General features: G+C 42.7%; 1 protein-coding gene across 3 annotated transcripts; it reads left to right on the top strand.

The window, feature by feature from the left end:
* The first annotated feature begins 25309 nt into the window (after positions 1 to 25309).
* irf2b (interferon regulatory factor 2b) lies at positions 25310 to 96895 on the top strand. 3 transcript variants are annotated; one of them, XM_072257724.1, is made up of 10 exons: positions 25310 to 25410; positions 38624 to 38740; positions 63321 to 63413; positions 72733 to 72832; positions 79512 to 79688; positions 86144 to 86190; positions 87226 to 87352; positions 91221 to 91385; positions 94382 to 94425; positions 95693 to 96895. In XM_072257724.1, the coding sequence occupies exons 3-10, from the start codon at positions 63327 to 63329 to the stop codon at positions 96017 to 96019; spliced, it is 1074 nt and encodes a 357-aa protein (XP_072113825.1). In that variant the 5' UTR covers positions 25310 to 25410; positions 38624 to 38740; positions 63321 to 63326; the 3' UTR covers positions 96020 to 96895. The 3 variants fall into 3 exon arrangements, with proteins under 3 accessions (XP_072113825.1, XP_072113823.1, XP_072113826.1); XM_072257722.1 differs by lacking the exon at positions 25310 to 25410 and adding an exon at positions 26858 to 27083; XM_072257725.1 differs by lacking the exon at positions 25310 to 25410 and adding an exon at positions 28251 to 28384.
* Positions 96896 to 144179: the final 47284 nt, after the last annotated feature.

Genomic DNA, 144179 nt, shown 5'->3' with positions numbered 1-144179 from the left:
GTCCCTGGGCTGAAGAAGTCTTCAGTGTCCTGCCTCAACGACTACCGTCCCATTGCACTCACATCCATCATCATGAAGTGTTTCGAGAGGCTTGTCATGAGGCACATCAAGACCCTGCTACCCCCCTCACTGGACCCCCTGCAGTTCGCATACCATCCCAACCGTTCAACAGACGACGCCATTGCCATCACCCTCCACCTGGCCCTAACCCACCTGGACAAAAAAAGACACGTACGTTTGAATACTGTTCATAGACTTCGGTTCAGCATTCAACACAATCATTCCTCAGAAACTGATTAGAAAGCTGAGCCTACTGGGCCTGAACATCTCCCTCTGCAACTGGATCCTAGACTTCCTGACTGGGAGACCTCAGTCTGTTCGAATTGGAAGCAGAATCTCCAACACCATCACACTGAGCACGGGGGCCCCCCAGGGCTGTGTGCTCAGTCCACTGCTGTTTACTCTGCTGACCCACGACTGTGCTGCAACACACAGCTCCAACCACATCATCAAGTTCGCCGATGACACGACTGTGGTGGGTCTCATCAGCAAGAATGATGAGTCAGCATACAGAGAGGAGGTGCAGCGGCTAACGGACTGGTGCAGAGCCAACAACCTGTCTCTGAGTGTGAACAAAACAAAAGAGATGGTTGTTGACTTCAGGAGAGCACGGAGCGACCACTCTCCACTGAACATCGACAACTCCTCCGTAGAGATCGTTAAGAGCACCAAATTTCTTGGTGTTCACCTGGCGGAGAATCTCACCTGGTCCCTCAATGCCAGCTGCATAGCAAAGAAAGCCCAGCAGCATCCCCACTTTCTGCGAAGGCTGAGAAAAGTCCATCTCCCAACCCCCATCCTCACCACATTCTACAGAGGTTGTATTCAGAGCATCCTGAGCAGCTGCATCACTGCCTGGTTTTGGAAATTGCTCCATCTCGGATCGCAAGACCCTGCAGCGGATAGTGAGGTCAGCTGAGAAGATCATCGGGGTCCCTCTTCCCGCTATCACAGACATTTACACCACACGCTGCATCTGCAAAGCAAACAGCATTATGAAGGACCCCACGCACCCCTCATACAAACTCTTCTCCCTCCTGCCATCTGGAGAAAGGCACCGAAGCATTCGGGCTCTCACGACCAGACTATGTAACAGTTTCTTCCCCCAAGCCATCAGACTCCTCCATACCCAGAGCTTGGCTTGACACCAACCTACTATACCCTCTACTGTGCCTACTGTCTTGTTTATTATTTATTGTAGTGTCTGCACTGATTTGTGCACTTTATGCAGTCCTGGGTAGGTGTGTAGTCTAGTGTAGTTTTGTGTTGTTTTACGTAGTTCAGTGTAGTTTTTGTATTGTTTCATGTAGCACCATGGTCCTGAAAAATGTTGTCTCGTTTTTACTGTGCACTGTACCAGCAGTTATGGTCGAAATGACAATAAAAATTGACTTGACTTGAAAATTAGCAAGTGTACTCACTTGCCCTGACCTGCTGAGTCTATTAAAGTACTTCAATTATTACACTGATGACAAAATGCACTGAACATTCAAGAGTTATGGTGATTAGGTGGTAAAAAGAACAAATCAGAACAGCCAATGACATCAAACAGCTGAGTGGACTCGAGGCCATATGGTTTACTCTTTCTTCCACTTCTCAGGATTTCAATCAGACCCATTACTTCTACTTCCTGGTTTCATGCCTGCAATTCTCGACATCCATTCAAAACTTGTCACTGCATTAACACTGGAACCTGCTTGATGCTTCAAGCCAAGAGAACAGAAAATGAGAAAAGTATATTATCAATGGAAAACTGCCAAACCTGAAAGGAAATAATTTTGTTGCACATCTGTTAAAACTTAATTTTGCATTTTCCTCATATTTATTTCTGGTTTATATTTTGAGTCTGGATTTATGCCGAAAAAGGAATTAATACAAAATTAAGCAATCTCTTAAAAGTTATAGCTTCATAAATTCTAAAATATTTTTCTTGATTTATTCTGAGGCCATCTGCTTCTTTCCATCCAATTGATTATAAGGAAGTATTTGTGTCGGTCAAATTTAAAAATGATACTGTGTTTGGAAAGAACTTGTATTAATGAGATGTGGTCAAAGTAAACTTGCTACATTCTATCTTTATAATTCATAGATTTTTCCTGAACAACGATCCTGTACAAGTCCAGATAAGGCATGAGATATCAATGTCTTATTAATGAGAAATTCATAAGTGTTATGTTTTGTAACTTCAAAACATTAAACTAATTCAAAGGAAAAACAAGAGAGCTGGGAATGTGAGTCTTAAGTTTGCTCTTTAAGCAAGGTGTTGTGAATCGTATGGTAGTGTCATGATGTATGCAATTCATGTATAATGTATAATTCATGTAATACATATAACCCATAAAGAATTATTTAAATGAACAAGAATGCTTAATCGAACTATATATATATGTATATATAGTTTGATTAAGCATTCTTTTCTTTCTTTCTTTTTAAATCTTTTTATTAATTTTCAAAATTATAAACTCAATAACAAATTTGGTACCAAGAAATTGGAATAATGTTAATCAGAATATATAAAATGAATTTTAAGTAACACAGATATAAAAGACTTCCACCCATAATGAAATTAGTCATTAAAAAAGAAATAAAAAGAAAAAAAATATATAAACAAAAAAAAAACCTAAAAGAGAAAGAGAAACCCCCCCCAAAAAAAGGCAAAACAGGGCTAGACCAATAGCTTGTATCAGACATGTTCAGTAATGTCGTTAATTCCACTCATCTAATCATATAATTTAAGTTTTTAAAAAAAAAGATTCCGGAAGGTCAGATTACATCATATGAAAATGTTGCATAAAAGGTTTCCAAGTTTCTTCAAATTTAACCGAAGGGTCAAAAATATCACTTCTAAGTTTTTCTAAATTTAAACTTAATATAGTTTGAGAAAACCATTGGAATGTAGTTGGAGGATTAGTTTCCTTCCAGTTCAACAAAATAGATCTTCTCGCCATTAAAGTAACAAATGCTATCATCCGACAGGCTACGCATTCTTGTTATATGTATACATGTATGTATAAAAGATTACTTAAATATTACTGAAATATTAAATACACGACAATAAGCTATTTATCTACTTATTTCCAATCTCCTCAATGCTAAGGTGGAATATTCTTGAAATAGCCCTTTAAATCTTCAGTTAGTTTAAACATACCTTTGTTCAACTTTATTGTCAGTTCCATTTTCTTAAGATCATAAGACATAGAAGCAGAATTAAGCCATTTGGCCCATTGGATCTGCTCCACTATTTGATCATTCATTATACCACTCAATCTCATTCTCCTGCCTTCTCCCCATAATCTTTGATACCCTGACTAATCAAGAACCTATCAACCTCCACTTTAAATATACCCAGTAACTCGGCCTCTACAACTGTTTCTGGCAATGAATTCTACAGATTCTCCACCTTCTGACTAAAGAAATTCCTCCTCATCTCAGGTCTAAGTTGACATCCCTCTGTTCTGAGGCTATGCCACCTGGTCCGAGATTCCCCCACTATAGGAAATATCCTCTCATTTCCACTCTGTCGAGGCCTTTCAATATTAGATGGTTTTCAATGAGATCCCTCTCATTCTTCTAAACTCCAGTTAGTACAGGCCTGGAGCTGTCAAATGTTTCTCATATGTGAACCATTTCATTCCAGGAATCATTCTCGTGAACCTCCTTTGGATCCTCTTCACTGCAAGCACATCTTCTCTTGGATAAGGGGCCTAAAACTGCTCACAATAGTTCAAATGCAGTCTGTCCAATGCCTTATAAAGCCCCAGCATTACATCCTTGTTCTAATATTCTAGTCCTCTCAAAATGAATGCTAACATTTTTTACCAACAATTCAACATGCAAATTAACATTTAGCAAATCCTGCAGGACTCCCAAGTCCCCTTGTACCTCTGTCTTCTGAATTTTCTCCCCATTTAGAAGAAGTCCATGCCTTTATTTCTTCTACCAAAGTACATGACCATACACTTTCCTACACAATATTCTATTTGCCGCTTCTTTGCCCATTCTCCCTATCTGTCCAAGTCCTCCTGCAGGAACCCTGCTTCCTCAGCACACATGCCCTTATCACTTGCAAACTTGGCTACAAATCCACCAATTCTGTCATCCAAATCCTTGACAAATAACGTGAAAAGAAGCAGCACCAACACTAACCCCAGTGGAATAACACTAGTCGCTGACAGCCAGCAAGAAAAGGCTTCCTTTATTCCCAGACTTTGCCTCCTGCCAGTCCGCCAATCCATTCTCTTATCTTTCTCGCAAAACCATGGGCTTTTACCTTGTTAAGTTGCAGCACCTTGTCAAAAGCCTTCTGAAAATCCAAGTAAACAACATCCAATGACTCTCTTGGTGACAATACAATATACAGTATTTCAGGTAATTTGACATTGTCTGATAATATTTTAAACTGTTCTAGTGTAAGGTCATTGATAGAGTCACAGATGGAACACTACAGCACAGAAACAGGTCTTTTGTCCCACCTATTTAATGCAAACTGTTATTCTGCCTCGTCCCATTGACCTCCATCCAGAACCTGGCTCTCCATACCCCTCCTACCCATTTACTTATCCAAACTTCTCTCAAGTCTTGCCACATCCACTGGCAGCTCATTCCACACTCCCACTGCCCTCTAAGTAAAGAAGTTCCCCCTCAGGTTCCCTTTAAATATTTCACCTTTTCCCCATAACTGATGACCTCTGGATCCAGTCTCATCCAACCTCAGTGGAAACAGCCTGCTTATATTTAACCTATCTATATCCCTCATCATTTTGTATACCTCTAACTCTCCCCTCATTCCCCCGAGGTCCAGCAAATAAAGTCCTAACTTATTCAACCTTTCCTTATAACTCAGGTCCTCAAGTCCCGTCCTGGCAACATCCTTGCATATTTTCTCCTTACTCTTTCAATCTTATTGACATATTTCCTATAAGCAGGTGACCAGATTTTGCCTCACCAATACCGTGTCCAACTTCAACATAACATCTCAACTACTGTATCCAATACTCTGACTTATGGAGCCAAAGTGACCAAGCCTCTCTTTACGACTCTATCTACCTGTGGCATCACGTTATAGGAATAATGGGTCTGAAACATTAATTATATTTCTCTCTTCACATTTACTGCCTGAGCTGCTAAGTACTTCTCTATTTATAAAGAAGATTTACAAGATCTTTTTACTTTATTTACCAAAGATCTTGTTTACCAAGATCTTTTACTTTGCATGAGAAGGTGCAATAGAACTTATGAGTAACCAACCATGCAAGGCTATCAGGTCTAGGCAGTAGAAGATCTACTAACTTCTGCCCTGACTGTATTTTTACCTAAATGAAAATTTCCCTTTGATAGTTATGTTGCCTCCACCCAGACTGATATTTTCTTTACATAAAGCTACAGTTTGGTTATTGACGTCATTCTGTTCTCCCTATCGTATTCCTCAACCTTCACACCAGTTAGTCACTCATATTTTCTTCTTCACTCTCTACTTCCTTCTATTACTGAATAAGACTCTCAGACTTTCACTTCCAACCCTGCTGTCCCAACCTGGCTTGCCAAATTGCCTCCATCTGCTACTTAGTTTTGAGATGTTGGGATTGATCAGTATGAGTTGGTGATGCTTCTCAGTGTTTGTTCAACACTTGGCGCTGACAATCCTGCAATTTTCAGTAAAGATACTTCACCATCTCTTCCTGTGCTACTATTTTTTAGGTTTGTTTTGCATGTTTGGCTTTTAGATTTCCAGTATGTCTGAATAATATTAACTAATTCTCTTCAGACCTCATAGATAGAGAGCCATAGTTATACAGCAGTGAAACAGGACATTTGGCCCATCAGGTGCATGCTGACAAAGGTGCCCCTCCAAGCTATTCTCATTTGCTTGTGCTTGGCTTGGTACCTTCTGAACTTTTTTGACCCAGCTGTCTTTTAAAAACTGTGATTGTACCTGCCTCAACCACTTCCCCCGGCAGCTGATTCCACATAGATACCAGCTTTTGTGCAAAAGATGTTGCCCTTTCAGTTCCTCTTAATTCTCTCTTTCTTACCTTAAACCTGTGCTCTCTGGTTCCTGACACCCCAACTCTGGGAAACAAAAGACTGGGTGCATTAACCCTTCTATGCCCCTCATGACCTTATACATCTCTATAAGGTCACCTCTAAGCACTCAGGTATAAAGTCCTAGCCTGTACAACCTCTCCTTATAACTTAGCTCCCCAAGTCCTGGCAACATCCTTCTAAATCTTTTCTGCACTCTTTCCAATTTAATAACATTGTTCCTATAGTAGAGCGACCAAAACTGAACTTTGAGTGTTTGAGTGTAGCATCCTGCACAATGCATCATGACCTCCCAACTTCTATACACAATGCCCTGACTTATGTAGGTCAGCATGCCTAAAACCTTCTTCACCACTCTGCCTGTGAATCCACTTTCAGGTAACCATGTGCTTGTACTCCAAAGTTCCTCTATTCTACAACATGCCCCAGGGCCTTGCTTTTCACTCTACCTAGATTTGACTTTCAAAACACTACACCTTGCACTTATCCAAATTAAACTCCATTTGCCACTCCTCGGCCCACTTACTCAGCTGATCACTTTCTTCATCATTCATTGCAGCACTTATTTCAGTCTACAGACTTACAAACCATGCTTTGTACTTCCTTATCCAAACTATTGATATAAATGACAAACAGCAATGGGCCTAGCACCAAGCCCCGAGGCATACCACTAAAGTTCAGAGTTCAAAGTAAATTTATTATCAAAATACATGTATACCATCATACACACACACATATATATGTCACTTGAGATTCATTTTCTTGCGGGCATACTCAATAAATTCATAATAGAATAATAACCGTAATAGAATCAATGAAAGATTGCGACAACTTGGGTGGTCAACCAGTGTGCAAAGGACAACAAACTGAAATTACAAAAGAAATAATAATAATAAATAAACAGGGAATAAATGTCGAGAACATGTGATGAGTCCTTGAAAGGGAGCCTGTAGATTGTGGGAACATTTCAATGATGGGGCAAGTGAAGTTGAGTGGAGTTGTCTCCATTGGTTCAGGAGCCTGATGGTTGATGGGTAGTAACTGTTCATGAAGCTGGTGGTGTGAGTCCTGAGGTTCAGTGACAGTCTTCTAGTCTGAGAAACAACCTGCTACCATCACCACCTGCTTTCCACCATCAAACTAATTGTGCATCCAAATATGCACCATTCTCCCTTGATCCCAAACGACCTAACCTTCTGCATCAGCCTACCATGTAAAATCTTATCAAAGGCCTTTCTGAAATTCATATCAATCACATCTATCACCTCGTCCACATCAGCTTTCTTGGTCACATCATCTAAAAGCTCAATCATACATTAACATGAGAGTTCTCATACACAAAAGCATCATGACCACTCCTAATCAAGCCTTGTCTTTTCAGATGTTTGTGTATCATATCCCTCAAAACCCTTTGCAGTCACTTACATAAGAACATAAGAAATAGGAGCAGGAGTAGGCCAACTGGCCCATCGAGCCTGCCCTGCCATTCAATAAGATCATGGCTGATCTGTCCGTAAACTCAGCTCCATCTAACTGCCTTTTCCCCTTAACCCTTAATTCCCCCTACTATGTAAAAATCTATCTAACTGTATCTTAAATATATTTAGTGAAGAAGCCTCAACTGCTTCCCTGGGCAGAGAATTCCACAGATCCACCACTCTCTGGGAAAAACAGTTTCTCCTCATCTCCGTCCTAAATCTTCTCCCCTGAATCTTGAGGCAATGTCTCCTAGTTCTAATCTCACCTACCAATGGAAACAACTTTCCTACTTCTATCTTATCTATCTCTTTCAAAATTTGGTATGTTTCTATAAGATCCCCTCTCATTCTTCTGAATTCCAGAGAGTATAGTCCTAGGCAACTCAATCTTTCCTCATAGGTTAACCCCTTCATCCCTGGAATCAAGTTGGTGAACAGCCTCTGCACTGCCTCCAAAGCCAGTATGTCCTTCCCCAAGTATTGAGACCAGAACTGCATGCAGTACTCCAGGTGCAGTCTCACCAGTACCCTGTATAGTTGCAGCATGACCTCCCTAATCTTGAATTCAATCCCTCTAGCAATGAAGGCCAACATTCCGTTTGCCTTCTTAATAATCTATTGTTCCTGCAAGCCAACTTTTTGCGATTCATGAACAAGCACTCCCAAGTCCCTCTGCACAACAGCATGCTGCAATCTTTCACCATTTAAATAATAATCTGCTCTTCTAGTATTCCTTCCAAAGTGGATGATCTCACATTTACCAACATTGTATTCCATCTGCCAGACCTTGGCCCACTCACTTAACCTATCTATATCCCTCTGCAGACTCTCCACATCCTCTGTACAATTTGCTTTTCCACTCAGTTTAGTGTCATCAGCAAATTTTGCTATGCTACACTCAGTCCCCTCTTCCAAATCATCAACGTAAATGGTAAACAGCTGCGGGCCCAGCACCGACCCCTGCGGCATCCCACTCACCACTGACTGCCAACCGAAGAAACACCCATTTATACCAATACTCTGCCTTCTATTGGTTAACTAATCCACTATCCATGCCAATACACTTCCTCCAACTCCATGCATCCGTATCTTATTTATAAGTCTCCTGTGCAGCACCTTATCGAATGCCTTCTGGAAATCCAAGTATACAACATCCACCTGTTCCCCTCTATCCACTGCACTCATTATGTCTTCAAAGTACTCCAGTAAGTTTGTCAAACAGGACCTGCCCTTTCTGAATCCATGCTGCGTCGTACCTACCAGAGATGTTAGACTTACTGGCCTATAGTTCCCTGGGTTTTCTTTGTTGCCCTTCTTAAATAAAGGCACAAGTATTCACTGCCCTCCAGTCTACCAGCACCTCACCATGGCTAGCAATGGTGCAAATATCACATCAAGGGCTCTCACCATTTTATCTCTCGCCTCCCAGTGTTGTTAGATAAACTTTATCAGGCCCTGAAGATTTGTCTACCTTAATACCTTTTAAGACATCTGGCACCTCCTCTCCTCAAATGCAAATAACCCCAAGACCTCCCCATTTACTTTTCCTAGTTTCAAGGTCTTCATGGCTTTCTCCATGGTAAAAACAGAGCAGAGATATTGATTAGGGACCTTACCCATCTCCAGCAGTTCCACTTAAAGATGCCCCCTTTGGTCTTTGAGGGGCTATATTTTCCTTCTCTGGTTTCTGTTTTTTCCCTAACAGAGGTTGAGTATCTCTTATCCCAAATGCTTAGGGCTGGAAGTGTTTTGTATTTCAGATTTTGGAGCATATATTGAGATAGTTTGGGATCGCCATCGTTCCTGACTCTGAACTTAATCTGCTACCGTAAGCAGTCTTTGCTTTACACTTGTCCCTCACAAATATGTACTGATACAGTCATTTAGTGTATTAGATCTTGGCAAACTCACCAATGAATTTCTCTGCTGTTTCATGATCAGCAAATGCCTTATCACCACAAATCTTTAAAAGGTTAATGCTGTGCATTTTCTTAAATTTCTGAAACCAGACTGCTGAATATTCACAATTATTTTTAATTTTTAGTTTATCACGGTAGATCTTGGCTTGTTTCAAGATCAGCATATTGTTAAATAGCATATGTTCACCCCAACGCTGACAAATCCACTCATTCAATGCACAATAGTGATCTTAATATTTCACTTTATGCTGTGTTTTGCTATTTGTCAATAACTTCTGTTCATTACATATGTGAGATCACTTCACAGAATTGTCTGTAGTGTGCAGAGACCTGCATATTGCCTAGAAACCTTCCCAGTGCCTTGTGGAATTTTCCAATTCTGGTGTAATGTCAGCCCTAAAAATAATTTGGATTTTGGAGATTTTCAGATTCTGAAATTTCAGATAAGGAGATGCTCAGCCTGTATACTAATAAAATCACTTTGAATTTTCCATGATCTTCTCTGCCAAAGTTATCTCAAGCCTCCTTTTTCTCTTCCTGATTTTCTTGAGTGGACTGCTACTCCAGAAATTCACTGGATCCCAGTACCTGACCCTTGTGTCCTTCTTCTTCCTGGCCGAGGACTCAATATACCTAGGCATCTAGGGTTCCCTACTCCTATCAGCCTTGTCCTTCAATCTAACAGGAAAATAAAGACCTTGAGCTCTCACTATCTCACTTTTAAAAACATCCTGTTTGTCTGTGTTTCCTTTGCCTACTCTAATCAACTTTAGCAAGCTCCTGCCTCTTAATGCTAAAATTTGCCTTGCCTCATTTTAGAACTTCAAGCTGTGGACCAGTTTTAACCCTTTCCATAACAATTTTAAAATAATAAAATATGATCACTGGTCCCTAAATGCTCCCACACTATCACCTCAGTCACTTGCCCTGTCCTATTCCCAAGAGCAAGTCAAGCTTTGCCTTCTCCCTAAAATTACCCTCAATATTTTGTCTCGGGAAAATTCCTTGAATTAATTCAACAAATTCCACTCTATAGAAGCATAGAAAACCTACAGCACATTACAGATCCTTTGGCCCACAAAGCTGTTCTGAGCATGTGCTTACCGTAGAAATTACCTAGGGTTACCCATAACCCTCTATTTTTCTAAGCTTCATGTACCTGTCCAGGAGTCTCTTAAAAGACTCTATCGTATCTGCCTCCACCACCATCACTGGCAGCCCATTCCACGCACTCACCACTCTCTGCATAAAAAACTTACCCCTGACATCTCCTCTGTACCTACTTCCAAGCATCTTAAAACTGTGTCCTCTCATCCTAGCCATTTCAGCCCTGGGAAAAAGCCTCTGACTATCTGCATAATCAATGCCTCTCATCATCTTATACACCTCTATCAGGTCACCTCTCATCCTCTGTCACTTCAAGGAGAAAAGGCCAAGTTCACTCAACCTATTCTCATAAGGCATGCTCCCCAATCCAGGCAACATCCTTGTAAATCTCCTCTGCACCCTTTCTATGGTTTCCACATCCTTCTGGTGAGGTGACCAGAACTGAGCACAGTACTCTAAATGGGGTCTGACCAGGGTCCTATATAGCTGCAACATTACCTCTCTGCTCCTAAACTCAGTCCCACGATTGATGAAGGCCAATGCACTGTATGCTTTCTTAACCACAGAGTCAACCTGTGCAGCAGCTTTGAGTGTCCTATGGACTCGGACCCCAAGATCCCTCTGATCCTCTACACTGCCAAGAGTCTTACCATTAATACTATATTCTGTCATCATATTTGACCTTCCAAAATGAACCACCTCACACTTACCTAGGTTGAACTCCATCTGCCACTTTTCAGCCCAGTTTTGCACCCTATCAAAGTCCCATTGTAATCTCTGACAGCCCTGCACACAATCCACAACACCCCCAACCTTTGTGTCATCAGCAAACTTACTAACCCATCCCTCCACTTCCTCATCCAGGTCATTTATAAAAATCATGAAGAAAAGGGGTCCCAGAACAGATCCCTGAGGCACACCATTGGTCACTGATCCCCATGCGGAAAATGACCCATCTACAACCACTCTGTGCCTTCTGTGGGCAAGCCAGTTCTGGATCAACAAAGCAAAGTCCCGTTGGATCCCATGACTCCTTACTTTCTCAATAAATCTTGCATGGGGTACCTTATCAAATGCCTTGCTAGAATCCATGTACACTACATCTACTGCTCTACCTTCATCAATAAGTTTAGTCACATCCTCAAAAAATTCAATCAGGCATGACCTGCCTTTCACAAAGCCATACTGACTATTCCTAATCATATTATGCCTCTCCAAATGTTCATAAATCCTGCCTCTCAAGATGTTCTCCATCAACTTACCAACCACTGAAGTAAGAAATTTAATCCCTTAACAATATGGCAATTCAAGTCTACATTAGGGAAGTTAAACTCCCCTATTATTCTTTCACAATCTTCCTGAATATTAGTTCTTCCAATTCCCATTGACTATTTGGAAGCCTACAGAACAATTCCAACAACGTGATCATACCCTTCTTATTTCTCAGCTCCACCCATAAACCCTCAATAGATGATCATTCAGTAATTTAATCAATAGCTACTTCTGTGATATTCCCCTTAATCAAAAATGCACTCCCTCTCCTCTCTTTCCTCCATCTCTATCCTGCTTAATGTTCCTGCATCCCAGAATGTTAATCTGGCAGTCTTGTCCCTCCCTTAGCTCCTTTCCTCCCTAAACAAAATTTTCACACTCACCAAATTCAAATTTTTAGATGTTCTTATTCCACACTGAAAAAAAATATTTAATAGGGCAATATATCGTCTGTCCAACTGATTTTTACCTGGGGAACTTGCCAGGATATAAAACATATGAGTCAACTGTATGAGAGCTGATGAGGGATCGTGGACCTGAAGTAGAACTGAAGAAGAGATGAAAGAGTCCATAACTTTTATGACAGAGGAGTTGGTGGAATCAGATAGAATTTCTACTTTTAAGAAGCATTTAAACAGACAAATAAGCAAGATCAAAGTTCAAAGTGCATTCATTATCAAAGTACGTATGTGTTACCATATACTACCCTGAGATTCATTTACTTGCAGGCATTTACAGTCTACTGGGTCATCTACTGTATCCAGTGCTCCCAGTGTGGCCTCCTGTATATTGGTGAGACCCGAAGTAGATTGGGAGACCGCTTTGTCGAGCAGCTATGCTCCGTTTGCCAGAAAGAGCGTGATCTCCCGGTGGCCACCCACTTCAATTCTACTTCCCATTCCCATTCCAACATGTCAGTCCGTGGTCTCCTCTACTGCCGTGATGAGGCCACACTCAGGTTGGAGGAGAAACACCTTATATTCCATCTGGGCAGACTCCAACCTGTACGCAGTAACATCAATTTCTCAAATTTCTGGTAATTGAATGCCCTTCACCATTCCCATTCCTGTTTTCCTCTTGAAGCACCTTCAATAACTCCAAAAGACTGAGGTTTGGTAAAATACTGAAAGGCTTTTATTCACTGTACAATACGACCTCCACGGTGAGTGTCTGCCCCCAGACTGAGGGGAAGGGGCAAGGCGAAACACCTTTATACAGGATTCTGTGGGAGGAGCCACAGGGGCAGTCAGCAGAGGGGTGTGTCCAGACAGGTAACCCACTTACGACATATATATATGGTTTACCACATTCACCCCTCCTTTTTTTTAAAAAGAGTCCCGCGGGGTGCAGTGATTGACAATATTTAAAACAAGTATATTTACAAGTTAAGTCTATCAGGCGGTCGAGTCCGTCGCTGTGACCTACGTAGCACCGGCGGTGATTGCACTGGCGATGGCGGTTGTGCTGGCTCCAGCCTGACTTGAGGTGCCAGCACGTTAGGCGTCGGTAATCCCTCACGCGTGTGCATCGCGCCCAGTATGGGAGTGTCGTGTGGTGTCTGTGTAGGGTTTGGAGTGCGCGGTGTCTCGAGGGTACATACATCGGTGGGTACGGGGTCAGTAGTCACCACGGAGTGTTCAGGGTAGGGGCCCGGATCTCCTGCGGGCACCAGGTCGCGGATGGAGACCGTGTCCTCCCGCCCATCAGGTAAAACCACGTAGGCATACTGAGGGTTCGCATGAAGTAAGTGAACCCTCTCGACCATCGGGGAGTATTTATTGTTCCTCGCATGTTTCCGGAGCAGCACTGGCCCCGGGGACGTCAGCCAAGTTGGTAGGGTGGTTCCAGTGGTCGACTTTCTGGGAAAAGAAAAGAGCCGCTCATGAGGGGTGGCATTGGTGGCTGTGCATAACAGGGAGCGGATGGAGTGGAGTGCCTCAGGAAGGACCTCCTGCCAGCGGGAGACCGGCAGTCCCTTTGACCTGAGGGCTAAGAGTGTGGCTTTCCACACTGTGCCATTCTCCTTCTCCACCTGTCCACTGCCCCGGGGATTATAGCTCGTGGCCCTACTGGTTGCAATTCCCCTAGCCAGTAGATATTGGCGCAGCTCGTCACTCATAAACGAGGACCCTCTGTCACTGTGGATATAGCATGGGTATCCGAACAGAGTGAAGAGCTTGCGCAGGGCTTTTATAACTGATGTGGTAGTGGTATCGGGGCAGGGGATGGCAAAGGGGAACCGCGAGTACTTGTCGATAACGTTAAGAAAGTACACATTGTGGTCGGTGGAGGGAAGGGGGCCCTTAAAGTCAACACTCAATCGCTCAAAGGGGCGGGTGGCCTTGATGAGTGGTGCCTTTTCGGGTTGGTAGAAGTGCGGTTTGCACTCTGCGCAGACTTGGCAGTCCCTGGTCATCAACCTGATCTCCTCAAGGGTGTAGGGCAGGTTCTGGGCTTTCATGAAGTGGAAAAGTCGGGTGACCCCCGGGTGGTAAAGGTCTACATGTAGGGCACATAGCCGGTCGATCTGCGCGCTGGCGCATGTTCCCCGGGATAGGGCATCGGAAGGCTCGTTAAGCCTGTACATGATGTCATAGTTGTAGGTGGAGAGTTCGATTCTCCACCTCAGAATCTTATCATTTTTGATTTTGCCCTGTTGTTGGTTATTAAACATGAATGCGACTGAGCGCTGGTCAGTTAGCAGGGTGAACTTTTTGCCGGCAAGATAGTGCCTCCAGTGCCTAATAGCTTCCGCTATGGCCTGGGCCTCTTTCTCCACTGCGGAGTGCCGAATTTCAGGGCCTTGAAGGGTATGGGAGAAGAATGCCACTGGTTTTCCCGCCTGATTGAGGGTAGCAGCCAGTGCAAAGTCGGAGGTGTCACTCTCTACTTGGAAGGGAATGGCCTCATCCACCGCATGCATTGCTGCTTTGGCAATGTCCCCTTTTATGCGGTTGAAGGCCGCGTGGGCCTCGACAGAGAGGGGGAATGTGGTGGACTTGACCAGGGGGCTGGCCTTGTCTGCGTAGTTAGAGACCCATGGGGCGTAATATGAAAAGAAGCCCAGGCACCTTTTGAGGGCTCTGAGGGTGTTGGGAAGAGGGAGTTCCAACAGGGGGTGCATACGGTCAGGGTCAGGGCCAATGACTCTGTTCTCCACGACATACCCAAGGATAGCAAGTCGGGTGGTTCTGAACACACACTTGTCCTTGTTATAGGTGAGGTTGAAAGCTTTCGCCACTTGGAGAAATTTTTGGAGGTTGTTGTCGTGATCCTGCCGGTCGCGACCGCAGATGGTGGTGTTATCCAGCTATGGGAACGTGGCCTTCAGTTGGCACTGGTCCACCATCCGGTCCATTGCCCTCTGGAAGACAGATACACCATTCATGACACCGAAGGGGACATGCAGGAATTGATAAAGCCTGCCGTCCGCCTTGAAGGCAGTGTAAGGACAGTCCTCCCGGCGGATGGGGAGCTGACGGTAAGCGGATTTTGGGTCTATGGTCGAGTACACCTTGTACTGTGCTATCTGATTGATCATATCTGCAATGCAGGGTAGAGGGTAGGCGTCGAGCTGCGTGAACCTATTGATGGTCTGGCTATAGTCCACGACCATCCTATTCTTCTCCCTGTTCCGAACAACGACCACCTGCGCCCTCCTAGGACTTGTGCTTGCCTCAGTGCCCCCCTCCCTGAGCAGCCGCTGCACCTCCGACTTAATGAAAGCTCTGTCCCCCGGGCTGTACCTCCTGCTTTTAGTTGCCACAGGTTTACAGTCGGGGGTCAGATTGGCGAACAGCGGTGGGGCAGGGATCCTGAGGGTGGAGAGGCCGCAAGTGGTGTCGGTAGTGCGGCATTTGGCATGGTGTTGGGTGGGATGTGCGGGTTGGTGTGTGTGTGTGTGTGGTCAGTAGCGGGGTATGTGACGTATCCCTACAAAACTGGGATTTACAACAGTAATTGGTGGGAGGGGCCCATCATACTTCATTGTCACGCTTTTCAGGTGGCTCTGGAAGTCGAGCCCCAATAGCACAGGGGCACACAGTTGAGGCAAGACCAGTAACGTAGTCTCGATATTCTGTGCCCTGCACCACTAGCGTCGCTACACAACCCCCCCCGGATGTCTGTTGTATGCGACCCGGAAGTCATGGTGACCCTCCGACTTACCAGCCGTGTCATGAGCGCACAATGCTGCACCGTGTCCGGGTGGATAAAACTATCCGTGCTGCCTGTGTCAAACAGGCAGCTTGTCCTGTGCCCCTCCACCAGGATGTCCATTATTGACCTTGCGAGCTGGTGGGGAGAGCTTTGGTTGAGGGTCACGGAAGCCAGGGTGGGGTCGCTGTCTTGGTCCGGTGCGGTGGGGTGCCCATGAGCACCCGTTGGTCGTAGGCGGTGGGAGGTGGCGCCAACCAAGCTGGCCGCCCCCATGTCTCGCACGTGGTGGCGGCGTGCAGGGAATATGGCGACCCCCACGTCTCGTACGTGGCGCTGCTCGATCCTGCTCGTGGTTTTGACTTACAGACCTTGGCGAAGTGGCCCTTCTTTCCGCAGCTGGAGCAGGTAGCTTGTCGGGTCGGGCCGGGCAGCGTTTCCGGGGGTGCTTCTCCAGTCCGCAGAAGTAGCACTTCGCGGACTCACGACTGGCGGCAGCCGAGGTCAATTTGCCCGCGGGTTGCGGGGTCTGCGACGCCCACGAGGCCATCGGGGGATCGCGTGCCTGGAGAGCCTCAGAGTTGTGCAGAGCAGCCTCCAGCATATCAGCCAGCTCGATCGCCGAACTTAGGGTAAGATCGGCTTTTTCCAGCAGCCGCTGGCGCACGTACACTGACCTGGTCCCCGTGACGAAGGCGTCTCTCACTAGGAGTTCTGCATGCTGCGCCGCCGTCAGCTCCTGGCAATTGCAGGCTCGCACGAGCGTCCGTAGGGCCTGGACAAACTCAGCACTTGATTCCCCGGGCCGTTGTTGCCGAGTCGCTAAGCGGTGCCGAGCATGGACGCTGTTTATCAGCCGCAGGTATTGTCCTTTGAGTGCCCTCATCGCGCCGTTGTAGCTCGGCTGGTCTCTGATCGGCGAATAGACCCGTGGACTGATCCTGGAGAGTAGAACTCTGCGCTTCGCTACGGGGTTGGTCGCTTTAAGCTCCTCTAGGTACGCTTCGAAGCAGGCCAGCCAGAGTTCGAAAGCGTTTCCAGCTTCAGGTGTTCGTGGATCGAGGTCTAATTTGTCTGGTCTCAGTGTGTGTTCCATGCTTTAAAATGTACAGGGAATAAAATTGAAGCACCTTCAATAACTCCAAAAGGCTGAGGTTTGGTAAAATACTGAAAGGCTTTTATTCGCTGTACAATACGACCTTCACGGTGAGTGTCTGCCCCCGGACTGAGGGGGAGGGGCAAGGCGAAACACCTTCATACAGGACTCTGTGGGAGGAGCCATAGGGGCAGTCAGCAGAGGGGCGTGTCCAGAGAGTTAACCCAGTTACAACATATATATGGTTTACCACACCTCTCTCAGCTCATCTCCTTACCTGCCCATCAGCTCCCTTTGGTGGTCCTTCCACTGCCTTTCTTCCACGGTCTTCTATACCCTCCTATCAGATACCCACTTCTCCAGCCCTTTTTCACCATCAGCTTCCCAACTCTTTACTTCACCCATCCCCTCTTCCAGTTTCACCTATCATCTATCACCTTGTACTTCTTCCTCCCCTCCCCCCACCTTCTCACTCTGACCTACCCACTTTCTTTCCAGCCCTGATGAAGGGTCTCGGCCCCAAACAGCGACTTTTTCCATAGGTGCTGCTTGGCCTGCTGAATTCCTCCGGCATTTTGTGTGTGTGGCTTGGATTTCCAGCATCTGCAAATTCTCTCGTCTTTAAATTCCGTAAGTCTGACAAGTCAAATTGCCTCCTTCTGTGCTGCTGCAGCCCCAAGCACAGGGGGTTCTGCACGTTTGGAAGTATGTTTGCTTGTATGGCTGATTGAGAGTGAGGCCTCGACTGCTTTCACATTTGGTCTTAATATTCCTTTGGCACTACCATGCAGAGCAGGGGTATTATCTCTATCGTCCTTACCCATGTTCATCCATCAACCAATGCCACATCGTTAATTTTTTGCATTTTGAAACATTGCTGTAGTGATAGTTTTTGATATGAAAATTGACTCTTACATTTTCTTAAGTTTGTTATAGCAAGGGGTAGTAATGGGGATAAGCTCCCACTACCTATTAAATACTCCCAATGGTGTATGCCTCAAAGAGCCTCTGACAACCAAGTCCGGCTCCTAGCTTTCATGTGTGGCTTAGTTACAAAGCCCAGTGGAACTGTTTCTACTGACAGGAGAAGGGGTTACTGGTGCCTTAAAACCACTTTGTGCAGTTGGGGCTTGTCAGCTGTGGTTGGCAGCTCATCTAGGAGAAAGCAAACTCTGATCTCAAACCTCTGCTGCCTTGCAACTATACCCATTCATGGTGGAGGCTTCAGCGGTAAATCCGGAGGGAAAAATCTGGAACTGGAGTCCCTAAGGCAGTCCTACAATGAATTCAATGCTGATTGGTAACTCCTGCGATGCTGCTGGTGCCAAACTGTATCGGTCTCTGCTGTTCCTTCGGGTTCATCAGATGTGTGGAGAGGGGGAGCTTGCTACAGGGGCAACAGCTTGCTCTCCATATCGTACTGCCCAGGCTTGCGTATCTAGACAGCCAGGACACAACATCCATGGTTGACCCCAACCAATGGAGGCCTCACATTTCCTGCATTAAACCAGTGGTTCTTCTTCAAAAGAGGGACTTCATTGTGCTTTAAGTTAGACCAGAAGACCATAAGTGCGCATGCACCGGTCGTGCATGCAGCCTGTTACAGCCGTTCCGATGAGTATTCTTACTTTTTTCTTCTTACTTTTTAACTTACGTTATTTTTTGTATTTTTTTTTCACGATAACATGTTGAAGCTGCACCCTCTCTAACATGCTGGTAGAAAGAGTTTTATTTGGGTTTTTAGCGCTGGAAATAGTTACATTCTGAAATGTCTCATTAGCAGGGCAGAAGCATGGTCGCATTGTCTATTCCACAGACCAGCTGATTGAGCTTATGTCGGCCGGTTTAGCGAGCAGAGCGGCGGACACCCCTGCTGAAATCGGGAGGAAAACACACAGAGGATGCAGAGGGGGATCACAAAGGCGAGGAAAGAGGACCGGGTCGAGACAACAGAGACTTATGGAGAAGAGGAGTTTGGTGGGTAATAAAATGGATGAGTTGACAGTGCTAGCCAGGCGTCAGAGAACATTTCAGGAGTGCAGTGTTATGTGTTTTACTGGAACGGGGCTGCACGAGGACAAACCCAATCAAATCTTTTCCATGGACGGCTTCCAGACCGTTCAGGCTGACCGGAAGTGCACTGAGAGCGGTAAGCGTAAAGGAGTTGGGTGCTTACTGTTCAGGTTAACAACAGATGGTGCAATCCGGGTCATATTACGATCGAGGAACGTGTCTGTAAACCGGATATTGAACTTTTTGCTGTTGGACCCCGGCCATATTCCACTGAGATACAACACTGGAGGTTGTTCCTGCTTGTGGCCATCGAATTTTGCAGCTCCTCCCGTGAAGGGTCAGACACCCTGAGCCAATAGGCTGGTCCTGGACTTATTTCCACCTGGCGTAGTTTGCATTTTGTTGTTTGATTGTTGGGGTTTTTTGTATTGCTATATTTACGCTCTATTCTTGGTTGGTGCGGCTGTAACGAAACCAAATTTCCCTCGGGATCAATAAAGTATATCTATCTATCTATAAGATATAGGAGCAGAAGTAGGCCATTTGGCCCATTGAGTCTGCTCCGCCATTCAGTCATGGGCTGATCCAATTCTTCCAGTCATCCCCACTCCCCTGCCTTCTCCCCATACCCTTTGATGCCCTGGCTAATCAAGAACCTATCTATCTCTGCCTTAAATACACCCTTGGCCTCCACAGCCACTCCTGGCAACAAATTCCACAGATTTACAACCTTCAGACTAAAGTTCTACACGATATTTGAGGTTGTAAAAGCTGCTATATAAATGCAAGTATAGCTTTCATCAAAGCAAAGCTGTTGTCCTTACCTAGTCTGGACAAAGCTCCTCCACATCAAAGCTCTTACACTGAGAATTCTGAGTGCCAATCTGTGAAAAGAATGATCTAAATTCCTTAATATCTCAAAATGTATAAAACTCTTTCTTGAATATATTCTACAAATTCCACCGTGTAATATATTACAAAGAAACACCACTTATCCTCACCTAAGTGACTGTCTCTTATGTTGAGATATGTTCTGGGTCTCCCAGACCAGGGGAAATACCATACTCTGCGTTCCACTATTGCCTTTTTATTAGAGATATAGCAAGGTAACAGGCCCTTCTGGCCCAACAAGCTCACTCTGCTTAATTACCTCTCTGTGACTAGTTAACCTACTAAACTGTATATTTTTGGAACGTGGGAGGAATCCAGAGCACCTGAGGAAACCCATGTTTGTAATGGCGTTACACTTGCGCTATGCTATCGTGCCACCTTGTACTACCTTAAAGAACTTACGGTTTGATGTCATCTGTATTTTGAAACAATGTTTTTCGCTGTCTCTTGGTACATTTGACAATAATAAACCAATACTAATGCCAATACCAATACCAACTATGTATCTAGACCATTAAGAATTTTGTAAGGTTCAATGACATCACCATTTGGCCCATGAAGTCAGGGCTGGCTGAATGCAAGAGCAATCCAGGCTAATGCCATTTCCCTGGAATCTGGAGCAAAACACAAACTGCTGGAGAAACCTCGTGGGTCAAGCAGCACCTGTGGAGGTAAAGGGTGTGTAACTGTCTCAGCGACATGTTTCACTGAGATGTTCAGTTTATGTTTTTGTCATAAATTCATGATTTTTTTAATCAGGATCAGAGCCAGTCAAGTTAAAACTTACCACTATGATGGGAAAAGGTTCCATTGTTCAGAGTGGAAGAGTTAGTGGGCTTAGAGTTAGAGGGTTTTCCTTGCAAAATTTCATCAACTTGCCACCTGCCTACACCAGAGATTTCATCCCACTCGAACGTTCCCACATTCCTACCCCTGAAACGGCCAAAAGGTGGGAACTTCGGAATAGAATAGCACAGGAAATACCAGAGCTGATGGATTGCGAGGTCAGACTCCTGATAAGGCTACGACTGCGCGAGAGCGTTGGCACCATGACAAGTCATCACAGGAGGTGACGATGAGCCGTATGCCATCAAGACTGACCTGGGTTGGAGCATTGTCGGCAGCTCACCAGGGGTCGCAAAGTCAACAGAAGTGACAGGTCTGTGCCATCATGTATCTGTCAAGGAACTTCCACCATTGACACCAGCCACTGTCATTACAGCCTTGAATCAGACTTCAGAGATACAAACCCTGGGGAAAAGAGCATATCACAAGATGACACACAGTTCATGCAATTACTGAATGAAAGAATACATCAGAATGCAGATGGGCACCTGGAAATGCCCCTCCCCTTTAATATACGTCCTCAACTGCCAGAAAATAAGCGGCTGGCTCTGGTGTGATTGAAGCACCTGAAAGAGAAACTTGAGAAAAATCTCAAATTCAAAGATGACTACGTTAAATTCATGGAAGGTGTCTTCAAGGATGGTGATGTGGAGCGAGCTGAAGATCAAACCAAAGCAGGAAATGTGTGGCATATTCCTCACCAAAGAGTCTATCACATTAGAAAGCCAGGAAAAATTAGGGTTGTGTTCGACTGCTCTGCTAAGTATAATGGTATGGCTCTGAATGATCACTTACTAGCTGGACCTGATCTCACATATGGGCTGACAGGAGTGCTCTGCAGATTCTGCAAATACCCAATCACAGTCATCTGTGATGTAGAAAAAAATGTTCCACAGGTTCCATGTAAGCCAAGAGGACAGAGATTTCTCATGGTTCCTGTGGTGGGAAAATGGCGATACAAATCTCGAGCCAAAAGAATATCGCATGAAGGTCCATCTTTTTGGAACAGTATCCTCTTCTGGCTGTGCAAATTATGGAATGAAGAAGAGCCAAAATGAAGAGTATCCAGTAGCAGCCAACTTCATCAAAAAAAATTCTATGTCGATGATGGCCTCATCAGTGTAGAATCTGTGGACACAGCCATCAAACTAGTGAGAGAAGTGCAAAAGGGAGATTACATCTCCATAAGTTCATCTCCAACAACAGAGAAGTCTTGGAGTCAATTTGGACAGTGAATGAGCTAGTGGAGGTCAGGATGTGGATCTCAATTATGATGAACTCCCAGTCCAGACCGTGTTGGGAGTGAAGTGGAGTGTGATTAGTGACACCTTTTTTAAAGTCGCTCTAGATGAGAAACCAATAACACAGCGGAGAATACTCTCCACTGTAGCCTTTGTGTTTGACCCACTAGGCTTCCTAGCTCCCTTCCTCCTACTAGGAAAGAAAGTACTACAGGAAATGTGCCAAAAGGGCATTGGATGGGAACCACTGCCTGGAGAATTAAAGCCACGATGGGAGAGCTGGCTAAGCGATCTAAGGAATCTGCAAAAACTCCAGATTCCAAGATGCTTTGCTCCTGAAAACCTAGGGAAGGTCCAGAGAATTGAACTGCATCACTTTTCGGATGTGAGTAGCCATGGGTATGGTCAGTGCTCATACATCCGAGTACTGAGTGAAGACAAAGAGCATTGCTCCTTAGTCATAGGTAAGGCAAGGGTTGCACCCACAAGAGTTGTAACCATACCAAGGCTGGAGTTAACAGTTGCTGTGGTCTCCTCAGCAGTCAGCAGTATGCTAAAGGAGGAGCTGGAGCTCAAAATTGTATTTTTGGACAGATTCCCAAGTAGTGTTGGGCTACACTAATAATGAAGCCTGAAGGTTTCATGTTTTCGTTGCAAATCGAGTCCAAAGAAACAGAGAAGCAGCTGATCCAGCACAGTGGTACTATATCGACACTGATCAAAATCCAGCAGATTGTGCTTCCAGAGGCCTCAAGGTGGCAGAGCTGATTAGTACAACTCGGCTTACTGGACCCAAGTTTCTGTGGGAAAGAGAGATTGTCACATCAAAGTTAACTCCAGAGTTTCTGGTGTGCGATCCTGAAGCCAAAACGACACAAGTACTACAAACAAAGGTGGTAAAAGAGGACAATTTCTTGGAGGGATTTAAATGGTTCTCAAAATGGTATACGGCATTGAATGTGGTTGCCTGGATCCAGCAACTTGCAAAGAGAGCCGAAACAGCAAAACCCATAAATGTCGAAGACAGGCCAGTCTTGTGCTTGTAAAATTGGCACAAAGGGATGCTTTCAAAGAGGAAATGCGAATACTGAGTCATGGCAAACTGCCACACAGCCATCCACTGTTCCAACTTGACCCAGTATTGCAAGATGGTGTTCTCAGGGTGGGAGGGCGATTAAAGAAGGCTTCCTTACCTCTCGACTTGAAGCATCCAGTAATCCTAGAGATGGTGTCATCCATTCTTGAACGTTTTACTTATAAATTAGCTGTACTTGTAGAGAACAACTAAAATGTGTTCCAATGGAACTAATTTCTAAACACCTACCTGTGTGGAGAGTTTAAAGTATCAGTCTTGATCTCAGAGTTTGTTATAAATACCAATTATTTGGTTCTGGAAATTACTAGATTTATTCAAATATTTGTATAAAGGTTATGATAAATCATAGTAATTTGGTGGGAGTGTAACTGTCTCAGAGACATGTTTCATTGAGATGTTTATTTTATATGTTTTTGTCATAAATTCATGATTTTTTAAATCTTAAAATACTGTTTGATTAAAAATTTTGTGCTTTTTATGTAAGGTTTTAGTTAATGTAGAGTGTAATGGGTCACATGACCAGAGTTTAATAAGAGCATGACTGTGGCGTTATGGGTCAGAACGAACATGGAAGTAGAGAAAGACACATGGCCCTAAAATACAAACATGAGGGAATCTGCAGATGCTGGAATTTCAAGCCACACACGTCAAAGTTGCTGGTGAACACAGCAGGTCAGGCAGCATCTCTAGGAAGAGGTACAGTCGATGTTTCGGGCCGAGACCCCTCGTCAGAACTAACTGAAAGAAGGCCCTAAAATAAACTTATTCTGCATGTGGTCCAAGAGGCGCACACGGTAATTGTTTTTATTTGTTTTATATTGTGTACAATGTTGTTGATGTGCCTTTATGTGGACAGTGTGATACTTTTTTAGTGATTTGATTTGATTTCAGCGCACTTCTGTTCTGCTGACATGTTTTGGGCCTGTTTATCAGCGGACACCAGCTTGAGAGACTTTAAAAGACTGAGAGATGTATGTTTCAAACTTTTTATATCTTTTATTTTCTTGTAGTTTTCAGGGTGTCTGCTGAAGAAAAAGAAAGAGAGATAAAAATAAATCTTCAAGGACATCTGTATGATGCGTGGCCATTATTTCATTGGACCAGTATAGTTTCAGGGTGATCGATGCAGACATCCCACCCTGCAAAAACTCATGTTAGGGAGGTAGCACCCCAGCCCCCCCTGCAACCCCGTGTGCGTAATGACCTTGTGTGCGTTCAAGTTCAACAGTGGGCGTGACAGGGAATGAGGAAAGGTGCAGCTGACTCATATGGTTTCATATCACCAAATCATATCGTCTCCTTGCCCGATGGTTGGGGACCACTCTTAGCACGAAGAGAGACCAATCAGGATGCTCGCTCTCCCTCTCCCTCTCAAAAAAATCGATTACGGGGATATTGTATATAATTTCCGGGCGTCAGGGAGCCACTATCAATATGTGGGAGACTCCCGAAACTTCCCGGAGAGGTGGGATGTCTGTTGATGTTTTTGGTCATAGAGTGATGAACACGAGATGCACATCTGGCTTGTGAAACACTACTGTACGTATTCCTCCAACAGGAGAAATAACTCTTCACTGCCACTCTTTGTCATGCCACTTAGCCAATTGCTTATTGCTGCTTTGATTTGATTCAGGAACAGCTTCTTCCCCTCTGCCATCCGATTCCTAAATGGACATTGAACCCTTGGACACTACCTCATTTTTTTAATATACTGTATTTCTGTTTTTTGCACATTTTAATCTATTCAATATGTGTATACTGTAATTTATTAATTATTATTTTTTCTTCTACCTTATGTATTGCATTGAACTGCTGCTACTAAGTTAACAAATTTAACGTCACATGCCAGTGATAATAAACCTGATGCTGGTTGTGGAAGTTCTTCCAGCTAAAATTACAATTTTTGCAATCCACAGATTGATGGGTGGAAGATTATGACCTGGGCCCCTTTGAATCTCTTATTTATTTATTTATTTATTTTATTCGTAGGTACAGCATGGTAAAAGTCTTTCTGGCCCAACGGGCCCATGTAGCCCAGTGACACCCATGTGACCAAATAACCTACTAATCCGCACGATTTTGGATTGCAGGAGGAAACCCACACGGTCACCGTGAGAACATACAAACTCCTTCTGGACAGCGCCAGGTTATGTCTCTGGGCAACCTCCTGGGCCACGTGACGCTATCTTTTGTAGTAAGTATCTTCACTTTAATCCGTTCACAATGCCAATTATATACTCTTTTCCCAGGATTCCCGCGGCATCTTTGCTCTTGCTAAAAAAAACTGTTGTAAAACACTCCAGCATCGCCTTCTGCCTTCATGAGAGTGAGGCTGGAGGCTTGAGTTCAAGTTCCCGTAGCTGGTATGTTTTTAACCCCATCACCCCTACTGGGTCGTAGGCCGCTGACAACAGCTCGCCAGACTCAGTCCTGGGCCAGTATTTCAAATTGTCTCCAGGTGTAAATCCACCTTCGACGATCCGTCCTCTCCCAGGCATGGGGTCTTTGGAGCTTCTGTTGGCGTTTCTCTAGCTCCGGTTTTTTTTTACGGGATGGGGTTACTAGTCCCATGCCCGACACTCCTCCTTTCACAGCCGGGCTTGGAACAATCTAGATTTTTAGGCACAAGGTTCACTCAAAGCCATTTGGAAATGGAAGTCCGCCAGTCTTGTTCAGTCCGTTGCTCTATTTTGTACCCACAAGACTGTTGTCTTGTATCTCCTCTCCTATTTCAGGGCAAGCAATAAACTTTGCGAGCGATAACCACATCCCACGAAGAAGTCAAAGAGTCAAAACAGGCATGCGGCAGAAATACCACAGCAACTGTAGTTTTGCATCGGGGATAAAGTTGTCAATAATGTATCATTTCTTAATGCATGTATTACTAAATGACAATAAAAGGGGACTACGTGTCTTCATAATCTAATCTAAAAAAAGTTCTGAATTCAGCATCTGCTGCTGAAATCTTCATAAGTCTGGTCACGCCACCAAAAGAAAACGCTAGAATGAAGAGGTGTTAGAAACCCCTAGCTCTATTGGCTTGGAGATGGCGCAGAGATACCGGCCTACGGTTAAAGAGACGATCTGCGCCCGCGGTTAGTAGCTCAAGGAGCCGCAAGGAGCCGCAAGGAAGCTACAGTTGCTGTAGGTGGGTTTCTATTTTAAGAAAACTTCTCTCTATACTAGCAAGTCTGGCCATAGAATGCATTTCACATCCTTCCTCACCTCATTTTCAGATCAGATTGATATTTTGATCATTCAGATTCAGTTATCACAACTACATTTCAATTTAACAAACAGAGTTCTGTGGTTTGTTGGAATAAAAAAATTCTCAGCAAATGAAACGAAAACTATGAACCCGCTCTCCTTAGCACATTTATTATAATAAAACCAAAAGTTACTTTATCTCTCTAAGGGAGCAATATGCAACTCCCATTCTAGTTGACAATGCGTCCAGCGGAATGGTCGCAAGGTCGCGCTTTCACTCCGTGTGTGGCTCGACTCGCTGGTGTACTGACATGGGCACTGACTCACAGCCTGCTGAACAGGGAAGTGAAAACTGAAAATGAATTTCCGAGAAAACGATGCGGCCAATGAAAGTTTGCGAAAGACTTCCGCAGTCGGCGATCGGGTCCCGCCCAGGCGATGTTGTAAATTCTGAGGAACAAACACGAAAACAAATCGCAAGGGGGGAATTTCCAGTCTTCCGGCCTCTTCTTTTACTTTCGATCTAATTCTGCATCTGGCAGGACGGGAGACTTGTATTGCCTCTGGAGTGTTTTTTTTCCTCCATCAACGTGACCGTCCCGCTGTCATCCACTTTGGAAAAAAAAAGCCCAGGACTCATTTGGAAGTGGGGATTTGGAGGTAATGAGCGGGTTTTCGCAAAGATTCCGAATGCATTGAAGCCGATTTGAAAGAAAAAAATAAGTACAGGAGATATGGATGAGTTTTGTGCCTTTTAAAAAAAACACGAGACGGCCCGCTGCAAAAGGAAAACGAAAAGTGTTTCCAACTTTTGCGCGAAGGGTTTGGTAGTTTTAGTTTCGCTTTTAGCAAAAACACTTCTGCAAAACAACTGATGTTAATTTAATTAATGAGGGACTTGGATCATAGCCGATCATGCAATATGTTTGCTAGATTTATATCTCCCTACAAATAACGCTAGCTTATAGGGATAGCTTTCGGATTAAACTGGCACAATTTATGGTCAGCAACTAAACTGGGCACAGTGCATCGTCGGTTTTTTTGAGATTGCATTACAACTGTAAAATTCCAAGAACTGATCGTTGTCAGTTTTTTTACAGTATGTGGTTTGAAACATGGAGGGGCGAATTATACTTTCGGTTTATAGATTCTCAGTTTATAAAGACACCTGATAGAAATAATCTGAAGAAAATATTAAGACATTGTAAATGGAGCCGCATTAAATGATAAAGCGAGAGGGAGTTCAGTGTGTAATATTTTACATAACACTACAACTGCGTCAAGATATATTTTTAGGACATTCCCTTGAACCTGCTTTAAATATAGAAATAGGATTGCCTTACAGTTAAAGTGTATAGATGGACAGATTCTAACAAAACAGTGATTCGGCTGCAGTAATATGTTTTGGAAGCTTTACTTTTGATTTGTTGTAATATGTTTTTAGTAAACTCACTTCCGCCTTCTGAGCTTCTCGAGATCTGGGTGCGCCATGGTCCAGGCTGCATTTTGATTGACACCTCCAACGACTAATGAGATGCTAGGATTATGATTGACATTTTCATTAGACAATGACATGGTACCATTCGCTAATTAATAGCTCTTACAGCCAATGAATGTGTTATGTAAATGCACAGTTCTGAGGTGACGTAGGTCGCGGTTGCGTTATATAATACAAGAATTAGTTCCAGCAAAAAAGAATGTTCGCAAGGAGGTCGGTTGGGGAAATGACAGCAGAGAAGGATATGTTATTTTTTAAAATCTACATTTATGCTCTAAAGTGTTTAAAGTGTAGGTTAGACAGCAGTTAAGAGTACTGTACACACTGTGTTTCTCCATGTTAGAAAAGGATGAAGGACTCTGAACAAAGTGCAAAGGATGAGAGCAGTTCTGACAGTCTGTAACTGTTAACGGAGGACGAGATGGCTGAGGCTGGAGACGGGAGGTGACCCAATGAGAAAGATGTAAGATGATTGAGCATTCACAAAAGGTCAAATTTCCAGTCCAAGTGGCTATCAATGTAAGCGAATAATTTATAAATCCAGCCTGGAGCTTGGTAGCAGCATCTTTATTTAGAGAATGCTGAGAACGTGCAGCATCATGCAGCATGGAACAGATGAGAAAAATGACTTTTAAATACAGAAGATGTAGGAGTGGAATTAGGACATTCGGCCCTTCGAGTCTGCTGCAGCATTCCATCATGGCTGAGAGTTGAATTTAAGGTAGAGTTGGAAAGTTACTTGGGAGTGAAAGCAACAGAGGTAGGACGAGAGCACAAACACCAGCAAACGTGTTGCTAAAATGTTTCTGCACTTCAAAATCTTGGGGATTTTTAAGTGCGCAATATAAGATTTCCAGAAGGATTAAAAGAAAGAATGAAAACATGGTTTTCAAGGAGAATGGCTGTACGTAGGATGAAGATTTTCAAAGTCATGGAAAACACATATTGAAGGATTGGAGGACAAACAGATTAGGACTGTGTGCGTGAAGACAACCTAGCTGGTGGAATAATCTGTCCCTGTGGTGTAATGTGTGAGTAGGGGAATAATGTAGTGGGAATTGGAGGTTGGGGCAGAGCTGGAGTTGGATCTTCCATTCAAGGTCAAAGTAAATTTATTATCAAAGTACCTATACAGTGTGCCCTCACATACTACCACGAGGTTTATTTTCTTGCAGGCATTTACAGGAAAATAAATAGAATAGAATTTTTGAAAAACTGTACATAAAGACTGACAGGCAACCAATGTTTAAAAGTGAACAAACGGTGTAATTAAAAATAAATGAATGAATCCAGAGGACATGAATTGTAGCAGCCTTGAAATTAGGTCTGTAGGTTGAATGCGGAGGTGAATGAGGTTATCCACGCTGGTTCAGGAGCCTGGTTGAAGAGTAGTAACTGTTCCTGAACCTGGTGGTGTGGGACCTAAACCTCCTTCCTGATGGTGGCAGTAAGAAGAGAGCATGACCTGGATGGCGGGGATCCTTGATGATGGATGTGGCAGTACTCTTTGTAAACAGGCTCAGTGATGGAGAGGGCTTTACCTGTGGTGGGCTGGGCTGTATCCACCACTGGTTGTTTCACCCCTATTTCAACAGAACCCTGGAGTTATGGAAAAGTGATTGCAAAGAGTCCTTTGGGACGTGAACCACAATGTTACACTCAAAATTAAGCAGATTCATTGAGCCATCATGCCAAAATCTTATTTTTCCTGCCCTGCCACTTTGAATCATGTAATTATGGCATAAGTATGAGCATATAAATAAACAACTGGAGCTCATGGATCGTGCTGGCCTCACACAGTTTATTACATTTTCAAGATTGAGCATTAGAGTTGCTCGTGATCTGTAGTTCATAACATGGTTTGAAAAGTTACCATTGTCTAGGTTCTTCAGGTGTAAATGTGAATCCTACCAATGCTATAAAATGCATAAAATACAGAGCAGAATCCAATAAAAGCTTAAATAAAATTGCTCCAAAAATATGAGGAAATATGACTTTTGAGTCCTAAAATTCCGGCATTGGTTTCGCACCAAAGTTGAACCAATGTAATCACAACGCATTGCAGGTGCAAGGCTCGAGTCTAGGAATGAGTAGGTATAACAATTTTTTAGGGCAAAAGTATTGATAGACTGCAACAACATGATCTTGTATTTATATAGCAGCATTGGAATGGTGCTTCACAGGTGTATCATCAAGAAAAATGTGGTCCTGAGCCATTTAAGGACATAATAGAAGAGCATAAGTTTTTAAAGAATATGGTAAACTGGGAAAGAGACTCAAAGGTTTAGGGAAGGTTTTTTAGATCTTGGGGTCTTGCTAAAGAGCAGCTACTGAAAACGGAACAACACCTTATATTCCGTCTGCGTAGCCTCCAACCTGATGGCATGAACATTGACTTCTCTAACTTCCGCTAATGCCCCACCTCCCCCTCGTACCCCATCCGTTATTTATTTATATACACACATTCTTTCTCTCTCTCTCCTTGTTCTCCCTCTGTCCCTCTGACTATACCCCTGCCCATCCTCTGGGTTTTTTTCCCCCTTCCCCCTTTTCCTTCTCCCTGGGCCTCTTGTCCCATGATCATCTCATATCCCTTTTGCCCATCACCTGTCCAGCTCTTGGCTCCATCCCTCCCCCTCCTGTCCTCTCCTATCATTTTGGATCTCCCCCTCCCCCTCCAACTTCCAAATCCCTTACTAGCTCTTCCTTCAGTTAGTCCTGACGAAGGGTCTTGGCCCGAAACGTCGACTGTACCTCTTCCTAGAGATGCTGCCTGGCCTGCTGCATTCACCAGCAACTTTGATGTGCGTTGCTTGAATTTCCAGCATCTGCAGAATTCTTCGTGTTTACGTTTTGAAATCTGGAATGCCTGAGGAGCCAGAAATGGAGGCGTTGGGATACTCAGGTGATTATAAACAATGGACAGCTAAAAGCCTAGGGTTTAGGAGGACAGGGGTGAAGAGTGAACATGACTTCATGTGAGTTTGGACAAGAGCAGTAATTGGAATTACGGCTTTGGGAGCTACACACTGGTTGCTTATCAGTCTTTGTGTGTAGTTTTTCATTGATTCTATTGTATTTCTTTGTTCTACTTTGAACACCTGCAAGAAAATGAATCCCTGGGTAGTCAATGGCGATAATAAAATGACTTTGAATTTTAGGAAGTATTGTTGAAGGAGAGTTGATATATTAGAAATTTTTTAAAAAGTACTGTATTTGGTGGAAATCTAAAATTCATAAAAAATAGTAACAAATAGTAACTACAGGTCAGGCAGCATTTGTGGACAGAGAGACATGTAAGTCAAAGACTCTTCTTCGGAATTCTGGATCCTCCATGAATAGAACCAAGCAGGACTCGAATACTGGGCATCTGTTGAAACCATAGTGGGAGGTTGGCAGGACCATTCCCATTCCCCAGATCTGCCACAGGGAAGCATTATTTCCCATGTTGCCTCACAGGGACAGATATTCCGTTCATCAGGACCATGCTGTTGTCTTTAGTTACACACCCTATACTGTTAAGGAGGGTTGAAAGTTGGAGTTTGATCAGTATTATATCTAGAGTTAACAGAAGAATGAAAGAGAAGCAAGTAAGGAATAGCCAGCATTGTAATGATTGTGAAACAGATGTTTAATTCCCTTTAAAAAGGTGTTGAATCTAATACCTTTTCAGCAATCTACACTCATGGTAACAACAGATGGTTACCTTCACTTGCCCAATATAGGATTTATCTGAGATAAATAACACTGGTGTTAGTAGTGGGAATGCTATTGGAATTGAAATCTGTTTCCATTTTGTCATCATGTTAGTAGGTACAATGTTTACTATATACCGGCCTTCAGTGCAGTCAGTCTGAAAATACCTGGTTTTCCATCTATCAGGCCATTTTCCTATATGCACTCTGTGCCCACTTTGTTAGGTACACTATGTAATGTAAATACATCATCAGCCAATTATGTGGCAGCAAAAACTATTGAAAATGATGTTGACTGCACCCACTTCATGAATATATTAAACTATTCTTTTAGAAAAATTCTAGCATACCTGAGATGTACAGAAGTGCTGGGTCATTGATTTTTTAAAATGTGATTAGGTCTCTGCTGTGGGCATTGTATACTTTTGGTGCACAGTATGTTTTTTAAAGACTTTTTTGGCAAGGCTGAAGTTCATGGATACAGCTGGTGGCAGGCGGAAGGGTGTTAGAATCGGTGGCGAGGGTAGAAAGGAGCCAGTAATATCAATAAACACGCAGTCCTGATGCAGGGCTTTGACCTGAAACGTCGACAGTTATTTCCTCCTAAAGAGAATGCTTAACCCACTGGGTTCCTCTGGCAAATTGTCTCTTGTTCCAGCCTTATCGCTGTTGCTGAGGGATTGAGGAGGAGTTGGCAGAATGGGTGTAGTTGGGGTTGGAGGGGTGTGGTTGAGCTACTGGGATCAGCTCTGGCTGAACAGTCAAGGGGGGGGGGCGGGTGCTGACTTGTGTCTCAGACCTGGGAGCAGCAAAATAGATGTTATGCAGGAAAGGATAAGGGAAGTGAGGCTGTAATGGGTTTGGGGGAATTGGGACCAGAAGACTGGATGTTGAGTAAAAGGGGACTGAATTGAGATCTGGACCAGTGGATTGGAGACTGCAACAGTGCAGATGGATCAGTTGGGCAGCAGGTTAGGGGCCAGGACTCAGGAAGTTTTTGGCATGGACTGTAGAGTAGAGAGAAGGTTTAATGCAATGCAGGAGGGAGCACTCAGACAGATTTAACTGAGTAATTAACTTACTTGGCTTGTGTTTACACCCAGAGGTATAATAATAAGGCTGAATTATCCCAAGCTGCCCAGTTATAGGCAAGAAAACGTGGTCCAGTTTTTCCTGTAATACCCTAAAAGGGGTGTATAATGTCCTCCCTGGGAAAATTGTGTTGGAGAATACAGATAATCCCTACCAACAACTTTCTGTCTGAACTTCTGATGTGACCCAAAAAAATGCATTTCAGGAGATGGGTCAGGGTTGATAAATATCAGCATTCTATATTTGAATTTACAGCAACTGATATTTAAAAGTGACTTATGCAAATGGCTACATTCTTAAATTAAAGTAACTCATGGCAATTATGAGTGACAGCATGTTTGGTGTTCATCAGGTTTTGCATGGCTAGAAACTAATATAGACATGATGTTCTGCAGCTGAGAATTTGTAGATAAATGTTTTTTTCTTTATTTTATGTCATCTAAATATTAAGGTAAAAGTATAAGCCTGATTCAGATTTTGAACTGTTTCATGTAAAATATTACAGAAGCCTTGGAAACACTTCAAAAACATGTTCACTATAAAAGACACATGCCTGTGGCACTGCTGCTTTTGCCTTGAGCATTGTGAAAAAAAAGTTCTGGCAATGCTGTGGATCCTGTTCTAAAACTTTAAAAAGTAGGGTAGCATTTATAATGCTTTTTTTATTAGTTCACGGGTTGTGAATGTTACTGGCAAAGCTGGTATTTATGGTCCACCTGTAGTTGTCACTGAGCAATTAAGAACCAGCTCTTTTGTATGTCCATGCTTATATCAGGGCCCAGTCTGTCCAGGCTGGACGATGTCAGTGAAGGAGATGGGCTTTAATAGCAATCCATTGGTTTCATTGTTGCTGAAACTATTTTATTAAACATTCCGTGTTTGTTCAATAACTTTAAATCCATCTCTGATCATATTCAAACTTGTGTTTCTAGATTTGTTGTCAGACTTCGGGAAGCTAATCCAGAAATTTAAGTTGCTGTCAACTGAACCCAGCCTAGAGTGAGCTGAGAATTGCAAACTAAATGGCATGAAGCTTGCACTGGATCAGTCAGAAGACTGCCTCTTGCTTTTTGCTGTTTAGTCAGTTCAGCATATAATTTAACTTTAGTTCGTTTTAAATTCATTGCTTCCCTAAGTTTTACACTTGATAAATGAAAGTATTTGTTTATTGATAAATATGTTCCCTACTACTTTTGTTGGGTGTATGGTGGGGCATTGGGAAGGAGATAATTTTGCTGTTCATTTGACAGCAAACACCAGTTATTGGATGCGTTTCTGTATAAATTACAGAGCATACTTTTTAACTGGAATAAATTTAGAATCTTTAAATGCAATTTGCACTTTTTTAAAAGACATACTGCGCAGGAACAGGCCCTTCCAGCCCAACCGGTTCAGGCTGCCCAATTGCACCCACTAACCCGTATGGCCTTGAAATGTGGGAGAAAACCAGAGCCCCCAGAGGAAGCTCACATCGTCATGTGGAGGAGGGAGGAGAATGCAAGCTCCTTACAGGCAGTGGTGGGAATTGAACCTGGGTCACTGGTGCTGTAGTAGCATTACGTTAACTGCTATGCTACCGTGCAGCCCCACTTGATAAAAAACAAGTAAATCATTCAAACAAATGATCCAGCCCATCTTTCCTTTTTGTTTTTAGTTCAATGATTAACAATCACCTTGAACATACTTAACCACAGTGTTTATATTTGGGGTTTGAATTTTTTGGTGTTGACCAACATAAAAAAAGAAGTAAATTACGTACTTAGAGAAAATAGATTTTTTCATGTTTAAAATTCCACACCAGCCATAAGTATTAGTCTTGGAGATTTTATGTTATGTTTTCGGCATACTATACTCAACTTCCAAAAGACATTTATAGACTACTCAGTGATATGCAGAGGTCTGCTGTCTGCATAGTGTAAGAAGCTGGAGAAATAAAGGCATAAATGGAAATGGAGCCAGAAAGAAAATGTGTAAGCATTTATGTGGGGAAAAATTGACTGGAAGTCTGAATTAGTCTATATTCTGAAATTGGCATTTCGTAGAACCATATTGTACAAAGGCTACAGCTAAGAAGGAGGCCGTTCAGCCCATTGTAACAATGCTGCCTCTCTTCCAGAATAACTCACTATTTGGGTGGTTGCTGACAAGTCTGACAGTCAGATTTCAACGCACCTAACTAGTGTGTCGCCCATAAAGTTTTTTAAAGAAATCTGCTCACAGCTTCTGACAAAGCATGGATGTCATTAACAGAAACTAAATGAAAGGGAAGTGTGCAGATGAGAAATACGTTCATATATCATTATTTTTTTGTTGGACATTGGTGCAGCTGGTAGTGGCACATATGCACTGTTTGGCCGGCATTCCTACAACAGAACCAGAGTGAACCAGGACACCATCAAGAGTGCCCCGACCACCTGCACCACCGTCTGACACAGGAATTGCTAAGCGTCTGATTGCAAGACCCTGCAATGGATTGTGAGCACTGCTGAGAGAATCATTGGGGTATCTCTCCCCGCCCCCCACCAAATCTAGGACATACGTCAGAAACACTGTGTATGCAGGGCCCTCAGCAAGGACCCCTCCCATTTGTTTGACCACCTCTACTGTCAGGCAGCAGTCAGTACAAGAACAAGGACTGCTTGGCTGGTTAACAGATTCTTCTCCCAGGCTGTGACCACCCAGTACACATCATTATGATGGTGCCAGTAGTCGTAGTCATACTTTATTGATCCCGGGGGAAATTGGTTTTCGTTACAGTTGCACCATAAATAATAAATAGTAATAGAATCATAAATAGTTAAATAGTAATATGTAAATTATGCCAGTAAATTATGAAATAAGTCCAGGACCAGCCTATCGGCTCAGGGTGTCTGACCCTCCAAGGGAGGAGTTGTAAAGTTTGATGGCCACAGGCAGGAATGACTTCCTATGATGCTCAGTGTTGCATCTTGGTGGAATGAGTCTCTGGCTGAATGTAGTCCTGTGCCCAACCAGTACATTATGTAGTGGATGGGAGACATTGACCAAGATGGCATGCAACTTAGACAGCATCCTCTTTTCAGACACCACCGTCAGAGAGTCCAGTTCCATCCCCACAACATCACTGGCCTTACGAATGAGTTTGTTGATTCTGTTGGTGTCTGCTACCCTCAGCCTGCTGCCCCAGCACACAACAGCAAACATGATAGCACTGGCCACCACAGACTTGTAAAATATCCTCAGCATTGTCCGGCAGATGTTAAAGGACCTCAATCTCCTCAGGAAATAGAGACGGCTCTGACCCTTCTTGTAGACAGCCTCAGTGTTCTTTAACCAGTCCAGTTTATTGTCAATTCGTATCCCCAGGTATCTGTAATCCTCCACCATGTCCACCCTAACCCCCTGGATGGAAACAGGTGTCACCAGTACCTTAGCTCTCCTCAGGTCTACCACCAGCTCCTTAGTCATTTTCACATTAAGGTGCAGATAATTCTGCTCACACCATGTGTAGCAGTAAGTACTACTACTAGTACGTCGACTCAGGCCTAGGGGGCCAGCGTCGGGCATGATGACGGACTCTCCACTTCTCCCTCTCCCTCATCAGTGTGTTCAGTTCATCTACATTAGCCGCGCCGCTGTCTTCTAGGAACGTGTTGACCATAGTCTTGGGAGGGCGCCCAGGGTTCATCCTCCCGTGCTTGGGCTCCCATATGATGACTAGGCTGGCAGGTAGCTCGGGGTGGCGTAGACAGTGCCCCGCTAGTTGCAGTCTTCTTGCCTCAATTTTAGTGGTGAGCATCGGTAGGTTGTTATAGAGCTCGATGTTCGTCATGTGCTGTTGCCAACTCACGTCAAGAGCCATCCGGAACATTCGTGTATAGCAACCATCTAGAGACTTTCGCATCGTCTTGCTAAAGACTGCTGTATATTTAACTGTATGTTATATATGCACTTTATGTCAACTTGGGAATACAGCATACTTGCCTTTATCTCTTAATGTTGTTCCTCTCCGTACGTGGTGGTGCATCAGGCAGTAACCTAGCTGTTTCCTTAGCGTTTGCCTGTTTTTTTACAAAGCCGGGTTGCTAGCTCAATGCTCAACCCAGCACGATGGGAAGCGCACAAGGAGCCAGCTAGATTTGAACCCGGGAAGTCCGGTGCCAATGTCACTCCACCACTGGCTGGCTTTATCTCTTAATATTGTTGTATTCATATCGTTTTATGTGCCGCATGTGCTATCTGTACTGTATATTGCACCTGGGTTGGAGAGGAACACTGTTTTGTTCGGCTGTATGTGGGGTGTATGGGTGAATGACAATAAACTTGAGCTTGACATTGAGTAATGTCCCCTGTGCACTGCCTTCTGAGCAAGGAATTACTGGGAGCTTTTACAATGTGTTGCAAAATCTATGAATTAACAGAAATGGCAAAAGGAACAAAAGGCATACCATGGGAAGGAAGCTATAAGTGTTCCATTTATATAATATGTAGATAAGAATTAAATTGGAAGAATTATGCAATGAATGGTGTTAAAATAGTGCGAGAGTATAAACTTGTTTAACTTGCAATTTAGATCCTTTGGATCTAATCTCTTATAAACAGTTAATTTCATTTAACTCTGTGCATTCAAAATCATGTCATGACAGCTGGTGAAGCACACTCCAAAGTTTCTACATATCTTAGCAGGTTTTGATAATTGAGCAGGCGATTCTTTCCTCTCCCACAACCCTTTTCCCCTTCCCTCCCCAAAGAGTTGAACCATTTTTTCGCACTTCCTCTGTCATTTTGATAATGGTCTTGGTTATCATCTGATGTCTTTTTGTGATTTTTGTAATATTTCATTTGCTGATGGTTGTGGTTGTATGAAGTTAGATAGATTACCAGATGATGTGGTAGTGCTGCTGTGGTTAAATTACTGGACTTGTAATCTAAAGAGCTAAACTAAAGATCCAGAGACCAATGTTTGAAATGTTTGAATTACGTACGAGGGAGTCTGGGTTGGGGAGAGCACAGTAAAGTGCTGCTGAGGCCAAGTTTGGATCAACTGTGATCTTATTGATGGTGGAGCAGGCTTAAGGGGCTGATTTGCCTATCCCTGTTTCATTTCTGTATGCTCTAGACAGGATTACATATTTTAGTTTAAATTTGGTAGTGAGACAAACAATATTCAAAGAAAAGAACACATCTAACAAATTTTTCTGGAAGGTTAACATAATTTCTATCCGCACAAACACACACAAATTAAAACCTGCAGCAAAAGTATGAGGCAATACAGGATTTCCTACAAAGGCTGTGAATTGGGCCTCATTTTGTGCTGGGTATCAGATAATTTTCATGTAAAAGATGGTCAATAAATGGATTGGATTCTCAGATTCTAACCACTGTTGGCATTTCAACAGTTTTGAGGCCTGGAAGGGGTGGATGTGCATTAATTACAGATGTCAAAGGCAAAAGTTCAAAAGGTGTTTTAAAAATAAATCATTAGAAGTATTTGGGACTGCATTATTTTAAATGTATTTTAGGCAAGATTCAGGATGCTGCGGATGTTTAGAATGAGATAGAGGTTAAAATGCACCACTGGGCACAGGTCAGATCCACATGAGCGCGACCCTTCTTACACCACAGGGCCAGGCCTTTAGTGCATGCTGTGATGTTCAGGTGCTGGAGTTTGAAACCAAAATTCAAGTGTTGGAATGATAATATTTTAGATATAACTTTTAATAGTGAATATGGAGAATAAAATAATGCAGTCAATTAAGTTGGGAGATTTGTAATTTTTAAGATTAGGTTAGCAACAGGAATTTTTTTTTACTTTCTAGATGCTTTTGTTAAACAATGGTGGCAATCAGGTTTTCTTCAATAGTAACAAGGTTTGATTTTAATTCCTATGCTTTATTCCAGTATTTGACTCTCTCCACCGTTCTTCTTTCTTCCAGTGACTCTCCAGACCTTATACCCAGCCCCATATCTGACAGGAAGGCCACCCTTATCCCGTATGCCACCCTCACCAAGACAGGTACTGCTCTGACTGTGTGGCCACTTATAATTAGCAGGTAAGGAAAATACCTCTCTTAGGTTGACTGTTAGCTTCTGTTAGGAGTTGTTTTTGAATGTGGAATATTTGCAGTTCATGGCTCTGGGTTGGATTAATGTAACAAATTAGGTGAGGTGTAATCTACTTAACATATTTGTTCGATCTCAGCTTCAAAAGGGCATTGTCCTAGTGCACCAGGAGCAATTCCACTTCCCACAAAGGATCTGCCAATTTAAAACATAGCTATGGCCTCTGGTTTGCTATGGTATCTGGTTCACTGAGGGTTAGACATTTTTTCATATGCATTTTGCTAGTTTTGAGTTGATTTGGAAATTCCTACCTAGCAGTGAGCAGGACCACATGGTATAAATGTTCTCCATCATTTGGTGATCCTTTGTAAAGTCAGCATGTGTGATTGTTGTGATATTTTCTGAAATGCTTATTTTGAGATTGTAATTGACACACTTTGTTGGAGCATTGTTTGGACGATGGTTTCTTTCATATAATCAGTGTAGTTGACTATTAAATGCAATCTAATGTGACCGAGCATGTCATTCATTTCAAGGATATGGCTACCCAGATCCTGAAAAGTGAAGAGAAAACTAATTACATCATTTTATAAATAGCAAAAATCTGTGGCTTAATTGTTTTTTCCACTTATGCAAAAATGAATTATAACTGATTTACAAGTGGCTTATGTAAACATCAGACACAAAGAAAATGTTACTATTTTCAACATTAACATCATTCTGCTTCAAGACTCAAACTATATCTTTCGTCTAACAATATAATTGAGATCACTGTTCTCTCTAAGCTGCAGAGGTGCGCACTGTGCAGTAACTGAAATGCTCCCGTGCACGTAGCCTTTGTTGCCATGTAGCTGGAATGAAGACAGGCGAGAAAAGGTTTATGAAATGTGAAGGATTTTCTTTGTTGTACTGTGTCTCAGTATACCCTTCAATTAATACATAAAATCCAATGTATATATTTTTTCAATTTTCATCCTAAGTATTCGTAGTATGAATATTACAAAAAACATTTAAAGTGGCACGTAAAAATTTCCTGCTCAGAGCAATGGTTGGTCCATGCAGCTGTAAAAACCTTAGAGGGAACAGTGCTTGGTATGTAACTTTGATGTTGTATTACTTGTCTTCTAACTAATATTGTGTCATTTCTTTCATGGTATTGCTTTATCAGCACTCATTATATACAGTGCCATGAAAAAGTATTCAGCTCCCAAACCTTTGTTCACATAAATGAGTATTACATCCGTGGATTTTGATCAATTTAACTGAGAATTTCTATTTATGAATCATATGCTCCTATATCTCACAGTAACACCCCAAAAAAAGGGAAAATTGTAAAGCATGTAAAACTAAAACTTCAAAACCTGAAATGTCAGCAATACAAAAGTATTCCTTCCCCTTTGCTCATTTTTTTTTTCTTCTCACAGCCAGTAGTCTTTTTGGATAAGTCTCTATTAGCTTTGCACAATGTGATGGAACTAGATTTGTCCATTTCTCCTTGCAAAATTGCTCAAACTGTGCCAAGTTAATTGGGGAATGATGGAGGACAGCAGCCCTGAGGTCTTGCCAGAGATGTTCAATCGGGTTAAGGTCAGGACTCTGATTGGGCCACTCAAGGACATCAATTTTCTTCATTTGAAGCCACTCCATGGTTGCTCTGGCAGGGTGCTTTGGGTCATTGTCTTGCTGAAAGACAAACTTCCTTCCCTGTTTAAGCTTTCTGGAAGAGGCTAGCAGGTTTTTATCGAGGATCTCCCTGCATTTAGCAGCATTCATCCTTGCTATCAATCCTGACCAGATTTCTAGTTCCTGCTGCTGAAAAGCATCCCCGTGGCATGGTGCTACCTCCACCATACTTCACAGCAGGGATGGTGTTACTTAGCTGATGCTCAGTATTAGATTTAAATCACATGTACTGCTTAGTGTTGAGGTCATAACATTTCACTTTAGTTTCATCCAACCACAAGAACTTTTTTCACATATTTATAGAATCTTCCAAGTGATGCTTTGCAAAATATTTACAGGCAAGGATATGCTTTTTTTAGTGGGCACTCTTGAAAAAAAGAAATATGTGATTCACAAGTAAAAATTCTTCGTTAAATTGACCAAAATCCCCTTGTTGTAATACTCATTTATGTGAACAAAGGGCTGGAGTTTGAATACTTTTACAAGGCACTGTAGAGCCATAGAAGAGTACAGTATAGAAAAAGCCCCTTTGGCCCATCTAGTCCATGCTGAACTATTAATCTGCCAGATCCCTAAGACCTGCACCTGGATCAATCCTGCCATACCTCAACCATCCTTACAACTATCCATATTTCTCCTAAGTATTGAAATCGAACCTACACCCACCATCTACACTGGCAGCTCATTCCACACTCTGAACACACTGTGAGTGAAGAAACTCCCCCTCTTAAACATTTCACCTTTCACCGTTAACCCATGACGGCTAGTTCTAATCTCACTCGGTATCAGTGGAAAAAAGCCTGTACACTATCTATGCCCCTTAAAATTTTATATACCTCTACCGAACCTCCCCTCATTCTCCTATGCTCGGAGGAATAATGTCCTATACTGTATTGAAAGAGATCAAGGCACCCTCAGAATATTTAACATTTTACGTGGATGATTTTTTTTGCTTATGTTATGTAATATTTATCAGGTTAAATTGTTTGAGCATTTCTAGGGCAAACTTTTGTATTAAAGATTTAAGAGCTTATCCTTATTTGTCACATGTGCATCAAAACATGCATTGTATGCATCAACAGCGAACACTGTCTGAGGGCAGCTTGCAGAGGTCACCATGCTTCCAGTGTCAACACAGCGTGCCCACAATGCCCTCACCAGTCTTTGAAATGTGGGAGGAAACTGGAGTGGAGCACCCAGTTGAAACCCACGTAGTCACGGGGAGAATGTTCAGACTCCTTACAGATAGCGATAGATACTGTACCCCAATTTCCTCAGCTTCAAGTTCTTTGGTATACACATCACCGAGGATCTCACTTGGTCTGTACATACTGGCTGTGTGGTGTAAAAAAACACAACAGCGCCTCTTTCACCTCAGACGGTTGAAGAAGTTCGGCGAGAGTCCCCGAATCCTAAGGACTTCCTGCAGGGGCACAGTTGAGAGTATCCTGACTGGCTGTATCACTGCCTGGTATGGGAACTATACTTCCCTCAATCGCAGGGCACTGCAGAGTGTGGTGTGGATGGCCCAGCACATCTGTGGATGTGAACTTCCCACTCATCATCATCAGGTGCCGTGTCCAGTTTGAGCTTTGACGGCCATGGCCCACACACTGCTGTTTTGGGTTATTGGTATTCACTTCCAGTTCTCTGGCTGCTGTCTCCATCATCATTTGTCTTTGTCTTCCTCTTACTTTCTTCCCTTCAGTCTTTCCCATAATTACCATGCATTCTAAATCCTCTTTCCTAAGCACGTCCAATGAAGTCACGTTGCCTTTTCATGATCTCATACATTATTTCTCTTTTTGTGTTTGCTCTGTTCATGACATTCTCGTTAGATATTTGTTTCGTCCATGATGTTCTTTGCATCCTCCTCAAAAACCACATCTTTGCTAGTTCAATTCGTTTCCTCATGTTACTAGATATTGTCTAACATTCTGAGCCATATTACATAACTGGATAACATGAACTTTCCACTATTCAGGACATTTACAGCAACAGTTGCATAAAAAGGACCCGGAGGATAATTGGGGACCCGGTCACCCCAACCACAAATTGTTCCTGTTGCTACCATCCGGGAAACGGTACTGCAGCATAAAAGCCAGGACCAACAGGCTCCAGGACAGCTTCTTCCACCAGGCCATCAGACTGATTAATTCATGCTGATACAATTGTATTTCTGAGCTATATTGACTGTTCTGTTGTGTATCTTACTGTACATACTATTTATTACAAATTACTATAATTTGTACCTTGCACATTCAGCTGGAGATGTAAAGATTTTTACTCCTCATGTATGTATGTGAAGGATGTGAGAAATGAAGTCAATTCAATGCTGTCAGTGATAGTTTGTGCTGTAGGTTCACCAGGTTAGAGGCTTGTTCTTAACTGTACTCCGGTCGTGTCTTGTCGGCTGTTGCTGTCAAGCCCCGTTTCTGAATCATGGTTATTTGGGCCAATGCCAGCAAGCAATAACAACGCTGAGCACTGATCATTCATAGCATCTGACACAAGGAGCTCAGTTTTACTTCCTCTCTGTTAAGCTGCATCAGTGTACAATGGCTGGTGTACCTCTGTGTAGTCACCATCAGAGATTTTCACAGTTGTTATTGAAATGTCGCATATCTTTGAATTCCATGAATTCCCAGCTTCCTCTTCTCTTGCGAAACATTGTTCTTTTTTTCCGGTTCTCACTCTGTGAATGAAGAAGTTGATCAATTAGCCTTTGTTTGAGACTTAGTGACTATGTAGTCATTTGTTTGAGATTGTCACATTTGATCAGAGTAGAATGCTGCAAGGAAGCTTAAGTTAACCATGTATCTTAATCCATTTTATTGCCTATATTGATTTGATTTGATTGATTGGTTGTCTGTCATACCCAAGGAGAACTTTCAAAGTGGAAAATCCAGTGCTCTGGGGTAGTTCCATTCTCATTTATATTACGTAGTATATAATAGTAATAACGATGTTTATAAAGACAAAACCCACAAAATGCTGGAGGAATTCAGCAGATCAGGCAGCATCTAGAGGAAGTGAATAAAGTTGACATTTCAGGCCGAGACCCGGAAAGGAGAGGGGAGGCAACCAGAATAAGAAGGCAGGGGGAGGGGAAGGTGTTGGGTGAAGGTGAGTGGGGGAGTAGGAATGAAGTAAGAACTGGAGGTGGTTGGTAGAAAAAGTAAATGATTTAGAAAGGATGGTTTGGAAAAGGATCATCAGATCTCTAGGATAGTTTTCCAGTAATCCTCTAAGTCTATAGCAAGGAGATGTTGGTGTTGTTTGTTTAACACTTGGGCTTTCCCATCTTGGCTGTAACCACTTGCATGTGGTCTGTGGGATGATGGCATTGAAATATAAATACATTACATAATAAGTATGTGATTTATAGTTTTTTCTGTACATACTGCATCGGGCAAGCGAGCCCCTAAATGGGCAAGAGTGAAGGACTAGATATAAGAGGGAAGGATAAGAAGGTCCCTCCAGTTTAGGGGGAAAGAAAAGGCCTAAATAGGGTTGGGGTGGTTGCAAATACAAGATATATTTGACAATATAATGCTGGTTAATAAAGAAGTTATTAAAATCTAAATATCATGATTCATTCAAGAGGAATGGAATTAATAGCAGAATACTTTTGCAGAATTCCCTGAGATCACTTATTTACTTATAAAATAGAAGGAGGCTATTTGGCCCATCAAGCCCATGCCAGCCCCCCTGCAGAGGGATCAGTTAGTCTCATTAGGCCTCTCCTTATTTTCCTTGCATCCCTGCAACTTACTCTTTCTCACAGATGCATCAACTTTGGTTCTTTTACCAGTTGCTTTTACCATACCAACAGGTAATCTACAATAACCAATTAATCGACCACCTCAGATCACAATCTGATAGAATGCCATGTTGGCCATTGAGGTTATGCTGATTTCAGAGCAACTTTAGCAGTCTCATTTCCCCAGTTATTTACTCATATTTACAGTCACAGACAGATCCATCAACTCCTTCCTCTTTTCCATCCAGGTACCAACACAGTAGCCAGGGCAGCTTTGGAATGAGGGAGAAAATGGTTAAAACCCATGGAGTCAAAGGGAAAACATTGAGTCATAAATTTATACAGAATGGAAGCAGCCCCTGTGGCCCACCTCATTACATTTCACTGCATTATCTTTGTGGCAATAATTCTGCTTTATAGAATTGGTGGGGTTTAAAGTTATTAAAATCTTTAATAATTGTCCAAAGTTTGAAGATTAACCGCAGCCACTGACTGAGGTATATAAACTTCTTAAAGCAGTCAGAACAGGAAATACCTTCATAGAGCATGGTCATTTCTAATGATTCAGGCAATCCATGGATAGCACTTGCTGGCCCACCATGGCTCCTCAGTGCCTGAAAGCACCCTTGGTATTGTAATCAGCCATTTCAGGAAGCATGCAAGACATCATCAATACCGTCGTCCCTTTGAAAAAGAAAAAGAATAGACGGAGTTGAAAATGTAACCTAACCTTTCAGGATAAAGGTGGGAAATGGGAATTTGAAAGAATATTTCTAGAAAAAAAATCTGAACTGATATATCTGTTTAAAAGGCCCAAGATGAAGAGACAGCAGCCAAAATAAATTTTTAAAAAGTAGGAAGTGAAAGCCAGGGGGTTGGGAATGGTGAGTTAGAAACAATCTGCAGGACCAGATTCTCCTCATGAGGGAATCTAGAATATAATCAGGATAAAGACTCTGGTTAGTCTAGAAATGAAGAGGAATCTCTTCTTTCAGTTCATGAATCTTTAGAACTGCCTACCTCAGAGATCTGAGTCATTAAATGTTGTTGTGTATCTAATATTTTAGCGATATTTGAGTAATATTGTAAATATTTTTAAGCATTTTTGTTTGTTTAAATAATTTATTATGGGTTATACATAAAGTACGTGAATAGCTTACATCATCACACCACCATGTTATATTTGAGCACTTCACTAAACTAAACTTAAACATACACAAGTTATCCCTGGCTCCTGTTCTTTTCTTTCCATTAGTTTTATATTTCAGAGTTATAAAACATAATAGTAGTGAAGAGGAGGTTTTAACATGAACCTAAGAAGACTACCTACCTGTTGATGCACAGCAAGTTGGTCAAGTTTAAAAAAGGGCAGCATATTTCTCTTTGGAATGGTGAGGGAGATGGTAGGGTTAAAAAAGAGGTGGAAAATGGACAAAATTCACAGGTCATAAACAGTGAGTACTGGGTGATAATCATAAATTTAAAAAAAGCAGAAATGGCTGGCTACATTTGTATGATGAATGTGTTCAATTAAACAACAAATAACTGGAACATGATTGCTGAATGAGTTGAATAGTATTTTAAAGCAAATGGAATAGCTGATGAAAAACTTGTGACAGTTTTGCTGACTGCAGTTGGTGGAAAAACATACAGTTTGCTTAGAAGTTTAACTGCACTAACCAAACCAGCCGAACTGGTTTGAACCAAAAGCATTGTTGATTGCAGAACACATTAGGTTTAATAAGCAGAATCAAAAGGAAGGGGTCTCCATTTCAGCTGATGTGGCTGAATTGAAGAAATTGTCAGTTCAGTGATGTGCTTAGTGATGCACTGAGAGATTGTTTAGATTATGGAATCTTACAAGAAAACATTAAAAAACAACTCCTAACTGAAGCACAACTTACATTTAAAAGAACAGTTGAAATCGCTGTATCAATGGAAATGGCAGACAGATGCAATTGAGTTGCAGTCAGGAATGAAAGTGAGCATAACGGAATTGCAACGTCTAAAGAGAAACCAGCCTGGCTGAACAAATTGTGTTACCGTTGTGACAGGGGCTCACGTATATCTGACCAATGCAGTTTTAAAGGTGAAACCTGTAGAAAATACAACAAAGGGATCACAATAAAAAGTCAAATTGCAGTTTCCAAAAGAGCGCTAATCTGTGTGCTATACATGAAAAATCTGATAATCATGAGAGTAACACAAGAGATAAGCAATATGGCTACAACAGAAGTGAAAGGCAAATTAAAATAAAGTTGGACACTAGCTCGGCTGTTTCAGTCATTCCTCAAAATGAGTTTGAATGGCATTGCAAATGTATTGACCTGAAGCCTGCAGATATCCAAATGAAAGCTTATACTGCAGCAAAGATAACTCCTGTGGGAATGACATTTGTAACAGTGAAGTAGAACAACTGACTAGCCACATTGAGCTTGTATGTGGTAAAAGCAGGAGAGCCAGCATTGTGAGGCTTTGATTGGCTGAGACAACTGCAACTTGATTGGAGATCTATCCACCATTTGAATGCCACATCCTCTGCAAGTGTCAACTGAAAGTGATTAAGAAAGGTACTGGATGATGCCGCAGGTGTGTTCAAGGATGCATTGGAAACTCAAACATATCAAGGGTAAAATAGCGTTGAATGAAAATGCCACACCCAAGTTTTACAAATTCTGTCCAGTTCCTGATATGATCTGTGATGAAGCCTCCAGTGAGCTAGATTGCATGGGGGCTGAAGGAATTCTTTCCAAGGTTGATTGGAAAGAATTCTTTCCAATTCTTTCCATGGGCAATGCCAGTGGTCCCCTTAGCTGTAAAGAATGGGTCGATCAGGATCTCTGGTGGTTTTAAGGTCACCATCAACTCAGTACTGAAAGTAGATCAATACCCTCTGCCCAGGATAGAGGATATCTTTGCAAACCTTTCTGGAGGGAAGCACTTCACCAAAGTGGATTTAGCTGAGGCTGGAGATGGAAGGACAGATCAAAGTGTTTCTCAGAATAAACACTCACAAAGGGCTTAACTGCTGTTTAGGCTTATTTTTGGGAGTAGCATCTGCACCTGCACTCTGGCAGTAAGTTATGGACCAGATATCGCAAGACTGTCCAGGCATTCAGTGTAACCTGGATGGCATCATTGTCACCAGTGAAAATGACAAGAAACATCTCCAACATCTCCAGACGGTTTTAAAAAGATTAGAAGATTATGGGCTTCGAGCATGATGCAACAAGAGTGAATTATTTGAAACCAAGCATTACTTACTATGCTCACACCAGTGATGCACAAGAATTACACAAATGTGCTGAGAAAATTCGAAAAGTTGAGGTTGGCCCCACACAAGGGACATGTCACAGTTACCGTCCTTTTTAGGATTTGTCATTTACTTTAACAGGTTCCTGCCAAACCTGGCTTCTGTGCTCCACCCCTTGAACTCATTACTACAAATCAGGAAGAAATGGCAATGGACAAAGCAGTTTGAGCTGGCTTTCAAGGAGCAAGTGAAATGGTGACATCAGACACTGTCACACACATTATGATCTACGTTGTCCAGTGAAGCTTGCTAGTGACTCCTTGCCTTGTGGTGTAGGTGCAGTCACGTCACATGTGAACTCCCATCATGTGCCCGTTACTGCTGTTGAGAAAAGTTGACGGAGGGGCCTTGAGTCTGGCTTGGGATGTAAAACATTCCAACCAGCACTTGTATGGGAGAGAGTTTACCCTCATTCCTGATCATCAACCATTAATGTTCATTTTCAATCCACGGAATAAGTGTTCCACTGACAGCAGCAGCACAAATGCGGAAGTGGGTTCTGTTTCTTGGAGGACACATATACAAGATCAAATTCAAGAGGACAACTAATTATGGAAATGCTGATAGATTGTCCCTTGGAAAAGGAAATACCTGAAAAAGTTACAAAAGAGGACACTCCATTTTACGTATTCTCCTGAATGCAAAGCAAAGTCTCCCTTTTACAGCAGAGATTACAAAAGGAAACCAGAAAAAAATCCACACTGTCTCAGGTCTACATGGCCACCCAAAATGGCTGGAATGTGCAGCAGAAATTCCACTTCCCCCAGTTTTACCAGTGCTGGGATGAACTTGCCCTTGATGGGAAGGTTCGATTATCTGCAGATTGAGTCTCTCCATCCTTGGGGAGGGCCTGCATTACCCTAGCAAAGGATTCATGTGGATTTTGCCAGACTATTCGCAGGCACAAATTTTATGTTAGTAGTGGACGCAGCTACAAAGTGGCCAGAAGTATTTCCTATAGCCTCACGCACTATTGATGTGTTGAGAAGACTCTAGGACAGGTGTTCCAGAACACTTGAGCAGTGACAGTGGACCACAGCTTGTTGCAGAAGAGTTTCAGTTATCTCTGAAAATGAACGGAGTAAGACGTATTGCCATACCACCCAGCTACAAATATCTTGATGGAAAGGTTTGTCCAGAGTCTAAAGTAAGCACTGTGAGCAACGTCAGCAGAACACGCTATACAAACACTGAATTACCAGCTCACCAATTTCCTCCTGGCATATCGTGATGCAGCACACTCCACAACCAACTACTCACCAGCTGTGCTGTTCCTGGGTCGTCCATTGTACTCACGCATGGATCTCCTCAATCCCAGTCTTAGAAAGAGTATGCAGGACAAATAACTGAGAGCTCCTCAAATAAGGTGTGATGTTTCACTCCTGGACAGACAGTCCTGGCGAGGGACTACAGAGTTGATCAAAAGTGGGTACACAGAAAAGACTAAGGACAGAACTGGATCACTCTCCTACCTAGTGGAGATTGCGTCTGATGCCATCTGGCGATGACACATCAATTATTTGAGGAGAGCAGAGTCAATTGTCAGAGAAGAACCACTGCCTGCCATACCATGATGACTGGAGAGCAACTTGTTACATATTAGAGTTGAGATATATTCTATATTGAGTTGGAGTTTATAGCTAAGCAGGGAGGAGTGTTGTGTATTTAATATTTCAGTAATATTGCAAATATATTGTTTGCTTAAGCAGTCTTTGTTCTATGAGTCTGTGGTGGCCAGTGCTATCATGTTTGCTGTTGTGTGCTGGGGCAGCAGGCTGAGGGTAGCAGACACCAACAGAATCAACAAACTCATTCGTAAGGCCAGCGATGTTGTGGGGATGGAACTGGACTCTCTGACGGTGGTGTCTGAAAAGAGGATGCTGTCTAAGTTGCATGCCATCTTGGACAATGTCTCCCATCCACTACATAATGTACTGGTTGGGCTCAGGAGTACATTTAGCCAGAGACTCATTCCACCGAGATGCAACACTGAGCGTCATAGGAAGTCATTCCTGCCCGTGGCCATCAAACTTTACAAATCCTCCCTTGGAGGGTCAGACACCCTGAGCCAATAGGCTGGTCCCGGACTTATTTCCTGGCATAATTTGCATATTATTATTTAATTATTTATGGTTTTATATTGCTATATCTATACTCTATTCTTGGTTGGTGCAACTGTAACGAAACCCAATTTCCCTCGGGATCAATAAAGTATGACTATGACTACTATGACTATGACTAATTCATTAAGTATTATATGTAAAAGTATGTGAATGGTATACTAACTATGCCACCACATGCTATTTAGTGCCTCAGTAAAACAAAACTAAATGTACACAAGTTAATCCCGGCTCCCGTGTTTTTCTTTCAAATAGTTTTATGTTTTGGATTTACAGGAATGTATTTGAGGCTATAGAGAAATCGAAGGTTTTGGGGAACAGGCAAGAAAGTGTTGAGGCCAAAATCAGATCAGTCATGATCTTAATGAATGACAGAACAGGATAGGGGGCAGTACTTATTATATTTTCTCCTTTTTTAAGTTCCCTTATGCCTCAGGAGGTTATTTAGTCCACCAGATCGATTTTTGCTCCTATGTTCCCATTGTCCCACTTATATGCCTGAAACTTATAAACATTCAGAATCAGAATCAGGTTTACTGTAATAGCACTGGTCTATGTAGTGAAATTTGTTGTTTTGCAGCAGTAGTACATTACAATACATAACAATAGCAAAAGATATATGTAGATTACAATAGGAAGTAGCTATAAAATAATTAAATTAACTAAGTCATAGTCATACTTTATTGATCCCGAGGGAAATTGGGTTTTGTTACAGTTGCATCAACCAAGAATAGAGTATAAATATAGCAATATAAAACCATAAATAATTAAATAATAATGTGTAAATTATGCCAGATGGAAATAAGTCCAGGACCAGCCTATTGGCTCAGGGTGTCTGACCCTCCAAGGGAGGAGTTGTAAAGTTTGATGGCCACAGGCAGGAATGACTTCCTACGACGCTCTGTGCTGCATCTCGGTGGAATGAGTCTCTGGCTGAGTGTACTCCTGTGCCCACTCAGTACATTATGTAGTGGATGGGAGACATACTCCTGTACACCTCCTTGACATGGGAGTAATGCAAAAAAGAGAGGAAAGAATAGTGGGGTAGTGTCTATGGATCCATTGTCCATTCAGAAATCTGATGGCGGAGGGGAAGAAAATTGTTCCTGAATTGTTGAGTGTTGTTTTCAGGCCCCAGTACTCCTTCTTAATGGTAGCAATGAGAAGAGGGCATTTTCTAGGTGATGGGGTCTTCAATGATGGATACCATCTTTTCTAGGCACCACCTTTTGAAGATGTTCTTGATGCTGGGGAAGTTAGTGTCGTGATGGAGCTGGCTGAGTTTATAGATATCTGCAGCCTTTTCCAATCCTGTACAGTGACCCTCCATACCAGGCAGTGATGCAAACAATTATGATGCTCTCTGTGGTACATCTGTAGAAACTTGCAAGCATCTTTGGTGATTTACTAAGTCTCCTCAACCTCCTAATGAAATATAGCTGCTGCCATGCCTTCTTCATAATTGCATCAATATGTTGGGCACAGGGTAGATATTCAGAGATATTGACGCCAATGAATTTGAACTGCTCGCCTTTTTCACCCTAATCCCTTGATGAGGATTGGTGTGTGTTCCCTCAGCTCTCCTTTTCTGAAGCCCACAATCAGTTCCTTGGTCTTACTGATGCTGAGTGCAGTGTTGTTGCTGTGACACCACTCAACCAGCTGCTCTGACATACTCCTGTACACCTCCCTGTCACCATCTGAAATTCTGCCAACAGTAGTTGTGCCATCAGCAAATTTGTAGAGGGCATTTGAGCTGTGCCTAGCCATGGAGTTGTGGGTAGAGAGTAGAGCAGTGGACTAAGCATGCATCCTTGAGGTGCACCAGTGTTGATCATCAGCGAGGAGGAGATGTTCTTTCCAGTCTTCACAGACTGTGGTCTTCCAGTGGGGAAGTCACGGATCCAGTTGCAGAGGGAGATACAGAGGCTCAGGTTTTGGAGCTTGTTGATTAGGACTGAGGGTATGATGGTTTTGAACACTGAGCTGTAATCAGTAAACAGCAGCCTAGGTCTTACTATTGTCCCGGTGATCCAAGGCCAAGTAGAGCTAGAGCATCTGCTGTAGACGTTTGGCAGCGATGGGCAAATTGCAGTGAAAATCATTCTCACATGCCTGTCTGATTCTTATGTCACTAAAGGTAATGTACAGTACTAGCATGTCTTTGGAATGTTGGAGAGAACCAGAGCACTGACAGAAACGCATACTGTGTCATTTTTGCTTGCATTTTTACATTATGAATGAGCAAACCTGTACGGGGAGAATTCAAGTTATCTGTAACACTGAGCACTAGGGGAAAAAACTTACATGTTTAACTTACTGTTCTGTAGCTTAAAAGATTGAACTATTGCATTGGTTGAAAGCCAACATCATGCTTTCTGGAAGGTATTGCCTTGTGATATTAAGTAATAGTCATAGAGTTTTCCAGAGTGGAAACAAGTCCTTTGGGCCAATTCACCAAGATGCCCATCTAAGCTAGTCCCATTTGCTTAAATTTGGCTTTAAACATTTCCTTACTATGTCCCTGTCCAAGTGCCTTTTAAATGTAATTATTGTAGCAACGTCAACCACTTCCATTGGCAGTTCATTCCAAAGTACAGCGGATTCCATGTACTGTAATTGGAACACATCAGACAGTACATTCTGGCCCAATTGGGCCAGATTGGGCTGCCCCAATTAACTGGAGTTTTAGGGAAATAGTTAAAAAGGTATAAAGAAACAAACTACCATTTAACAGAGTAACAAATTATGTATTTAAATAAAATACAGAACAAGGTAGGACATTACCAATACTACTACTGTTCCGTAGAATAAAACTGTGTATGAGTTCCTGATGGAGGAATTCATACAGTGTATGCTGTCGTGTTATTTTGATTGACTGTAAATGAACAAATTCAGTGCAGACCCCTAATGCAGATAATGGACTGCGTTCATTGCCTTCCTGCCAGAAGTAGAGTCATAATCCAACAATAAATAAATGGTGGTAGGCGGATAGCTTTTAATTTTGGCTAGTGGCAAATCTTTTTGTGGCACCTTGGCAGGGTGAGAATTTTTTTAAAGTCAAAATAAGATACAAAGCTATTAAAAATTGTGCTTTTGAATTGGTGTCCATTGCCTCAATGGCAACCATTGCACCAACATAACCCAAACTGCATGCAACTGTGGTTATTTAAAACTATTTGCTCTAAGCTTGATGTAGTGTTTAACGGCCACACTGGTGCACGTGACTGTCGCTGGTTAGAAACCGTTTGGTAACAGTCCCTTGTCCCAATTCAGCAGCATAATGTCCCAAATAAACGAAGGGAATCCCAGCCATTTTCTTGATTAGTTCTCGTTCTTTGAGATTTGTCCCAAATAAGCAGCTGCCCCAATTAAACCGATGGCCCAATTAACTGGAATCCACTGTACTGGCCACTCTCTGCATGTAGAAACTGCCCCTCAGTTTTCTTTTAAAACTATTCCCTCCCACCTTGAACCTGTGCCATTTTGTTCTTGACTTCCTTTCCCTGGGGATAAAAAGACTTTGAGAATTCACCTAGTCTGTGGCCATCATGATGTTATGCCTCTCTATGAGGTCACTTCTCAGTCTCCTCTGCTCCACTGAATAAAGTCCTAGCCTGCCTAAACTCTGCCTTTAACTCAGAGTCCTTATAGTTTAGAAATGACTAATGGTGTTAGCGTACACTGCCTTTGATTTGTTTACAGATATTTTGCAATTTTCAGCAGGGCTGGGATATTTGTTAGCTTTGTAGTACAAAGTGGATGTTAAGAGATCAATCAAAATTTCAATTTTAATTTTATCACCATGGCATTAAGTAAATACGGCCCTCTGTTCCAGAGAAAAGATTAAATAAACACAATGCGTTAACTGTTTAACCTACAATACATGGCAGTGGATCCAGATTTAAACCGGAAGAAAGACCTATTCTAAAGCTAACCTGGATCAGGATTTTTAAATGTTGAAGAGTTGACAATGTTAGATTGGAAAAGAGACTGTTAAACAGCTTTGGAATCAGTATCAGTTTTATTATCATAGTCGTATATACTATGCAGTTTGATAGTAATTTTATGTCTTGTACTGTACTGCTGCTGCAAAACAACAGTTACCAAATAAATATAGTGCAACAATGTGTTGGCGTGTGGCCAAGTGTTTAAGGCGTTCGTCTAGTGATTTGAAGGTCACTAGTTCCTTGGCTGAGGCTGAGGCTCCATGTTGTGTCCTTGAACAAGGCACTTAACCGTACATTGCTCTGCGATGACACCGGTGCCAAGCTGTTTGGGTCCTAATGCCCTTCCCTTGGACAATATCGGTGGCGTGGAGTGGGGAGACTTGCAGCATAGGCAACTGCTGGTCTTCCATACAACCTTGCCCAGCCCTATGCCCTGGAAATCTTCCAAGGCGCAAATAGTCATAGTCATAGTCATACTTCATTGGTCCCGGGGGAAATTGTTTTTCGTTACAGTTGCACCATAAATAATAAATAGTAATAAAACCATAGTTAAATAGTAATATGTAATTTATATATAAATTAGTATGTAAATTATATGTGTGTGTGTGTATATATATATATATATATATATATATATAGTGCAAAAAGAAGGAATAATGGGGTGGTGTTCATGCGTACATGGACCATTGGGAAATCAGATTGCAGGGGTCAGAAAGTTGTTCCTGAATTGCTGACTATGAGTCTGTGGGCTCCTGTACCTCCTCCGGGGTGGTAGTGATGAGAAGTGGAAAGAGCAGTTTTTGATACTGTTTAATTTCCCTCATAGCAAAGATTCATAGCTTGTGCTTGGCAGCGGTAAGTTTTCCAGTAAAGGTGAATGATGTAAATCCGTAACAATTTTCAGGGTTTTATCAAGTGCAGTATACAACCCTAAGATTTGTTCCTCCTCCCCCCCCCCCCCCCCCCTTTCAGCTACGAAACATGCAGGGAATGTTCCGCTGTGCTGTTGGTTGTAAGTGAACTTCAGGCTATGGCAAAGGCAAAGGCAAAGGGCATGTGTGTTAGCCAATAGTACTTAATTTGTTAAGGCAAAGGGCATGTGTGTTAGCCAATAGTACTCTTTTCCCAGCCGAATTAGTTTCAGACTAACAACCCTTGCTACACTGCTTCTAAGACATGCTTTAACACTAACTTCAAATTTGTACTTTGCATTTTGTTAACATCAGTTTGCAGTGCCAGCTGTGACAATAGCCTCCAGCCGGGATTCAGGATGTTAGGGTCAATTATGTGATTGGTGCTCTGAAAGAGGAGTGATGTTGAATAAACAGGGGTCACTTAGTATTTGACACCTCAAGGATGGTAACAGGTGTCGTAACATAGAACAGTACAGCACAGGAAACAGGCCCTTGTGCTTAAACAAATTACTGATTTAAACTAATCCCGTCTGTCTGCACATGGCCCACATCCCTGCATACTCTGCGTATTCATGTGCCTATTTAAGAGGCTTTTAAATGCCTGTACTTTATTTGCCACCACTAACTCCCCTGGCAGTGCATTTGTAACATGATGTAAAAGAAAACTTCCCCTTCATATCTCTTTTGAACCTCCCCTCACACCTTACATGCCCTTTGGTCATAAGAGGAAATGATGGACTTTATACATAAGTTGAGAAACTAACAGTATACTGAAAATTTTCTGCATAGGTTGCTCTGTTGACCATTTCCAGATTGATTAGTGACCATATGGAAATTGCAGTTTACCTTACCATGTCCGACATTACCCTAGCAACAGATGTGTATCTAATGATGCTGTTCAATACGGAACACCCACTCTGTGACCTATTGGCCTAAAATTATAACTCACAAGAATCAAGGAGCAAATCCCACAGCAGATTGGCACGGGAGTGTGTCTTAAAGTGTCCCGAGACCTCTACTCCAATTGTCAGCCTCGAGTATCAAGGATCAGTTTTATTCACCATATACACTTACAGGTATTAGGGATATGCTGTAGGGTGTTGGCATGCCACGGCAAAAATATAATATTCAACAATTATAAAAAAATTAGGAATTAAGAATTATATAAAAATAAGTTAGAGTTTAAAGTTTGGATATGGAATAAAATGCGCATAAATACCAGCATGTATTTACAGTGTAAACAGCATTATAAAAAGTTGTTTAAAGTGTTTTTGCAGTTTAGTGCAGTGACTGAGGTAATCAATAGAGGGAAGTGGGGGGGGGGAGGTTACTAGAATGGTTGATCAGATTAACTGCCTGGGGGAAGAAACATTTAAGATGCCTTGAATTTTTTGTTTTGATAGCCCAGTGGTGGTTTCCAGAAGGGAACATTTGGAAAAGTCAGTTTGGAGGGTGGGCAGTTGTCTGCAGTGATTTTTCTTGCCTGCTTCTTTGTCCTGGACAAGTTTCATTCATCAGCACATTTCAAACAGTGTTGCTGGTTGTTCTATAACCAATCACCGCTCTTCTGCGCAGTTCAGTGCACAATCACCATGGTGCTGTCTCCACCGTGCGTGAGCACGGGGTCAGTTTTCAGTTCGGCTTAAGGTGAGGGGTGGAAGGTTCAGATGGCTTCTTGAGGAACTTTTTCCCCCACAGAGAATAGTTAGAGACTTGAATACGCAGCCTGAAAGTGGTGAAGACAGATCATTTCAAGGCATTTAAAAAGCATCTAGACAATTCTTGTGTTGCCAAGGCATGTAAAGCTATGGATCTAATGCAGGTAAACAGGATTAGAGTAGATAGATTAAAGGAATAGCAAGGAGCTTGTGGCCTGTGGGCCTCTTTCTGGGTGGTATACAATGACTCTGTGACTGAATAGAGTGGATAAGTGATGAGTGTCCAATCAAACTGAGGACACTTGCAATCTCCTCACCCCTATCCATCTACCTCATTTCCTCTCATTGTTGCCTCTTCCGTGTGTTCTCGGTAGCTGCAATGGAGAGAAGCTTTTTAATACTCTTGACTCCCTTCCTGTGCATCTCAGCGAAGTGCTGTGATCTCTCCTGGACGGTGCCATCAAGCATCACGAACACAGGGTTTAGATGCGGGTGTCACTGTGGAAAGCAGCCTAGTCTGTCCACAGGTTGATCAGCATCTATCACCAGTTAGCTGGTATCAGGGGCTAGAGTCAACTGCAGGAAGAGTGTTGCCATGTTCTTCGGCAACTAGCCCGACCAGTCATTGTTCCTTTCACCGCCAGGTCGAAGAGCATGAAGGTGCTGGGAAGCGGTCTTCATTTAGGAAGTTCGCTCAGTGTTGCTGTATTGCTGCAGGAGTGCCCATACCCTGCTCCTCTGCTGTGACAGTAACCTGAGCCGTTTCTGTTTCATCTGGGGATCCAAGGTAGAATGTGTTGAATTATATCCATAGGACATTATGCTGCAGTTGTTACTGACTCCATTAAAACCTGTGTGGATGAGTGTGTGCCCACAAAAACTTGCTGTAGATTTCCAAACCAAAAGCCATGGATGAGCCAGGAGGTACATTGTCTGCTGAGGGCTAGATCTGTGGCATTTAAGTCTAGTGATCCAGGTCTGTACAAGGAAACCAGGTATGACTTGTGGAGGGCTATTTCAAGGGTGAAGAAACAAATTTGAGCGAGGTTGGAGGCGACATCGGATGCATGTCAACTCTGGCGGGGTTTCCTATAAAGCGAAACCCAGTGTCATGATGCTGCACTACCAGATGAGCACAACGGCCTTTCTGCCCACTCTGAAAGGGAAAATATTACAGCTGTGAAAATCCCTGCTGCTGCACACGATGACCCTGTGATCTCTGCCTCAGAGGCTGATGTCAGGTTGACCTTCAGAAGGGCGAACCCTTGCAAGGTGGCAGGTCTCGATGGAGTACCTGGTAAGTCTCTGAAAACTTGTGCTAATCAGCTGGCAGGAGTATTCAAGGACATTTTCAGCCTCTCACTGCTACAGTCGGAAATTCCCACCTGCTTCGAAAGGGCAACAATTATACCAGTGCCTAAGAAGAGTAGTATGAGCTGCCTTAATGACTTTCACCCAATTGTGTTCACATCTATGGTGATGAAATGCTTTGAGAGGTTGGTCATGGCTATTATGCTTCTGCCTCGGCAAAAACCTGGACCCACTGCGAATTACTAACAGCACAATAGGTCTACAGCAAATGCAATCTCAATGGCTCTGCACACGGCCTCTGCTGACATGGATAATAGAAATACCTATTGGTTGTATTGGGTGAAATTCGTTGACCATAGCTCTGCATTTAACATCATTATTCCTACAGTCCTGATCAATAAGCAATGGATCCTGGGCCTCTATAACTCTCTTGACAACTGGATCCTCGATCTCCTAACTGGAAGACCACAGACTGTGCAGATTGGTAATAATAATTCCTCCTCATTGACGATCAACACTGGTGCACCCAGTGCTCTACTCTCGCTATACCCATGACTGTGTAGCTGGGCATAGTTCAAAGGCCATCTATAAATTTTCTGATGATACGACCATTGGCAGAATCTCAGATGGAGATGAGAGGCCGTACAGGAGTGAGATATACCAGCTAGTTGAGTGGTGTTACAGAAACAACCTTGCACTCAACATCAGTAATTCCAAAGAGCTGACTGTGGACTTCAGAAAGGGTAGGATGAGGGAACACGAACCAATCCTCATAAAGGAATCAGAAGTAGAGAGAGTGAGCAATTTCAAATTCCTGGGTGTCAGTATCTCTGAGGAACTAACCTGGTCCCAACATATCGATGCAGCTATAAAGGAGGGAAGACAGTGGCTATATTTCATTAGGAGATTTGGTTTGTAACCTAAAATACTTGAGAACTTCTATAGATGTATTGCGGAGAGCTTTCTGACAGGCTGCCTCACTATCTAGTATGGGGGGGGGTGCTACTGCACAGGATTGAAAAAAGCTACAGACAGTTATAAAGTTAGTCAAGTCCATCTTGGATACTAGCCTCCGTAGTATCCAAGATATTGTCAAGGAGCGGTGCCTCCGAAAGATGGCGTCCGTTATTAAGGACCCCCATCACCTAGGCCATGCCCTCATCTCATTGTTACCATCAGGCAGGAGGCACAGGAGCCTGAAGGCACACACTCAGTAATTCAGGAACAGCTTCTTCCCCTCTGCTATCTGATTCCTAAATGGACATTGAACCCTTGGACACTACCTCACTTTTTTAATACAAACAAAGAGAATCCGTAGATGCTGGAAATCCAAGTAACACACACAAAATGCTGGAGGAGCTCAGCAGGACAGGCAGTACCTGTGGGAAAAGATGGAGTTGATGTTTTGGGCCGGGCTATTCATTCTAGAACGAAGGCGATGTCCTTTTTTTCACATAAGGGGGCTTCTCTTCTTCCACCATCAACTCTGCCCTCAACTGCATCTCTTCCGTTTCACACACGTTTGCTCTTACCCCATCCTCCCACCACCCTACCAGGGATAGGGTTCCTCTCCTCACCTACCGCCCCACCAGCCTCCGCGTCCAGCGCATAATCCTCCACAACTTCCGCCATCTCCAATGGGATCCCACCACCAAGCACATCTTTCCCTCCCCCCCGCCACTTTCTGCTTTCCACATGGATCGCTCCCTACATGACTCCCTTGTCCATTCGTCCCTCCCCACTGATCTCCCTCCTGGTACTTATCCTTGCAAGCCGAACAAGTGCTACACCTGCCCCCACTCCTCCTCCCTCACTCATTCAGAACCCCAAACAGTCCTTCCAGGTAAGGCGACACTTCACCTGTGAATCTGTTGGGGTCATATACTATGTTTGGTGCTCCTGGTTATGGCCTTGTGTATATCGGTGAGACCCAACGTAGATTGGGAGACTGCTTCGCTGAGCATCTATGCTCCATCCGCCAGAACATTTGGGATCTCCCAGTGGCCACCCATTTTAACTCCACTTCTCATTCCCGTTCCGATATGTCCATCCATGGCCTCCTCTACTGTCACGATGAGGCCACACTCAGATTGGAGGAACAACGCCTTGTATTCCTTCATGATGTTCATGATGGCATGAACATCAATTTCTCGAACTTCTGGTAATGGCCCAACCCCCGCCCGCTCGTTCACCATTCCCCATCCCCTTTTCCTTCTCTCACCTTATCTCCTTGCCTGCCCATCGCCTGGCTCTGGTGCTCCTCCCACTTTTAGTTCTTCCAAGGCCTTCTATCCTCACCTATCAGACCCCCGCCCCCCCCAGCCCTGTATCTCTTTCACCTCTCAACCTCCCAGCTCTTTACTTCATCCCTCCCCCTCCCGGTTTCACCTATCACCTTGTGTTTCTCTTCCCCCCACCCCAACTCTCCTTTTAAATCTGCTGCTCATCTTCTTGTCTTCAGTCCTGCCAAAGGGTCTCGGCCGGAAACGTCAACTGTACTTTTTTCCACAGATGCTGCCTGGCCTGCTGAGTTCCTCCAGCATTTTGTGTGTGTTGCTCACTTTCCTATTATCTCTGTTTTTGCACTATTTTTAACTTAACTATTTCATATACATATATATATATTTACTGTAACTGATTTACTTATTTATTTTTTCTATATTATCATGTATTGCATTGTACCGCTGCCGTAAAGTTAACAAATTTCACGATATATGTCTGTAATATTAAACCTGATTCTGATCTCTTTCAACGATTTTGATTGAGGGATAAGTATTGGGCCAGACACCAGGAAAAATACTTGGCTCTTCTTCTAAAAGTGTAAGGGACTTATTTATATCCACTTTAAGGGGCAGTCTGGTGATTGGTCACATGGAAGGCAACGGTCCCAAGTGCAATAATTTCCCTCGACTCAGCACTAAAATCAGCAGTCCAGATCACAAGATTAATTCTATTGAACGAGTTTCGAGTCCACAACCTTTAACCTGCAGCCAACTTGCCCAAGACTGCCGTTTGACTGTATGTGGTACCTGAGACACAGAATGTTGGGAGGCATGAGAGAGTTTGTTGTTTGAATCTGGGGACCTGGGGTGAACTCTTAATCACAAAGTGAAGTGATTATACAGTACACTATTGAATCAGCCAGCTCCTTCTCTCCCCCTCTCTTTACTCAATCACTTCTTGATGTTTTTGTCTCTTCAATATCTTGAATAGTTTGCTTCAACGGTAAATATTATTCAAAACATATTTATTCAAAACCTGTTCCTATATATTCTTAGAATTTTTTGAATTTAAAGAACTAAAAATGGTATAAACATGTAATATTTAGGATACACTCTAAACCCTTGAGGGTTTGATGCTATGGTTTTGGCTTTGATTGTCATCTTCACATCTCCAGAGATCAGCATCTCCTGTCTCCTTTGTTGTAGAAATCTGCATTGTACCAGTAACTTTACAAATACGAACAAGGTTTAATTACAGCTTACAATTCATCTGCTTTTGTGCACCTGGACGTTTTTGCCTTCCGTCTGTCATCCCAGATGGGATCTTTGACTGTTGTAGAATAAAAGATTAATTTCCATTGTAGTCGGCGGGAGTTTAATTGTGAATGCATATCTGAACTATTAATGAAGCATTTTACATGTAGTCCCAGGTCACCACTTTAGGTTTTGTTATTTTCAAATGTAATCTAGTTGCCCTAGTCTTCAAAATGAAATAAATATTCCTTAGTCCATTTAGCAGGAAGTTGCTGAGGATCTTGTTGTTCAGTATTTTTGGGATATATGAAAGAAATGCAGCTGAAAGCTGAGGAAAGTTAGACGGTATTTTTCTAAACTACACCACATCTAAACAAGTCATATTATGTTGCACGTAGTTGTGGTGTGTGTAATAGTTACGAAACTCGGGCATCCTCTCCATGCAAGGTACTGTTTCATTTATCAAGGAAAGTTTATTTTCTAAATCTATAGAGTAAATTATAAAGTAGGTTCGATCCAGAGCAATTGAGAGAAACTTGAGAGGGGTTACAAGTGCAAAATCTTGCACTCTGGAAATTTGAAATAAAATCAGGTAATTTAGGAAATTCTCAACCACTTCCACTACCACAGGTTTGGTTCCATTGAAGCCAAGTCCCACAAACATTTTACTGCTGGATATTGAAGTCAGATTTGTCACACTCTTTCACCCACACAGGCGTTGATAAGCAAGTACTAAGTGGGTGTTGTGTTAATACACCTTGCTGTATTAATGTTTGGAATACCAAACTCAATGTATTCCTTAACTTTTGGTATTTATTTATTTAGAGATACAGCACAGAGTAGGCCCTTTGCGCTGTACTGCTCAGCAACCCTAATTTAACCCTAACCCAATCACAGGACACTTACAACGACCAGTTAACCTAGCCGGTAGGTTTTTGGACTGTGGGAGGAAACTGGAAGACACGGAGGAAACCCACGTATTCCATGGGGAGGAAGTATAGAGTCTTCTTACAGAGGACATCGGGATTGAACTCCAACAGTGTAACTGCTACACTGCCTTGGCTCCCTGATATGAACACCAATAGGTAAAGCTTCCCATTGAGGTGAAAGGCAGAGCAATGTATTTTTATCTCGTGTCACCTTTACCATCCTTCCTGCACCTACTGTGTTACCAGTGGTGGGGAGGGATATGCCCATATTGTATTGGGCTGAATCCACTAATCTCTGCACCTTTCGTATTCCTGTGCATTCGAGTTTCTGTATCAGACCATGATGTATCCGGTTATACTTCCAAGTTCAAGTTTAATTGTCATTCAACCATAAACATGAATCCAGCTAGATGAAAGAGCTTTCCTCTGGGGCCAAAGTGCAAAACATGGTATGTGCAGTCACACACAGCACACACCACATTTAGTTACAATAGCACATACTGTCACAAAATAATATTGTAACACTCGCTTCGCCTAGCGGCTTAATATAGGGGGATGATAACACCCTGCCCGGCCAAACTTAAGAAATCCCGTTTGGGTGAATGTTACACGATGTGTCCCCTGTTACAAATCCGTACCCTGAAATAATAAACAGTACACAATACGTGATTAAATAATTAAACCTTATAACTCTTACTGTGACTATATGGTTAGTAGAGAACGAAATATTCTTAAAAAAGGGCCCAAATCTTATTAAGCAGTCTGTGCACAAAGTTAGAGCTCACTCATAGGCCGATCAGTCCCCCCCGACCTCCTCCGATCATCGCCGCCCTTTGGACCCTCCCTCATAGTCCACCCCGTCCGGCGGTCTACCAGATCTTTCCATTCGAGTCTTCTCTCTTCATCTCTCTCCCTCTCTCGCTCTCGCTCTCTCTCTCTCTGGCAAAAGCCTGCGAAATCAACTGCTTCCAGATTCACAAGACAGGGCAACAAAATCCTGATTGGCTAACGTGCATCCATAGTCCTGTTATCTCCAGCCATAACCCAAATATTGCTGCTACAGAGAAACCATTACTTCAGCAGTGAACATTACAAAAAAAACCCATTACATTAGCAGTGAAACCTTACAGCGCATTACAATATTATCACAAATCCCTGAGCCCCTGCATAGCCTGAAGATTGATGGTGCATGGAATGTTGTCCTGGAGCAATGTTTCTGCAAGAACAAGCATGCAGCAGTTTCACATCTCTCTCTGGGCCAGGTTGTCTCGCACTGTGCACCTGTAGAAGTTTCTTAATAAAAGTGTTCAGTAGTAAACACCAGAAAGTGTAAAGAGTGATTAACCAGGGTGAGCAGAACAAAGGAAAATCCCTCTTGATATTTCCTGGACTTCCTTTTCTCATAGTGAAAGTAAGTGATTACAGAGGCTAACTTTGCTACTTCTTATTATAGGTGGCGATGCCTGTGGAAAGAATGCGTATGCGCCCATGGCTAGAAGAGCAAATAAATTCAAATAAAATACCGGGTTTGAAATGGCTAAACAAGGTAAGGTCTCTATTATCTTCTGAAAGCATCTGTGTGAATTGATGATACAGATCAATTCCTTTGATTTCTTTGCATATAATTTGGGTTTGAAATGTCTAGCAGAAATCTTTGTCTATGATGTAAAGGTAAAAACAATCTATTCCCTAAGTTACTGGATAAATTCTAATGCTACTCACTGGAATGTGAGATTGAGAGGATGCATTGTGGGTTGTTTGTCAGGTAAACTTGTCTGATACCTACATGCCCAGTACAGCTGCCATTCCAATGCCTGTTGCTCTGATTCCTGCCTGTGTGCATTGCCTCATCTTTCTTTACTCCATGCGTTTTTGGAACTTCCTCCATAAAGATTTTAACCTTACCTCCTTTAAAAGTTACCTTTTTAACAGGGTTTCATGCCAGCCCATACTCCCACAATTTGTACAATCTTGGCCTGCATTCAAGAGCAACACACACAGAATGCTGGAGGAACTCAGCAGGTCAGGTAGAATCTATGGAGGGGAATAAACAGTCAATGTTTCTGGCCAAGACCCTTCATCGGGTCTGGAAAGGAAGAGGCCATAAGGAGGCTGAGGAGGGGAAGGTGCATAAGTTGGCAGTTGATAGGTAAAACCAGGTGAGGGGGAAGGAGGGTAGGTGGGACAGGGGAATGAAGTAAGAAGCTAGGAGGTGGTAGGTGGAAGAGGCTGAGTGCTGAAGAAGATGGAATCTGATAGGAAAGGACAATGGACCACGGAACCAAAGGATGGCGGTGGGGGGTGGGGGTGGGTGCGGGAAGCACCAATGGGGGGTGACGGGCAGGTGAGGATAGGAGAAGGGTTGAGAGAGGGACCAGAATAGGGAATGGAAAAAGTGGGGGGGGGGGAAGGAAAGAGAAATTACTGAAAGTTAGAGATGTTCCTGGATGTTCATGCCGTCAGGTTGAAGGTTACTCAGATGGAATACGACGTTGCTTCTCCAACCTGTGTGTGGCACTACCATGGCAGTAGAGGAGGCCATTGACCAACATGTCTGAAATGGGAATGGGAAGCGAAATTGAAATGGGTGCCAGCAGGAAATCCTGCCTTTTGTGGGACAAAGTCTGCTAGCTTCAGATTCCCTTGGAATGTGCCTCTGCATTAAGCCAGTCATTATTTGTCTTCTCTGAAAAATGATTGCCAGGAACAGCATAAATAGTTAAGGGACCCATTTCTGTTCTGCATTATTTCACCGGTGTGCTCCGAAGCAGCAAAGTTGCTCGGATTATGATTCCTGCAGTTATACTGGATCTCAGCTCCACGTGGTTCTGAGTGTTGACTTGTTACCAGGGTAACTAAAATAGCAAAACATTTGAACAAGAAGCTGCCACCGACCGGTGCATTCTAAATCCTAACAGACCCACACGACGACTGTGCAGCAGCAGATGCTTGACCTGGAGAGATGCCTTCAGCACATGAGTCTGCACTGGGTGTCAACATACTTCTGGGCCCAGCACATAGATGCAATCACAAGGAAGGTGCTAGTGTCTACTTTCTTAGAAGTTTAAGAAGGCTTGGCTTGTCACTGAACATACTAACTAACTTCTACAGATGTACTGTTGAAAGTATCCTGAGTGGTTGCATCATGGACTGGTAGGGCAACTCAAAAGCTGCAGAGAATAGTGGCCTCAGCCCATGCATCAGGGGAACCTCCCTCTCCACCATTAGTATCATCTACAGGAGGTACTGCCTCCTGTAATGCAAGATGGCACCAGCGACAAACGCAACTAACGGTTCACAAAGCTACTTTTTCTTCTCCTTTTAATTATACTTTCACTACTAATCTGGGTGCAATTGGACCCTGTAATTTACATCTTGATAATACGTTTTTGGGCTGACTGACCTGCCTGTGAGGGAATTCGGTGTGTTTGAGAGTGAGGTTGAGAATAGAGTGTGCAGCCTAATGGCGGAGTGCAAACCCATGATGGGCTCCAATTCCCGACCAGCTCACCGATTAAAGCGTCAAGCAAGATTGAAACCAACGAGTACGAAAGCAGAAGGCGAGTAGGTGTTCAGCATCATTTGCCTGTGTTTATCAGGTCGTGTTCTCTCTCTCTCTCTCTCTCTCTCTCTCTCTCTCTTCCCCCCCCCCCCCCCCCCCCGAGGAAGGTGCAGGAGTATTAGGTCTTCGGAATCTAAGGAATTTGGCAAGGTTTGATTGGTGTGGTTTGTAAACTGGATTTAATTTTAGAGAACTTTGCAGTTCATGTTATGATGTGTTTGTGGTTTCTAGTTACTCCTTTTCTCATTGTTATTTGGCGTGATTTTGATTCTAGTGGGGTGCAGTCAATGAATGACACAACCCTAAACTGAATCAAACTGAACACTTGTAGAACGTTTCACTGACTGTACGGTTTGATGCTTAATATCCTGTGTATTATTCGCTCAATTTTTGCTGTTTGTGCAACTTGTTCTTTTGTTGTGCATTGTGAGTTTAATGTTTTCTTTGAACGGGTTTCATGATGTTTCTTTGTTTTGTGGCTGCCTGCAGGAAGATGAATCTCAGGGTTGTACACTCTTACATACCCTGTTAATAAATATACTTTGTACTTTGAATCTTTCGAAGATGGCAACTTTCATTATCAAAGATCTCCACCACTCCTGGGCATTGCCATCTTCCTGCAGCTACCTTGGGGCTGGAGGTAGAAAGACCTGAAGCCCTATACCATCAGGTTCAAAAACAGGTACTTCCCTTCAACCATTCAGTTCTTGAACCAACAGGCACAATGCTGATCACTACACTTTAGCAACACCATGATCACTTTGCACTAAAATGGAGTTTGTTTTCCTTGCTGAAATTGTTTTTCTTGTAAAAACTGTGTATTATTGGTATTTATGTTTTTATTGTGAATGCTGCACATTATCACATGCTATATGCCTGTGATAAAGTTGAAAGTTAGTTGCTTATTGCATCTGTGCCTACAGGTACTTGTGCATTTGATGATAAACTTGACTTGGACTTTGACATCAACCACATATTTGCTCAAATCCTAGATTAGTCACATATTTTGCTCTCCCAACAATCTCATCAGCCCATCCCCTCCATATTCACTTATACACTGGGAGCAATTCACAGTGGTCAGTTTGCATATTCAGCAACTCTCCTTTATGACGTGGGAGGAAACTGGAGCATTTAGCAGAAACCCTCAGCTATACAGAATACGTTTAAACTCCACGCAGACAGCAGACAAAAGTCAGAATGGAACCTGGGGTCTCTGACACAGCATAGTTACGGCTCTATGGCTGTGCCATTATTTCCCTGAGTCTATTGGAGAACATATATCACCATAAGGATTTTGGTCTCTGCTCTTCACTCCGAGATGACCCTTATTTTGCACAATTCCTGGAGCACACCTTGTTTAAGGTCAAAGTTCTCAAAGTTCAAAGTACATCAGAATCAGGTTTAAAATCACCGGCAAATGTCATGAAATTTGTTGTTATGCGACAGCAGTACATTGCAATACATAATAAAATTTGTAACTTTGTGTGTGTGTGTGTGTTCCTGATTTGTTGAGTATGTGCTTTTCAGCTCCTGTACCTCTTCTCTGATGGTAGCAATGATAAAAAAAGGCATGTCCTGGGTGATGGGGTCATTAATGATGGGTGCTGACATTGCTCACCTTTTCCACTTCTGATCCCTCAATAAGGACTGGTGTGTGTTCCCTTGCCTTACCCTTTCTGAAGTTCACAGTGCTTTGGTCTTAGTGATGTCCAGTGCGAGATTGTTGCTGCAACACCACTCAATCAACTGATCTGTCTTGCTCCTGCATGCTGTCTCATCATCATCTGAAATTCTGACAACAGTAATTATGTCATCAGCAAGTTTATGTTTCTGGCTTACAAGTTTCCTGCAGGGTTGCTAAGGTTTGTGAGTGTTAAGTATTGAACTTAAGAGACAGTAGATGAAAACGTGTCAATCTGTAAAAGAAGACCTGCCCACTTCTCGTACTCGTTTCCATGACAGTCCAAATCTTGATGAGATCTAGCTGCAAACTGCACAGGGCAGCAACAAACAGCCTTTGGAAATATGAAGTAAACTGTGAATTGAGAGGAAAAAAATTGCTAAGAGTGGTTAGTCATCACTAGGTTAGAAGTGAACATATTCACTAAGGACGATTTTCAGGGAATGACACAACTTGTACCCACAGGCAGTAAGACCAAGGCAACATTTCTTTTCAGAGAGACAGCATGGTAACAGGCTCTTCTAGCCCAATAAACCTGCACCACCCAGTTACAGTGATATGAACAATTAACTTGTTATCCCTTTGGATTGTGGGAAGAAACCCACACGGTCCTGGGAAGAACATACAAACTCCTTACAGACAGCAACAGAATTGAACCCATTTGCTGGCGCAGTAATAGCTAACTGCTATGTTACCATGCTGCCCTAAATATCGTCCAATAACATACCATATAACCATATAACAATTACAGCGCGGAAACAGGCCATCTCGGCCCTTCTAGTCCGTGCTGAACGCTTACTCTCACCCAGTCCCACCGACCTGCACTCAGCCCTTAACCCTCCATTCCTTTCCTGTCCATATATCTATCCAATTTTACTTTAAATGACAACATCAAACCTGCCTCAACCACTTCTGCTGGAAGCTCATTCCACACAGCTACCACTCTCTGAGTAAAGAAGTTCCCCTTCATGTTACCCCTAAACTTTTGCCCCCTAACTCTCAACTCATGTCCTCTTGTTTGAATCTGCCCCACTCTCAATGGAAAAAGCTTATCCACGTCAATGCTATCTATCCCCCTCATAATTTTAAATACCTCTATTAAGTCCCCCCTCAACCTTCTACGCTCCAAAGAATAAAGACCCAACTTGTTCAACCATTCTCTGTAACTTAGGTGCTGAAATCCAGGTACATTCTAGTAAATCTTCTCTGTACTCTCTCTATTTTGTTGACATCTTTCCTATAATTCGGTGACCAGAACTGTACACAATACTCCAAATTTGGCCTTACCAATGCCTTGTACAATTTTAACATTACATTCCAACTCCTATACTCAATGCTCTGATTTATAAAGGCCAGCATACCAAAAGCTTTCTTCACCACCCTATCCACATGAGATTCTGCCTTCAGGGAACTATGCACCATTATTCCTAGATCCCTCTGTTCTACAGCATTCTTCAATGCCCTACCATTTTCCATGAATGTCCTATTTTGATTAGTCCTACCAAAATGTAGCACCTCACATTTATCAGCATTAAACTCCATCTGCCATCTTTCAGCCCACTCTTCTAACTGTCCTAAATCTCTCTGCAAGCTTTGAAAAGCTACTTCATTATCCACAACGCCACCTATCTTAGTATCATCTGCATACTTACTAATCCAATTTACCACCCCATCATCCAGATCATTAATGTATTTGACAAACAACATTGGACCCAGTACAGATCCCTGAGGCACACCACTAGTCACCGGCCTCCAACCTGACAAACAGTTATCCACCACTACTCTCTGGCATCTCCCATCCAGCCACTGCTGAATCCATTTTACTACTTCAATATTAATACCTAATGATTGAACCTTCCTAACTAACCTTCTGTGTGGAACCTTGTCAAAGGCTTTACTGAAGTCCATATAGTAACCTCTTCAAAAAATTCAATAAGATTTGTCAAACATGACCTTCCACACACAAATCCATGTTGACTGTTCATAATCAGACCCTGTCTATCCAGATAATTATATATACCATCTCTAAGAATACTTTCCATCAATTTACCCACCACTGACGTCAAACTCACAGGCTGATAATTGCTAGGTTTACTCTTAGAACCTTTTTTAAACAATGGAGCAACGTCAGCAATATGTCAGTCCTCCATCACCATCCCCGTTTCTACAGTACCTTAGAGGCATTGACCATTTCCAATATGAGAGACTCTAACTCATTCCCTTGACTTTTCTATGGAAAAGTTTTTCACCATCAATGGCAGGGGGCCCAGTGTTGATAAAATGTTCCATTGGCTCAGCACGTATCTGTTACTGTTACTGGTTGCAGGTTAGAAGTTGGGTATTTTGTGGCAGTGAGGTTGCCTCTTGACTGAAGATGCAGTTCAGAACTGTGATGGAATTGTCTCCACTTGTGTGGATAGCTTTTGGTGCAGTAAGAAGTACTCCCCCTGCCATTTATATTTTAAAATGGATCTGAATGCCTAATTGCGTTGACTTCAAGATCACTGGCGAGCGCAGAATGTAACTACACACATTGACTGAGAGGCCCTTAGTCTAGTATGGGGAATTTTCACCACTACCTCTATGGACAGAAGTTTACGCTATTGACAGATCATCAGCCCCTTGGGTCCATCTTCAATCCCAGGAAGGGAATTTCAGTGACAACTGCAACCTGGTTACAAGATTGGGCACTATTCCTAGGAGCTTACTTTTATGACATAGAGTTCAAGGGTACCAAACAACACAGCAATGCTGATGGCTTGTCACGTCTCCTGCTGTTGGCAACTGAAGAAGAAACATGTACATACTGTGAATCTGAATCAGAATCAGGTTTATTATCACCAACATGTATTGTGAAATTAGTTAACTTAGCAGCAGCAGTTCAATGCAATACGTAATATAGAAGAAAAAAAAGTAAAAATAAATAAGTAAATCAATTACAGTATATGTATATTGAATAGATTAAAAGTTGTGCAAAAACAGAAATAATATATAATAATATAGTGAGGTTGTGTTCCATGGGTTCAACGTCCATTTAGAAATCAGATAGCCGAGGGGAAGAAGCTGTTCCTGAATCACTCAGTGTGTGCCTTCAGGCTTCTGTACCTCCTACCTGATGGTAACAGTGAGAAAAGGGCATGCCCTGGGTGCTGGGGATCCTTAATAATGGACGCTGCCTTTCTGAGACACCGCTCCTTGAAGAAGTTCTGGGTACTTTGTAGGCTGGTGCCCAAGATGGAGCCGACTGACCCTCTGAAGCTTCTTTCGGTCCTGTGCAGTAGCCCCTCCATATCAGACAGTGATGCAGCCTGTCAGAATGCTCTCTACAGTACAACTATAGAAGTTTTTGAGTATTTTTGTTGACATACCAAATCTCTTCAAACTCCTAATGATGTATAGTCGCTGTCTTGCCTTCTTTATAGCTGTATCGATATGTTGGGACCAGGTGAGATCCTCAGAGATCTTGAAACGCAGAAACTTGAAACTGCTCACTCTCTCCGCTTCTGATCCCTCTGTGAGGATTGGTAGGTGTTCCTCCGTCTTACCCTTCCTGAAGTCCACGATCAGCTCTTCGTCTTACTGACGTTGAGTGCAAGGTTGTTGCTGCAACAGCACTCCACTAGTTGACCCAGCAGAAGTGCTCCACACCATATTGGTGGACCTGTTGCCGGTAACAAACTCTGAAATACAAAGGGAAACAAGGAATAACCCAACATTGTAGAAAGTCTGTGAAATCATCATGCAAGAATGACCCGCTCATGGTAACTCTGTGTTTCCAGAGTTCTCAGTGAGACAAGACCATCTGTCAGTATGTCAAAGAACGCTGATGTGTGGATATCGTGTTGTGGTTCCCTCTAAACTGTGCACCAGAGTGTTAGAGAATCTGCATGAAGGACAATTGGGTACAGTCAAGAAGAAGAGTCTGGTGGTGGCCAGGAATAGATAAATAGATTGAAGGCTTGGCCAAAAGCTGTTTGGAATGTCAAGAAGTTCAAAATGCACCCCTATAGGCACGGTTACACATGTGGGAGTGGCCGTTTTCACCATGGCATAGAATATATATTGACTTTGCTGGGCCATTCATGGACTCCATGTTTCTGATTGCTGTGGATGTTCATTTGAAGTGGCCAAGGTTTGCACCAATGAAGTCAACCACCTCATGAAAGACTATCCGCACTCTGAGGACTACCTTGCCAGAAATGGCTTACCAGGACAAATTGAAAGTGATAATGGATTACAATACACGTCAGAAGTATTTGGTCAGTTCATGAAGAAAAATGGCATCAGACATTTCAAGTCAGCTCCTCACCACCCAGCAATGAATGGGTTAGCTGAGAGTTTTATCCAAACCTTAAAGAAGTCCATCAAAGTGATGGACAAGGAGGACATTTCTCTACAGCACAAGGTGGACAACTTCCTATTTTTGTGTCAGAGCTCTATTCATGCGACAACAAATCAAACACTAGCAATGCTGTTCATGGGCAGTGATCTGTGATCTCGCGTGGACCTTCTGAAGCCAGACTTCCAGAGGGAAGTGCAGAATAAACCGTTCAGACAGTTGCCAAGTGAAGCAATAAGGAACTTGGAGGTTGGACAGGAAATCCTAGTGTTTGATTACCAAGAAGACAAGTGGACACTCGGTAGGATAGCTACAAGAACTGGACCGCTGATGTACACAGTGAATGTTGGAGATCAGACATGGAGATGTCATGTGGACCAGATACTGGATGGTCCGCCGAAGAACACACCTGAGTTGACAGCATCCAACAAGACAGACACATTACAGTCACCGAACTTACCTCTCAGTGATGATGCCACTGACAGCATCGTGATACTGGAAACCAAGAACGTTGTCTTAGACAAGATACCTGCCAAACCTGATGCCACTCCCCATGTCCAGAGATGGGACGAGAAAGCTATTGTTGACAAGATACCTGCCAAACCTGATGCCACTCCACAAATCCAGAGGCACTATCCTGATAGAAACAGTGTGCCTCCCAAAAGACTGAATCTTTAGAACTGTGAAGTTAGTTATGGACTGTTGTTGTAAAAGTATGTTTATTTGGAATATGGGTTGATGCAAGTGAAATTGAATGTTTTGTGCATATACAGTTTAATGTTGCATTAATCTAAAGGGGGAGGAAGTGTAATTTGTGGATCTGTTTCTTTTGGTGCAATGACCCTCCCCATTGTCTATGCATGTGCATTATTGTCTCATTTTCTCTCTCTACAATGTGAATACAGTTAAAGCCATCTCCCGCGTGTGTGTTTTTATTGAATTGATAAATATAGTTGTGCAGACACAACAAGCATCTACCAACCTGGACATCCGCTGGAGTAGATGGTTCATTGGACATCACTGCATCCAAGCTCCCCTCCCAGCTGCATGCTGAGATGGAAGAATCTCATTAGTCTGCCATTGTCATTTGGTGAAAACACTGAAACTTCATGTCCAACTGCACAAGGACTACACTTGTTTCAGAAAGCAGTGCGCCACTACTTTCTGAACCACAGTCAAAGATTGGCGATTAGGTTGCCCAGTAACTGTCAGGTGCTGATGGTGGATTTTTCAAATGATGTGCCTTTCTTGTCTTTAAATTAATGATGGTACAACTTTTCCAGGAAAAGAAGATATTTCAGATTCCATGGATGCACGCTGCTCGACATGGATGGGATGTAGAGAAGGATGCTCCATTGTTTAAAAACTGGGCAGTTCACACAGGTACACAAACAAGAGGAGGGAGTTAATTCAAATGTTGATTTTTTCTTAAATTTTGAAACTTGGTAATGGATTTCTTTAAGTAGTTCTGGTACCACCAGACATCCTTCTGGTGGGAAGCTGGGATTGCTAGTCAACAAGATTCTTCCAGACAATCCTGATGAAGGGTCTTAGCCTGAAATGTTGACTCTATTCCTTTCCATAGATGCTGCCTGTGTTACTTCTTCCAACCTTTCCTGATTTTCTGGAAGACAGCATGTTACTTTCTCTCACTACACCAAAACTGTCTTGTTTCCGTTCTGCATTCTACAGAGAGCATGGCTGATAATTGTTCATCTCTCTCAACCAAAAGACTGATATTTATAGTAAAAAGGAAAGGTGCGTCGCATCCGGAGTTTCTCTTGTTAGCGGACGATTTCCCTCCACACCTCTCTGAGTAACACACACAAAATGCTGGAGAAACTCAGCAGGTCAGTCAGCATCTATGGAGAGGAATAAACAGATGAAGTTTTGGGCTGAGACCCTTCACCGTGATTGAAAAGGAAGGGGGAGGAGGCTAGAATAAGAAAGTGCGGGGAGGGGGAGTACAATGCATAAAGTGATTGGTGAAGCCAGCTGAGCAGGAAGGGGGTGGGATTGAAGTAAGAATCTGGGAGGTGATAGGTGGAAAAGGTAAATGCCTGAAGAAGAAGGAATCTGATAGGAAAGGAGAGTGAACCATGAAGGGGAAGGAGGAAGGGCACCTGAGGAGGGTGGGGCGAAGAGAAGGGAGCCAAAATGGGGAATGAAAAAACCCAGAAGGGGGAGTGGGGACAAATGACCGGAAGTTAGATATTTACGAATATTTAATGATGAGTACTTGATCAGCAGTAGCTCCAAGGGTTGAGAGGCTATAGAAACATAGAAAACCTACAGCACAATACAGGCCCTTCGGCCCACAATGCTGTGCTGAACATATACTCCCTTTAGAAACTACCTAGGGTTACCCATAGCCCTCTATTTTTCTAAGTTCCATGCACCTATCCAGGAGTCTCTTAAAAGACCCTGTCATATCCGCCTCCACCACTGTCGCCAGCAGCCCATTCCACACACTCACCTCTCTCTCTGTGAAAAAAACTTACCCCTGACATCTCTGTGCCTACTTCCAAGCACCTTAAAACTGTGCCGTCTCGTGTTAGCCATTTCAGCCCTGGGAAAAAGCCTCTGACTATCCACACGATCAACGCTTCTCATCATCTTGTGCACCTCTATCAGGTCACCTCTCATCCTCCGTCACTCCAAGGAGAAAAGGCCAAGATCACTCAACCTATTCTTTTAAGGCATGCTCCCCAATCCAGGCAACATCCTTGTAAATCTCCTCTGCACCTTTTCTATGGTTTCCACGTCCTTCCTGTAGTGAGGCAATCAGAACTGAGCAGTACTCCAAATGGGGTCTGACCAGGGTCCTATATAGCTGCAGCATTACCTCTCCGCTCCTAAACTCAATCCCACGGTTGATGAAGGCCAATGCACCATATTCCTTCTTAACCACAGAGTCAACCTGCGTAGCAGCTTTGAGTGTTTTATGCACTCGGACCCCAAGATCCCTCTGATCTTCCACACTGTCAAGAGTCTTACCATTAATACTATATTCTGCCATCATATTTGACCTACCAAAATGAACCACCTCATACTTATCTGGGTTGAACTCCATCTGCCACTTCTCATCCTGTCGATGTCCCGCTGTAACCTCTGACAGCCTTCCACACTATCCACAACACCTCCAACCTTTGTGTCATCAGCAAATTTACCAACCCATCCCTCCACTTCCTCATCCAGGTCATTTATAAAAATCATGAAGAGTAGAGATCCCAGAACAAATCCCTGAGGTACTCCACTGGTGACCGACCTCCATGCAGATTATGACCCGTCTACAACCACTGTTTGCCTTCTGTGGCCAAGCCAGTTCTGGATCCACAGAGCAATGTCCCCTTGGATCCCATGCCTCCTTACCTCCTCAATAAGCCTTGGATGGGGTACCTTTTCAAATGCCTTGCTGAAATTCATATGCACTACATCTACGGCTATACATTCATCAGTGTGTTTAGTCACATCCTCAAAAAATTCAATCAGGCTCGTAAGGCACGACCTGCCTTTGACAAAGCCATGCTGATCATTCCTAATCATATTATGCTTCTCCAAATGTTCATAAATCCTGCCTCTTAGGATCTTTTCCATCAACTTACCAACCACTGAAGTAAGACTCACTGGCCTATAATTTCCTGGGATATCTCTACACCCTTTCTTGGATAAGGGAACAACATCTGCAACCCTCCAATCCTCTGGAACCTTTCCCGTCCCCATTGATGATGCAAAGATCATTGCCAGAGGCTCAACAATTTCCTCCCTCGCCTCCCACAGTAGCCTGGGGTACATCTCATCTGGTTCTGGTGACTTATCCAACTTGATGCTTTCCAAAAGCTCCTACACATCCTCTTTTTTTTTAATATCTATATGCTCAAGCTTTTCAGTCCGCTGTAAATCATTCCTATAACTGCCAAGATCCTTTTCCAGAGTGAATACTGAAGCAAAGTATTCATTAAGTACCTCTGCCATCTCCTCCAGTTCCATACACACTTTTTCACTGTCACACTTGGTGGTCCTGTTCTCTCATGCCTTATCCTCTTGCTCTTCACATGCTTGTAGAATGCCTTGGGGTTCTCCTTAATACTGCCTGCCAAGGCCTTCTCATGGCCCCTTCTGGCTCTACGAATTTCATTCTTAAGCTCCTTCCTGCTAGCCTTATAATCTTCTAGATCTCTATAATTACCTAGTTTTTTGAACCTTTTGTAAGCTTTTCTTCTTGACTAGATTTACAATAGTTTTAGTACACCAGGGTTCCTGTACCCTACCATCCTTTCCCTGTCTGATTGGAACGTGCCTATGCAGAACGCCACGCAAATATCCCTTGAACATTTGCCACATTTCTGCCTTACATTTCCCTGGGAACATCTGTTCCCCATTTATGCTTCCAAGTTTCTGCCTGATAGGCTTGTATTTTCCCTTACTCCAATTAAACGTTTTCCTAACTTGCCTGTTCCTATCCCTCTCCAATGCTCTGGTAAAGGAGATAGAATTGTGCTGACCATCTCCGAAATGCTCTCCCACTGAGAGACCTGACACCTGACCAGGTTCATTTCCCAATACCAAATCAAGTACAGCCTCTCCTCTTGTAGGTTTATCTACATATTGTGTCAGCAAACCTTCCTGAACACGCCTAACCATCTACACCCGATCTAAACCCCTTGCTCTAGGGAGATGACAATCAACGTTTGGGAAATTAAAATCCCCCACCACGACAACCCTGTTATTATTGCATCTTTCCAGAATCTGTCTCCCTATCTGCTCCTCGATGTCTCTGTTACTATTGGGTGGTCTATAAAAAACACCCAGTAGAGTTATTGACCCCTTTCTGTTCCTAACTTCCACTTACAGAGACTCAGTAAACAATCCCTCTATGACGACCTCCTTTTCTGCAGCCGTGACACTATCTCTGATCAGCAGTGTCACGCCCCCACCTCTTTTGCCTCCCTCCCTGTCCTTTCTGAAACATCTAAAGCCTGGCACTCTAAGTAACCATTCCTGCCCGACCATCGAAGTCTAAGTAATGGCCACAACATCATAGCGCCAAGTACTGTTTCACGTTCTAAGCTCATCTGCTTTGTTCATAATACTCCTTGCATTAAAATAGACGCATCTCAAACCATCGGTCTGAGCGCATCCCTTCTCTATCACCTGCCTATCCTCCCTCTGGCACTGTCTCCACGCTTTCTTTATTTGTGAGCCAACTGCCCCTTCTTCTATCTCTTTAGTTCATTTCCTATCCCCCAGCAATTCTAGTTTATACTCTCCCCAGTAGCCTTAGCAAATCTCCCCGCCAGGATATTGGTCCACTGGGATTCAAGTGCAACCCGTCCTTTTAGAACTGGTTACGCCTGCCCCAAAAGAGGTCCCAATGATCCAAAATTCTGAATCCCTGCAATATCTCAGCCCTCATTTATCCTCCACCTCATTCTATTCCTACACTCACTGTCATGTGGCACAGGCAGTAATCCCGAGATGACTAACTTTGAGGTCCTGCTTCTCAACTTCCTTCCTAACTCCCTGTAGTCTGTTTTCAGGACCTCCTCCCTTTTTCTACCTATGTCATTGGTACCAATATGTACCACGACCTCTGGCTGTTCACCTTCCCACTTCAGCATGTTGTGGACGCGATCTGAGACATCCCGGACCCTGGCACCTGGGAGGCAAGCTACCATCCGGGTTTCTTTCCTGCGTCCACAGAATCACCTGTCTGACCCCCTAACTATAGAATCCTTTATTACTGCTGCCTTCTTCCTTTCCCTATCTTTCTGAGCCACAGGGACAGACTCTGTGCCAGAGGTGCAGCCACTGTTGCTTCCCCCAGGTAGGTCATCCCCCCCAACAGTATTTAAACAGAAGTACTTATTGTTAAGGGGGACAGCACAGGGGTACTCTCTAGCATCTGACTCTTGCCCTTCCCTCTCTTGACTGTTACCCACTTATCTGTCTCCTGAGGCCCCAGTGTGACTACCTGCCTTTTGCTCCTCTCTATCACCTCCTCACTCTCCCTGACCAGACAAATGTCATTGAGCTGCATCTCCAGTTCTCTAACTCAGTCCCTAAGGAGCTGCAGCTCGATTCACCTGGTGCAGAAATGGACGTCTGGGAGGCTAGGAGTCTCCAGGACTTCCTACATCTGACACCGAGCACAGAACACCGGCCTCACACATATACTTCCTGTTTCTATTCTTCACAAATAACTGACCTTACCTTGACCCTTTACTGCCAAAACCCCGTTGAGCCAAAGCCCTCCTACTCTGCCTCCCTCTACTCCTGTGCCTGTCTTCTTTTTAAATTTTTCTCGCTGCTCTAACTAGCTGATGTCCATGCGCTTGCACAGTCATGCCTTGATCAAAGTGCTGAAGAAATAACTGCCTCCTTTTAAACCCTTCTTGCTGTTCTAACTGGCTGACATCCACACGCTTGCGCAGTCGTGCCTTGATCTGCAGTGTCAAACTATAGCCACGGTTTGAAAATAAAATCAGAAAGAAAGAAATAAACCTGCAGTTGCTGGAGATCTAAGCAACACACATAATGCTGGAGGAACTCAGCAGGCCAGGCAGCATCTATGGAAAAGAGTACGGTTGACATTTCAGGCCAAGACCCTTCAGCAGGACTCCCCTGCTGAAAGAAATGTTAACATTTCAGCAGAAAGAAATGTTGACTTTTTTGAGGGAATGTATAGGAAAATTATAGAGAACAGATTAGTAGCAGTTTAACCAACATAATAAACTTGAAATTATTTTTGGATTTCTTATTTTCTGAATGTGGGAGATGTTCAGTAAGTCAGGCAATATCTGTGGAAAGAGAAACAACTACTGTAAGTCTGGAATATTTTATCAGAATTGGGAAAGAGAGCTGTTGTATAACAGCTTAAGTAGTTTCATTAAATTAACAATAGCAGAAACGTGTTCACAGTATCACAGCATTTCACAGTATTACAGCATTTCAGACTTATATGTAGTAAAAGTCCATTATTTGTATATTTTAATCTTCCTGGTTTAATCATTTACTTATTCATTGTTATCATTACTTGTTTATTTTGTGATTGCACATTGGTTGTTTGTCTATCTTTGTGTGCTGTTTTTCATTGATTCAATTGTATTTCAATGGTTCAATGGTTCAGTTTAATATCAGAGAATGTATACAGTGTACAACTTGAAATTCATACTCTTTGCAGACATCCACAAAACAGAAGAAAACCCCCAAAGAATGAATGACAAAAAAACTTTAGAACCTTAAAACCCCCCACCCGCATCCCATGTACAAGCAACAGCAAAGCATCACCCCTCTCCCTCCCCTCTCTCCAACTACATTACAGGAAACATCAGTCGCCATCACCCACCGAGCAAACAACAGCAAGCCCCCACTGAGCCCTTGATCTGCAGCCCGACAAAAAAACTATAGTCATTAACCCAGCACTTCGACATGCCACAGTCTCCCTCTCTCTCACTAACAATGGACAGAGAGGTGTCACCCTTTCCACTGTGAGAGGGAGACCAACAGATCGCTCACCTGACTCAAGGACTAGCAGATTCCAGATTCTCCCCACGTGTGTGTGTGTGTGTGTGTGTGTGTGTGTGTGTGTGTGAGAGAGAGAGAGAGAGAGAGAAAAGAAAGAAAAGAGGCCTCCAGCAGCCACATCGACTGTCCTGATGTTCCGATCTCCGCCACAGTCCATTTGGTGACACTGGCAAGGAAACGAGTCGTCCACCCTGAAGCAGCAGCCTGAATGCGCACATCTTCCAGGCTGCTCCTGAAGATATCGGAAACAGCCAGTCAGCCAACTCCAGAATCAGGAACTCACCCCTGACTCACCCCTGTTTGCGTGCAGCTGTAGATTACAGGCTCCCGACAGGACCCCTTTTTTTGTTCTACTGTGAATGCCTGCAAGAAAATGAATCTCTGGGTAGTATGTGCCAACATAAACATACTTTGATAATAAATTTACTTTGAACCCTGAACTTTGAACCTTTAAATGATGCATATGCAACAGATTTTTAAAAATCACAGATGTTGAACGCTGTCCCACTTGTTATATTTTTGTGTGTGCTGACAGGAAAATATCACCATGGTGTTGACAAACCTGATCCCAAGACATGGAAGGCTAATTTCCGCTGTGCCATGAATTCACTACCTGACATAGAGGAAGTAAAGGATAAAAGTATCAAAAAGGGGAGTAATGCGTACAGGGTGTACAGAATGCTACCGGCTACAGAAAAACCCAATAAAAAAGGTACTTGAGTAAAAGAACGGTTTTCAAAGCAATTTACATGGTTACTGGAGTGAAATCAGGGGATTAAGATTGTACATGTGAAGCCTAACATTTTAATGGTTTATAACTCTCATCTGGATTCTGAGATTGATTACATTCTCAGAGTCACTGCTTTATATTCAGCCATAAATCAACATACTTACAACAACAAGATTGGTTAGGTCGATCCCAACAAGTCATCTTTTGTTCATTAATCAATGTGTACCTGCCTTCTTATCAAGTGTTTCAATGGCCTCTCTCTTCAGGAAGACATTCTTTTCTCTTGAGTGTGTTTGTTTTATCTGTTTAGTATCCCTGGGTAACTCGGTTCAGCTGGTGTCGGGAAGGACATTGGGGAAGAGGAATGTTGAAAGGCTTTCTAAAGATTAGCTTTATTTGTCACATTTGCACTGAAACATACAGTGAAATATGTCAGTTGCACCAAAATATATCAGTGAGGGTTGTGCTGGGTAGCCCTCAAGTGTCAGCATGGTGCCAGCACAGCATGCCCACGACTCACTAGCCCTAATCCGTACATCCTTGGTATGTGCGAGGAGACCAGAGCACCAGGAGGAAAACTACATGCTGATGGGGGGAATGTGCAAACTCCTTACAGAGAGCAGCAGGAAGCGACCCCACATCTTACACCGTGGTGTTCACCACTAGGATACCATCCTGCCCCTTTCAACAACTTCAGCACAAATTTCTGTGTGGGCTGCTCTTAAACTTCTCCTTTTTAGTGGCCTAATGCAGTAAATGCAGCCTGTACAAATCTATGATAAGTTGCAAAGCAAGGTGGGCTGTTTTGGGGATTTGAAAATAACTGAGAACAGGGCAGATTGGTGGCAAGTGAAGTTCAATGTAAAGAAATTGAAAGCATTTCATATAGTGGCTGAAAACTAAAGAAGAAAGTAAAGGAATGGAAATTGGAAGTGATGTGGAGTCCTGATTGACAACAACTTGGATCAGTTGTTGCATTGCTTAATGCCCTGGGCAAAGCGGATCAGATACTGGGGTTGTTATAGGATCAACAATAACTTTCAGGTCCCTCAGGTCGGCTGACCTGGGGCTCCTGGCTGTCCCATGATCTAAATTTAAGTTCAGGGGTGACCGCACCTTTGCTGTTATAGCCCCTAGACTGTGGAACAGCATTCCCCTCCCTATCAGATCTGTCCCCTCCATTGACTTTTAAGTCCAGGCTCAAAACTTACTTTTATTCACTAGCATTTGAATCTTCCTGATGTGGCTGATCTTTGTCTTGTGCTTAGGCTCGTGTGTTGTTTATTTTGTGCCTATAAGCTGTGTGCCTTGTTGTTTATATCTGTGTTTCTTGTATTTGTGATTTCAGCTACCTGTTATGGATTGTACAGCACTTTTGTCAACATGGGTTGTTTTTAAATGTGCTTTATAAATAAATTTGACTTGACTTGGAATAGTGACGCAATCCTAAATATTGTCCATTATCAATTGTGCTTATACAAAGAGCATTTAGTTGTATTGTTGAACTTGTGACATTCATACTCTTCACCTCCATTAATATATTTTAGCAGGACCCATGTACTTTTGCATGCAACTGTTTAAATTAAATTCTCACCCACATGCCTTCTCCTATCACCTAGCTGGTTCTCCTTCCTCTCCCTCTATCTTTTTATTCTGGCATCTTCCCCCTTCCTTTCCAGCCCTGAAGAAGGGTATCGGGCCGATATGTCAACTGTTCGTTCCTTTCCAGAGCCTGACCTGCTGAGTTCCTCCAGCAGTTTATGTGTGTTGCTCTGGATTTCTAGTATCTGCAGAATCTCGTGTGTTTATATTTAAATTATATCTGTAGGTTTTATTTTATTGATCTTTAAACTGACTAATGATTTTCAGACCTTTAATCATAGCTTAATGTCAGTCTGTTTACATTAATAGTTTGTGCGCTTTACTGCGTGTAATAATTTGGATCAAATCCCTTTCAACATTTTCCATGAAAGTTCTTCCATTCTGAGAGTCTGGAAATACTTTTAAGAAACAATGTTGTCTTTGTGTTGCAACTCTTGTCAAAATAAGAACATAATGATAGAAGCTATATGGCTGTTTTGAGCCCGCTCTAGTATTCATCAGAATCATGGCCAATCTAACTAAACACTGCTCACTGCTCTCTCCAAGTCATTTGATATTGTAAATATCCAAAACGTTATTGACCTGTATTTAAACTAACTCAGTGACTGAGCCTCGACAACTCTCCAGATTCAGATTCAGATTTACTTATCGCAGGTACATCAAAGCTTACAGTGAAATACATCGATTACATCAACACACCCAAAGAGAGACCTGCAAGTGTCACCACCCATTCTAGCACGCAGATAACAAGGCCATAATGATGAGCCAAATAACACAAGCAGACGCAGCAGCATCAGCAACAGAACAAAATGGCAAAAACAGCTAAATAAGCCCCTTTCGCAGCCTCCTCCCCCCCTCCCTCTCCCTCTCCCTCTCTCTTTCTCTCTCTCTCTCTCTCTCACTCTCACACTCACACACACACACACACACACACACACACACTCACACACTCACACACAGGCTTACAGTCCTTAGGCCCAGACTCTTGGACATTCTGCCTCCAACCTACAGTCCCTGGCCCCATACTCAGCCTTTGGCTTTGGGTCTCTACCTCTGGACTCGCCGAGTTTGGTCCCTCAACCCTGGTTCACCGGCTCAATTACTGAGTGAAGCAATTTCTCTTACTTTCAATTACCTCTTATTCTCAGACTGCAATTCCTGAGCCAGGGAGAACAATCCCCCTGCATCCAGCCTATAAGTTCCTGGAAGTAATTCAGAAATAAGTTACACATATAAAAGTTGCTGGTGAACGCAGCAGGCCAGGCAGCATCTCTAGGAAGAGGTGCAGTCGACGTTTCAGGCCGAGACCCTGTAATAAGTTCCTGTATTTCAATGCATTCTCTTCTAAACTCCAGAGAATTTGGGGCTTCTATGCTCAATTCCCCCTCATGAGGTAAACCTGCTGTCCCAGGATCCACACACAAAGGCACTGGAGGATCTCAGTAGGTCAGACTGCATCCATGGAAAGAAGGTGACAGTTGATGTTGTCCATTTTCCTCTTTAGATGCCACCTGGATTTTTAAATGCCCAGGTTCTTGTGTATCTCTGCTGCACTCTATATGTACCAGAGTTGTATACAGTACAATAATCCAGATGTGTGTGGTCTCACCAAGATCCTATGTAATGGTGGCAATGATTTAAATGAATGACAACCATGAACAATTATCCAGTTCAAACTGAGTATTATATTTGCCAATTAAAGGCACTGTTTTTAAAAGCTTTTTCGATGCTTTAATGACTTAGGGGCGCTGTGGTAGCATAGCGGTTTAGTGCAATGCTATTATAGCTAGGGCATTTCGGAATTTGGAGTTCAATTCTAGCATCACCTGTGAGGAGTTTGTATATTTTCACTGTGGCTGTGTGGGTTTCCATCGGGTCCTCTAGTTTCCTCCGACAGCCCAAAGACTTACAAGTTAGTAGATTAATTGGTCATTATAAATTGTCCGGTGATTGGGCTAGTTTTAAATAGGTGGGTTGCTGGTCAATGTTGCTTGTTGGGCAGGAAGGACATGCTCAACACTGTAGTCCTAAATTTTAAAAAAATTAAAAACTTCTCTTGGTGTTAAATTTCCTAATTTCTTCAGTACATGATTAAGGAAAGCTGGATGTTTCTGCAGTTGCAAACACATACCCAATCTGAGTAACTCAGTCGACCTTCGAAAGTCAGGCTTCTTGTTATATTTTGTAACGCCATACAGTAATGGGGAAAAAAAAATACGTCGAGACTGGGAGAATGTGTATGCTTCATTTCTTTACATAGCGCAGCATGCACATATGATATGGTGCAATGGCGTATGCCTTTACTTATAACACAATGAATTATGCAAACAACAAAAAAATCTTAAAACAATATAATTACAATATTACTGAAATATTAAATACACAACACTCCTCCCTATGTGGTTATGAACTTCAACTCAATATAGAATGCAACCTAACAATATATAACACACACACTACACTGTACACATATATAACCACTGTATACACAATCACAACATAAATTTTGAATTATCCCATACAGACCTAAAGATTTAATCACTGTGGAGAAATTCTTACTCTTGTACAATAAAGTTTTTCCTGAGTGGGGGTGACTCTGCTTGGCAGATGAGACTTGTGGCTGTGAAATAATCTCGGGTTCTGGGGTCTCCTCCATGGTGGTTGTAGGAGCTGACTCTGGGACTGCAGGAAGAGGTTCTGACAGCTCTGGACACCTTTCTTCTCCAACAATTGACTCTGCTCTCCTCAATTGATCAATGTGTCATCTCCAGATGACATCAGACGCAATCTCCACTTTGCAGGAGAGTGGTCCAGTTCTGTCCTTAATCTTTCCAAGTACCCACTATTGATCAACTCTGTAGTCCCTCACCAGGACTGCTTGTCCAGGAGTGAAACATTGAACCTCTTTGTTTGAGGATCCCTCAGTTTGACTCAGCTGTTATCCTGCATACTCCTTCTGAGATTGGGTTTGAGGAAATCCAAATGCTGGCATTCCTTTTTTTTTTATCACATACGAGTCCAATGTGGCTTGTTGGTAGTTGTATTTCACTGTTACGAATGCTATTCCCATAGGAGTTATTTTTCTCCAACTAAGTTCTTAGTTGGATATTTTCAGGCCTCAGTATCTCTGCAGTGTCATTTAAACTCATTTTGTGGAATAACTGAAACAGCCTAGCCAGTGTCCAATTCCTTTTTAATTAAGTTGTCGTTTACTTCTAGTGTAACCATATTGCTTGTCTCCTGTTTGTCTTCACATTGCACATCTCATTGCTAACCAGTTCTGTGTCAGATTTTACATCAACAGCATGCTGATTAGTGCTCTTTTTGATACTTGGACTTAACTTTCTATCTTTTTCTCTTCCCTGTGCAGTCCATTTGTTTTTGCTTGCCGGATATGCTCTTTATATACGGTGCCTTAAATACGTACTCAGCCCCCACAACTATTGTCACATTTTACTGTCTCATTTTCTAAATTTAAAATATTTTGCAGTAGGATTTTTGAGTGAATCTACAAAATATTGTGCATTATATCAAATCCAAAGAAAAATTCCAAAACCTGTCAACAACTTACTAAAAATTTAAAATCAAAGTTGTGAGGCTGACAAAGTATTCATCCCCTTTGTAATTACTATGCAGTCTTTCCTTAGGTGCAGTACTATTCATTACCTTACCAACTCCCCCAATTTGTAGATGTAGAAAGTCAGAGGATCAGCTGAATATATACTCCCGCTCTCTGTAAGGTCCAACAGAATGGTAGATCTTCAACAGACCAAACCAAAGTGAAGACAAAAGAGTATTTAAGGCAAGTCAGGGAAATGATAATAAAGAAGCACAAATCTGGGAAGGGTATGAGACCATCTCAGAGGCACTGAACATACCTCGGAGCTCAGTGAAAAAGTGGAAAAAAATATAAAACAACAGCCACACTGCCTAGTTTAGGCTGCCCCTCTAAAGTTAGTCACCGAAGAAGAATGGCACTTGTATGAGAGGCTACTATGATGCCAACAGTCACTCTGAGTGAGCTGCAGAATTCAGTGGCTGCAACTGGAGATGAAGTTCATGGCTTCACAATCTCTAAGGCCTTGCACAAAATGGCTATTTTTGGAAGAGTAGCAAGGAAGAAAGTCCTGGATAAAAAAAAAATGTTTATTCATGCCCATAAAGACTTTGCGAACTAACACTTAGAAGATACTGTAAAGAAGTGGAAGAAGGCCTTGTGTTTGGATGAGACTACAGTGGAAATTTTTGGCCTCAACACTAAGTGGTGTATGTGTGGTGTAAATCTAGTTCCGCACATCAGCCAGGTAACACCATCCCTACTGTAAAGTATGGTGGAGGTAGCATCATGCTACAGGGATGCTTTTCAGCAGCAGGGACTAGAAATCTGGTTCGGATTGGTGGGAAGATGAATGCTGCTAAATACAGAGAGATTCTGGATAAAAACCTGCTGGCCTTTGCCAGGAAGCTTAAACTGGGGACGAAGTTCATCTTTCAGCAGGACAATGACCCAAAGCGCAACTTGTTCGTCACGACTGTTATGATTTGTAACTCCAAAACAAAACTAATTGAAAGCAAAACAGGGGAGACCAGGATAACCTGTACACTTCATCTCTTTTAGTGAGGCATGAGCATATGACGTAGTGCGTCATGCCATTTACGTACTTTTATATGAAACGCAATGAATTATGTAAACAACAAAGGATGCTTAATCAAACAATATATTTATAATATTACTCAAATATTACTGATAGATTAAATACACAATAGTTGTGACTGAAATGATGTCCTTCATCGCTGCATGTTTTTGTTCTGAAACTTAAAAATTTTCTTCACAGGAAAGAAAGCAAAAGTGGAAAAGGAAGAACAGTGCAAAACAGCTAAGGTAAATAATGTTCCACTTCCTTGTAACTTGGTAGAACTTATATACGAGTCCATGAAGAGATCAGGAAGCTAATCTTAATCTATCAAGCATTCAGAAAAAATGCTACAGTTGGCATGCCTCTTCTGCCATTACACATTCCTCGCATTGAATAATTTTGATTATTTTGCTAATAACAGCTGAACCAGTGTCTGTTATTAACTGGCAATGGTTTTGTTGAGGTAGCTGGCTTTGTGAATATTCTAGAGCCAGAATATCTTCTAAATTCAAGAGTTTATACGTATCAAATAGAGCAAATAAACCCCATTAATACACACAAACTGCTGGAGGAACTCAGCAGGTCAGGCAGCATCTATGTTTGGAGAGGAATAAACGATCGATGTTTTGGGCTGAGATCTTTCGTCAGGATTTTAGTCCTGAGGAAGGGTTGAGGCCTCTCTAGATGCTGCCGGACCTGCTGAGTTCCTCCAGCATTTTGTGTGTATTAATGGGGTTTACGGCATCGGCATAATCTTTTTGTAAATAAATTGCATTCACTGTTTTGAATTAACCATGGATGCAATGCTGTTGTCAAAGCATTATGCCAGAATTTTTTTTATTGTTGCCTTTATCATATATAATGGGTTTGCAGCAATCAAAAATGTTTATAAAATCACTGAAAGACTGGAAATCGGTGGAATATCTTACTGTTGAAATTTCTTGTACTGTTGCATTCCTGATACTGCCCGGAATAGGAAACTATAGGGCAGGAGTATCCAGATTGTACTTGCCTTTTCACTCACACACACTGACAGCCATCATCACTAGTCAACTGATTTTTTTTTTCGTTTTTACATCATGATGTTTGATCTTTAGAGAGTAAAAGAATACAAAATATTTTACAGGAAATTAGGTGCAGAATGACATATTCATAAAAGTAGCTCTTTATAAAAGCAGTTCATAGATTGCCTCAAATGTTCCACGAAAGAGATTGTCTCACTGAGGAATTAAGAAGATGTTTGCTGCTGAGTAATAAAAAAGAATCGTTTTTTTTTGCAGTGGAAAGCACCAGTATTTCCTTTTGAAGAAAATGAAGTATTGCGAAACAATCATGATGTCTGCACAAAGCCCAGTATTTTGGTGAAAGAGGACGTACAAGTTCACAGCACTGTGGACAACTTTGTAGGTGAGTCTCATATACTCAGTGCACACGGATGGGTCGTTGTTTAAATGGTGATTTTATGTTTCCAAAAACTTCCTGACAAATATACTGCACCAAGCAAGTCACCGTCTTTTTTTTAGAGATGATATGGTGGTCACTAGGAGTTTGGTTATTTTTACGATAACTTCTTTGCTCAGTCATGTGTTCCAGTACCTCTTGCGTTTGCTGTCTATCATAAGAAGTGACAGGCACTGAAGGATAAAAAAATGCAAACCTGTTATCTATAGAATGATTCATAAATGCACTGTTGAGCTATAAAAGGGCAGAAAAGATGTTTACTGATATCTCCGCACGTTTATAATGGATGTCTGCATGCAATGAGATTTCTACCTCTGATATGTATCCAGTATGAAGCTCACAACAGAACTGACCTTTCAAAAACAATTGTTTTGCAGCTGCAATTATGGACACAATGGCTATTTAGATAGGCAATACAAATAATACATTAAAGACTGTAGATGACTTCAGCTGTTAATTCTAGTGATACTTTGAGGAATTCAAATCTTATTTTTGAATATTACCTCAGAAAGCATTTACTACCTCATTGTCTATGTCAGTAGTTCACCGATCCTTTTTATGTATCTTTATTATGGGTTTGGTTTAGAGGCAGTTAGGAGCAGATAAATAGCATGCTGAGCAATAACCTTGTTTTTGTATGTGCATCTGGCAGCTCTGGTTAGCATGAATAAACTGATTATGTTTTCAGAATGATTTATAGAAGTGATAACCTACCAGAGTCTTTGATAAAGATAATGTTGGGGAAACCACAGGTGGTTTTCTGTTGTTTCTATATATAGACGGCTTCCCATAAAGTGGGAAATCAGGTTATATACTACTACAATTCAAAATCATTAACTTGAAATATAGCCACATTCGAGTTTTTAACTGTACTAATATAAAAACCAAAAATCAGGAGAGCCAGAAGGGGCCATGAGAAGGCCTTGGCAGACAGGATTAAGGAAAACCCCAAGGCATTCTACAAGTATATGAAGAGCAAGAGGATAAAATGTGAGAGAATAGGACCAATCAAGTGTGACAGTGGAAAAGTGTGTATGGAACTGGAGGAAATAGTGGAGATACTTAATGAATACTTTGCTCTAGTATTCACTACAGAAAAGGATCTTGGCGATTGTAGGGATGACTTGCACTAGACTGAAAAGCTTGAGCATGTAGATATTAAGGAAGAAGATGTGCTGGAGCTTTTGGAAAGCATCAAGTTGGATAAGTCACCAGGACCGGACGGGATGTACTCCAGGCTACTGTGGGAGGCGAGGGAGGAGATTGCTGAGCCTCTGGTAATGATCTTTGCATCATCAATGAGGACAGGAGAGGTTCCGGAGGATTGGAGGGTTGCAGATGTTGTTTCTTTATTCAAGAAAGGGAGTAGGGATAGCCCAGGAAATTATAGACCAGTGAGTCTTACTTCAGCGGTTGGTAAGTTGATGGAGAAGATCCTGAGAGGCGTAATATAATTAGGAATAGTCAGCATGGCTTTGTCAAAGGCAAGTCATGCCTTACGAGCCTGATTGAGTTTTTTGAGGATGTGACTTAAACACATTGATGAAGGTAGAGCAGTAGATGTAGTGCATATGGATTTTAACAAGGCATTTGATAAGGTTCCCCATGCAAGGCTTATTGAGAAAGTAAGGAGACATGGGATCCAAAGGGACATTGCTTTGTGAATCCAGAACTGGCTTGCCCACAGAAGGCAAAGAGTGGTTGTAGACGGGTCATATTCTGCACGGACGTTGGTCACCAGTGGTGTGCCTTAGAGAACTGTTCTGGAATTCCTTTATAGGCATCCGTTAGTCTCGAGAGACCATGGATTTGAACCTTGGAAAGTTTCCAGGGCGCAGGCCTGGGCAGGGTTGTATGGGAGACTGGCAGTTGCCCATGCTGCAAATCTCCCCTCTCCACGCCACTGATGTTGTCCAAGAGAAGGGCAAGGGCCGATACAGCTTGGCACTGGTGTCGTCGCAGAGCAATGTGTGGTTAAGTGCGTTGCTCAAGGACACAACACACTGCCTTAGCTGAAGCTCGAACTAGCGACCTTCAGATCACTAGACTAACGCCTTAACCACTTGGCCACCCGCCAACACTCTGGGACCCCCTACTCTTTGTGATTTTTATAAATGACCTGAATGATGAAGTGGAGGGATGAGTTAATAAATTTACTGATGACACAGAGGTTGGGGGTGTTGTGGATAGTGTGGAGGGCTGTCAGAGGTTACAATGGGACATTGATAGCCACAGGAAACATTTGAGGCCGGTTCATTGACTATATTTAAGAGGGAGTTAGATATGGCCCTTGTGGCTAAAGGGATCGGGGTATGGAGAGAAGGCAGGTACAGGGTTCTGAGTTGGATGATCAGCCATGATCATACTGAATGGCGGTGCAGGCTCGAAGGGCCAAATGGCCTACTCCTGCACCTATTTTCTATGTTTCTATGATAGGATGCAAAACTGGGCTGAGAAGTGGCAGATGGAGTTCAACCCAGATAAGTGTGAGTTAGTTCATTTTGGTAGGTCAAATATGATGGCAGAATATAGCATTAATGGTAAGTCTCTTGGCAATATGGAGGATCAGAGGGATCTTGGGGTCCAAGTCCAAAGGACACTCAACGCTGCTACGCAGGTTGACTCTGTGGTTAAGAAGGCATACAGTGCATTGGCCTTCATCAATCATGGGATTGAGTTTAAAAGCCGAGAGGTAATGTTACAGCTATGTAGGACCCTGGTCAGACCCCATTTGGAGTACTGTGCTCTATTCTGGTGGCCTCACTACAGGAAGGATGTGGAAACCATAGAAAGGGTGCAGAGGAGATTTACAAGGATGTTGCCTGGATTGGGGAGCGTGCCTTATGAGAATAGGTTGAATGAACTTGGCAGGCCAGGCAGCACCTCTAGGAAAAGGTACAGTCGATGTTTTGGGCCAAGACCCTTCATCAGGACTATCAGCTGTAGCTGAAACGTCAACTGTACCTCTTCCTAGAGATGCTACCTGGCCTGCTGCTTTCACCAGCGACTTTGATGTGTATTGCTTGAATTTCCAGCATCTGCAGAATTCCTTGTGTTTGAGTGAACTTGGCCTTTTCTCCTTGGAGCGACAGAGAATGCGAGGTGACCTGATAAAAGATGTACAAGATAATGAGAGGCATTGATCGTGTGGATAGTCAGAGGCTTTTCCCCAGGGCTGAAATGGCTAGCACGAGAGGGCATTGTTTTAAGGTGCTTGGAAGTAGGTACATAGGAGATGTCAGGGGTAAGTTTTTTTACGCAGAGAGTGTTGAGTGCGTGGAATGGGCTGCTGGTGGAGGCGGAAACGATAGGGTCTTTTAAGAGACTCCTGGATGGCTACATGGAGCTTAGAAAAATAGAGAGCTATGGGTAAAGGCTATGTAGTTCTAAGGTAGGGACATGTTCGGCACAGCTTAGTGGGCCGAAGGACCTGTATTGTGTTGTAGGTTTTCTATGTTTCTAGTTTCAATTTGAAGTTTTCCTATATAACATGATAAAATTAGGGAGGTCAGTGTAGCTAACTTGGTGTTGGGTGGTCAGATTGGCTGCAGCTGCATTGAATATGGTTTGACATGATATTTTGTATAAATGTATAATTTTATTATGACATATTTAATTTTGTTAAAAGTACCCTGATTATGTGCAATGCTTTTTGGATATTATTTTTTGAAAGTGTTTTATACCTTGGAGGGGGATTGTTTGAGGAGTTGGGTGATTTTCTTTGCCGAGTATTTCAGCGTGTCCTATGCATATGTTGCACAAGAGCTTCCCCTTGCAACCGTATCCAAGCTGATACAGTGTGGTTCCTTTTAAGAGCTTGGGTATTCTCCACATCATGGTATAATAGAAGAACCCATGATTGTCAGCAATCCACCAGATATCTGCCAAGTGATAGAAGTGACCACCGAATGTGATGACCAACCTGTCAGCACCAGCCAACTCTACCCATTACAGATCTCCCCGGTCTCCTCCTATGCAGGTCAGTGTTACAGTTAATACTCTTATTACTTATTGGCCTCGAGTATTTCACTCTAAAGATTTGTGGTCCTTGAACAGAAATGTTACAGCATGTTTCTGCCTCTGCAATTGTTATAATCCATCTGCATTCTGCTGATAGCCCTGATAGACCTGTATAATAAAAGGTCAAAACACTGATGGGTTGCTAAAAGAAAAAGAAAGTTGTTGGATCTGGTGGGCAGTTTTCCCATAGGCAGGATGGGGAAACACACTGAATTTTAATCAACAGCCAGTCCTGAGTTAGTTAATCACAACCAGAGCTCCAGTTTTAAACGGTTTCTTTTTTCCCTGCACTTGAGCTGAGGGAAAGTGACTTTCTATCAGTGCCCTCACTACCATCCCTTCGGTGGGGGATTGAGAATCTGGGTCAGGAGGGGGTAGGGGAGATTGAAACTGGATTTGAGAGTGGAGTCAGGACATCGAGAGAAGAGGCAACTTTAGGGAAGGCATGGTTTTGAGAGGAGCAGCCACGTTGGGGGGGGGGGGGGATATGATCAGTGCAGATCCAGATTCAAGAAGGTAGATTCTAGAGAAGTCACCTAGAGCCCTTCAGTGCCTTGTGAGACGGAGCTGGGGTTGAGTTGGGTTCAAACATCAAGCAAAATCTCTAGCGAACCAATCTGAAATGTCTGGCAATTCCCATCCTGGTTGGATACAGCTGGTTCCTTTATGTGAGGCCCGCAGTCAAATCAGTTTGGCACAAGTGACACCGAGATGTTTTTGCTCTTGTTGAGTATGCTCTCTAGCTTTCACTTACTAAAGGTTCCACCAGGTGGTCACTAACAAGAGAAAATCTGCAGATGGTGGAAATCCAAAGCAGCGCACACAAAATGCTGGAGGAACTCAGCAGGCCAGGCAGCATCTATGGAAAATAGTAAACAGTTGATGTTTCGGGCTGAGACCCTTCATCAGGACTGATGGGGAGGTTTTGAGAGGAGCATAAGATCAATCCAGATCCTACATGCTGCCTGGCCTGCTGCATTCCTCCAGCGTTTTGTGTGTGTGTGTGTGTGTGTGTGTGTGTGTGTGTGTGGTTTGCTCCACCATGGGGTTGAGCTTCTGCTCTGGTGTCTGTTGATGCTGGTGGAAAGAACACTGAAGGGCTGGGGTCAATTCTAAAAGAAGAAAGAAGGTGGATCAGAGTCACTTAAACAGCATCAAAAGCAGCCATTTTCTTCACTATATCTCTGCTCCACTGAAAAACTATCTTAAAAAGGCATGTGCTCCTACTCTGTCGCCTGCAAGGGTTTCCTTTTCTAGCATTAATGCATTTATCTTCTAAATGTTACCAGCAGTGCACAGAAATACAGAGTAAACCAAAGACTTGAATCGTTGCTTTGAGATCTCTGATTCTGGTGGCGATACGCTCCAGGTCAAGGCCAACTTCTACCTGGCTGTTCTAAGAGGATTAAATGTTGGAATAAAACAGACTCTTGATCTAACTTTGCACCTTATTGTCTACTTGCACTGCATTTTCTCTGCAGTTTATAATTTAAAATTATAAATTTATAATTTATGAAAATATAATTTATTCTGCATTCTGTTATTGTTTTATCTTGTTCTACCTCAATGCAGTCTAATGATTTGATCAGAATGAACAGTATGCCAGACAAGCTTTTCACTGTATCTTGTTAAATGTGCCGACAATAAAGCAATTCCAATTCCAATTATATATTTAATGGGTGTGGAGAACTCCTGTATAGTGAACTAAGGTGGTTTGGTAAGCCACAGGAATATTGACTTAAACTTAGGGAGTGAATATTTTGCAGGCAGTGTTACTGACCTATGAATAGACTGCTATCAAGAAAAGAACCTTAGGCTTCAAAGTAGATTTGATATAACCTTACTCAATGCCACAGAAGTCAAAATGGAAATGGTTTCTCCTTCAACAAGAATGAGGGTGGTATCAAATCAGGAGGGAAAAGATGTGTTTTAAATACACTTGGTTTAATCATAGAAGAGTACCGCGTTTGGCCTTTTTGAACTAGCAAAGTTATTTGTCCTTTGCTCCTGTTATTTCTCCATTGACTTTTCCTCTTCAAACATTATTCTAATTCCTTCTTGAAGGTCATTATTGAATCTGTTTTACCACTCTTTTAAGCAGTCCCCTCCTAATCCTAAGTAATGGGTAAAATCTATAATAAACTTTTAGTATGGCTGGCATCCTGCCTGACCCAATGAGCAGTTGGCACGCAAGAGAATATTGTGGAAGATGGCCTAAAGCTTGGTCCAAGAGGTTGATTTTAAGGAACTTCCAAAAGAAGTATGGAGGTGGTAGATGTTTAGGGAGGGGATTCCAGATTGGATGGGAATGGAAGCTAAAGACACAGCCACTGATGGTGGAGCAATTAAACTTGGAAAGATCAAACCAGAAATTTATTCAGATACAATAATTCAGCTACTTAGGGGAGATGATGGAAATAGGTTGTGGGTGACCTTGGCTGAATTTTATTGAAGGATAAAAGGCTATTCAGCCTATCAAGTCTTTGCTATTTGCTAGCTCCTAGAAGAGTATCCTGCCAGGCCCTGGTTACTTCTAGCAATGTCTTGGAGGCTCTTAGGTGAATCTAGCGGGGGGGGTAAGATTAATCAGAAATGCCAAACGTATCAACTGTACATGAAAATATTCTGGAAGGAAAATAGTCATGTGGTGGATTTAAAATAGTGTTGCAAGATTCTATGCCATGTGCGATTACCTCGTTAATGTTCCTCTTAGAAGTTAAAGTTTAACTTCTAATTGGAAAGAGTGACCCATTGCAGGTTGACTGAGCCTGACAGGACACTGCTTCCTTAATGGAGGCAAATGATAGCAGTAGAAGAGCTCTGGCTGCTAAAAGATATTGCAGAGGATCAAGAATAATGAGTTCAATATCAATTTGATGGAAATGAAGGGCTTTTACCAAATGGCGATAAATTGATTTCCCTTTAAACTAATTTTTGCTTTTGTTTGTCCAATAGAAAGTGAAACGGATAGTGTTGGAACCGATGCAGAACATGATGAGGTCAGTAAATAACACATTGCTTTGTAGTCTAAAAAAAGGAGCTTGCTATTTTATGAATACTGATTGAACTTGCCAGAGCTCCTAAGGTCCTTGCAAATAAACCTCTGTATATTCCCTGCACTGTCGAACCCTGAGCCCACTGAAGTAGTGATATTTCAAACGCCAGGCTTGGCTTTTTCATCACCAGCCTATCTCCAGGTCTCAATAACTTATACAGGTTTGATCATGTTTACTAAAAGCCTAGTTTATGTTCTCTTAGATTATTTTTCCATTGTGTTACCTATCGTAAATAATATTTTCAGGGGGAGGGGCTGAAATTATGTTAGCTAGAGGAGTGGAAAGGGGAGGCTGATCAGTTGTGAAGTGTTTCATCCTGGTCTGTCAATATTTTCATCACTAAAGCACTACTGTTCCAATCCTCAGGCCTGTGCCCCCTTCAACTACAGAACATGGGATTCGTGACGTGAATGTAGCTGTTCATTTGTAGATTACAATCTATAGTGAGCGCCACATAAAATCCAAGGAGAGCTTTTCCTGGTTGATGTTGATGAAGAGAAGTTTATGAGAAGTCCAGGCCAATGTAATGTCATCCAGAGATTGAAATGATGAAAACGTCAGGAGCATTTCATTTGCAGACTAGTGCCTTGTCTACTACTAAACAGAGACAAGGGCAAATCAGCTTCTGAAGATCAATGTTGATATAGATTGGTTGTTACAGCAAAGAAACTGATTGACTACCCCAACAGATCTTTGCATAAGACTCCTCCCACCCTGAGTTATCTCATCCCTTCAGGTCATTTCTCCCTCAGGAGTATACCCAATGTCCCCATAAGCTCATCAATTCATCTTACCTCAAGTAGTTCTTGTGGTGGCAGGTTCTGCTCTCTCACCAGTGTTCATGAGAAGAGGTTCACCCCAAGTTGCTAGCTGGGTTCATCAGTGACAATCTTGTACGGAGGGCCAGGATGTTGGAAGCTCTCCATGCATGGAAACAGTTTTATATCACTTGAAGTCATAACAGCTTTCACTTTACCACAGAAAGAAACCCTGCCTGCCCTATCGTTTGTGATAGTTAGAGCATCAGGTTTAGAAAGTGCATTGGAGATACTTGTTTTTGGCTGTCATTACTAAATTGATGTGAGACTGTTGGTTATTGTGCTGAACTTGATGGGACAGAACATCTGGGGAGAGTACAGTTCTCCCTCACACATCAAGTCCAGAGACCAAAGATGTGCCTCTTCACCTTTCTTTCTTTCTGTTTGTTCAGATGACTGAGAGCACACACCAAGACCAGACACAATGGCAACAGAGCAACATCGAAGGGAAGGAGTTTCTGAGCAATGTGGGAGTAAACAGTGCATTTTACCCAACCACAGTGCCTTCCGTGACTCCCAGCATCTCCAGTATCCAATTTCTGACCAACGGATGTGATGGCTCACCTTCTTTCACCTCTGTCACGTGCACCAGCCCGTCAGCTAAGATTGCTACATCACCTGTGTCATCGCAACAATCTTCCTTGAAGCATCGCATGGCCGAGAACCGCGCCACGGTCATCATGAAGACATCAGACTTGACCAGAGGCAAGAGTTGCTGAACCACTGCCTGTTCTGAGTAATGTCTCCTTGATCTGGTGAGGCCTTTGCTGGGCTGAAGCTGCACTGTATCATGGATGGACCTTCAAGGCCTTAAACATAATTAACATGAAAATGTGCTGGAGAACTGGAAATCGACTTGACTTCAACTGCCATCTCCAGTTCCTTATTTGTAACTCAGGACTACAGATATATGAACTATTTTATTTCTTTAGGTTTTCCTGTTGCACTTGTTTTTCGGAAACAAAAGAAGAAAATGGCTGGGCTCTGCCTTGGCCAAGGACGCATATCTGAGCACTCAGAACGGGACCAGTATGAAAAAAATAACTCATTGTGCCTATGAAATCTGACTGCAGCAGGGGAAGGAATGTGAACTGCTTTGACAGTGTGTAAATTTTTAAAAATCTTTGAATGTGAATATGTAAGTAGCGCAGGAAGAATGGGATGTTATGGCCTGCTTTTTGCACCTTAAATCTAGTTTAGCACTTAAAACTGTCACATTAATGGCAAATACATGCATTTAGAATTTAAAGATTATTGTGGTTCAGAGTTTACGGCCTAATCTAATGCCTGCTTTCACTGGTTTTCTTTGCTCAAGCACAAAATTACAATCGGCGGTGTGCAAAATAAATTGCCCAGATAAAAAGGATTTAGTCTTTTTCTAAAGCCAGCTTTTTATTTTTTTTATCATATGTAAAGGGATTATTTTATTCAGGGTAATTGAATTCTGAAGTGAACATAAATCTTTATCTTTTTTACCAAAGTATGTTTGTTGTTTCTGTTCTGATTTTATCTACAAGTATCTGTGGTAAATTGTTAATTTTTTTACAAATTTGTAGTAATTACAAACTATCCAATAAAATGTAGCCTCTACATCACTGACTAGAAGTATGACTCATCATCATACTACCGATTTGATTTTTAATTATTTATTGAGATACAGTGTGAATAGGCCCTTCTGGCCCTTCGAGCCTCGCTGCCCAGCAATTCCTCGATTTAACCCTAGCCTAATCGCAGGACAACTTACAATGACCAATTAACCTAACCATCCAATACAACTTTAGTTTGTGGCAGGAAACCGAAGGACCCAGAAAAAACCCATGCAAACTCCTTACAGGCAGAGGTGTGAATTGAACCCTGGTCATCTGTACTGCAAAGCGTTCTGCTAACCACTACACTACCGTGCCACCCTAATGTACCTCAGTCTCACTGAATATATAACATAGTTGATATTTGTAAGCACACCTATGTTGACTATTAATGCACTCTGAACATAGAACATGATAGAACAATGCAAGCCATTCAGTCTGCGTTGTTGGTGTGACCTTTTAACCTACTCTAAGATCAATCTGACCCTTCCATCCCACCTTGCCCTCCATTTTTTTAAATCATCCATGTGTGCATGTAAGGTTTTTTTAATGTTCCTAATGTATCAACCTCTACCAACACTCTGGGCAGTGTGTTCCATGTACCCACCACTCTCTGTGTGAAAAGCTTACCTCTGACACCTCGCCTAAACTTTCCTCCAATCACCTCAAAATTATGGCCCTTCATATAAGCCTTTTCCACCCTGGAAAAAAGTCTCTGTCTGTCCACTCGATCAATGCCTCTTATCAGCTTGCACACCTCTCATCCTCCTTCACTCCAAAGAGAAAAGCCCTCACTCGCTCAACCTATCTTCAAAACAAATGCTCGCTAATCCAGGGAGCATCTTGGTAAATCTCCACACCTTTCTATAATGAGGCGACTAGAACTGAATGCTCTATTCGAACTGCAAGCTAACCAGGATTCTATAGAGCTGCAACAGTACCTCAATCCCCCGACTATTGAAGGTCAATATACCTTATACTTTCTTGACAATCCTATCAGCCTCTGAACTTTCTGATAGCCTCAGCACCTTCTGCAAAAATTGTTCTTACTAGGATACTCCTGAAAATATCCACACACTCACAAAAAGCTTTCTGCAGGTATTTGTCAACTCCCGGGGATCTCCTGCACATTCCTGTTGAGCTTTTGCAGATATTGACTAATTTGCAAATTTATCAGATCTCTGTGGAACCCGTAGCAATGCTGGTGCCTGCAAAGAACTCCTGGAGGTATTAGTCTCTGAGACACCCATGACTGTGTGGTTGGGCACAGCTCCAATGCCATCATAAATTTGTTGATGATACCATTGTTGGCAGAATCTCAGATGGTGACGACAGAGGATACAGGGGGGAGGTATACCGGCTAGTTGACTGGTGTCGTCCGAGTGGTTGAGCTGATTGTGGACTTCAGAAAGGGTAAAGTGAAGGAACACACCAATCCTTATAGAGGGAGCAGAAGTGGAGAGAATGAGCAATTGGAAGTTCCTGGGTGTTAACATCTCTGAGGACCTAACCTGATCCCAGCATAGTGATGCAGCTGTAAAGAAGGCAGGGTGGTGGCTGTATTTCGTTAGGAGTTTGAGGAGATTTGGAATGTCACATAAAAACACTTGCAAATTTCTACAAACATTCTGTGGAGAGCATCCTAACCGGATGTGTCACCGTCTGGTGTGTGTGGGGGGGGGGGGGTGTGCTACTGCACGGGATCAGAGTAAGCTGTGGAGGGTGGTAAAAGAAGTCAGCACCATAATGGATACTCGCCTCCGAAGCAATGGTGCCTCAGGAGGGCGATGTCCATTATTAAGGACCCCTACCACCCAGAACAAGCCCTCTTCTCACTGTTACCATCAGGGATGAGGTACAGAAGCCTGAAGGCACTCACTCAACAACTCAGGAGCAGCTTCTTCCCCTCTGCCATCCAATTTCTGAATGGACATTGAAACCATGAACACTACACCACTACTTTTTAGTTTATGTTTTGGCACTACTTATTTACCTTAACTATTTGATATATACTTGCAGTAGTTCTCATTTTTCCCTATATTACCAAGTATTGCGTTATATTGCTGCCACAAAGATAAAAAATTTCACAACATATGCCTGTGATATTAAACCTGACTCTTGATTCATGTATTCCGAACAGCTTGGTGCATATGTTGATACACTCTGCACTCTGTTCTATTTCCTGAAATACCACAGAGTTACCTGGACTCCTGGAAGCACTACTAATACCTCCAGCAAGTATAAACAGACCTCCTCAAATTATCAATGTGCATTCTCAGGGGTATTATATAACTATTGTCAAGTTCTTGAGGATCCGTCACTTGGATTCAGCTCTGGATCAAAGGTACTGAGTTCATCTCAAGTTGAAGTCTTGAGCAAAACATGCTCTTACTGAGGGTATGCTGCATTGCCAATGTATTGGGAGAGAATGACATGCCAGGCAGGGTAAACAGCAAGCAAATGCAATATAATACAAATGAACATGAGAGAGAGACCTTGTCTCCTTACCTGCCTATCACCTCCCTCTGGTGGTGCTCCCTTTTCCCTTTCTTCCATGGTCTTCTGTCCTCTTCTATCAGATTCCCCCTTCCCCAGCCCTTTACCTCTTCCACCAATCACCTTCATGATTGATTCTTCACTCACCTCCCTCCCCCTTTCCAGGTTTTACCACCTCGTATTATTCCTCCCCTTGCCCTCCCATACCCCCTCGTTCTTACCCTGATCTCTTCCTTTCCAGTCCTGAAGAAGGGTCTCAGCCCAAAACATTGACTGCCTACTCTTTTCCATCGATGCTGCCTGGCTTGCTGCGTTCCCCCAGCATTTTGCGTGTGTTGCCATGGAAGAGCGAATGCCATTTAGATATAAAAGTAATGTTATTTTTGTGACCACTGGTTCAAAATTCCATTCAATGTAAACTTACTATCAAAGTCTGTATATGTTACCATATACTACCTTGAGATTAATTTTGTTGCGGGCATTTATAGGGAAAAGAAGAAATGTAATAGAAGACTATGAAAAACTATATAAATCCAGAGAAAAACTGACAGTGTGCAAAAGAAGACAAACTGTGCCAGCAAGCGTAATATTGAGGACAAGAGTTGCGACAGTCATAAGATATGGGAGCAGAATTAGGCCATTTGGCTTATCGAGTCTGCTCTGTCATTTCATCATGGCTGATCCAATTTTCCTCTCAGCCCCAATTTCCTGCCTTCTTCCCGTATCCTTTCATGCCCTGACCAATCAAGAATCTATCAACCTCTGCCTTAAACATACATAAAGACTTGGCCTCCACAGCTGCCTGTGGCAATGAATTCCACAGGTTCACCACCCTCTGGCTAAAGAAATTCCTCTTCGCTTCCATTCCAAAAGGACACCCCTGTATTCTGAGGCTGCGTCCTCTGGTCCTAGGCTCTGCCATCAAAGAAAACATCCTCTCCGCATCTAGTATATCAAAGCCTTTCATCATTCAATAGGTTTCAATGAAGTCACCCCTCATTCTTCCGAATTCCAGTGAATACAGGCCCAGAGCCATCAAACACTCTTCATATGACCAGCCATTCAATCCTGGAATCATTTTTGTGAACCTCCTTTGAACCCTCTCCAGTTTCAGCACATCCTTTCTAAGATAAGGGGCCCAAAACTGCTCACAATACTTGAAGTGAGGCTTCACCAGTGCTGTATAAATTTTCAACATTTCATCCTTGCTTTTATTTCTAGTCCTCTTGAAATGAATGCTAACACTTCATTTGCCTTCCTCACCACAGACTCAACCTGCAAATTAACCTTCAGGGAATCCTGCACAAGGACTCCCAGTCCCCTTGCACTTTAGTTTTTTGTATTTTCTCTCCATTTAGAAAACAGTCAACCCTTTCATTTCTTCTACCAAAGGTCATGACCATACTCTTTCCGACACTATATTCCATCTGCCATTTCTTTGCCCATTCTGCTCATCTGTCTGCCTTTCTGTAGCCTCTCTACTTCCTCAAAATTACCTGCCCCTCCACCTATCTTCATATCGTCTGCAAGCTTTACAACAGAGCCATCAATTCCGTCATCCAAATCATTGACATACAGCGTAAAATGAATCGGTCCTTATACAGACCCCTGTGGAACACCACTCGTCACCGGCAGCCAGTCAGAAAAGGCTCTCTTTATTCCAATTCTTTGCCTCCTGCCAATCAGCCGCTGCTTTATCCATGCTAGAATCTTTCCTGTATTACCATGGGCTCATAGCTTGTTAGGAAGCTTCATGTGTGGCACTTGGTCAAAGGCCTTCTGAAAATCCAAGTGCACAACATCAAACAATTCTCTTTTGTCTATCCTGCTTGTTACTTCTTCAAAGAACTCCAACAGAATTGAGGCAAGATTTTCCCTTGAGGAAACCATACTGACTACAGCCTATTTTATCAGGGCCTCCAAGTACTCTGAGACCTCATCGTTAATAATCATGAGTCAGTAAGTCATAGACTCAGTTCAGAGTAGTGATGAATGAAGTTATGCATACCAGTTTAGGGGAATGATGGTTCTAGGGTAAGAACTGTTTCTGAACCTGGTGGTGTGGGACCTGAGACTTCTGTACCTCCTGCCTGATGGTAGTAGCGAGAGAGGGCATAGCCTGGATGGTGGAGTCTTTGATGATGAATGTGGCAGTGCTCCATGTAAGTGTACTCAGTGGTAGGGAGGACTTTGCCTGTGATAGACTGGGCCATATCCACCACTATCTGAAGCCTTTCCTATTCCTTGGCAGTGGTGTTCCATACCAGTTAGGATACTCTCCACTCTGCATCTATAGAAATTTGTCTACGTTTCTTGGGCTAGTAGTATATAAGACAGAAAAGACTTACCAACCAGTTATTTTTAAGCAATATTTATACAACAGACCTGGCTGGTGGCATAGTGGCATCAGTGCTGGACTTCGGGACAAAAGGTCCCGAGTTCGAATCCAGCCGGATCCCCTGCACGCTTTCTATCCGTGCTGGGTTACGAGCTGGTGATCTCTTTGGAAACTTACCTGGCAGAAGGCAATGGCAAACCACTGGTGTAACTTGCCTCGTACACGATTCCCCACTACGTCAGAGAGGTGTGGAGGGTAATCGTCCGCTAACTGGAGAAACTCCGGATGCGACGTACCTTTCCTTTTCCTATTTGTACAACATGAGCATCTTATCCTCACTGTATTTATCCTTTGGGTGGCTTGCTTGTGGAATCAGTCATATACAGCAAAGGCCAGGTTGGGACAACTGACTTCTATTGCCTGAAGAAAGTTAATGAATCAGCTGGGATTTCAATCGAGGACCGTCAATATTGACAGGATAATTTTAACTCCAGATTTTGTTTAATTAATTGAATTTGAGTACCCTATTGCTAGAATGGCAATAGGAGAGTCTAAGACCAGAGGACGCAGCCTCAGGACAGAGGGGATTTCTTTTAGGACGGAGACGAGGAGGGATTTCTTTACCCAGAGAGTGGTGAATCTGTGGAATTCTTTGCTACAGGCAGCTGTGGAGGTCAAGTCTTTATGTTTATTTAAGGCAGAGGCTGATAGATTCTTGATTGGTCAGGGCAGGAAGGGATATGGGGAGAAGGCAGGAAATTGGGGCTAAGAGGAAAATTGGATCAGCTGTGATGAAATGGCAGAGCAGACTTAATTGGCCAAATGGCCTAATTTTGTTCCTATATCTAAAGGTGTTGTGGTCTAAAAGGAATTGAAACCCATGTATTTAATTTTTAATTTAATAGCCTAACCATCAGAATATACCTGTTCACAGCTTCCATGTACTGATGGAAGAGATGACCAATGTGAAGGCAATATACAGAGCAACTTAGATATCAAGAGTAAACAACAGGAATACTGCAGATGCTGGAAATTCAAGCAACACACATCAAAGTTGCTGGTGAACGCAGCAGGCCAGGCAGCATCTGTAGGAAGCGGTGCAGTCGACATTTCAGGCCGAGACCCTTCGTCAGGACTAACTGAAGGAAGAGTGAGTAAGGGATTTGAAAGTTGGAGGGGGAGGGGGAGATCCAAAATGATAGGAGAAGACAAGAGGGGGAGGGGATAGGAGAAGACAGGAGGGGGGGGACCATTCAGGGCCCCAAACAGTCCTTCCAGGTGAGGCAACACTTCACCTGTGAGTCGACTGGGGTGATATACTGCGTCCTGTGCTCCCGATGTGGCCTTTTATATATTGGCGAGACCTGACGCAGACTGGGAGACTGCTTTGCTGAACATCTACGCTCTGCCCGCCAGAGAAAGCAGAATCTCCCAGTGGCCACACATTTTAATTCCACATCCCATTCCCATTCTGACATGTCTATCCATGGCCTCCTCTACTGTAAAGATGAAGCCACACTCAGGTTGGAGGAACAACACCTTATATTCCTTCTGGGTAGCCTCCAACCTGATGGCATGAACGTCGACTTCTCTAACTTCTGCTAAGGCCCCACCTCCCCTTCGTACCCCATCTGTTACTTATTTTTATGCACACATTCTTTCTCTCACTCTCCTTTTTCTCCCTCTGTCCCTCTGAATATACCTCTTGCCCATCCTCTGGGTCCCCCCCCCCCCCCCCCGCCCTTGTCTTTCTTCCCGGACCTCCTGTCCCATGATCGTCTCGTATCCCCTTTTGCCTATCACCCGTCCAGCTCTTGGCTCTATCCCTCCCCCTTCTGTCTTCTCCTATCATTTTGGATCTCCCCCTCCCCCTCCAACTTTCAAATCCCTTCTTCACTCTTCCTTCAGTTAGTCCTGACGAAGGGTCTCGGCCTGAAACGTCGACTGCACCTCTTCCTACAGATGCTGCCTGGCCTGCTGCGTTCACCAGCAACTTTGATGTGTGTTGCTTAAATATCAAGAGTGTTTGTTCTCTGCCCCATTCTCTGTCAATAATAATTTAAAAGCTTGATTCTTCATTTTGTTCTATATAACAAAATTAATTATGGGGAGCTATTATCCAGGTGCAGTTTGATGGGACTAGGCAGAATAATTATTTGCCACGACTATATGGGTCAAGGGGCCTCTTTGTGTGCTGTAGCGCTCTAGGACTCTATAACTTACTCTGAAACATCTTACTCAACTTTTGCTTACCTAAATATAATCTACTTTGTCCCCGAGTTTTACACTCCACCGACTATTGGAGATGAGGATGTTTTGAAAGCTGGGTTTACACTGGCCAAAAACTAGCTTTCAAAGGTACTTGGCCTACCCAATCCAAAGCTCTCGGTTTGAATACTTGGCTGTGGGTTGATTTCTCCATGCTAGGACAGTGGCTATGAGGCCAGTTTAAGAGATGGAATAATCTACTGGATTCCCATCAGATTCTTTAGCATTTAAATCGGAATCTTAAGAGCATAAGAAATAGAAGCAAGGTTAGGGCATTTGGCTCTCCATGCCTGCTCTACCATTCAATAAGGCCATGGCTGATATTCTACTTCAATGACACTTTGTTGCACAAATCACATATCCCTTGATTTCCTTAATATCTATATATCCATTTTAATCAAACACATTCATCTAACTGAGCTGTCATGGTCTTTTGTAAAGAGTTTCAAGATATTCTGTGGCACCTGAATGAAAAAGATCTCCTTGCCTCTTTTCAGAATGGCCAACTGGTTATTTTAAGACTGTGATACCTGGTTGAAGACATAACAGCCAGAGGAAACATTAGTTTCACATTTATTTCATAAAGCCCTATGAGAGATGTGTTTATTTCATTGATCTTCTCCAGCTTCGAGAGCTACAAGAGAAATGCAGAGAGCAAAGGCAACCACTCTATGTCGCCTTCATTGACCTCACGAAGGCCTTCGACCCTGTGAGCAGAGGCAGCCTGTTCAAAATCCTCGCTAGGATTGGTTGTCCCCCGAGTCTCCTCAGGATAGTTCAATCATTCCACACAGACAGGAAGGGCGTTGTTCAGTTTGACGGCTCTTTTTCGGAGGCCTTCAGCATCTGCAGCGCTGTGAAGCAGGGTTGTGTGCTTGCCCCCACCCTGTTTGGCATCTTCTTCGCAGTTATGCTGAAGCACGCCTTTGGAACATCAACTGATGGTGTCCACCTCCACACCAGATCGGACGGGAGGCTGTTCAGTCTGTCCTGGATGAGGGCGAAAACCAAGGTTTGTGAAGTACTCATCAGGGACATGTTGTTTGCAGACGATGCGGCACTGGCAACACACTCTGAAGAGCAACTGCAACGCCTCATGGACAGCTTCTCAAGAGCCTGCCAGGACTTCAGCCTGACCATCAGCCTGAAGAAGACCAATGTGTTGGGCCAAGGCATTGAGCACCCCACTGCCATTACCATCAACAACTACGAGCTGGAGGTAGTTCACGAGTTTACATACCTTGGCTCCACCATCACGGACAGCCTCTCCTTAGACCCCGAGATCAACAGATGGATTGGATGAGCAGCCTCAACATTCGCCAGGCTGACAAAGAGAGTCTGGGAGAACAGAAAGCTGACGATGCACACCAAGGTTGCAGTCTACAGGGCCTGCATCCTCAGTACACTGCTTTACGGCAGCGAGACCTGGAGCCTCTACTCCAGATAAGAGTGGCATCTCAACGCCTTCTACCTTCGCAGCCTGAGACGCATCCCGGACATCAGGTGGACTGACCGAGTCACCAACAATGAGGTCCTGGCCCGCGTCCAGATATCCAGCCTCTTCACCCTGCTCCAATAACACCATCTCCGCTGGCTGGGCCACGTACACCGCATGTCAGACGGGAGGATCCCGAAAGACCTGCTGTATGGGGCACAAGGGCGGCCCCATCTTCGTTTCAAAGATGTCTGCAAGAGAGACATGAAGTCACTGAACACGAATGTCTAGAGGTGGGAGGAATTTGCAAGTGATCACTCTCGCTGGGGGCTGGAATTACGCTGAGGTCTAAAAAGAGGAGAAGAGAAGCTGAGGCTTGCTGCTGAAGAAAAGCGCACTCATCGGAAAAACAGCACCAAGACAACACTGGAGGACAGTGCCTTCAAGTGCAGTCGCTGCGCCTGAGCCTGTCACTCCCGTGTGGGCCTCTACAGCCACAACAGATGCTGCTCTAACACAGACTGAAGCAAGACCTTCCAGGCACAGATCCATGGTTTCGCGAGACTAACGGATGCCACCATATGGATTTCATTGATGACACATCTCATTCTTCCTAACTGTAGACTGTGTTATCTCCATAATCACTTGTCACATAGGGAATTGCCTTTTCAATCTGGTGATTCTTTGCAGCACCCCCTCCATTATAGGTCAATCCTTCCACAGGTAGGGAAACCAGATCTGTGCACAATATTCCAGATACAGACTTTGCAGAGCTCTATATAATTGGAGCAAGGCTTACTTAGTCTTGTTCTCAAATGTTCTAGCAATAAAGGCTAACATGCAATTAGCCTTCCTAATTACTTGCTGATTGTAATTATTAACTCTCAGTGATTCATCTACAAGGTTATCAAATTTCCTCTCATCTAAGAAACCTTTCGACCTCTCATCATTTAAACAAAGCTAACTTATTTGTGCTGAAGTGAATGACCTCAGATTTTCCCACATTTTATTATACATTCCATCTGCCTGGTCCTTGTCCATTCAGTTAGCCTGTTCATGCCCCCTCCCCCTGCAGCCTCTCTGTCTCCTCCTCACACTGTCCACACTCTATTGTATCGCCAGCATCAGAAATATTGCAGGTCAGTTCTCCCTCAACTGTTATAATCCTACAAGCAAGTATTTGTTGCGTGTGTAGCAGAGATAGTGCTGGTGCCACATAACTCCAGGTCTGATCCTAACCTTGCTGTCAATGTGGAGTTTGCACATTTCTTCCTGTGTCTGTGTGGGTGTCTCTCAGGTGCTCCAATTTGTTCCCACTTCCCAAAAACAAGATAATGAAGTACTAACTAAGATACTCCTCTTATGGATGGATAGAAAAAGAATCAGAAAAGAGCTTGTGAGCATATAAGAGACAATAGGTTAAAGAGAAATACATGAGCAAATAGGACTGATGGGTATACACTGAGAACCAGCATGAACTAGACAGGCTGATGTGCCCTTCTATGACATGAGAAATATGACATTCAAGCAGTCTCTTGCATTCAAAATCTGTCTGTTCAAATTCACATGAAAGAAACTTGGTAGCTTGCAGAATGCTGCACAAGTGAAATACTGTTTCTGTCAGCTCAGATAAACTGTATCTGGGACATGAGAAGCTGTAATTGCAAAGTGGAAACTTGCCAATCAACATCTATTGGCTTCAAGCGCAAAAAGGAGTGGTCAGATGTGCAAACATTAGCAAATATTTAGTGCAATACAGCACAGGCACTTGAAGATTATTTCTTCTCAGGAGTTATTGACTTCCAAAATCTTAGAGATTCGTTTTTTTATGAACTCGTTACTTAAAGGTAGAAAGCACAGATGAGTTATTAGAGTTCAGATGTGGATTTTCATTGTGGTGATTTGAAAGCTTGAAACTTTTGTAATATTTCCATTGGTCAGGGGAAGCTAGAGAATAATTTCCCTAGGAGGTCAGAAGTGCACACAGAAAATATGCAAACACTTAGCAGTTCATCTCCAAGAAGACCACAACCTTGTCATGGTTTGGAGGCTTGTGAGCCTCAATGACCTGGAGAGCCATGGTAGCTGTAGTCAGGGCTGTATACTTTGGCTCGTGGTAGGGCCACCCATGCCAAGCAGGTCTAAGGGTAGAGGCCAGACTACAAATGGTCCACCAGTCTTCCAGGTTCAGGAGTTCAGTTCAGGACTGATCAAACAAAACTGTTAAGGAAACAACAATGAAAAATCCTTCTACATCTGTGTACGGCCAAGGATAGACAGATGAAAGACCTTAAATACCAGTGGCATAATGGGCAGTAAACACTTAGCATTTCAAACAGCGTTTGTAGAAAATTAAACTGAACTAACTTTTCTGATAAGAAACCTTTTAGAGTTACAGAGTCATGAAGACATATAGCGTGGAAAGTGGCCCTTCAGGCCAACTGATCCATGCTAGTCCCATTTACTGGCAATTGGCCCATCACTGTCTGAGTCTTTCCTATCTATATACCCGTCCAACTTTTGAGAGAGTAAAAACTGCAAAGAGGTTTAAGTATTTCATATCTGCGACCCTAGGCAGCTAATGGCATATCAGTCAGTTGTGGATAGATTACTATCTGAGATTGAACAGTGACCAGAATTGAAAGAATACACGGATTTCTGGAAGACAATATGCAGCTAAATAGGGATGTGGAAAAGGAGAGGTTTGGAAATGATGGCGAGGATTGTAGAATAGAGGAAATGCCAGACAGTATAGGTCAGAGGTGATGTTTGATGGGTGAACTGAGCCTGCTGTGAGTCACAACAAGGGGAAGTAGAGCTAATGATGCAATTACAATTTTTATTTAGGAAGTAGATTAGAACTAGTTCAAGAGAGCCTTAAAATATTCATGTTTGGACATAATGAAGATTTTAGGAACTGACGAGTGAGGCAGGATCAGGACTGTGCAGTGGTAATGAGCTGGAAGGAATCGTCTTAGTGAAGTGGTAGGTGTACAGCTGGAAACTTTTCTTGGGGTCAAAAGTAACACTAGCAAGCAACCTGCTTCAGCACTGGAGCAGTGGCAGTGTCCATCAGGAAAGTCCAGGCCACTCCCTAGCTGGGATTGCCAATTAGGACCATTATTGTCCCAATGAAATCAAATGGAGCTTCAACTGATTGCAACAATGCAATGAAAGATAATGTTTCTTGAAAGAGTGTCTACTGAGACACTTGTATCATTTTAAAAAGTATATCTTTACACCAATCTTGAAGCACTTTTTATTGTCAAAACCTGTATGTCTTCTCAGAACTTCCTACAACACATATTCATAGCCCTTAAGACAAATATAGGAATCTCCATTTACATGGCTGCTGTGGGGGATCTGTAGACTGTGATCAAAAGCAAAAGCAAAAGCAATGAGCTGGTTGTGATTGTGAAGCTAGTAGCAATGTACTTTTGTTGCAAGCTTGACATTTCTTGCTGGGGATTCAGACTGGCTACGCTAGCTGTGATGTTTCCAGCCATCCCTACTGAACTTATGATAAAATCAATTCAATTCGCAAGAGCTTCACTCAGGTATGGATGCACATAACAGTGAAGTATCCTGAAAACCCTATGCCTGCACAGGCTCCAAAAGAGTTTTTGTATTGTGTCCACAGATTGGAAAATTCTCACCAATAGCCTAATTTTATATATGTAGATTTTAATGCCTTCAGATAAGTATTTCAAATTTTAGTGAATTCTAAAGGAAGAACTTTCTATAAATAATTAGGATATTGTGCTTTCTACATGAATCTCATATGTAAATTCAAGTCTTTAATCAGCATTCTGCAATATGTTCAGTAAAAAGAATTAAAATTGCATTATACCTTAATGCCTTAATGCTTTGCTGTTTATAAGATTGCTTTAATGTGATTAGTTGCTTATACAACCTGAGAGCATCATAGTTGCTGGATGCTACTGATCTCTTTGAATAGTGCCTGACAACAACCAATAGTGGAAAAGGTGAAATTCTTACTAACAACAATGATACATTTTTTGTGAGCTGCTTTCTTTCAGTACAAGGGTACCTAACCTGGAGTCTGTGTACCCCTTGCTTAATAGCATTGGTCCATGGCTAACAACAGGTTGGGAATCCCTGTTTTAGTACATGGCTTTGCTTCTAAACAATACCATTTCATTTCCACTTGTGGTTCAGCATGGCATATTTCATATATTACTACACAACATGTAGATATTTTTAAATGAAGAAAATAAAGATGACATCCACAGCTATAGGGATGACAGTTGGATTGAAAGTCCAGAAGAGATTATAACCCAGGAGATGGAAACATGCACACAAAATGCTGGAGGAACTCAGCAAGTCAGGCAGCATCTATGGAGAGGACCAAAGGTTTCGGGCAAAGTCACTTCATTTTGTGTTTATTCCTCTGTATAGATGCTGCCTGATCTGCTGAGTTCCTCCAGTATTTTCTGCGTGTTGCCCTGGATTTCCAGCATCTGTAGATTCCCTCGTGTCCTGGAGATGGAAAGGTTTCTTGATGCCAGTGTAGAGATTACGAGGAAGAGGAGGGTGCATACATGGTGATTCATCAGGTCAGAGAGTGCCAGTTGTTCAGAGGACGAGTCATAATCCTGAAACATTAACTCTGTTTCTTTGATTTTCAGTGCCAATTGCAAGGAAGCGTGATAACATCTGGAAATCCTGATGGCCAGGGTTAAATTTTAAATGGCGCTAATATTAAGGTTTGCAGTGCAGCAATATATTTAAATTGTCCAGATGCATGGCTTTGACACAAAACATTGGCAATTTCTTTCCCCCCACAAAGCTACTTGACCCCCTGAGTTCCTCCGGCAGATTGCTTGTCATATTCAATCAGCCAGCCTCTTGGCTAAAAGGTTAGGATGTCACCTCCAACAAAGAAATTAGCTGGTTGCTTTGAGCTACAGTGGTTTGAAGGTTTGAGATCTTTAAGATGTTTAAAACTACTTTAATCCTCCAAACTATTCTGATTTTGTGGGGTTGAAGCCCTTAGATTTTACCTGGAGGCAAGTTTGTTTTGGTGACTTTGTTTTCTTTTGTTCTAATTGAGTTTTTTTTCTTGTAAAATTTTGAATGTTTTATGTTTTTCTTGTGAATATTGTGCTTCTGATGGTACGTGCCTGTCATGCTCCCACAAGTAAGTTTGTCATTGCACCTGTGCTGACATATACTTAATACAGGACAGGCAACATTTGTAAAAAACTGAAACATCTGTAGATGCTGCCTGACTCACTGAGCTACCCCTGCTTGATCCGCTTCTGTTTCATATTTCCAGCATCTGCAGTTTTGTTATTATTTTCAATGGAATGTTATGATGCATGACCTTTCACCTTCCCTGTCAAACTACCTTTATCTATGTTTCTGGTATTGTTATATCAATTAATATTCAAAGTAGAGAAAAAAACTTTGAATTTTAATCACCTTTGAATCCCCCAGGATGCTCACGGCAGGATGCAGGTAGATAACCTTTAAATCTTGAAGATTCTGGGGAATTCTAGGAGAGTTGATAACATTCACATACTTTTTGAGAAGGCAAGTGGGTCTTTCCTTGGGCTGAAGTGGAAAACAGGATTGGCAAATGTTTCTGTCTGTAGTGGGAAAATGCCAAGCATCTACATTGGGTTGTGTCCAAACAGCAATAACTGATAGCTGGGTCTCAGACTCATTGTTCACAGACCCGGACCTTGAGGGCTGCTCACAATGGGGCCAGTGAGGCTTATGTCAGTGGCAGGGAAATTTTTGGAGAAGGTACTTAGGGATAGGATTTCCTTACATCTAGAGAAGTATGAACATTAAAGATCCTGATGAAGGGTCTCAGTCTGAAACGTCAACTGCTTACTCTTTCCATAGATGCTGTGGGAGTTCCTCTAAAGTTTTGTGTGTGTTGCTTGGATTTCCAGCAACTGCAGATTTTCTCGTCTTTGAACTTATTAAAGATAGTCAACATGGCTTTGTATGGGGTGGCCATATCTTACAAACTTGCTTGGATATTTCGAGGAAGATGATTGATTAGGGCAGTGGACATTGTCTACTTTAGTAAAGCATTTGAAAAGGTCCCTCATGATAGGCTGATCCAGAAGGGTAAGGCACAAAGAATGCCTGCAGGCCTGGTAGGTTAGACTTGAAAGTGGCTTGGCCATGGAAGACAGAGGATAGGGTGGTAGGATACTATTCCGACTGGAGCTCTGTGACCAGTGATGTTCTGCAAGCTTGGTGCTGGAACCTTCGTTTTTTGTGAAATATATCAATGATTTAGATAAAAACGTAGGTGGGCTGATTAGTAAGTTAGGAAATGACACAGAAGTTGACAGAGTTAAGGATGTAAGAAAGGTTGTTAAAGGATACATCAGAATATAGATCTGTTGAAAATATGGGTGGAGAAGTGGCAAATGAAGTTTAATCTGGACAGGTGTGCAGTGTGGCAATTTGGAAGGCCAAAATTAAGAGGAACATGAGCAACAGATGGCAGGACCCTTAGGAGCATTGATGTATAGAGGGATGCAGGTCTATAGCTCCCTGAAGCTGGCAACACATGTCCGCTGGTTCGAGTCGCTTCCCTCGTAAGTGCCGCTGGTTGGAGTCGCTTCTCTCAGAGGGATGGCTGGGTCCCGATGCTCTCAGAGATGTTATTGGAATACTGAGATTTATGGATTGAACTGTAGTCCATATTGGCCTCTTTCAGTTGTATGTTTTCTCATGTTCTTGCCCATTCTTTGTTGTTGCTGATTTGTGGGCTGGGAGTTTAAGTGATCTGTTAGTTTTTGTACAAGGGAGGGGGTTGAGGGGGTTGGGGTTTGTGAGTTTTTGTTTCTTTTTCTTAGTGTGTTGGAGGGGGATTGATGTCTTTCTTTCAACTTCTTTTATGGTATTCTGTATTTTATGGCTATCTGGAGAAGACAAATCTCAGATTCTGCATACATAGTTTGATAAATAAAAGCTTTGAAACTTTTTGAATCTTTAAAGAAGGGCCGCAGTATACTTGCCTTTATTGGTTGGAGTATTGAGTGTTAAAGTTGGGAAATCATGTTGCAGGTGCATAAAACTTTGGCTTGGACACACTTAGAATATACACTTGGTGGCCACATTATTAAGTACAGCAGCACACCTGCTCATTAATGCAAATATCTAATCAGCCAATTATATGGAAACAATTCAATTCATAAAAGCATGCTGACATGGTCAAGAGGTTCAGTTGTACAGACCAGACATCAGAATAGGGAAGAATTGTGATTTCAGTGAGTTTCACCATGGAATGATTGTTGGTGCCAGATAGGGTGGTTTGAGTATCTCAGCAACTGCTGATCTACTGGGATTTTCACACATAACAATCTCTAGAGTTTATAGAGAATGCTGTGAAAAACAAAAAAAACAAAATCTAGTGAGTGGGAGTTTCATGGGCAAAATTGCTTTGTTAATGAGAGAGCTCAGCAAAGAACGGCTAGGCTGGTTCAAACTGACAGGAAAGTGACAGTAACTTTAAAAACCATGCGTTATAACAGTGTAAGGAGGTTTATTTTTATAATGTCACTGCGTAGTCTAATTAAAATGGCTTCTTTGTTATGATATAATTGAAAGGAGTTCTTTGTTATGTTAACTGCTGAGAAAGTCCTCCCGCTAGCAGTTTGTTTGGATCACGTTACTGATAAGAAAGGTGTTATGAACCAATTAGGATAGTTGTTATGCTTTTGGTGTGTCTGAAGATATTGTATGCATGGGGTTTTGGGGCAGAAGGCGGGAGAGAGAGACAGAGGATGGACCAGGTGCTGTGAGTCCGCTAACGGGGTTGGATCCCAAGCTGGGTGTTCGGCGAGGAGAGGAGACGGAGATGGGCTCATGTGGAGCGTCTGGTCGACCACCGTTGTTGGTCCCAGGTGGCCGGTCGAGGTGGTCCGAGGGGTCACAGGGTGAAGAATAAGGGTCCTGAGCTCCAACTGTATGTGCATGAAGAGATTGAACTTTGATAAGTGTGGCACCTTTTATTTTCCTTTTATATTTTATTCTCTATTAATTATATAGTTCCAGTAATATCTATAAACTGTAAATCATTTAATTGTATCTGGTGTATTGTCTGTTATTTGGGTGGGGTGGGGTACATCACACAGTATCCACACAAACTAATTACCCAGTTTGGCGGGGCCGAGGCTGTTCCCCTAGACAACAGCGAGCCGAGCGACCCTGAGGCTGGCCAGGGGGGCTACAACAGTGTTGTGCGGAAGATATCCTCTCAGGGCACAACATGATAACTCTGAGATGAATGGGCTACCTCAAACATACACTCAGTGGCCACTTTGTTAGGTACAGGAGTGTAGCGTGGAGGTCTGGATTCTACATTACAGAGGGTGGCAAACGTGTTCACCAGGACGGGAACAATACCTTATACTTCACTTGGGTGATCTATAATCCAATGGCATGAACACAGAGGTTTCCATTTTTAGGTAACCCTTCCATTCAATGGGTATTTTAACCCTTTGTTTTCCTGTTTATCTTCCTCCAGCAACAACCTCCAATCTCCACACTCCTCTCCCCCACCTCGCCTCAATTGTTTCTGTCTCTCTTTTTGTCTTTTTCCACCTATCATTCACCTGCCATAGTCTTCCCATCCCACCTTCACTTCCCTCCCTTACCTGATGCAACCTGCCTGTCACCTTTCACCCCTCGTCAGTCCACCAATCAACTCAGATCACAAACACCAGAAACTCTGCAGACGCTGGAAACCAAAGGCAACACACACAAAAAATGCTGGAGGAACTCAGCAGGTCAGGCAGCATCTATGGAGAGGAATAGACAGCCGAGACCCTTCTTCAGGACTGAGACCTTATTCCAATCAACTGGGAGCCTGTCCCATCACTCTCCTTCTCCTCTTTGTACTAGTCATCTTGCCTCTCCACTCTCAGTCCTGATTTCACAAACTTTTTCCCCCCTCAGATGCTGCTCGAACCATTGAGCTCCTCCAGCAGATTGTTTGTTGTTTCTCCAGGCTGGTGCCTGCCTTAGAGAATATTTGTTCCCAGAGGAGGTTGGATAGTTTCTAAGCTCAAGCTTAATTGTCATTCAAACATGCACATGAATACAGAGTTCCTCTGAGGCCATGAGGAAAAACACAGTAACAATAGTCACACACAGCATAAGGCATATACAGCACACGCAATTACAATAGCAGTAAAATATTCACACAAAAAAAAATAGCCCAAGTCTCTGAGTGTCATGGCCTGTAGATTGATGGTGCATGGGATGTTGCCCCATCCCATCGATCGTGACTGAGGGGGCGACCTGATTGAGTCATGAGAAGCATGAATCATATACACACTCAGCGTCTTTTTCCCAGGGTGAAAATGTCAAATACTAGAGGGCCTAGATTTAAGGTAAAAAGAGGAAAAGGTCAAACAATTTTTTTTTCACAGGGAGTGGTAGATGCATGGAATACGCTGCAAGGAGAAATGGTGAAAATAGATGTGATAGCAGCATTTAAAAAGCATCTAGACAGGCACATGAGATTCTGCAGGCACTGGAAATCCAGAGTAACGCACACAAAACACTGGAGGGACTCAGGACATCAGGCAACAGCTATGGAGGGAAATGAACCTTTTGGGCTGAGGCCCTTCATCAGCTCATTGACTGTTCATTTCCGTTCATGGATGCTGCCTGACTTGCTGAGTTCCTGCAGTGTTTAGTGTGTGTTGTGATCTAGATAAGCCCATTCACAGGCAGGGTTTGCAAGGATACAGTTTGTGAGCAGCTAGGTAGGATTAGTTAGACTGGCATCACAATCGTCACAGACATCTTAGGCCAAGAGCCTTGTTTCTGTGCTGTGCTGTTGTACGTTCCATGTAATGTGTGTGCTATGCAGTGGAATACAACGCTCTTGTGTAACATATTGGCAGCAAATGTGCAACAAAGGCTACAATTTGTAAACAATATAAAATAATTTAAGTGCATATCAAAAGAAATCTTTGAGAAGGAAATTCTCTCAGCATCTGGCTAGACAATTGCAGACTGTATTTCAAAAGTGATCAGAACTTTCTGCTAGATATGTGGATTTTTGCCACATTGGAAAGCCAAGTGTACAGAACAAAGTATCGTGAAAAGACTTGTTTATATTTTGGTTTTCTCATGATGCAATCAGAGCAATGCAAAGATAATTAGAAAGACTTTTTTCATGTCTACCAATCTGTCCCAAATCTAAAATGCAATGAGACCATAAGACATGGGAGCAGAATTAGGCCATTCAGCCCATCGAGTCTGCTTTGCCATTCCATCATGGCTGATCCCAGATCCCACTCAACCCCATACACCTGCCTTCTTGCCACATGATTTGATGCCCTGACCGATCAGGAAACTATCAACTTCTGCCTTAAATATATGCACGGACTTGCCCTCCACCACATTCTGTGGCAGAGCATTCCACAGATTCAATACTATCTGGATAAAAAAATTCCTCCTTACTTCTGTTCTAAAAGGTTGACCCTCATTTTTGTGGCTATGCCCTCTGGTTCGGGATACCCCCGCCATAAGAAACATCCTCTCCACGTCCACCCTAGCTAGTCCTTTCAACATTTGTTAGGTTTCAATGAGATCCCCCCACATTCTTCTAAATTCCAGTGAGTACAGGCCCAAAGCTGCGAAACATTGCTCAATGTTAATCCCTTCATTCCTGGAATCTTCCTCATGAACCTCCTCTGGACGATCTCCAATGACAACACATCCTTTCAGAGATATGGAACTCAGAACTGTAATCAATACTCCAAGTGCAGCCTGACTAGTGTCTTATAAAGCCTCAGCATTATCTTCTTGCTTTTATATTCTATTCCTCTTGAAATAAATGCCAACATTGCATTGGCTTTCTTTACCACAGACTCAACCTGTGAATTAACCTTCTGGGAGTCTTCAACGAGGATTCCTAAGTCCTTCAGCACAGCACCTCTAATGTTTGAACCTCCTCCCCATTTAGATAATAGTCTGCATTATCGTTCCTTTTACCAAAATGCATTTTCATACATTTCCCAACATTTGTAGTCCATCTGCCACCTTTTTGTCCATTCTTCCAATTGTCTAAGTTCAGCTGCAATCGCATTGCTTACTCAGCACTACATACCCCTCCACCTATCTTCACATCATCTGCAAAATTTTCCACAAACCCATCAATTCCGTTTTCTAAATTATTGACAAACAATGTGAAAAGTAGTGGTCCCAATACTGACCCCTGAGGAATACCACTAGTCACTGGCAGCAAACCAGAAAAGGCCCCTTTTATTCCCATTTGCTGTCTCCTGCCTGTCAGCCATTCCTCTATCCATGCCAGTATCCTTCCTGTAACAACATAAGATTTTATCTTGTTAAGCAGCCTCATGTGTGGCACGTTATCAAATGCCTTCTGAAAATCCAAGTTAATGACATCCACTACCTCTCCTTTGTCCACCCTGCTTGTTACTTCTTCAAAGAAGTCTAACAGATTTGTCAGGCAGATTTCCCTTCACAGAGACCATGTTGACTTTGACTTACTTTATCATTAGTCTCCAAGTACCCTGAAACCTTACCCTTAATTATAGACTCCAATACTTCCCCCAACGACTGAGGTTAGGCTAGCTGGCCTGTAATTTCCTTTCTTTTGCCTTGTTCCCTTCATAAAGAGTAGAGTGACATTGATTCCCAATGTTTTGCAGTGCAGGACACATGTATGTTGGTAACATAACCTTGAACACACAATTCTCTCTTCAGCCAGTGCTCTAATCAATAAACAAATCAATCTATTTTTTAAATGGTTAATATTTTTCTTTGACCATTCTGCCTTTTGCATGTTACCTTTCATCTGTTTGAGCATATTTACAAGGAGCACTCTTACAAGTAAGCAGCATCCATCATCAAGAACCCCATCATGAGGGCCAAGCTCTCGTCTTGCTGCTACCAGTGGGTAGGTGGCACAAATGCCTTAGGTCCCACACCACCAGGTTCTGGAACAGACACTACCCTGCAACCACAAAGATCCTGAACCAGAGTGGATAAATCCACTCACATTAATGCCGAACTGATTCCACAATATATAGACTCATTTTCAAGGAATCTGCAACTGATGTTCTCACTATTCATTATTTACTTTTTTTTACTTATCTGCACAATTTTTTTACTTATCTGCAGATTGAATATTTGTCAGTATTTGTTATGTATAGTTTTTCATAAGTTCTCTTGTATTTGTAAATGCCTGCAAGAAAATAAGTATCAAGGTAGTATATGTTAACATACTGTATACATCATTTAATAACAAAATTCTAACTTTTTGAACTATTGACACACATGGAAACGCAAGGGAGACTGCAGATGCTGGAAGTATGGATTAACATGAACAAAATGCCGAAGGAACTCAGCGAATCGGGCAGGACCTGTGGAGGAAAATGAGCAGATGACATTTTGGACCCCGATGTTGTGCATTGTGTGTGTTGGTCAGCACTGGCACACCTTTGTACTGTGTAAAACATGCCCCGCAATTTTAATAACTGTAAAACACTGTAAAAGCAAGGCGAAACATTGACAGGCAGGCATTACATTGGAAACACAGCAGGCACACAGCCAAAGATTTTCATTTGCACTGTAATTTAAAATTCAGCATCATGTGCCACTGCCTGCCCCACCTCCCATGTGTGGAAGAATCAGCAGGGCCCACATCAGCCTAATTGGCCACCAGAACTAATAGTTAGTCGTCCTCGATCCCATGGGACCTTAAGAAGAAGGAGAAGGTACTGTACAATTCTGAAGGCAAAATGAGCAGTCTGTTTTGGTAATTTTCCTGTTTCCATCCATATGCCCTGAAGTTGGCTGTTGTATGCAGATAACTTTTAAAACCTGTTCTGTGGAATGAGAGGAATTTTGCAGTTGTTTGGATGGATCGTATAACAGGGTCCAGAATCACAGCTGTTACCATCCTAACTCTTGCATATTCCATTGCCTCTATAGCCAAAAGACAGATGAAACCATTTAACAATGCTATCTACAAAGCAGCGTAATATCACCTCAAGTTCTGTCAAATGGAGTTCATTGTCATATGCACGAGTACGTACATGCACAAGTGCCTGTTTGCGGTAGCATCACACGTACATTGCGAGAAGCTGATTACTTTGTGCATGATGCAAGGTGACTCCAGGCACTGGTGTTCCAAGGCAATGCACACAAAATGCTGGAGGAACTCAGCAGGTCAGGCAGCATCTATGGCAAAGAGTAAACAGTCGATGTTTCGGGCTGAGACCCAAAATGTCAGCTGTTTACTCTTTTCCATAGATGTTGCCTGGCCTGCTGAGTTCCCCCAGCATTTTGTCTGCATTGCTTTGGTTTTCCAGAATCTTCAGATTTTCTTGTATTGGTGTTGTAAGTGGCTTTAAATTGGTTTGCTTGTGACACTGCCCCGTGGAACATCCTGCCCCAAATGTCCATCAAAGATCACTCCTCACTTCTGCAACATTGCCTCCGCAGCTGCTTTGTAAAGTCAGTGGCTGTTCGTAGAGAGATACAACATGAAAACAGGATCTTTGATCTGTCAAAGTTGTTCCAACCATGAAGCACCCAGGAACAGTGCACGAATCCTATTTTATTCTCCCCACATTTAGGTCAAGTCCCTGAGTTTTCTACCACTCACTTACACACAAGCAGCAATTTGCATTGTCTGATTAACCTTCCAACTCTGCATCATTGAGATGTGGGGGGAAACTGAAGTAGCTGGGGAAACCCTGTGTGGTTACAGGCTCCACACAGACAGTACCAGAGCTCAGGATTGAACACAGGTTGCTGAATCTGTGAACTGCATATCTTCTGTCTGGTTCACTTTGTTGTCCCAGATGAGAAGCAGTTCAACCTTTGGTGACTCTGCTCCACAACTACCTCCAAAGCTCTGTAAAGTCGATGGCTGCTTCCAGCTTCCATCATTCCAGGCTGGAAGCAGCTCCTGGTTGCTCTTCTTTCTGTCCTTGGATTGTCCTTTGTCCTTTGTCCTTTGTGGGCTGCAGAAATGCAGCCTTCCCACTGAAAGTAAACCAATGCCTTTCTGAATCTGGAGACACAAGAGATTATGCAGGTGTTGGAAATCTTGAGTGACGCACACAAAATGCTGGAAGAACTTAAACAAACAGATGATGTTTTGTGTCAAAATCCGTCATTAAGACAGTCTTGATGAAGGGGTTAAGCCTGAAACATCAACTGCTCATTTCCCTCCATAGATGCTGCCTGACCTGCTGAATTCCTCCAACATTTTGTGTGTTGCTCACGCTTTCTTAACTTGGTGGTTTTGCAAAAGGGGGGGGCGTCTGATTACTGGAGCTCTTTGAAGAAGTGACACGTGCTGTGAAAGGACGACAGTTACAGAAGCATTTGATAAGGTTCTGCAACAAAAGTTATTGAGAAAGATAAACGCTCAGGGTGTAGAATTAGACACATGGATAGATTTTATTTTACTAACTAGAAAAATACAGTCAGCATGATGTAATGGATATTATGATGTGATGAATGGTGTGCCACAGAGATCAGTGCAGCTGGCTCAACTTCTGACATTTACATAAACTTGTAAAGGCAGCAAATTTATATCTATTATATCTGTATCACCAAGATAGATAAGGAAGTATGTAGTGAAGCCTATGAAAGTCCATTATGCAAGTCCATTATGCAAATGGAGTATAATGTGGCAAAACGTGAAGTTGTCTACTTCAGCAGGGAAAATTGAAAAGAAACTTTATCTAATTGGTGAAAGATTGCAGAGCCAAGCGATGCAGCAAGATCTTGTTGTCTTGATATGTTGTCCATAAAAGGCTAGCATGTAAGTACAAGAATACTGTTGTTGACTGTGAGTGTAATTGAATCAAAAGTAGAAAGGTTATACTTCTGTCATATGAGATATTGGTGACATCACATCTGAGTATTGTGAGCAGTATTTGCTTCCTTATTTTAAAATGCATGCTAAATGCATTGGAAACAGTTCAGAGGAGTTTACTAAGTGGATACATGAAATGGCTAGATTCTTATACGTATTATGGATGGATTCTTATGCTGGGAAGGGTTGGAGAGGTTAAGGTTCCTTAAGGTTGTCATAGCCGAGGGGTAGTTCTGGGGATAAGCTTCCATTACCTATTAAATGCTCTCAATGGCATGCATCTCAAATAGCTTCTGACAATCAAATCCAGAACCTGGCCTTCACATGTGACTTAGCTACTGAGCCTGACGGAACCATTCCTATTGACAGGAGAATGGTCAAAGGTGGGTTACTGGTGCCTTAAAACCAGTCACGTCAGGCATATGGGGCTCATCAGCCAGGTTGGCAGGTCACCTAGGAGAACGAAAACCCTGATCTTAAACATCCGATGCCTCGTGGCTATATCCACTCACGGGGGAACCTTCAGGAGTATCCCTCGAGGGAAACTCCAGAGCTGAAGTCCCTTAAGGCAGTCAGTCATTGAGTTCTACGCGGAATGGCATCTCCTGCGATGCCACTGCTGCCAAACTATATTGATCTCTGCCATTTCTTTGGGTCCTGCAGCTGCATGGAGAGGAGGAGCCTGCTGCATGGGCAACAGCTTGCTCTCCATAACATCCTGCCCTGGCCTGCATAGACAGCTGGGATGCTACATCCATGGTCGACCCTGATGAGTGGAGAGCCCAAAGAGAGGTCAGGCTCATATACACTGGGGCTGGAAGCGAAAGAGGGTTCTTGACTGAAACGTAAGGTCCTAAGAGTCTTGATAAGATGAATATGGAGAGGAAGTTTCCTCTTGTGGGAGAATCTGGAATTAGGGATCATTGTTTGAAACATATTGATTCAATTGCAAAGAAGGCATGACAGTGGCAATGTTTCATTAGGAGTTTGAGGAGATTAGGTATGTCACCAAAGACTAGCAAATTTCTACGGACAAGAGAAAATCTGCAGATACTGGAAATCCAAGCAACACACACAAAATGCTGGAGGAACTCAGTGGGCCTGGCTGCATCTGTGGAAAAGAGTATAGTCAACGTTTTGGGCCGAGACACTTCAGCAGGACAGAATTTCTACAGATGTACCATGGAGTGCATTGCAACTGGTTGCATCACTGTCTGGCATGGAGGGACCACTGCACTGGATTGGAAAAAGCGGCAGAAGATTGCTAGCTCAGTCATCTCCATCGTGGGCATTAACCTCCACGCCATTGAGGGCATCTTTAAAAGGTGAAGCTTCATTAAGGACCCCCATTTACCCAGGACATGCCCTCTTCTCTTTGCTACTATCACAGAAGAGGCACAGGAGCCTGAAGACACACACTCAACACCTTAAGAACAGTTTCTTCCCCTCCACCATCAGATTTATGAATGGTTAATGAACAAACCCATGAACACTACCTCACTAATAATGTTTTTTTGCTCTTTTTGCATTATTTGTATATAATATTTTATTTTAACTTAGTAATATTTTTGTATTGCAATGTACTACTGCCGCAAAACAACAAATTTCACAACATATGGTGATATTAACTCTGACTCTAATTCTGAAAATAATAGGTTCACCATTCCAGACAAAGGTGAAGTGATTTTTGTTTTTCTGAGTGGGTCAAGAGTCTTTTGAACATTCTTCCTCAACAGGGTGTGAAGCAAGCAGGGTCTTTGAATATTTTTTAGGCAAAAGTAGACATGTACTTGACAAGGAAGTGACTGAAGGATTTCTTTTGCTAGACAGGAATGCAGAGCTGTGACCTTATTGAATCAATCTAGGAATTGAAATACAACAGAGTGCTGGAAATACAGGTACTCTGCAGGTCAGGCCACAGCAATGGAAAGAGAAAGAGGGCCTATGTTTCAGGTCAATAACATTTCCTTAGCTTGAGGGACTGATTGAATAATTCTTGCTTCTATGATACATAAATCATCTTCTGAGGTTCGCTCAGCAATTTGATCCTATTATTTGGCAATTGCAGAGATGCATCCTCCTTCGACTTGTTCTTATCCCCATAATAATCTCCTTAATTGTCCCGCAACCCGCCAACTTCTCTGTAGTGCTTCAATTCCAGTCTCCCGCTACCACTGGTGCCGGTACTTAGAAATGCTTTACCCCTAATCTTTGGAATTTCCTCCCTAAATCATTCTGTCTGTACGATTCTCTTTCCATTTTTAAGACATTCCTTAAATCTATCTCTTGACCATGTTTGGCCATCTCTTGCACTAATTACTGATATGGCTCGGTGCCAGACTGTGCTTGTCAAGGTCTCTGTGTCTCCTTACCTTCTATTATGTTAAATGGACCATGTAAATGCAAAATGTTATTGCTCTTGTTAAAAGTACATTAAAAGGGTTAAAATCACTTAAACTAATAATGGATTTCTGTCAAGTTTAATGGAAGGTGTGGCAGGTATTGCTTCCTCGTACCAAAAGGTTGGTTTGCAAATGTCATCCTTTTAACAGACTATAAAAATACTAACTTGGATAGATTAATAACTTTAACTTTTTAATGGATTCCCCAAAATTGATTCTGTTTCAGTTTCAATGTGTATATAATATTTATCTCAACTGAAATAATTGTTAAACTATCTTCAAAACTACTCTGGCAATTGTATTCACGTATATTTATATTCTCAAATGCAGAATTAATCAACAGAGCCTCATAAGCTTAATTATATGAATGTAACAGTCACTGAAGCTTCATTTCTTTTATGACCCTTCTAATCCTCCTTCTCGTTACTTTAAATCAATACCCTCTGATTTCGGACTCCTCTGCTAAGGGAAATAGATCCTTTCTATTCACTCTCTCCAAGTCCCTCAATTTTATGTACCTTAATTTAGCCTCCTTTGTCCCAAAGCCAAGCCAATCTTTTCTCAGAATTACAATCTCCCAATCCTGGTAATATCATGGTAAATTTTCTCTTCTCCAACTCCAAAATACGTTTTCTGTAATGCAGACACCAGAAATAAACACTGTACCCACACTAGGATATAACAAGTTTGTATACAATGTGTAGCATAATTGCTGTACTTTTCTGTTGCAGCTGAGTACCCAAGTGTTTCTCAGCCGGGAGCATAGGTTAAAAAAAAAGAGTTAAAATTCAAGGTGCATGAACCAACATCAGAATTGAAAGGCTCTGACACAAACAGGAAAGGCTGGTTATCTGAAACTATTTAATTCAATATCGAGTTCAAAAGGCTGCCCGAATGCCTATTCAGAATATGAGGCATTGTTCTTCAAGTTTACATTGGGCTTCATTAGAGCAGTACAAGAGCCCAAAGGCAGGATCAGCCCAGGGGAGGAGACTTGGTGGCAGTGCGGGAGAGAACAGAGGTGCAGTAGACACACTGTACTCCATGCCTGCAGGCTGGCTCTCCCATCAGTGCTGCTCCCTAGTGTTCGCTCCCTGGAGGACAAGCTGGATTGCCTTCACCTGACCCAGCATGAGATGAGGATCTGCTGTGTACCTGTTCTTGCAGAAACGTGACTTCAATAACATCCCATGCACCATCAATCTTTAGGCTATGCCACTCAGCAACATGAGCTAATACAGGTTGAGTAACACATCCAAAATGCTTGGGACCGGAAGTGTTTCAGATTTTGGACTTTTTTTTGGATTTTGGAATATATAAGGAGATAGCTTGGGACCGGCATCATTTCTGACTCTGAGTTTATGTGCTACTGGTAAGCAGTCTTTGTCTTACACAAACACGAGGAATTCTGCAGATGCTGGAATTTCAAGCAACACACATCAAAGTTGCTGGTGAACGCAGCAGGCCAGGCAGCATCGCTAGGAAGAGGTACAGTCGACGTTTCGGTCCGAGACCCTTTGTCAGGACTAACTGAAGGAAGAGCTAGTAAGAGATTTGAAAGTAGGAGGGAGAGGGGGAGATCCAAAATGATAGGAGAAGACAGGAGGGGGAGGGATGGAGCCAAGAGCTGGACAGGTGAATGGCAAAATGGATATGAGAGGATCATGGGACAGGAGGCCAAGGGAGAAAGAAAAGGGGGAAGGGGGAAAACCCAGAGGATGGGCAAGGGGTATTGCCAGAGGGACAGAGGGAGAACAAAGAGAGAAAAAGAATGTGTGTATATAAATAAATAACGGATGGAGTACGAGGGGGAGGTGGGGCATTAGCGGAGGTTTGAGAAGTCAATGTTCATGCCATCAGGTTGGAGGCTACCCAGACGGAATATAAGGTGTTGTTCCTCCAACCTGAGTGTGGCTTCATCTTGACAGTAGAGGAGGCCGTGGATAGACATATCAGAGTGGGAATGGGACGTGGAATTAAAATGTGTGGCCACTGGGAGATCCTGCTTTCTCCGGCGGACAGAGCGTAGGTGTTCAGCGAAACGATCTCCCAGTCTGCGTCAGGTCTTGCCAATATACAGAAGGCCACATCGGGAGCAGTGGACGCAGTATATCACCCCAGCCGACTCACAGGTGAAGTGTCGCCTCACCTGGAAGGACTGTCTGGGGCCCTGAAAGGTGGTAAGGGAGGAAGTGTAAGGGCATGTATAGCACTTGTTCCCGCTTACAAGGATAAGTGCCAGGAGGGAGATTAGTGGGGAGGGATGGGGTGGACAAATGAATAAGGGAGTCACGTAGGGAGCGATCCCTGCGGAAAGCAGAGAGAGTGGGGGAGGGAAAGATGTGCTTAGTTGTGGGATCCCATTGGAGATGGCAGAAGTTACAGAGAATAATATGTTGGACAAAAAAAAAGACAATGGCCCAGTGCTCTTTAGTGGGGTCACGATCGAGGGGTAAATAAGAGGAGGTATCTGCAAGTTGTCACTGTGCCTCGGCAATGTAGAGGTCAGTACACCAGACTACAACAGCACCCCCCTTATCGGCGGGTTTTATAGGATTGGTGCGGAGGGAGTGGAGAGCAGAGCATTCGGAGGAGTGAGGTTGGAATAGGAACAAGGGGCGGTGAAGTCGAGGCGGTTGATATCCCGTCGTCTTACACTTGTTCATCACACATATACACTGATACAGCCATTCAGTGTGCTAGATTCCCACCTGCGACGATCTTGGCAAACTTATCGATATATTTCTCTGCTGCTTCATGATCAGCTGATGCTTTATCACCACAAATCTTTAAAAATTTAATGCTGTGTCTTTTCTTAAATTTATGAAACCAGGTGAACACAAACACAAAACACAAAAAACTCTGCAGATGCTGGGGTCAAAGCTATACGCACAACATGTTGGAGTTGCTCCAGCGTGCTGTGCATGTTGCTATGAAACCAGATGGTTTGTAGGTCACACTTAAGTTATGCTCACATTATAACTTGGTGCCATCTGAGAACCATTCAAGTCTTTCCCACCTGCTATACAACTGAGTGCCTTCACTCAGTGGGTTCAAGCATCAGAACAGTCCTCAACTGCATAACCTAAGATCCTGTTTGCTCCCTGTGCACGATGCATGTTTGATTATTTATTTCAAAGTTCAAAGTATGCACACATAATAAGACCTTGAGATCGGTCTCCTCACAGGCAGCCACAAAATAAAGAAACCTTAAAGGAACCTATTTTAAAAAATGAAGACCATTAAGCATCTGATGTGCAGAGAGAGAGAGAAAATAAAAACAAATTGTGCAAACAATAAAAGTGAGCAAATAGCTTCAGAACTGAAGTTTTGTGAGAGACATGAAGCCAGGCATCACTGCAGATGGCGTAGGCCACAGTTTCAGTTCAGTGCAGAGCCGAGTAGGTATCACAGAGCAGTGAGCAGAACCAGGGGGAAGAGGCCCTCATCTCGCCTCTGGTCCCAACACCCTGACCTTTTCAATCTGGCCCAGCACTTAAATCATCCAAACATCGTGACATTCCTCGCCCTTCAACCTCAGCGCCACAACTCAGCCTGGCACAGACATCAGTACTTCCCTCACTTTCGGGGATGCCAAGTCTCTGATTTGACCCTGCCTCCGTCTCTGCTTGATTGACCATCCCCTTCCTGTGCCTCCACCTCCACTACCACTCGCCTCTGCTTTCCTCAACCATTTCTCACCTGCTCCTCTGCCTCTGCCACTGTTCCATTGATAACATTAATAGAGTTATTAATAAGGTATTTAGTAGTTTTCTTTATTTTGTTTTTTGCCACTGATAAGTAGTTGCTGGGCACCAACGCTGTTGTAAACTGATAGCTTAAGATGTGATACAGTGCGGAGTAGGCCCTTCTGGCCTTTTGAGCCGTGCTACCCCAGCAATGCCACAACCCCAATTACCACTACCATAATCATGGGATAATTTATAATGACCAATCAACCTACCCGGTCCGTCTTTGGACTATGGGAGGAAACCGGAGCACCTGCGGAAAACCCCACATTCCACGGGGAGGGCATACAGAAACTGCTTGCAGAGCAGAGCCAGGATCGAACTGCAGAATGCTCAGAGCTGTAACAACCTCTTGCTCAATGTCAGCAAGACTGAGCTGATTATTGAGTTCAGGAGGAGGAAACCAGAGGTCCATGAGCCAGTCCTCACTGGGGGATCAGAGGGGAAGTGGGTCAGCAACTTTAAAATCCGTGATGTTATAATTTCAGAGGACCTGTCCTGGGCCCAGCACGTAAATGCTGTCAGGAAGGAAACACAGAACCACCTCTTCTTCCTTAGGAGCTTGCAAAGACTCGGCATGACATCTAAATCTTCGACAAACTTCTATAGATGTGTAGTGGAGAGTATATTAACTGGCTGCATCACAGCCTGGCATAGAAACACCAATCGCCCCATCAGGGACCACCACCATCCAGGTCATGCTCTCTTCTCACTGGTGCCATCAGGAAGAAGATACAGGAGCCTCAGGATTCACACCACCAAGTTCAGGAACCCCTCAACCATCAGGCTCTTGAAGCAAGTGGGATAACTTCTTTCATTCTTTCTTTAATAACTTTTTATTGATTTAAAAGGAGCATAAATACAATCAAAAGGAGAATTATCTCAAATATATATATCAGTAACTGAGATTAAGATAAACATTGTCAAAAGCATAGATATTGTTAAACTAGTATAAAAGATATAATAAAAAACTGAAAATAACAATTCTCCTCTTATCAGTTTATGGAGAGAGGAAAAAAACATTGAGTTTTAAATAAAGGGAAAAAAAAACACTACACTATATATAAAAAAAACGAGGAAAAGAAGGGACTGGGCAGTCCATTTTGAGGATACGACCAAAAAAAAAAGAAAGAAAGACTTTCTGATCAAATCCAAAACTTCGAAAAAAAAGATTGAAATAGTAATAAATCAAATTAGATGAAAATATTGGATAAAAGGTCACCAGATTTGCTCAAATTTAAAGGATGTATCAATTGTCCGACTTCTTATTTTCTCTAAATTTAAACAGGACATCATGGAGGAGAGCCAATAAAAGACCGTAGGTGGATGAGAGTCCTTCCACTTCAGTAAAATGGCTCTCCTAGCCAATAAGGTCAAAAAGGCTATCGTACATTGAACGGAAACAGGAATATTTCCTGCTTCCGATGGGATAATCCCAAAAATTGCCGTAAGCAAATTAGGTTGTAGATCCAGATCCAAATCTTTTGATAGTATTTTAAAAACATCTCTCCAAAAGTTATCTAGCTTTATACAAGACCAATACATATGCACTAAAGTGGCCAGCTCAGTATTACATCTGTCACAAGTAGGATTGATATTGGAGAAAATACGCGCTAGTTTATCCTTTGACATATGAGCCCGGTGCACCACCTTGAACTGTATCAAGGAATGACGGACACAAATAGATGAGTTATTAACCAAATGACAAATTTTATTCCATTGATTGTCTAAAAATGACTCTTGAAATTCTGATTCCCAAGTGTGTTTAATTTTATCATTGAATATCATTCGTGAGTTTAATAACCGTTTATAGATTATAGCTATCAACCCTTTTTGAAATGGTTTAAACTGAAAGAGCGTGTCTGTCATATTAGGTAGATAAGCAGAAGGGTAATTTGGCAACAAATCACGTAAAAAAAATCCTAATTTGTAAATATCTAAAGAACTGTACATTAGATAAATCATATTTATCCACTAACTGAGAAAAAGACATTAAACAGTCCCCTAACAACAAATCTGAAAAAGCTATTATTCCCTTGGTTTTCCAAATTAAAAAGGCTTTATCCAAAATTGATGGTTTAAAAAAATAATTGAGATGGATATTACTAGAAAGAATAAAATTATTTAACTCAAAAAATCTACGAAACTGAAACCAAATTCTTAATGTATGTTTAATAATGGGATTTAAATCTTGTCTACTGATCTTAGAAAACAAAAAGGGAAGAGGAGCTCTCAGTAAAGAGGCCAAAGAGAATCCTTTCACCGAGTTTACCTCCAAATCCAACCATGAAGGACATTCATGTATATCTGAACACTGAATCCAAAAAGTAATATATCGAATATTAATTGCCCAATAGTACATTCTAAAGTTAGGCAAAGCCATACCACCATCCTTTTTTTAATTTCTGCAATAAGGGTTTACTCACTCTAGGATTTTTATTGTTCCAAATATAAGATTATAGAATCTATTCTGTCAAAGAACTTTTTAGGAACAAAGGAACTTCTCTCAACTTCACTTGCTTCATCACTGAAACTTTCCCAAAACCTGTGGACTCACTTTCAAGGACTCTTCATCTCACGTTTTCAATATTTATTGCTTATTTATTTGTTATTATTTTTTTTCTCAGCTCAAACTGGTTAAACCTGAGGTATGGGCAATTGCTAGGAACTTTCGGACTATTCTAGTGATGTTTAGTATTGTGGCTTTCTGAAGATTTACATAGGTATTGCTGTATAGCTCTAATTGTTTAATGCTATTGTATAATGTCTTTGGGAATGACAACAGTTGTTGATATTACTATTGGGACAATGTATACCCTGTTCATGTTCCAAAGTTGTTCAATTTCCTCTTGTAATTCAGCATATTTCTGGTGATTTTCACTTACTGATTTCTGTAAATCATGTGTGTTTGGAATACTATATCTATTAATTAAGTTGTTCTTATTTACCTGTAATGTTATATCCAGATGGTTATTATGGATTGTCCTATTTGTAATAACGGATTGGTTGTAATATAATTTGTGAGATTCTGACTTTAAAACAGGTTCAGGCTTGTATTTATTGTAAGGTATTGTTTCTTTTATGAGTTTATATTTTAAAGCAAGATTTTGGTGAATGATGTTTGCCAGGAACCAAGTGGTGTGCTAAACAGTCAGTCTTACGAACATCTAGCCTAGCAATATGTTTCTCAGTCGCTGAATATTGTGCACCCACCTGGAAGAGAAGAGTTCACACAAACTCCATCAATACACAGCTCCATATTTCTATGAGAGTAATCTCAGGAGCCCTAAAATCCATTCCTGTCCAATCGCTCCCAACAATGAGTGGAATAGCACCCCGGAGATCCGTAGAAGTGCAGCTTCAGCAAAATTCTCCAAGCATATCCCAAATATGCCCAACAACATCCCAGTTCATAAACCCATCAAGAATGCTCCTCCAGCTTCCTGACTCATATCCCAAAAACCCTCCTACAACTTGAAAAACCTCGACTCCTACGACGAACATACTGAATGGAGCCAATACTGGCACACCAACACCCCCCCCCCCCACTACCCTGGCAGAGATCTGAACGTCACTCCTCCTGAGCTTTACTACAGCTACCAGAAAAAAACTGGACAGCTGCAAATAGACACAGAGGTCGACATGCTAAAACAGTGCGAATACTACACCGCTGGGGCAACCAGCAAGCCCCAGCTTTCCCCTGTGGTGCCCGAACCCAGGACGTCCTGCACCTGATCCAAATGTGCCCTCTTACCAAGATCCAAGAGGGCTTTGCCGTGGTCCGTCGATGTAGCCATGAGCTGGAGGAGCGGCTTGACACAAAACCAGTTAGAAGTGTGAAGAGAAAAACACTTGCCAAATGAAACAACAATATCACTTGATTGTGCCTGTGTTCATAACCTAAACCAGTTAAAATGGTACAGGATCCTGTAATGTGCTGGATTGTTTCTGGTTTTCCTGGCCATTTTCTATGTTTATTGACATGAATATGTTTGTCTTTTATTGTGCACTTTTTATTTTTTTTCAGTGTTAAGCACCTGGTCCTCTATTGCTCCAAGGAACTCTTCTGTTTCTGGGAAGAGGTCTCCAACTCTGAGCAGGCCTTCGATGCTTCCCTGTTGACATCGAGTCTACTCAGATCGTGGGGATGTCTTCCATGGAGAGTCACGATCTTCCATTGGTTCACTTTTTCTTCAACAGTGATAATGTCTTCATTTTTCTTGGTTTTGCTCTCAATTAAGTTTAGTGCTATATACTTCTTATCAGAATTGCATATGCTTGCGTGGAGTGCTGATTCCTGTTTTCATTGATGAAAATATATTATTATTATTTTTATTCTTTTTTTCTCATTATAATAATAATTATTATAAAAATCCAGACATAGCTGTACCCAGATTGTGCAGGGCTCTGGTCAGCATCTGTTCTCCATGTTAGGGGAGGCTGAAGGTAAAACCTGGCTGTAGGTATAAAAAACAATATCCTTTCACTTTAGAAATGGAGAGACGTCTATGGAACAGAGTGATATGGCCATTGCCCGGGGATCAGCAGGGTGTGCCAGGAGCTAGCACTGGGCATGACGGTAAGTGGACCGCTAGTGCTGCTCTGCTGAACAGGTGGGTGGGCGCCAGGAATGTTCAAAGTAGCCCACCAACACCACAGGCTGTGACGGCTGCAGGTGTCTCAGAGGAGATGTCCACTTACCACTGAGACCACTCAGGCAGTTCAGAGAAGAAAGAGATGCATAAAATGCATGTTAAAAAAAAGGTGAATGCCAGAAGTTTTATCGTACTATTGGTTCCAGCCCCTCCACCCATCTCCTTGGTGGCCTTTTCTTGACCTTTGACTCTGCATTTAATTTCTACTCCACTTTCGCCCAGTTTTCGCATGTTCCTGAGGGTGGGGAATTCTCCTGTCCTGTTCTATGTCAGTGCCTTGGGCACACGCACAGAGTCTAGCTCTCATTTTACGCCCTTCACGTGCTAATCCAGAAACCTGTCCATGGGGTGCAGGACTGAAGGAGCAGTGCTGTCTCGGGAGGTAGTGTTGAGAGATTTCCTGAACCTTAAAAACACAGAACATACAACAGTAGAGCACAGCACGGGCCAAGATGTTGTGCCGACCTTTTAACCTACCTCAAGATGGTGGGGCGGCCCGGTAGTGACGCTTTACAGTACCGGCGACCCGGGTTCAATTCACACCGCTGTCTGTAAGGAGTTTGTACGTTTTCCCCCCGTGACCACGTGGGTTTCCTCCGGGTGGTCCGGTTTCCTCCCACAGTCCAAAGACGTACCGGTCAGTAGTTTAATTGGTCATTGTAAATTGCCCCGTGATTAGGCTGGGGTTAAGTCGGGGGGATTGCTGGGCGGTGTGGCTCGAAGGGCCGTAAGGGTGTACTCTGCGCCGTATCTCAATCAATCAATCAATGAAATGGCCATTAGAAGTAATCACATGATAATGTGTGTATAATACCGAGTAACAGAACTTGAGACTGACAGGGAAAACTTCATCAACGGTTACACAGTAATATCTATGTAAATCTTCAGAAAGCCACAATACTAAACACAAGTAGACTAGTTTGAAAGTTCCTAGCAATTGACAAAAGAGCGTGCTTGGCCTGCCCGTACCTCAGGTTTTACCACCCTGATTTCTTTCTTTTTGTATTTGCACAGATTTGTTGTCTTTTGCACCCCAGTTGTATGATCAGTTGATGTGATCTTTCATTGATTCAATTATGGTTATTAGAATTATTGTGTATGCCTGCAAGGAAATGAATCTTAGGGTAATATGTGGTGACATGTTTGTACTTTGATAATAAATTTACTTTGAATAGTATTGCACTAACTTCTACGCTAGCATGGCGCTCAATAACTGCTATGTTCTCTCCATGACTGCTTTAGTTTCCTTCAAGTGCTCTGATTTTTATCCAAATCCCAAAGATGAGGGTTAATTGGATCCTGTAAGTTACCTCGTAGGTAGGTTAATGGAGAAAATATCAAAGGGGAGTTGATGGAGAAGAGTTGGGGGGCAGTGTCTCATCGAAAGCTATCAAATATTGAAAGGCGTCGATAGAGTGGACGCGGAGAAGTTGTTTCCTGTAGTGAGGGAGCTTAGGACCAGAGGGCACAGCCTCAGAGTAGAGGGACATTCCTTTAGAGCAGAGATGAGAAGGAATTTCTTTAGTCAGAGGGTAATGAGTCTGTGGAATTCATTGCCATAGATAGATTTGGGGACAAGTCATTCGGTAGGTTTAAAGTGGAGGTTGAGAGTTTCTTGATTAGTAAGGAGAGAAGGCAGGAGAATGGCAGAGCAGACTCGACATGCTGAATGGTCTAATTTTGTGCTGATATTTTATGGTCTTATGGAGAGTAAGTTGCAGTGCTACACAGAAATAAGGAGGAAGGGATTGGAACGAATGATATTATTCCCCTGGCAGCTGGCATGGATATCATAGGCTGAATTGCTTCCTTGTTTTATCCTGTGGAAAATAGCATCATTAACTGAACATGAAGTATGAGATAAAACAAACCCAAAATAGTTTCATATCACAGGAACTGTTTAATAAAATAAAGATACGTGATGTTGACTGAAATAGTGACAATGATTTAAATCCAAAGGCCTTCCAGCACTCTACTAATCATCAAAGAACCTTAGTTGAAAAATACCCCTGAATGCCGGCTCTGTGAGGGGTATAAAGGGGACATGGTACATGCTCTCTGGTCCTGTCCTAGAACTCAAGAATTTTGGATTATGATACTCAAGTATTTTGGTAAAGTTTCAGGTATTCAACTCCCCTTCTGCCCCAGACTTTTTGTGTAGGGAGACACACCTGGGTTACTTGGGGATAAACACTCTCAAAACTGGATTCAGGCAAGTATAACGGTAGGAAGACCAATTATACGTAGAGTTTGGAGGAACTTGGGGGACCATCATTTCAGGAGTGGGCCACAGAAATAGCCAAAGTGGCAGCTTTTGAACGCATGTCTTACAAACAGTTTGATAGATTCGACATCTATACACAAAAATGGGCCAAATATTTAGGTTTCCTAGGGGGAAAATAGTGGTGAATGTGTAGTGAAGCATATTGCTGAATGGCAGTCTCTTCTGTTATTAGAGGTCTGAATAGACACACATGGTTATTATATTGATACTTATTTCTGCCATGTCTGTGTTTTATTTTATGGATAATTTTATGTTTTGTAAGCTATGATTTACATAATTCCAACGTTGACTCAAGGGTTCGGGGAAAACTTTTAGAAGAATTCATAAAAACAAAGAAACTTGTCTCTAATTCCACAGTTTTCCAGCTTTTCTGAGTAGGACAAAATGTGCTTAACTCTGCACACCATGTTCTGCCGTACTCAGTAACATGAAAACCACGTGGAATTACTCCAGGAGATTCAGATTGCACTATTTTTCCTTACCTACTGACAGTTCTTTGTAGAGTGGGGATTAATTGTTGAAGGTGACAAAATGTTTGTACAGTAGTGCGATCATTCGAGCCGAGTATGATGTTCTCCTAAGGGGTGGTCTATTTGGGTCCTCACGTGGTTTCAGAGTCGGATCTGGGGTCTACATATCCACATATCCCTTAATGGAGAATCCCTGTGTGTGAGTTTGTTTAACATGGGGAGGCTGTTGCAAGGGCAGACACCACACAGTCTTTGTCAGATTGGGGTTAAGGTCAAGGGGCATGGAATGCAAGACAAGTGGCGACTCTTACTGATGCACCCTTTCTCTGCCTTCACTGCCATAGTAATGTGATATCATCTTCTGCCAGCTCCACCACTGAGGTCTTGGTTGGATCGCTCTTTGTCTGGAGCCTCCTCCTTGATCTTAATGCTGTGGGTGACGCTAGCAGGAGCTAAACGCCAGATGCTAAACAGCAGATAGCATCACTTTTGGGATCTGAGGTGCTCGCAAGCCTTTCCACCACTACAAAGTGATGATCCTTGGAGAAGACAAAATGTTTGTCTAATTGGGAAATTTTATAAGTGGCTTATTTTTATTGACATTTGCAATTAATCAATTGTTTTGCAGCCAGAAATTTCCTTGCTCCAGGAAACATGGCAGTCTAATTGCACATCACAAGGCCTCACAACCAGCAGTGATTTAACTACAAGGTGCCTTTTACTAAGAGTGGTTCGGTAGCACCAGCAGTGACCAAACTAAATTATGATTATGAGGACACATAGTCCTCTTTTGTTGTCATTTAGTAATGCATGCATTAATAAATGATACAATGTTTTTCCAGAATGATATCACAAAAACACATGACAAACCGACTTAAAAACTAACAAAAACCACATAATTATAACATATAGTTACAACAGTGCAAAGCAATACCATAATTTGATAAGAACAGACCACGGCACAGTAAAAGTCTCAAAGTCTCTCGAAAGGGTAAATATCAGACAAGGGTGATTGTGAGAGAACTGATAAGAAACAAAAAACTTCTGGACCTTATTCCCCTCTGCTGTGCCTGATGCCATTGGATCTATGCAGAAAACACCCAATTTTCGCACTCAGATCACACTTGCTCATGTTGGGTGCCATCGCTATAGTGTAGGGTGGAAACAGGTTAGGCAGCTTAAATAATATAAAAGTAGAAACTGCTGGATATGGGTGTTAACATTGTGGATAACCTGTTCTGGAACCAGCACATGGATGCAATCATGCCGAAACTTTTACTTTCTTAGAAGCTTAGGAAGATTTTTCATGTCACCAAGTACCATAGCAAGCTTCTACAGGTGTGCTGCAGAAAGTATCCTGACTGGCCTGGTATGGCATCATGGCCTGGTACAGCATCTCCATTGCATTGCAGTGCTAAGGGCTGCAGAGAGCAGTGATGCAGCCCATTCCATTATGAACAAAACCTTCCCCAACATTGACAGAAACTGCGGGAGGCGCCTGGCACTGGAAGGCAGCATCTGTCACAAAGGATCATCGTCACCTGGGTCATGCTGTCTTCTTGCTACTATAGAGGGGCAAGAGGTACAGAAGGCTGAATTCCCACCAGTTTCAGGAACAGCTACTTCCGTACATCATCAGATTCTTGAAATGTCCTGCACGGCCCTAATCCTACCTCAGTAATGGAACATTATGGACCACCCCTTGCACAACCGTGATTATGTTTTCTTTTAACCAATGTTTCGTTTTTTTTCTCTGTCTCTGTATAATTCATGTTGTCTCAATCTACATGCCTCTGATGCTATCTCAATCAGGTATTTCACTGTACTTGTATCTCACCGTACTTCTGCACATGACAATAAACTGCATGAATGGGAGGGTCACTGGAGCATGGGGCACCCAGGTGTGAGTTGATAGGACTAGGCAGAATAATAGTCTGGCACAGAGTAGATGAATTTCTGTGCTCCAGTGCTCTATGACTATGTCTATATGTCTTGACTTGGATTCGCATGGTCTCTACCCTGTAAATGACATTCCATTTTTTCTATCCATCCACCCCCTTCTCTGCAACTTAAAACATGATTCTTGTCTCACTTTTTCATGCTGAGGAAAGGTCATTGACCTGACACATTTACTCTCTTTCTCTCTCCATAGATACTGCCTGACTTGTCTCATTCAGTATTTTCTGTTTTATTTTGAATTTCCAACATTTGGATTTTCTTGTTGTTTCCAATAGCTCAAAAGTGGACATCCATGAGGGCCACCACTGGGATTAGAGCTACACTCCAAGGCAACTTGAAATGCCACAGCTTGTCATATTTGTCACTTCTATGTTACAGGTGGATCAAGGTGGCTCAGTGAGTGAAAAACAGGACATTTCAGGACCAACATCAGGCATCGTAAAGACGAGGTATCTGTCTGATGAAGCTACAAAACAGAACTGCATACATACTCAGCAGTGATAGCGCGAGGGTATAGAGAGTGGAGTAATATCCTACCACCAAATCTGTGCTGCCACATCCAGGAACAGCGGTAAATCCGCAAACAGCCACTGAGAAGTATGAAGGGAGAAGGGTTATCATCGATCCCATATCTTATACTTCATTGGAAAACTATCTGTCCTGTCTGACGTCATATAATTTTCCTGACTTCTGCACTTAACCTACAAAGGCTGAGTCCTGGTAGTCCTGAACTAAATAACTTCATATTTGAATAATCAGTTCTGGAGTAAACCAACCTACACAGGAGGCAGGGACTTTGGAGAAAGAAGTGTGTACTGTTTGGAAATTGGATCTACCAAGGAATAGCCAGAGTCGTTCGTGGCAAGGTGGTTTGATGAACACTCTCTTTAAAGGGGTGTCTATGACAGTCATTTTAGAATGTGGATGGGTGGACGTAGATGAAGGATATCCGCAATCCAGACCTCCGCTTCACATGGAAAGGCCAATGACTAGGAGTTCGTGCAAGCAGGAGGGAGGAAGGCCTGTAGATCAAGCCGAGATTCAGGGTCCTGTCATTGGCCACTCTGAAAATCAGTAGACTGGTAGTTCGGAAGTTGAAGCCTGATGGCTGAAGCCTGGAGACTGGTGGCCAGAGGTCTGCCCTGGAGTTAGATGACTGTCCATGTGAGTGAGTGGTGGGAGAAAGGAAGGGGGCTTCTTTACTGTTGTTGTTTTGTTGCTTGTTGTTCTGAGCATCGTGGGCAGGCAATGTTGCCAAACGAATGTGTGGTCACACTTGCAGGCTTTCCCCAGCACATTGCTAGGTGGTATTGGTTGTCAATGCAAATGGCGCACTTCCCTGTACGTTTCAATGTGTGTCTGACAAAGAACCCGAGGATGGATAAGTTGCTCCAGAGGCTACAATGGATAGCAAGGTAGCAGGAAGTTTTCCAAATCAAGGTTTATATTAATACACTCAGTTCTTGCAACATTGCCAACAAGTGGAACATTAACCAAAGTAAACACAGCGCCTGATATCACACAGTGCAACCTCCTCTGCTTGTGCACTTGCAAGAATTATTGAGCCAAGGTATATAAAACAACACATTGTTATTTTCACAGAAAGAAAGGCTTCATTCTCCCAGAAAGCTCTCATATTACAACAAGTTGATAATCCAAATGCAGAAGAGCCTTACTTTCAAGGTAGAAAATTGAACATTGACAAGGACTGTTGGCAAAGGTGTGTTAAACTGTTGCTGGGAAAGAAAGTTTAGCAATGGCTGTTGTTTACATTTTTACACTACAAGATCCTGACTTCTTATAATCATAGGGATCACAGTGCAAAATAAATCTGCTCATGCCTCAATAGTTTTTTTTAAATTATGAGAGAACACCCATATATTTAAAAGGAAAAAGGGAAAAAGTAGAAGGATACTTAAAACATTTTTAGCCACAGGTGAAGTGGTGGCGGATTTGAGGATAGCTAATGTTGTTCCATTGTTTAAGAACAGCCCTAATAGTAAGCCAAGAAATTATAGGCCAGTGAGGCTGACATTAGTAGTGGGAAAGTTATTGCAAGGTATTCAAAGGGACCAGATATATAAGTATTTGGATAGACGGGGACTGATTAGGGATAGTCAACATCGCTTTGCGTTTGATAGGTCATATCATATGGAGTTTTTCGAGGAAGTTACCAGTAAAGTTAATCAAGGCAAGGCAGTAGATTATTATCTACATGGACATTAGCAAGGACTTTGACAAGGTCCCACTTGGTAGGATGATCAACTAGGTTCAGTTGATTGGCATTCAAGATGAGGTAGTAAATTGGATTAAACATTGGATTCATGGGAGAAGCCAGAGAGTGCTAGTAGATGATTGCCTCTCTGACTAGAGGTCTATGATTATTGGAGTGCCACAGGGATCGGTACCGGGCCCATTGTTGTTTGTCATCTATATCAACGATCTGGATGATAGTATGGTAAACTGTATCAGCATGTTTACGGACACCAAGATTGGGGGTGTAGTAGACAGTGAGGAAGACTATCAATGCTTGCTGCAGGATCTAGACTAGCTGGAAAAATGGGCTGAAAATGGCGGATGGAGTTTTCTGCAGACATACATGAGGTGTTGTTCTTTGGGAGGACTAACCAGGGTAGGTCTTACAGACGGGCACTAAGGAGTACAGTGGAACCAAGGATCTGTGAATACAGGTCCGTAATCAATTGAAAGTGGCGTCACAGGTAGGTATGTTCATAAAGAAAGTTTTTGGTACATTAGCCTTCATAAATCTATGTATTGACTACAGAAGTTGGGATGTAATTGTAATGTTGAAATTGCATAAGATGTTGGTGAGGCCTAATTTGGAGTGTTGTGTGCAGTTTTGGTCACCTGCCTACAGGAAAGATGTAAGTAAGGTTGAAAGAGGGCGCAGAAAATGTACAAGGATGTTGCCAGGGCTTGAGGACATGAGTTATCGGAAAAGGTTGAATACAGTACGACTTTATTCCCCAGAATGTAGAAGATTGAAGGGAGATTTGATAGAGGTATACAAAACTATGAGGGGTGTAGATAGGGTAAAAGCAAGCAGGCTTTTTCCACTGAGAAACACACACAAAATGCCAGAGGAGCTCAGCAGGCCAGGCAGTGTCTACGGAGAAGAGTAAACTGCTGATGGTTTGGGCCCAGTTTCTTCATCAACATCTGCAGATTTTCTCGTCTTTTTCCACTGAGGTTAGGTGAGACCAGAATTGGAGGTCGTAGGTTAAGAGTGAAAGGTAAAATGTTTAAGGGCTACATGAGGGAGAATTTTCTCCACTCAGAGGGTGGTGAGAGTGTGGAATGATCTACCAGAGCAAATGGTGGATATGGGTTCGAATTCAACATGTAAGAGAAATTTGGATAGGTACATGGACTGGAGGGATATGGAGAGCTATGGTCTGGGTGCAGGTAGATGGTTCAGCATGACCCAGATATGCTGAAGGGCCTGTTTCTGTGCTGTAGTGTTCTACAACTTTATCACTCTAACATAGAATGGTCCTTGTATGAATCTGCTAATTAAATTTGCTGATGACACTACACTGATTAGCCTAATCTCAAATAATAATGAGGCAGCCTACAAAGAAGAAGTCATCACCCTGACACAGTGGTGTGAAGAAAACAACCTCTCCCTCAACATTGCAAAAACAAAGGAGCTGGTTGTGGACTACAGGAGGAATAGAGACAGGCTAACCCCTATAGGCATCAATGGATCTGGGGTTGAGAGGGTGAACAGCTTTAAGTTCCTCAGCATAAACATCACTGAGGATCTCACGTGGTCCGTGCATTTACCAGCTGTGTGGTGAAAAAGGCACAACAGCACCTCTTTCACCTCAGATGGTTGAAGAAGTTTGGTATGGGCTCCCCAAATTATAACAACTTTCTACAGGGGCACGATTACGAGCATTCTGACTGGCTGCATCACTGCCTGGTATGGAAACTGTACCTCCCTCAATCGCAGGACTCTGCAGAGAGTGGTGCGGACAGCCCAGCGCATCTGTAGATATGAACTTCCCATTATTAAGGACATTTACAAAGACAGGTGTGTAAAAAGGGCCTGAAGGATCATTGGAGACCCAAGACACCCCAGCCACAAACTGTTCCAGCTACTACCATCTGGGAAATAGTACCACAGCATAAAAGCCAGGACCAACAGGCTCTGGGACAGCTTCTTCCACCAGTCCATCAGACTGCTTAATTCATGCTGACACAACTGTATTTCTATGTTATATTGACTATCCTGTTGTACATAATGTTTATTATAAATTACTATAATTGCACATTGCACATTTCAACGGAGATGTAATGTAAAGATTTTTATTCCTCTCGTATATGAAGGATGTAAGTAATAAAGTCAATTCAAATCAATTTAATTCAATTCTTGCTCAGGCCCGATCTCTCAAACATTTTCTAATGTATTGATGCTTTTTCCTCTCATATAGAAGTTAAAAATGCCATCACAATATCCAGCCAGCTCTCACATCCATTGGCTAATAGCTAACATTTTTCAACTTCTTCAAATCATGTGCAGGTGGATGGAGTTAGTTAGATTGGCACCATGGTCAACAGAGACCTTGTGGGTTGAAGGATCAGTTCCTGAGCTGTACTAACTCCTGAGATAGTGATAGAGCCCATACATTCAATGTTCTCTGTTATCATCTCCGGAGATTGGTTGGAGTAGACAGTTATTACAGTCTCCCACAACTATCATATCTGTGTCTCCTCCCACTCTGCTTCCATTCTATTCTCTTGATTTCTCTATCATTGTTACATCCGCAGGACTTCTCACATCATTTTTTTCTGAAATACTTCTTTTTCCTTAAACTTCTCTTCCTTTCCAGTATAGTTACCAGCACTTCATGGGTCTCTCCTTGCCTAGAACAAAGATGAGCTTCTCCACAAGGCCTACCACCCTGGAGCCTCTGATATGTCCTCCTCCTTCCAGAATCACGGCTTCCCCTCTGTCCTAGAGGAATGGAGGTCTCAAACACATTTCCCTTTCTTCCTGTGGGTCTGCTCTCACCTTCCACTACACCAGCCTCGAACAAATTTCGCCATTTTCAGCCATTTGCAACTTCTGCCTATCACGTCCCAGCTTCTTACGTCATTCCCACTCTCTCTCTCTCCTTCACCTGCTTATGAACACCTCACCTGGATCCATCTACTACCTGTCAGCTCTTGTTCCACTCCTCCCTGCTCATTTTTTTATACTAGAGATATGCAAAGTAATTTTTTTACACAGAGAGTGGTAGGTGCCTGGAACTCAACGCAGGGGTGGTGGTGGAAGCAGTAACTACAGCAATGTTTAAATGACATTTAGAGAGACATAGACGGCCGGAAATGGAGGGACATAGACTCCATGCTGGCAGATGCTCCATTTAACTTGGCATCATGTTTGGCATAGACATTGTAGGCAGACAGACCCGTTCCTGTGCAGTAATACTCAATCTTTCTGCTTCAACTACCACACTGGTGCTGCCATATCAGCAGCTGTGTGTTTTCTTGCTATTGATTTAAAATTGTTGCTGTCACTAAGGCCTGGAAAGAGCTTCTGCAGTTTTAAATCATCCCCAGGTGCTTGTCACCCACTCTGCACAGCAGGAAGACCTGAATTTCCTGACTTATCTTTAGTACCATCTACAGTAAGTGACCATTTTAATCTCGTTTCCCCGGTTCTGGTCAAGGATCTGAGACCTGTAAGGGCTTCTCTCTCCTCAGACGCTGCCTGAACTTCTTTAGCCAGAGTGTGGTTATTCATTGCCACAGTTGGTTGTGGAGGCCAAATCATTGGATATATTTAAAGCGGAGGTTGATAGGTTCTTGATTAGTAAGGGCGTCAAACGTTATGGGAAGACGGCAGGAAAATGGGGTTGAAGTGGAAAACAATCAGCCATGATTAGATGGCAGAGCAGACTCGATGGCCCAAGTGTCCTAACTCTGCTCTTATGTCTTATGGTCTTATCATCCCCAAGCGGTTACTCCCCTCTCTGCATAGCACGAAGGTCTGAATGATCTCTGGTGCTATTTTATTATCTCTCTTCACCAGTCTTGATGAAGGATCTGTGAGCTGAACGATTGACTATTTCTGCCTCCTCAGAAGTTGCCTGACCAGGTGAGTGTTTCCTGTACTTACTGTTTTCGTTTCAGATTGTCAGCATCTGCTGACTTTTAGATTTTAGCTCTCCCTGTGGGGTGACTGTGCTGTTCGCTGTCAGTGACCAAAGCATTTACTAGATTGAGGCAATAGATACACTTAATGTGTAAATCTAGTTTAATGATGCACGTTGTGGGTGTCCTTTGCTGAGCTGGGACCTGTGACTGCAGATTTTTTTAGTGGCATTCAATGGGCTTGGGCCTCGAGTTGTGGGGTCGCTTCCATTGCAGCCACTGGAGGCAACTGAAGATTTAAAATAGACTGAAGGGTCTGGACTGTATTTGCCTGGTTGTATTTTTACTCATATTCCACATGTGCTTGTATATTGGAGGACTGGGCCTCAAAGCCACAGTGTCTCCGAGCAGGCGCTGGGGGCCAGTTGGCAAATGAGGTTAGTGGGCTGGGTGGTCTGGACGGTATATGTACATGGATATTCTGCATTGTTGTATTTTTACTGACATTCAATGTGGATTTGTTGACTTGTACGCATCAAGCTGCGGCGTTGAGTGAGGGGGAGGGGAGAGGTGGGCCTTGGAACTCATTATGTGATTGTGATCTTGCGTGTGCTTACTGTGTGTGTGAGAGTGTGTGGTTGTATTCATGAGCATTCATATGTGGTTAAGTGACAATTAAACATGAATCGAATTGAGTATGGTATAATGGCTTTTGTGAAAATATCCTTGGTTCTGTGGGAAATGGAAAATCGGGAGACAGACGCAATGAAAGTGCCATGATCTTGAATTTCTCACTGGCACGTACTTCAAATTGAACAGCCAAACAGGAGCATAGGGTTGGACAAATCACTCTTTAAAGCTGGGATGGGGCAGTGGCAAGCGCTTAAGCTGTGGAAGTCTGGTAAACTGCTGCATGAAGAAGATCATTTAAGATTTAATGGAACGATTCAAATAGAGTATGTCAGATTAGATGGACTGGTTTAGCTGGTATAACACAGATTTAAGAGATTTGACAGAAGAAAGCGAAGGTGTGATGATAATGATAGACGTCATAAACCACCATTGGTAGGTTAATTGACTGTTGTAAATTACTTCAAGTGTGTAGCTGAGTGGTGTATTCTTGTTTGGGGGGTGTTTGGGGGGAAGCATAAAATGGGATTAGAAAGAATTGGTGCAAATCCTTCAAAGGAAGCTCCATGTGGCTTCACTTCCCAGCAAAAATATGGGACCAATTAAATAATTTACATTCAGACTTTGGAAATATTTGGTCATGGTAGCGTGATTGTCAGTTCTAGGGATCATACCCAGACATCAGTGAAGTATGGAGGGCAAAGCTGAAGATCGCAGTCCATGGTGAGCTTGTAAGTAGAAGCCTGAAGTTTGAGGACCAAAAGTAGAGCCTGAAGGAGTCACAAGGTCCAGGGTCAGCAGGATTGGAGGTCTATGTGAGTCTGGAAGTCAAGGTCTCAAGGTCACACCTGTGATCAGTGAGTCTGGGTCCTGGGGCGAAGTCTGAAGTTGAAGGCCCAGTGTTTGAGCTTTCAGGGCCAGCTCCGGAGGTGGCTTGTCCTGGGGTTAAAGGCCTGTTTGTGTGTGTGAGGACATGGAAGGGGGGCTTATTTTGCTGTTGCTGGTGTTGTTACTTGTGTTATTTAGCTGAACATTGTGAGCACCCTATGATGGCACCAGAATATCTGGCGATACGTTCAGGCTGCTCCCAGCAGAATCTTGAATGTGTTGGTCGTTAACACAAATGATGCATTTCACTGCGTGCATTGATGTACATGTGATAAATAAATCCGTATCTAGATCTGAAAGTAACTCTTCATTGTTGCCTGGGATTCAGTGAGCCAAAGGTTTTGTTGCCAATACTGTATGAATTTATGAGAACTTTTTCAAAATGAATGGTTAAGCAAGGGTGAGGAAGCCAATATTATTGTCATTTTAATGAGGAAATCCATTAATACTTCAAAGGAATGATTTGCATAGTCATGGGGAAAGAGTGGGAAGATGATCCAATTAGATAATAGACATAAGAATGGAGGTCTGAATGATCCTTGGTGCTTTCAGAGTCAATGATTCACAGTGTGGCAAGTTGCACTGATGCACTTAGCAAACACTTGGCACAGAAGCACTGTCCTGCTTTAGACTGACTCACCAGTTAAATTTACATGCTTGCTGCTTTTATCAGCTTACTTACAGTGAGCAGTTGGGCCAGTTTTTGAGAGCCTTTTTCAGTCTGATG

Source organism: Mobula birostris, chromosome 5, assembly GCF_030028105.1.
Source record: "Mobula birostris isolate sMobBir1 chromosome 5, sMobBir1.hap1, whole genome shotgun sequence".
Classification (NCBI taxonomy): Eukaryota; Metazoa; Chordata; class Chondrichthyes; order Myliobatiformes; family Myliobatidae; genus Mobula; species Mobula birostris.
The sequence above is the reverse complement of the archived record's forward strand: the minus strand, read 5'-3'. Positions and strand labels throughout refer to the sequence as shown.

Bases quoted from the DNA above. Each gene is read 5' to 3' on its own strand.
- irf2b (XM_072257724.1), top strand. From the start codon at position 63,327: ATGCCTGTGGAAAGAATGCGTATGCGCCCATGGCTAGAAGAGCAAATA. The intron at 72,833-79,511 runs GTACACAAACAA...GTGTGCTGACAG, and splicing joins AAACTGGGCAGTTCACACAG to GAAAATATCACCATGGTGTT. The intron at 87,353-91,220 runs GTGAGTCTCATA...GTTCCTTTTAAG, and splicing joins CACTGTGGACAACTTTGTAG to AGCTTGGGTATTCTCCACAT.